This window comes from Maylandia zebra, linkage group LG22 (assembly GCF_041146795.1).
Source record: "Maylandia zebra isolate NMK-2024a linkage group LG22, Mzebra_GT3a, whole genome shotgun sequence".
Lineage (NCBI taxonomy): Eukaryota > Metazoa > Chordata > Actinopteri > Cichliformes > Cichlidae > Maylandia > Maylandia zebra.
The window spans coordinates 14,079,152-14,223,330 of NC_135187.1; the positions used below are offsets into that span (position 1 = coordinate 14,079,152).

At 41.2% G+C, this 144,179-nt stretch overlaps 2 protein-coding genes across 7 annotated transcripts; one reads left to right on the forward strand and one right to left on the reverse strand.

Annotated features, from left to right (window-relative positions):
• Positions 1-29,007: 29,007 nt before the first annotated feature.
• efna3a (ephrin-A3a) lies at positions 29,008-107,864 on the reverse strand. 4 transcript variants are annotated; one of them, XM_076879301.1, is made up of 6 exons: positions 107,223-107,864; positions 44,714-45,015; positions 44,372-44,440; positions 42,677-42,751; positions 32,733-32,839; positions 29,008-31,592 (listed from the first exon to the last, which is right to left on the reverse strand). In XM_076879301.1, exons 1-6 carry the CDS (start codon positions 107,330-107,332, stop codon positions 31,443-31,445), a joined length of 813 nt encoding a protein of 270 aa, XP_076735416.1. In that variant the 5' UTR covers positions 107,333-107,864; the 3' UTR covers positions 29,008-31,442. The 4 variants fall into 4 exon arrangements, with proteins under 4 accessions (XP_076735416.1, XP_004549121.1, XP_004549122.1 ...); XM_004549064.3 differs by lacking the exon at positions 32,733-32,839; XM_004549066.3 differs by lacking the exons at positions 29,008-31,592; positions 32,733-32,839 and adding an exon at positions 32,847-37,965.
• Positions 107,865-115,428: 7,564 nt separating this feature from the next.
• On the forward strand, positions 115,429-120,178 carry LOC106676715 (uncharacterized). 3 transcript variants are annotated; one of them, XM_076879508.1, is made up of 9 exons: positions 115,429-116,019; positions 116,101-116,235; positions 116,393-116,470; positions 116,655-116,809; positions 117,024-117,331; positions 117,496-117,828; positions 117,907-118,087; positions 118,292-118,419; positions 118,521-120,178. In XM_076879508.1, the coding sequence occupies exons 5-9, from the start codon at positions 117,170-117,172 to the stop codon at positions 118,839-118,841; spliced, it is 1,125 nt and encodes a 374-aa protein (XP_076735623.1). In that variant the 5' UTR covers positions 115,429-116,019; positions 116,101-116,235; positions 116,393-116,470; positions 116,655-116,809; positions 117,024-117,169; the 3' UTR covers positions 118,842-120,178. The 3 variants fall into 3 exon arrangements, with proteins under 3 accessions (XP_076735623.1, XP_076735621.1, XP_076735622.1); XM_076879506.1 differs by having other exon boundaries at positions 115,429-116,235; XM_076879507.1 differs by having other exon boundaries at positions 115,429-116,470.
• The last annotated feature ends 24,001 nt before the right edge of the window (positions 120,179-144,179 follow it).

The window sequence follows — 144,179 nt, forward strand, 5'->3', positions numbered from 1 at the left end:
CAAATCAGTCCGAATGACTGAAGCCATAGCGGGCTCATCTTTGTGCTTTAGCCATGATGGTTTACCTTCAGGTGATTTGGTTTGCCTAATGAACGATGAAAATTGCAGATGTGTTGAATGCCTTTAAACACCACAAAAGACAGAGTTAGGACAGGAAGGTTCAGGAAATAGATAATGACGCATAGTTGGGAGGAGAACTTGTTTTCTCTGATTGGCTGAGTCATTCCCAGCAGCAGGGAACTGCAGAGCTCTTTGAACTAGCAAAGCAAGGATGACGACTGTGGCAAGAAATCATAGCTATATGAAAAATAGCTATCCTGGTGTACAGCTGTCAAGTGAACGAGTGGGGTTCTGCAATGAATTTGTAAAACTCATTATCCTACTACAGCTTTTCATAGGTTATTTATTTGTTTTTAATAAACAGGAATTGCATTAATCCCTTTGATGTTATCCTAATTTTCCACTTCTCTGTTCACTGCAGTTGGGATGTTATCCAGTGAAACATGGCCAACTCACCAGAGGCCTGTACTACAAAACAGGAATTGAGGTTATCAAGGTAACTTTGGGTTTCAGTGTTAAGGTGGTTCACCTCATACCAGGATACATTTTCATGGTAACTTAAGCTGCAGACCTAAGCTGCTATATCCTGGGAGTTGGATTTTAAGGCAAGACCAGGATATATTTGAGATAAGAGTTCACCAGATGTTTGTAATTGGTCACGTGCTCAAAACACCCTTTTCATGTACATGCTTATAGTCAACTATAGGAAACTATGGGTAAACGTAACAAACTGATAACCATCTACTTGTGACTGCTTAGCGTGAGTGCTCACATCAGAGCAAGAGAAGGAAGCTAACAGAAAGATACCTGGTTATGTTTAATTGGTAACACAGGCCACTTGAGCAGCCACGTTCAGCACGTGAGGGCAAGAGGACCAAAAACTCAGTAAAGTCAAACTTCTGTTGCTATCTGCAATGTTTCTTTTCTGTCTTAAAAATAGAAATAGCTAAACAAAAATTGCTACATGGAGTATATACTGGGTTCATAATGAGCCCACTTGCTCATTTCAGTCACTAAAATAGCTGACAAATAAAATTGTTTATACTCCAAAAGGATATTTGCAGATTACTAAAATGGGAAAAACTAACCTGATTATTAACTATTCATCTGTGTTAATTAAAAAATGTGAAATACAAAATGTATATAAATGTATTATTTCAACCCCTGTGCCTATACCCTAGGAACATGGAACTAATAACAGCAACACATTAGTTAAACTCAGTTTGGTAACAGGAAATTAGAGGAAATAGCAAGTCTGTAAAACCATAGATTCTGTATGAATGATGGAAGCTGAGCTGCACTGACTGCATCCACTGGTTTCCAGTAGTTAACGTAGTTCCAATGCAGAACACGAAACTGATGTGCTGCAAATTTTATAGCTCGTTACACAAAACCACCCTCTTCTCTCGCCATAGACAGGTGTTATCAAGCCATGGGCATCATTACCTTTTTTGTGCACACATAAGTTAGTCAAAGGGCAATTTCAGCATTGGAGTCTATGAAAACTGACAGTCTTCTGGAGCCAGCCCCAAGTAGCCACTGAGGAAATATAGTTTTTGGCACTTCTGCTTTGGCTTCGTTTTTCAGTCCTGAGGGGTTGCAGCTGGGTCCTAAGTAACATAATAAAATCCACCTACCAGCATGTCTGACCTTAACTAATGAGTTACATGTTGTTTAATTGTTACAAAAATACCAACATTTGCTTACCCTTAAACCACTTCAGCTCCTTCCCTCCTGACATTAGCTGGTCTTTAACCTGCCAGCTCTCTAGTTAACGTTGGCTTGAACTGAAAATCGTGCAGCTAATAATTTGGTGCATTTACTGCTTGTAAATGGATGCCATGTATACTGCGTCCCTCACCTAAACCTCACAAGTATTTCCAGCAGTGCAGATGTCTTCTCTCTGCTACGTGTTAGAAAAAAAATAACAGTGGAAAATATCCCGACCTCACGGAAATTAGTTTCAAGCTCTTGTTAAAAATGGGTTTTTTTCTTGACTCAAGATGTAAATTCACTGGAACCTGGTGGAGGAATAAGCTTATTCTAGGCTGTGCTGAATGAGATGAACTCATCAAGCATAGGGTGAAAATCCTGAAGTGAAAATTATTGTTTCTTAACAAGGACAGCATATTCTTAATATCCGCGACAGCTAGCCCGAGGGCCAACACCAGAAGACCAGCGCGGTCCACTTAAAATCAACAGCTGACCCACTTCTTCCACTTGACCTGCTGAAACAGAACAAGTCTTTTCACAGTTTTCATTTTAAGTTTAAACACAGTAGGGACTTTAAATACCAGTAAATCAAGCAACACGTAGAGGTGGGTGAGTGTTCGACACCTATGAAGGGGTCCTGTGGCTCTGACTGGCATGGTTTGCGCCCTCTTGTCTCTTTGGTGCGGTGAGTGCCAGATGTAGTTGACATAACTATATATGGACAGAATATACTGGATTATATGTTCCATTTACAAATCTTACATACAGTCTGGTCCACATACAGGCTTCAACAAATCAGCCTTTTAACCATTTAGTGAAGCCCTTTAAAATGAAAATGAATGCCCAAAACACTACAAATCTAAGAAACTAAGTTTGCAGTGTGCTTAGCTTTCTGGATTCAAATTTACAAAAGCCAGATTTGGCCCCCCGGGCCTTGAGTTTGAGAGGTTGTTTTGAGTGATCACCCTTACTCTATAATGAGAAGTTTCTGTCCTGATGGGAGTGGTCTTTTCCAGGATTAGAATGCCACAATCCATCAGGCACGAGTGGTCGCTCATGATGTGAATCATGTGTTACGGGCATTTTGAAAGTAAACAGGGAAAGTCTAAGGAACGCATGCATTTTTTTTGTACTCCATCATTGGAAACAAAGGTTAAACCTTACTCTACTTACACCATATCACTCTTATGCAGTAACACATTCCTCGAAAGTAAAGTGTGCATTGTTTTATAACGGGGTTTTTTTTCTTTCCATTTCCATGCGGAATTAAAACCAGCTATCTTCCAGACAGAGTCATGCTATTTCAACCTCCACTCCCATGATAATTAACTCAAGCTGGATGTAAACCAGATATGGAAAAGCTTGAAGCTGATTTTTAAACCTTTTCAACGCTGTGATGACTGACACTTTGTTTATACTTCTCTGCAAACCATGCTGTGAATGTTTTAGACAGCATGTCAGATTCTGCAGAGCTTTTCACAACATCTGTGTCCAGTTACTCGGAATCTGTGTGTATTTAAAGCCATTGGTAAGTTTGATAGACGGCTGCTGGGAGACATGTTTTTGCATTGTCTGCACAGGTGACATGCAGCTGAAAGTATCTTGATGAGGACATAACCTCCAACTAGATTGATATCGAAAGCTCATTGTGTGTGGTGCTTGCACACCTGTGTAGATGTGTTAAAGTCTAAGTCATAAATCAGCCATGACACAACTGCTGCTGATGAGATTATTGGTTTCAGCTGTTTTCCGATGTACTGGACGTATTAGGTGCTTGTGAAAGTGCATGATTGGCTGCAGAGGCGGATTTGTGTCAGTAAAGAAAACAATGATTACAGAAGAAACACAGATAACAGTGGAAATAAAAATTGTGTCAAGTGTGCTGTTAGCATTAAAACAACAGCTATAAAATCTACTGTCTGAATCTTTGTTCTTTTAAATATACACAGATATGAAAGTAAAGTCAATGCAACAGTGCCTTTAAATTGCATTCTTTCTAAGCATCAGCAAAGAATGACCTCTCAGCATCCTTGACCTAGAACTTCAGTAAACCCTTTCCTTGTAATTTTATGGTCTCAGTCACTAGTTTTATTTCTTCTTAACTATTGATAATGTTTAATTAGTAAATTGTGGTCTTAGTACAAAGAAAGGTGATGTGACTGGCAAGTTGTGAGTACTGAGTGTCCCCCAGTTTCTTGGACACATCCACCAAAAAATGCTCGACTTCAGGCATCAAGACAGAAATTGTCACCTTTTTCTTCAGCCATGGTCTCAAACTGTGGTACTCACTCACAGTCAGTTGCTGCCTTAAAAGCAACTTTGGGCCATTAAGATGGCGATAAGGAGGCAAAAAGATATATTCAGTCTGTGATTAAATGGTGTCAAATTTGAGTTTACATGCAATCTGTTTATGATAATGCAGAAATTAACTGTGATAAAACAGCATAAAACACAAACTTGTTGCCATCTACATACAGTTACATGAAAATGAAACCACACCCTCTTTACATTCTAAACTTTTACTAATCAGGACATAATAAAGAGTCACATGGTCCTTGGCAGACTCTAAAATGATTTAAATACAACCCAGATGTGGTCACGCATGACACATTACATTTTGTCATTATTTAATTGACAGAAAAATAGGCCCAAATTCAGAAGCAGTGTATGAAAAACTAAAAAAGCACACCTTTATTAGTTCCACAGGAATTCAGAGGGTAAGTAGCAGCCAATTAAATTTAAATGTAATGTTATTTATGTAGTGCCGAAACACAACAACAGTGTTGAAGGTGTTTTATAGTGTAAGGTCGACAATAATACAGAAAAAAACCAACAATCCAACCCTATGAGCAAGAACTTGGCAACAGTGGGAAGAAAAAACTCCCCGTTAACAGGAAGAAACCTCTGGCAGAACCAGGCTTTGACATATGTAGCCATCTGTTGTGACCAGTTGAGGGTGAGGGGAGAAAGGCAGAATAAAATGCTAATTAAATGCACTTGATTAATTGATAATCAGCCTTGATTTTGGCTTGTTTTGCAGCCACAGTACTTAGGCACTTTGTATTCACTGACCACTTTATGAACTGTGTATGTGAAAGTATTCTCGAGTCTAATGTGAGGACATCTAACAGCTAAAGCTTGGCTGAAATTTGTTCATGCAAAGGGACAATGAGCAAAAGCGCATCACAGTGAACAAGAAAAGACTCAAGGTGTTGCAATGGTCCAGTTGAGGTCTAGACTTTAATCTAAAATACTGTGGTGGGGCTTGAGATGTGTGCATAAACAAATGCCTGCTAAGCTAATGGTGCTAAAGGTGGCTCTACAATCTCGGGTGTACTTGGCTTCACTTAAATAAATAATGACATGGTATAATGTGTAATATATTGTCATTCTTTTTTTCTTTTTCACATGACTCACATTAACTACTTAAATTTGCTGCAGGATTTAACTGCCATATGGGCAGCATAGGTGCTCAGCAAGCTAGCTTTTACATAGAAATATAACCAGAATACAACAAGTTGGCAGTTGAGTGTCTTACTCCAGTGAGATGCTCATCGGCGCAGACTGACTCCGATTGATTGCAACCTGTTGGCACTCGGTCTGTGTTTATAAATTAGACGGCAGTTATTTGTAAACCTTCGCCAATCTGTCTGAGAGTGATTACAGTCAGACCACGAATGTTTGGAGAGAGGAGAGGAGAAACGGAAAAAAAGATAAACGAGGCGTTCAACATTTTTTGTTATGTTTTGGTTTTGTTCTCATTTCCGCTCTCCACAAGAGAGGATTTATACGAGTGCACGATGTGTAGCTTGTCTTATCTCGGAGAATGGACGGAGGGCGGAACAGCTCGCCTGGTTGAGTCCAAAAGTTTAAAAAACTTATAGTTTACTAATTAACACAACATGCTTTTTTTTTCAATACAAAAGTCATTATTGTGGAAGTGCGTCATCAAATGTAGATTATTACAGTTGCACAATGCACTTTTGGTCAGCACCATTAGTTTAATAAACTGTTTACAACTGGGATCGCTTTACTGTGTATTTTACCACCCACACTGTAACATCACCGTTTTTCAGGGCTGAGAAGAGTGCAGGGCAGTCTTGCTGAATGGGAGGCTAATATAATGCCACATTTACACTCAAGATTCAGTTGAATTTCACTCTGGAGTTACACAAAAGAGTTGTGGTGACTTCCCAGAGCCAAGTCATTGTGACTAGCCAAGAAATAGTCCCCTGTAAAACCGCAACATGTCGTGTTTATGCTTTGGTTTTTGTGCAGATTAAACAAACATGAGTGAGCGTTAGACGTGCTGATGGGTGGATTTGGTTACTTCATGACAGAATCAGGCTGCCCATTTGCATGATTTCCGTCTTTGTGTAGTTACATAGCTATACAGACGTGAGAGCGGCATTGATCTCATTCGATTCAAAGTGAGATTTAGAGCTGTACCTTATATGTTTTCAACAGAGAGCACACAGTCCAATTATGCACAGTGTTTTGCCACTGCACATTTAGCCCTTATCCGTGCGCACATATGTGGACATGTAAGTAAGTACAGTGGTGTATGCATTGCCTATATTTGTTCCTATATGTGCATTTGTGTGTGTGTGTGTGCCATGATGACCGCCTTGGGGAGTGTGTTGTTGTTGCGTGCTGCTAAAGAGTTTATGTTATTCTGTCCCTCGTCTATCCCTCGTTTACTGGCTATTCTGGGAAAATCCAAATTACAGTCTTTCAGCATGTGGTTGGCTTGTGCGGTTCCAAATTTGTACTTTACCTACCCCTCCTGCTCTATCCTTCTCTCTCTGCCTTTCTTTATCTCCCCCATCTTGCTAAACCTCCCTTACTCAAATGACACAATCTACTTCGCCTCCCTAATTTGCATTTATGTATACTTTCTCAACAAGTCTTATTTTTTTAACGAGTATTAAACCGTGCACCAGCTGGCAGGACTACATATTTCAGTCACCAGATGCATGACTTCTCTCCCTGTATAATCTTCTCCTTCTCACACTCTCACACTATCACCTCATCATTTTTTCTCTGCTTTTACTACATTTTCTTGTTTTCTTGTCTTGTTGTTTTGTACCAGTGCCTGTTGCTGTGCAGATGGTCCTAAACACATCTATGGCTCCTCTAAAAACATATCCTCTCTGCGGCTTTACTCGCCACTCAGTTTCAGGGCTTCCTGTCTCCGACTCTTACCCGCCTGTAATTACCATCATAACCTATGGATGTGCAATCCCCTCTCCATTCATAAAACTGGTATTTTTATGCAAGTGTGAGTGAGAAACATTTTTATTTTTGCAAATGATGTCTATTTTTAACAGGGACTTATGCAAATGCTTATTTAGTGGGTGTCTTAGCTTACATAATTGTTCAGTTCTATTCCTGATACCTGTTAAATCTATCCTGGCCTTATGAATGACCCTGCACACACACATGCACACTCGCCTGTGAAATATCAGACATGTAATGGGTTCAGTCACTGGATTAAAATGACAGAATGAAAATGAAAACTCTACGGACACTGCACCTCTGAAACGGCTCATTGCTTTGGCACACTAATGCACCCTCAGAAGCTTTTGGCAGTGCTTTGTAATCATCACTGAATATTTTTAACATTTCAGAAAGTTCACTTTTTATTTTGACTTTAAATACCATGACTACCAGGCTGCTTTGAACTCCCTCTGATGAGTCCATGCAAAGCAATTTGTTAGGTTTTTTTTCCCTCACAGATGCGGTTAACATTTGAGCTTTAAAAATGTCTAAATGAAAGTGTTTCACTTGCCAAACTGAGTCACCAGCTTTGATTTGTTTGTTTGTTTTTTCATCTGGAAGGGCATCTTCATCTAAAGTGTCAGCCCAGACAAGATTGCTCTTGGTTCTCCTACTTTGCATTTTATGCGCATGATGCGTATTTATAACCGAGGAATTAATGCACAATGCCTCAGTTCGGGATATTGCACTCTGACATAGAGCATTCTGGATGGGCTCAGTACAGATTATGTTATGACGACCACCTCTGCTGCAACGCATCACGTCACAAGGCTTTAGCCAGAAATAGTACACAGAATCTGTTTGAAACACTCATCGTTAGAGCATCTAATTTTAGATTACTTCTCTGGCCAGATTAATGAACTTCTTGGTAAAAAGCCTCACAAGGTGAAAGATCTCATTAAACCTTAGGGCCAAATAGCTCTCATCTCAACTTTGTTATTTCTGATTTCCTGCTTTTGAGTCAGAGTGAAGGAAGACTAGCTCATTTGCCATCTGAAGTGACCAGCTGCCTCATTCTTTCCTTGTCCTTCTTCGGCCTGTGGCCCCAATCCATGTCTTCCTGCGGTACTTGGCTACTGTTTACCACTTCTGACTGCTCTCTGCTTGTGCGTTTTCCGTGTGTAGCAGTGAAAACACATGACCATGATGAGTGCTCACCATTCACCCCTGTAATCCTGCGGAGGAGAAAGGGAAGAGGCTGCCTCAGGGCCAAGCCCTGCTGCTATGACCGAACACCGTGTGACATTCTCAGCAGCATCCCCTCCGGCTCTGCATGACAGCAGCAGTGGTCAATTTTTTTTGCCTTCTCTTCCTCCTCCTTTCCTGCTTTTCTGGACAAAAAAGGCCCTGTTTGGTTCAGTGGCATGGTTACACACAATAAATAAATAAATCTGCATAATTACGTAAGCAGTGTTTTGCTGAACGGCAATGGAAACTGTTGCGAATCAGCGCTGATGACAGCTCTCATTATGGACGGCTTTCTTTAAAGTGAAAAAAAAAATTGCTTTTGCTTATCCAATTTATTTTTTCAGTGGAGTTTTTAATTTCCATGTGGATCTTCATTACGGGTCATGCAATGGACTTTGCATGTGCTCTGGGTTTGACAGGAAACAACTAGAGAGAGTTTCTGTCCACAGATCAGCAGATGAGGAAGTGACACCTCATTCTTTCATTCACTTTGAAATACTCCACTCGAATCCTATTATTATTTAGTTTCTCTAAATTTCTAGTGTTTTTCTTTTTCCTTCGGTCCAGCTAAAAATCTCACACACCTCTTGCTTAATTCTTTCTTCCATCTTCTTTTCTGCTTTTAACCCTCATCTGCTTCTCTGTGAAATTTCTTCTTCCCATCTCCTTTTGCCTTTCCTGACTTCCCTCAACGCATTCCCCTCCCGTCTGTGCCTCATTCCCTCCTTCTTCCCCTGCTTTGGTTTTGTGAAAGGGGGCTTTATCGACAGGCCTGAATGGTGCAGGTCCACTGGAGGCATGGACAATGGGGCCCATCATCAGAGGGAAGCAGAGCCCATGAAAGAGGAACAAAGACCCTCAACCCAAGTGGGCCCCACTCTGCACCTCAGCAACAGCCTCAACTGGCGCTGCACGCTGTGTGTGCAGGCATGTGTGTGTTTGAACAAAAAATACTTGCCTGTATAAGAAGGCAGGTGCTGGCCCTTGGGATGTCTGCATCACGGATGTGCCCCCTAAAATGGCTGGGCTTTCAGCAATCACTTTTAAACACGCTGAATTCTCGTGCTAGCGCGGTGCATTCATTACTGTTGTAGTCTAGCTTGCTGCATGGCGTCCTGTGCATCTTTACCACTATGCATTGTTAGTTAATGTGCTAAAACCTTTACTGATTCATCCGTGAAAGGGCTACCCAGCACACGCTTTCCTCTCTTTTGCCCTGACAGGAAAATACACGCACCCGTCATGAATATGCATGCTCACTTTACTGTCTTCTCAGGGGAGTAGGAGTCTTTAAAAAGAAGCATGTTTGTGCAGGGAAAGCAGTTTGTAAGAGAGACAAGTCATGTCTGTTAAACAGGTTTTTCGGGAGAAAGTGACTGGACATGACAGAATTGGCAAGGAGCTCTGTTGTTCTTCCATTTCTCTTAGCTGTTGAGGTTCAAGCTCATTTGCTGCACACCTTTTGTAAACATTCTGCTAATCTTTGTGATGCTTATGAATTTAAAAATAACTCACATTTATGGATTGTAACAGTAAACCAATAAATGTTAGCAGTTATGTTTCTGTGGACTTTGAACTGGGAGTATCTAAGTTCAGTTTTATGTTTGGTTGACTTAATTTTCTTGCTTTATTTCTGAAAACAAAATGTAACAAGTTGTCAATGAACCAAAACCTAAAATCGAAAGGAACTTCAACAACTTATTATTACAGAGCTGAACTGAAGATAGCATCGCTGTAATTTTCAAGATATCATTACTACTGAAGGGTTACTTACTCAAGAGTGCCTGAATGACGCACGCGCTCACTGTGTAGTTATTGGAACAATGTTATGAGTTTCTGAAAGTAATTTTTTTCTGAAACATTTCTGAAACATCCTGTACAGAAATGACAAAGAATGACACTAAAGCAGGGGCAGGACATGGATTCACGATTTATTTTGGGCCAAAATCATTCTTTCTATCATGAATAAGTGTTGCAGTGTTTCATAACTATGAAGTGTAAATGCATGAGTAATCCTTCATGAGTTTCTTGACATCCAGACCAGAGGACCTTTACTATGAATTTATCAAATCAGTTCAACAGCAGCTTCTGCAGCAGAAAGAGATTATTGTTTCCAGTCTATTTACAATACTATTTAATATCTGAGGGAAGTTAAGGTTATATTCATTTATCAGTTGACCTCAATTGGCCGAGCTATATTCGAACACTCACTAATGTCCATTATGCTGGCAGAGACCTCTCATGACCTGCAGTGTGAATTATAGACTTCATCCAGATGTTGCTTGTAAGGTCACTGTCAGCCTGTTGCTCATTGAAACACAAAGGTGAAAATTATGTGCTTCATTCAGTGTTGTTTGTGTGTGTGCGTGCTTGCATGTGCAAGACATTCACATTAGTTTGTCACTTTAATTCCAAAAATCTAAAATGTCGATCTCAGTCTGGCGGTTGTGGTGTGACGGCGGATGCTCGGGCGCTGACCTGGAGCAGAGGTCTTTCTATTTCTGAAAACATATTATCCCGCCCACAGAATAGCACACATGCAATCGACCTCTCACCCTGGGCCATTTCAAATCATTATCTTCAAGCTTAAGAGCAGGGACTAATCCTAGCTGTATTTACCAAACAACTGGCACAACAGCTGGATGGTCTGTTTGCAGTCCCTCCTGGACCTTTTGTTGAGGTGATACATATGGATGCTATCTGGGATAATGTGCTTTTATTCTGGATTTCCACTTGTGGGCTTCAAGGAGGCATTAATGCACTGTGTTCATCCCAGGAGATGTAGGAGGATCAGCACTGTCTCCTGTTCTAAATCATCCCATTGCTATCAGCAAATTTCACAGTTTCAGTGAAAAATCGTATTAGTGGCGGATTTATCATACTGTCCATGCTGGTCAGTAGGGTGGGGAATACTATGAAGCTTTATTAGACCTGATGGTGGTCTAGTAATGGATGAGTATAGCAGGGCCATTTGTTTCAGGAAGCACGGTACAGTCAGTACACAGTCACATCCAAAAGTGACACTGGAATTAATTATGAAATACTGTAGGTGGGACAGGTTCTAGTGACTACTTGTAAATCATGCGCAGCTAACACACGTATAGCTGCAAAGTTAATGTCTTTGAGTGCTTGAAGCACAACATTTATCAGAATTGCAAAGGGAGGGGGGGTCAGGGTGGGCAAAGAAGTGTAGGATTTCACAGCAAAACTAGGATTTGCATCATGACCCATGTCACTACTTACAGTTGGTTATATTTAGATATTATATTGCAAGATGTTGAGGTTTTGGTGGGAGAAGTGCTGCACAATGTCAGTGAGCATTCATAAACAGTTTGCCATAAATTATAATTAAAGATATGTCAGTATTATGTTCATATTAATATAAACCAGCTGGCATTACAGTTTCTTCATAATATGAAGTGTTTGCTGCTAAAAATTAGTTGCACGCACACATGTTCACTCTCTCTCACACACACACACACACACACACACACACACACACACACACACACACACACACACACACACACTTTGTAATGGATGTCTTTCGTCTGTTTTACAGATGTTACAAACAATGAGGATGTTTTACAGATGAGCATTCGCTTATCGTCTGATCTAACACGTTGCAGTTTAACACTATAAATGGTAACACAGCCAAGCTTTAAATTAAAACCCTTTATTTATTTTATATTATGTATGTATTTATGTTCCTTGTTGCTTATTTATATGCTATAAATACAGGCCATTTACTTATTTACAGTGTCTTTTTAAGATAACATTGCATGGGGCACAACTTAAACACCCCTAAGTTACAGTGTTATGGCTGTATAATGTGGATCTCCATTCGCAGTGCGCTGGCAGACTTTGGGTACCTATGAGCTGTCCTTTTACCTGCAGAGAGTGTTTGTTGTCGAGGCATTGTGTGTGTTGTACAGTTGGTCTGTGAGCTGCTCTTGTTTGTGCTGTTGGTCTGTCAGCCAACCACCAAAAAAGAGCAAAGTTATAACTTAAAGGGTCGAAGTGAAAGTGAGTGTTAAAAACAACGAAGTGTCCAGTGTCACCACTGTCTGTGCTTCTTGTGCTGGATTTCTCTTTTTAATCTTTGATGTTTTTCTCCCTACCTTGATGATCTCTGCTGTTGCTTCCTCCCCTATTCAGGCACAATTGTCAGCCAATCAACCAATCAAACCACGATCTACATCAGGCTACATGCTGTTGGGAGTGTGGGGGCAGGTTTGCATAGGTATAAAAAACCCTTTTTTGTAGGCTCTCTGTAGACAAACAACTGTGCAAACAGACAGAACCAAGGCATCCTAAAAAGTTTTTTAAAACATCTAACCTTTCCACTGGTTACGCCATATTGCCAGGAGCAATGAGCAACTCTAAACCATATGCCATATATCCAGGCCATCCTTGTTTGTACCACATTTACACAGTTGTATTTGCACATTTTGGCACGTTTATGGTTGTGTCTTTTACTTTTCTATACTGTACCATATCCACTTTGATTTTTGTTTTGTGATAACTCACAAGACAAAAGTTCTTGGACCTCCCAGAGTTTCTCCTGAAAGAAACTGATCATCTCGCCATCGTGCTTCCTTTAATAATAAACTTGTGTGGCTCAGCACATTTGCATTTTTAAGGGAATTTAAATAGAAATCCAAGTCTCACCAGTACACACAAAGGTAGGACCATACTGGCCACCTATCACTGATGACCATATTTGGGCTTTTGTGTTTTACACTTGGTTTTTCTTTGTTTCCACTGGCTAAGCTACTTTCAGCCGCTCCCTTGTTCACAAGGCGTTGCCACAGTGGGAAGCTCCGCATATTTAATTTGGAAACACATTTACACCAGATGCCTTTGCTGATGCAACCCCCCAAAGGGATCTGGGTCTAATCCCGGAATCAAACTGGGGAAGTTGTTAAGTCAATGTGTAACCCACTAAGCTGTGAAGCCATTTTTTTTTCCCACTCATTGATTTGTGTTTTCACTTGCTTTTCACTCACTGTGTAACAACAGCTGACTTTCGGATATTTGGGAAATGGGCAGGGCCGGACTTATGAGTGTACTTCTCTAATCTTTAAGCATCATTTTGTCCATAACAAAATCATCCCTTGCTCTGAAGGCTCGCAATAGCTTAATTGTTTTAAGAATCTCCAATTCAGAAACATGCATTTCACTATTGCAATAATCTCTTGCTTCGCACACACTATGTGAAACAGAAACACTACACCTACAGCTTCCTACCTGTGTGTGCAAATGGCTTGATGTGTCATGAAACTGCTGCAACTGCAAAATTTCCATTTATGCAATTCTGAATACACATTTAAATATCAGTCTTATCTTAAATACAATAAACATAACCCAACTCGAAGGCATGATATGCACCCTCAGTGCATGCGGGGAAAATGATGACAAATTCATCTAAAAAATAATACGCTGCGGCACTGCAGGCAGGAATATTTGTTATGTAAAACTTCGACACAATTCAAGGCTGCGAGCTCTAGCTCTGCTTGTGTGATAATGATGGGAAAGGAACAAAGATATTAAGATGACGTGAATATCACATGAAAGTCATACAAGGTTATTTTTATTCTGTTTCACTAAGATGATGTTTTGTTGTTTTTCTAAACTGAGCAGGGATTGTGTAACAGCTCTTCCAGGACAGGTGAACCATGTAACCATGTTCTATCTTGTTTTCATTCTGCTGAATAAAGTGCAGCCTTGAGCATGTATCCACTCGCGCACACACATACACCGGCCCCTGCTGATACATACACCTCACACGCCAATCCTCTGAATTCATCCTGCGTAGACTTCATTTGCTTATATTTAAAAATCTAAAACAGATGTTCGCTGCAGATGTTTTTATCTTTCCTTTCATTTCACGCCACTCAATAAAATCAATGTTATTGCACAACACATCATGCTAGCTATGAGAGCTTCGCTCCATGCATTTCCGGCCAGACGTCCCTTAATAAGCCAGTTGATTATGGGGGAAAAAAAGGCCAGCTAAGGTCTTTTAATGATTCTTGCTGTTTACAAAAAGGTTTCTATTAAAACGATGTTCTCAAACTCCAGCTAATAGGATGTATCTGAGGATAGCAGCATTAGCAATATGGAGATAAACTGAGAAAGTGCCTGGAAGTCATCAGTGTCTGTCAATACAGACATTTGCACCCATTCTGGGAATTCAGCGCCACAGCGGGAGTGAGGTTTGTTCTGGGTCATTTAGGGGGAAATGAGCTAGGATGACAGTCTCTTGTATTTAAATCGCATAGAAATGGATTAAAAAAATGCTTGAACATCATTATCATCATTCATAAAAGTGAAATAAGATGTGTTAAGATGAAAAAAGTTAGACCCATTAAGAGACTACTTTAATTAAAAAGTCTGAACCAGCAGTTTAACATCAATTAATCTTTAAAATTACTTTTGAGATCACAGTTTTCACCATGGAGTTGCTAATGCTTTCAGATTATCCCACAATTGATGTTAATGGGCGAAATGTGGTGGAAAAAAGTTCCAAAACACACAGTAGCAACACCCACTGTGACAGCAGACAAAGGTGTTTGGGGGTATTTCTAAATTATACCTCCTGATAATCTCTTACAAAGGCCTCTGAAATAGTTTGACTGCACATCTGTTTATTAAATAAATTTAATAGACATGTTCAGGGATCAAATGTAAAGCTGAGCCTTATAGGGGAAAATGCTCAAAGTTTTTAGTAAGTGTTCAACATGACATAGGGGTTTATTATTACAGTACATTTCTATTCATGGCACAAATGGTAAAAAAAAAATAACTGACAGAAATGCTTAAAAAACCTTTATAAAAACAAAACATTTGAGAGATTATTAATATGGGTATGGGCAATAAATAAATAAATGCAGTTAAACAAATAAATAAAGCCTTTGAGAAACTATGACCCGCCTAAGTTTGAAAATAAGCTGTACAAGCCAGGCATCACTGATAATGTGTGTGTATAATCCTACACTAAAGCACCGTCTCTAGTTTGCAACAGTGAGTAAAATACTTCATTTCCATTGGCTGTATGATTTTCTCATGATTGATATTAGATGAATTTGGTACCTTTCCAAACATATGCCTACTAGTAGCAAGCAAATATTTATGTATGACTGATTATCCATTGAAATTCAAAACTTTTTTACTCATTCAAGATGGCTCATTTCCACATAACGTAATGATCATGAAGTTGTAAATCCACCAGCTTGAATGTTACTCATGAGTTTTAAGGAAGGTGTCTAGGATCTATATTGTTTTTCCTCACACTGACACATCCTAGTGCATCACCATTCTGGTGACCTTCCTTTGTATATAAACTCTGACTTGATAGGTGGTCAAACTCTGTAAATGTTGATCCAACTCAGACCCCTTTAGTTATCTTGAGTCTGTTGAGAGATTTTGAGTAGATCCATTTTTGAAGTATAAATCAGTGGGGAATCAGTTAAAGGGGAGGAGTGATGGGAGTAATAAAAAGTCTGCGCTGATTTTATTGGTTAATCTTTCAAATATAAGCCTCCTGGTACATGATTAGTAACTCTGGATGGGCTGCACCATATGGAACATACCACAGAGGCTGTAGCACTGCATGTAGTGTGTGTACAATGAAAGTCATTTTTTATTTCAGTCCCAGCCTCCCTCAGTGTTTACTGAAACTCACAGATATAAAGACGGGGTTTGATTAGGCACAGGTGTGCCTTGTTAAAGCCCGGACCTCTGCTGGCTTTCTACCAACAGCTATGCTGCATTCACGCCACGTTGGATTTCCCATAAATGAAAGCTGCCAACTGAGGAAAAGCTTTCATATGGGGATAGGTCATGCTACGTGAAAACTATACAAAGACTGCCTGAAAAAGAAAATGAGCCATAATTATTAAGGTGCTTGTACAATTCAGTGTGATATGGTGTGATATGGTGTGTGTTAAAAAAATAGGCTTCAAAATCAAATGTATTTATCACAGATATGGAACACCTGTCTCCTTAGGGTGTCAGTCGAACAGCCAAACAATGCTAACATTGTTTGACTAGTTTGTTGACATGCAAATACTTAATACCAGTGCCCACAAAGTAAAACTGGAGTTAATGCGAGTAGCTGTGCAGGTATTAATAAAACGTCCCATTCAGATCAAAATCTGACCTGAGAACAGTTAATAAAGTCTTTGCATATCCAAGTGAAATAGTTTTGTGGCCTCATTTGTAAGGATTGTATGTTTAGTGAGTACACATACAGAACAGCCACAGTTTATTTTCTTTCATTGCTATTACTGTCCTTGTACAGCTGAATAACAATAGTCCTGCATGAGCAGCAGAAACATAATAGAAATCCAAAGTGTTTTCATAGTTCCTTTCCTGTAACAGCTGATGTCACACAGCTATACAGTTTGCCTTTTCCTGTGAGATCCACACTTATTTACAGCACGACCGTGAGTAGTTTAATGCTTCTATTCAAACTACAGAAAAGGCAAATAGGACACTTTCAAACACACTTTAACAAGAGTCAGATCCATTTCTGTTCTTCTTTTTCTTCTTATAAAATTGCAATTAAATGTGTAAATAAAAGATATTCCGGGCCAAACGAGCTCTTTCTGTTAAAAAATTATATTCTTTCAAATTGTTGCTGCCAAAACCTTTGGCCATGACTTCACCGGAGAGGAGGCGGGGCTCTTTGTCTGGGAAAAAAAAAAGAAAAAAAGACTGCCTGTGCAAAAATGAAAAGACAGTTATACAGACTGCAAAAAATATTTAGTTAATAATGTTTGATTTTGAATATAAATGGAAAATTACCGTTTTTTTTTTTATGTATACATTACTATCACTTTCAACTTCTAATAACCAGATGTCAGTCTGTTCTTTCCTTCATTTAAATTCTTCACCAGTCTGTGTTAACATCTCATCTCATCATTGTGGCCTGCTGGTGTAATGTGCCACTCACACGTCTTATGTGGCTTAGATGGGCATTTGGCTCCAGTCTCAAAGAGTATTTATGCTGCAGCCAAAAAAATAAAATCTGCTGAAGCCAGTGCAGGGCTGGCAGTGAAAAGCGATGAAAACAATGACAACTTAACAACACAGTATGTGAAATCATGCTCTGTACCCCTGTTTCGTTTTGAATGCTTTCAAATGAGACAAGATGTCTGTCTGATGTTGAATCAAAGCACGTGAAAACAGAAGAGAAGCAAAGTTAGCCTGTCAATGTGACATTTGGAAAAGCGTTGCCACGGGGAAGTGAGTCAGGATATCTTGTGACGTCTGAAGAAGTCAGCTGAAGTAAACCGATTTGAGTTGAGTTGTGTGTTCACGAAGTACAAAACGTTGGTTTGGAGTGCAACAAAAATTGAACTTTTAAGAAAATCCCTCCTCATATCAATATTTTGACAAAACCAACATGCCATTGAAACCAAAATTATCTGCACTTGTGTCCACTTGAATTCTGCAGCTTGATTTTTGACGTTTGTAATCTTAAATATTCACGATTCCCACCATGAATCCAAACTTTGGTGATCTCAAGCATTTCCTGACATTTCCTCTAGTTCCCCACATTGTTGCACCACAACCACTGCTCCAATGAAATCTGGTACAGTATTGTGGTTCCTTACTCACTGGTCTTCAAACACTGCTCGTAAAATAAAGGAAACACTTGATTATTACAGTGTAATACAAAGTCTGTTTAACTGGCAGGGACACTGGCAAGAAGCAAACAAGAGAAAAATCAGTCAGACGATTCCGTTTTTGGAGGTTGTCTTGTCTTGTCTTGCCTCTCAGTGCGCCTGCTGTCACTTTCATTTGCACCAAATCAGATGAAATGGATTCACAATAGTTTAAGGTTTAAAGCTGGACAGCGTTATGTCTTCAAATGTTGTGTTATTCTGTGATGATTGAATGTTCAATTCAATTTAATTCAGTTCAACAACAGTTTCCTCAAGGGACTTTATCTTATAATATCAGGTAGAAAGACCTCAAGCTAGGCAGCACAAGGGTGGCTAGGACTGTCCCCTCATAGGAGGAAGGTCCTGGGTTCAAATCCACTGGCCAGCTGGGATCTTCCTGTGTGGAGACTCCAGGTACTCAGGTTTCCTTTGACCAACCAAAGATATGCGTGCAAGGTTAACTGTTAATTGATAGAAACTAATGTAAGTCAGTTAACTTCACTGGATTCACTGGATTCAGGCCAACCAACAGCAGGGGAACTGAGGGAGGTGAGAATAGAGCCAATGAGTTGAATCTGTTTTTCAATAGATTCGACACCACAGTGTCTGCTCCTACTCCCACAACCTCACCTGTAGTCAGCCTGGAATCCAGAACCACACCACTGTGCCAGCCTCTCTCTTCACATGGCGCTGTTGCCTCCTGTGAGATTCCTGACACCCCTCCCCCACCCATCACCTTCACTCAATACCAGGTTGAGATGCAAATGAGGAGACTTCACTCAGGCAAGTCTGCTGGACCAGACGGAGTGAGTCCCCTTGTCCTCAAGACCTGTGCCCCCCAGCTGTGTGGAGTCTTTCATAAACTGTTTATTCTGAGTCTGAGTCTGCAGAGGGTCCCGGTGATGTGGAAGACATCATGCCTCGTCCCTGTACCAAAGACGCCACGTCCCAGTGGCCCCCAGGATTACAGGCCCGTGGCATTGACCTCCCACATCATGAAGACCCTGGAAAGGCTCATCCTGGACCAGCTGCGACCCATAGTAAGACCACATCTGGATCCCCTTCAGTTCGCTTATCAGCCTCGTCTCGGAACAGAGGACGCCATCATCTACCTGCTCAATCGTGTCTACACCCATCTGGACCAGCCGGCGAGCACTGTGAGGGTCATGTTTTTTGACTTTTCCAGTGCTTTCAACACCATCAGGCCGACCCTCCTGGGTGATAAGTTAGCAGCGATGCAGGTGGATGCTTCTCTGGTGTCCTGGATTGTTGATTACCTGACAGGAAGACCACAATATGTACGTCTCCCACAGTGTGTGTCTGACAAGGTGATCAGCAACACAGGGGCACCACAGGGGACTGTCCTCTCCCCCTTCCTCTTCACCCTCTACACCACAGACTTCAGCCACTGCACAGAGACCTGCCATCTTCAGAAGTTTTCTGATGACTCTGCGGTGGTTGGATGCATCAGCAGGGATGATGAGACAGAGTACCGGGCTGTGGTCGACTCCTTTGTCACGTGGTGTGAGCAGAATCATCTGCAGCTCAACGTGGCAAAGACCAAGGAACTGATCGTGGACTTCAGGAAGACCAGGAAACACTTGACCCCTGTTTCAATTCAGGGGGTCAGTGTTGACATTGTGGAGGACTATAAATACCTTGGAGTACACATTGACAATAAACTGGACTGGGCTAAAAACACCACAGCACTTTACAGGAAGGGCCAGAGTCGTCTCTATTTTTTGAGGCGACTGAGGTCCTTCAACATCTGCCAGAAAATGCTGAGGATTTTCTGAGTCTGTTGTGGCCAGTGCGATCCTCTATGCTGTTGCATGCTGGGGGAGCAGGCTGAGGGTCGCAGATGCCAACAGACTTAATAAACTAATCCGTAAGGCCAGCAATGTTGTGGGGATGGAGCTGGACTCCCTCAAGGTGGTGTCGGAGAGGCGGATGCTGTCCAAGATAAAGACAATGTTGGATAACACCTCCCACCCACTCCATGACATGCTGGTCAGTCACAGGAGCACGTTCAGTGAGAGACTGAGATTACCGAAAAGCACCACTGAACGACACAGGAAATCATTCCTGCCTGTGGCCATCTCCCTGTACAACGCATCCACTTAACACACTGTTTGCTGCTACAACTACACATGTTTCTTTTCCAACTATTTATTTATGAGTGACTTATGTATGTATGTATGTATATATATGTATATATTGTACTATTCTTAGTTAGTGTATTGTCTGTCTTGTCTTAATGTTGGTTTAAAATGGAGCACTGTAACAAAAAATAATTTCCCCCAGGGATCAATAAAGTATTCTGATTCTGATTCTGATTCTGATTCATGACTTGCCCAGGTGTATCCCACTTCTCAACCTGTGATAGCTGTGATAGATTCTTGTGCTACTGTGACCCTGAATTCAAAAAGTGGAAAAAAGTAGATTGGTGGAGATTAAAAGCTATATTTTTTTTCAGTGATGAAATTAGCTGATCTAGAAGTCTCCTTATAAATATACACCGAGCACTTTGGTCGCTTCAAAGTTTAAGCAAAAGAAGAAGCTCTAAAATGCATCATTTGATGTCAAAGTCATGCCGGGTCCTCTGTTAACTATCAAGTTCTTTGTGCTGTAGGCATCTGTTCAAAATGTATGAGAGGCATAAGCCATGAAATTACAATCCAGTCCTTCAGATTTATTGTTGTTGTGAGAGTAAACAAGGGAAGAGACACACGTGTACGGCTCAGTCTGGAAAGTAAACAAGAAAACAAGATTAGACTTTTATCCACTTATTCTCAATTTACATAGCAAACAAATGATACCAAATAATGAGTAACATAACCTCTTACCATAACCGTCACCCCATGTGAAGGTCAATGGGAGTGCGGTCCTTAGATAAGGAGCGGCAGGGGATTTGAGTCAGGTGACAAAGGAGCACACGAGCCAATCAGTGAGGAGGAAAGCAGAGGAAATGAAGTGATGTAAAAATGAATAAATAAAAAAGATGTGAGGCAAGGAAAAGTAAGAAAAAGTAAACACATCTTCACTACATCTACAGCTTCTCAGAGAAATTCAGAGGCTCAAATCAAAATGGTTAAAGCCGTGTTCACAGGCGTGCAGCACTTGTTTTTCGGTCTGGATTTCTGGATTTGTTTACAAACCAGACAAGATGTATCCTCTTTATAGCTTCCTCTAAGTTTCAGACAGTATTATCTAGTTCCTTTGAGACTTACTCGTGTCAGTCTGCAACATCCTGTATCATCAGCCTGACACAAATACTCTGTCACAACAACTTTTTCAGAGTCAAGGATTAGCTATTCCTGGGCTTAGGTTTTGACCAGATGCCCAAAGTGTGGGCACATGTAGCCTACATATCTGCGCGCACACACACACGCACGAGGCCTGTGGCTGTTTGTGTGTCGCTCCCCAGCTGTTGAGTGCTGCGCAGATGTGACAACCAGAAATGAGGGATTACAGCTAAATCTGGAGGGGGAGCGGAAGAGGAGGAGGTTGGGGTGATCAGGCAACAGCGTGGAGACTGAAGGGAATGAAGACACGGGTTAAGAAGGGTTACAGGAAGTACAACCTGATGATGGAAAAATCAGACACAAATGATGCAAAGCCCCACGCGCTGAGCGGGGGTAGACATAGAGAAAATGTGACACAGCATAAAGAAAACAAAACCAAACACATAAAAAACTCCAGAAGACAGATGTTTTGTTTGTTTGAACAAGTTGGAGGGAAGAAGAATGATCGTTAGCGTCAAGAAAACTTTGGAACACAATCGTTTCCCCGTTTGATTACAAACCCATCGATTTCTTTAGTTATCTTCACAGTCTGCAAACAAGCCTGGGTTAATGTATGCAAGAAGACGCTGCAGTTAAGAAGCTACACAGGAGATCCTTACAGAGTTCCTGCAAAAGAAGTTTCTGCAGCTTTCAGCAGACTCCAGATGTGTTTGCTATAATTCACAAAAAGCTTCATCGTCCCAAACGGAAAAGCAGATAACAGTTTACCGGTATCCTTGTAAATGTAACGCATAAAGAAGACATCCACAAGGGCAGCATAAACTTTTGCAGCCTCGTATCTACCTCAATTTCTCCTGGCCAAAGGTTACAGTCAAATCCTGCCCTTTTTAATATTCAAAGCATTTTCACACACACACACACACACACACACACACACACACACACACACACACACACACACACACACACACACACACGGTGTTGTGCCGACTACTAGAAGCTGCTGCAAAAAGAAAATGCAGTCTGAAAATGTGGAAAGACTTTCCTCCACTTGTCAACACATTAGTCAACTGATCTGGAGAGGATTGGCGAGAGCCCAAATTAATGTGCGCCAAAGCAAAGCCCTCTAGGAAGCTTAACGCTGCTCTAATTAAGATGCACATGCACATTTTCCTGCTCCTTAAAAAAAAAAAAACATGTCCAGGAGACGCTGCATCTTAGACCTTTAAATTAGTTGGCTGTCACTACACAAATTCTGTTTTCACTGCAATAAAGTTCAAGCGAGCGATATCGATTTTGTTTTCGGGTTCTACATTTAAATTTCAGTTTGACTCTGGTTGCTGTATTTGCCAAGCATCAGCTCAAAAGGGACTATTAATGAGACTACACGCAGATCCTTCTCATCCTGAGAGCTGCAGGTATCAGATCAGCTGTGAAACATAATAAAGTGAGTGCTGACATCACACTTGTTAACTGTCTTGATAGCTTTCCTCCCCCTGGACTGTCACAGAATTCTCCCCCTTTCTGACACTATTTTTTTTTTGTTTCCAGAACTGACATCATATTTCCCAAGGGATGAAGTGATTTAATGTTGGATCCCAAAACATCTCGTCACCTCTTCTCAGTGCATTCCCCCCTGCTCTGTCTGTGGAGAAGAGAAGCTGACTCACAGTAACCTGAAGCTAGAGGACTGTCAAGTCAAATCCAAAATCCTGAAATGATTTGAACGGGGGCCATCAGGATGCTTTCAAACAATTTAACACAAAGTTCAGCATTCACCTGTGACAAGGTGAACTTGATCATACTGCGGCTGTGGACCTGAGATCATGCAGATTATTTCATTTTATAAGAGGAGTCATGCATGAGTTTTTCAAGTCACGTGCTATGATCAAAGACTGTATAAAAAGATGGCCATATTCAAGGCACGCGGTACACCAGCATTCATATATATGCACAAAGTAGCATCTATCTATGTCACTTGACATGTTTTCACTAAGCTGATGTATTTTCAGAATTTCACCCATCCATCCATCCTCCAATTAAAGTTAGATTCATGGGGCCTTGAGCCTATCCCAGCAACCATTAAGAAAAAACACGTACATTCTGGACAGGTTGCAAATCTATTGCAGGGCTAACACACCTCATCCACTAGAATATAGCTTGCTCCAATTGCCTTTTAGAAACTCCAAATACAATAAATCCAACAAATGGTCCCGTGTTCTTTTGAAGTGGGGAAGTTTCTCTTATAAGTCTGTTTGAATTTTGCCTTCTCAGGTTGCTTCTTTCCATGTTAGCATTAGCCAACCCTTACCGACAGATGATGCACTTGGGTGAGTAGTGTTGACATCTCTGGTCCAGCTGAAGCCATAAGACGGCTAGCATTTGCGATATTGTTTGACAGGGTGATTTTTCCTCTTTTCATTAGACGGTGGTTTGTCTGAACTGATGGATGTTTGTGGTTTGCTGCAGTTCTGGAGCTCCAGTTCTCTCTTCTCACAAAGTTTGCTATCCTCCTTTTTGCCAAACAGAAATGAGTTTCACGTTCTGGGAAATCCACTTTGCATTCATATCTGTTTGCTAATTATTACACTACATATACACTCACTTGCCACTTTATTAGTTACACTTTTCTATCACAGGATTGCACTCAAGAGGGTCTTAATTCTTCATGGCATAGAGCCAACAAGATGCTGAAAACATTCCCCGGAGATTTTGGTTTGCATATCTATATATGATGCTATACTGACATAATAGCATCACACATTTTGTAAAGTTTGCCGGCTACACATCCATGATGTGACTCTCAAGGTTCAAGGTTCTTTATTCGTCACATGCATAGTTATACAAGTATAACACACAGTCAAATGTAACCTGACACGCTCCTCGACTTGTGCAAAGGGGGGTGGGGTTATATATAATATACACATTAGGTGAATGTGCAGTCGTAGCATGTATACAGCAAGAAGGTGAATTCTGTATATTAAGTGAATTAAATAAGAATAGACAATCTGACTATTTTACAAAATAGACAAAATGAACATATTTAAAATTAAAGGAATTTGAAATGTTGCTTGGGGATAGAAGCTCCTCTTGAGTCTCTCCGTCCTTGCCCGGATGATGCGGAACCTTCTACCAGATTGCAGAAGTTGGAACAGTTTGTTGCCAGGATGGGACGGGTCCTTCAGTATCTGCGCTGCTCTAGTCCGGCATCTCCTGGTGCAAATGTCCTGAAGTGAGGTGAGAGCAATCCTGCAGCAGCGTTCTGCTGTACGGATCACTCTCTGAAGAGCTTTTTGGTCCTTAACACAGCTGTTCCCAAACCAGGATGTGATGTTCTGTGTGAGGATGCTCGTATAGAAAATCTTTTGTTTCACAAGATAAAATCGACTCTATTCAGTTGAGATCTTGTGACTATGGAGGCCATTTGAATACCGTGAACTTATTATCATGTTCAAGAAACCAGTCTGTGCAGATTTGAACTTTTTGAAATGTTATATAATCGCGTGCCATCAAAAGATGGATACACTGTGGTTATAAAGGGATGGGCGTGGTCAGCAACAATAATCAAGTAGGCTGCGATGCCTCAATGATGTTCAGTTGGAACTATAGGGCTGAAAATGTGCTAAGAAAATATCCTCCACAACACTACACCACCACGTGCTGCCCATTCAGAGATGCTCTGCATACCTCGGCTGTAAGTGGTTATTGCTGCTTTCTTATCAGCTCAAAGCAGTCTGGCATGTCTGTACCAATAATTACTGTAATTTTACACAGGACCGTGACTCACATAGAAAACTCAGTCTGTAAGTGTCCAAACAGATCGTGTTAGTTTACTTTACAATGCAGGGAAATGAAAAAAGCTCAATTTTGGGTCTGTGTTTCTATTTTTGTCACACTTCTTTTCATTTCTTTAATTTTTCTGTTTTATCTTACTGGTGACATTTAATTATTTCTTGTTTACTTTAATGAAGTCATAAAACTTATTCTAACAAGAACAAACTTTGCTTTAAAGCCTCTTCTGCAAAGCCAAAAATGTATTTTGAAATACTTCGAAGTGCTGTTTAAGAATAGAATATAACCTCTCGTAAGTTGATCAAATTCTCAGTTGTCATTGTCTTTAATAATAGGCACAATCCTGAGTACTGTTCTGATACATATGAAATGTAAAAAGAACATCCCGTCTCTACCAAAGATATTAAAAAGTAAAAAACAACAACAAACCTATTCCCCCTGAGCTCAGATTACGACAAGAATAAACTCTGATTTCAATGTACAACAGAAATAGCAGGAATTTACTGAAAGTTTATAATCCTGCTGGGTTGAGAAACGTTCTTAGTACAGTAGGTCAACTCATCCTGTCACTGGTTATGCAATATATACCCTATGAGGCTATTTCTTCTACCTGTGTGGACTTTGATGTCCCCTGACGGCCTCATTAAAGCCTGATTTATCTTAACTTTCTTAACTGGCTTAACATGCTGGTAAAACTGAGTGCCCCTTGGCTTCACAGGCACCATTAAACATGGTTTACAATAATCACACACTTTATTCCTGAGCAAGTTATTACATACAAAATGTAAGCCCCAGTGAACTTCAGGAGCTTAGCTCATAAATTAAATCTACTTAAAGGACAAACCAAGAGATATTCAGGGCACTGTTCACGTAATATATAAGTCAACTTAGTGCTGCCGTCACTGTTTCTCTGAATTCACTATTTATCTTGCAGGCGTACTTACAGTAAATCTGCAACATATTGTCTGTCATGTGTCCTCTATTTACCTGTCTACTTTACTGTGACGGTTATAGAGTGAAAGTCAGATTTGGCGACATCTATGGGTAGAGAGTTGTTTAGCAGGTTGCTCACCGAATTTGAGTCAAAACCTCCATATCAGCTGCTGTCTGCCAGCATTTTACTTGTTACAGATTCTCCTCTTGAAAGTGTAGCAATATAGAATCTGTAAGTATGTGAAAGTGAGGCCACACTTTTTACACAATAAATCCAAAGCTGCCCAAACACTATATATGTATTTAACCTCAAGGTGCTGTCAGGAATCATTTAGAGATTCGTAGAAATTCAGTCAAGGATACAAAGGAAAGGGAGGCGAAATGTAAGAAGCTTATGATGTGCATAAATACAGGCACTGAGTAGTATAAAGATCACAGAAAATAGTTTAGGTCTGCATGGACACTGGGCTAAAAGCATTTCAAGGAAGATAAATACCACAAAAAGAATGTTTTTGATAAAGAAAAATCTAACAATTTGTTTGTGTTTGTCTTGTCTCTGATGTATAGATGTAATAAGTGGTCATTCTGGAGCTATTGAAGCTATTTTACCTTGAGTCTTTTCATCCTATTTTCATGTGGACATATTTATATATTATATTTATCAAAGCATGCCCCCCTAAGTCCCACATGCTGAGAGGAAAAGGAGGTCTTAGAGGACATCATGAAGAGGGGAGTGAAAGCATATCTGCTTGCAAAAGCTAAGAAGCCCTCTACAAAGCTTTACCCATCGTCTGCGATGGTAAAAATGTAACAAAATGGAGAGCAATCACACCGACTACGATTCTGCCTGGAAATGGGAGCCTTTTCAAAACACCTGGGAGATAATAATTCAGGCGTGAGCCTATACAAAATAGAGCTTTTCTGTCATGTTCGAAACTGCTGTGTGTGATGAAAAGTTATCACTGCGCACTGCCAAAAGAGCCCTTCTTCCAGCAGTGAAGCATGATGCTGTAAATGTGAAGATCTGGGGCTGATTTTCTTTTGTTGGACCTGGTCACACCATGATTTTTAAGGCCCATCAAGAAATTCTTAAACAAAAGGTAATGCTACCAGGCTTGGAGTTGAGGAAGGGGTGAAAAAAAGGATAATGTAACAAAGAAAATAATGACACGGATCATTCCTGGAGGAATGGCTGATGGAAAAGAATCGTTGCCCAGACAGTTCATGGCAGACATCCTTCCAGCCTCATTCAACTCGCAGGATTGTGCAAGCCAAATGCAACCCTCCAACAACTCACCGTACCGGACATTTAATTTATATAACTGGTGCAAAAAAGTGTCACAAGCTACCAATGAAGGTATATGTGAAATTATAATCAGACTAACTATTCCTAAAAGTTTATAGACGTTTGCTTAACCAGGTTTTTATGTGAACGTTTCTTTATGTCAGTGAATCAGAATATGTCAAGTGTTTCAAAAGAAAAGTGTGATATACTTTATGCTTCTGCTGCATGACTGTAAGAATAAAACAGTCGATTTAGATTGAAATGAGCCCCAACTCATTTTTATGACTCCCAACCTCGAAAGGGGAGTTTCCAAAGAGCGCTCGAATGGCGCATTACTCACCCTGACTGTGTCACTGATGTCCTGAGTTATATCATGTTCTCTGAGGAGGAGGCATCTGTTTCATTGTTTGGGCCAGACGGTGCCGCTTGTCAGGGGAATTTCTTCTCGACAGCACAGACCTGCCCGTGCTACAGATGGCTTATCTCACAGTAAATGATTCAGAAAACGACAATATGCCTCGGAACAGGCATAAGGTCATCTCCTTTAGCTAATGGAATGTCTTCCTTGGTTAGAGCCTGGACAGAGCACTTGTTGGGTATCTGTTTCACGGTGGCGATGTGAAGCTCTTTGTCAGCCGCTCGGGGATAGGTGGGCGTTTTAAATCCACTGGTAACACTCCTGATCCACTCATTTAAATAGTAAGCAGAACAAATAATGCTTTTCCAAACTGGAATTTAAGGTGCAGACATGACAGTGTAATTCCCGTACTTAACTAACCAGACTGATTCTCACTGCCGAAATCATAGCAGTCCAATTTCCTGAAAAATTATGTTTAAAGTTGTCAGCTTGGGCCCCGGAGCAAACGCTAAAGCCATTCCAGTGTTTCATGGTGTCAAAACACTGAATCGTTTATGCAAGTACAGACCTATAAAAAGGCAAGGGACTGTAAGTTAAGACCTACTGTAATATTCAGCAATTATCAGCCTGTCAGCTCAATGCACAAATGTCAGAGCGAATCAGGAGCCGCTGCCTCCCAGCTGAGTCGAACAGCTGTGAATAAGACATTAACAGACATCATCACATCACTGTAACCTGCTTGGTTTACTGTGAACCACTTTATGTCAGTCACGTAATGTACGTCAAATTAACTTGGCAAAAATCCTACAACCTACATGTAAAAAAAATTGGACGTCCAGCACTTTTTTCTTTTTTTTTTTAAATGAACACAAGCAGACAGCTGAATCTTCACAACGCCTTTCTCTTCCTCTCTAATGTGATTGTAGGCATGACGTAGAACATCAAAGACAAAATCTTATCTGACCCCTCTGTCCGCTCTTTGATACGGACATTAGAGCATCTGAGGCTCGTCCCTAGTGATCGTCGGCGTCTTTCTGTCCTGGGTTTGAAGATTAAAAAGAAGCTGACAGGGGCAAAGGGAAAGAAGTGTGATGTGGAGAGACAGATTTGTGGAGACATGAATAGCTTGCAGGTGTTTTTTTTTTTTTGAGTAAGAAGAGAAAGAGAGATGGATAGAGTGGGAGATTTGGATCTGTGACTTTCCCTCCACGCTGTCACTATGTTTTATGGCAGAAGAGGTGTTTGCGAAACCGGAGGTGCTGCATAGACGGGCCACGTGAAAAGGATAGTTTTAGTTTGCAGCCTGACTGCCGTCTGCTCACAACCAACATATCTAAAAAAGGAGAAGAAAAAACCAGAAGTGCTTCAGAAAAACAAACACATCTGAGTGCAGGGTTTGTGAAGGAGTAACAGTTTAGATAAAGAAAGGGCAGTCGAAGGAGAGCAGAACAACACAAGGCCTGAATAAATACACAAAGCTAAATTTGCAAAAAAGGTTTTAATTGGCATTGTTTTAATCATTCTTGGTTCAATTTACAGTTGTTTAATCATTCTCGTCAAAGGCAAACACATTTCGTGTGCTTGTCTTCAACATCGGTAAATGCTTTTCGCCCACGTCCCAAACCCCGTAACATAAACTAACATTACAGAAGAGCACATTCTCTCGTACGCACTTGCATATTCAGATCCTACAAATGACTCCTTTATGAGTACGAAATTCCTAAATGCCACATACTTGAAAAGCGCGGACAAACACATTCTACATACATACGCACAAATGTGCACACATATGCTTGTTTCGTTTTTTTTTTTTTCCTCCCCCTGCTCGCTCTCACGCGCACGCACGCACACAAACTCACACGCACTTGTACGCACGCACATTCCACAACCGGCATGTATTATAAATATACATTACGACGCACGCATCCCTCATTTCGCAAGCGCAACACTTTGAGATGCTGCCCCTCAATCGGCATGGCCTGCCACTGCATTCACAGTTGGTTTATGACATGCTCTTCAGCAACAAAATCTGGTAAGCAGTATCCGTTACATGAGAGTGGGGTTACTGCGCGTACGTCCCTACTGATTAGTCATGAACAATAACCTTCTCTTTGTGTCAGGCTGAGTTACATCGATTTATCTACACAAGCAAAAATGCTGCAGTAAAAAATTCACTGTAATAATAGAAAAAAAGAATAAGAATTTTAAAAAAAATGGCACGATAGCTTATTAAGCAAAGGCCTACAAATGCACGCTAATAAATTAGGTAAATAAATAGTTTAATGACAAAATAAATACATTTGAAAAATTAAATAAATTAAAAAAAGCACACATTGTAATCTGATTAAGCCTACGCTGTCCTGTATTACAATATAAAAAAGTGAACTTCTCTTTATTTGCACATTCACAAGTGTGTTTTTTTTTTAACGTCTTTATATATATTTTTTTAACAAAATGGCGGCAGCGTTACTTTGAGACTCAAAGCACAGTTTCTCCTCAGGCACCTGCCGCACTTTGGCGACTGTATGGGGTTGTTTCCAGGGTGACTGTGACTGCTGTTAATGGTCATCAGCACTGATTGGCTGTGGAAAAAGGAACAGACAGGGTTGTCTGGGATTAAAAGGGGACTTGCTGCTGTGAGAGTTTCTTTTTTTTTTCTAAGAACTGTAAATTAGTGACGTTCTGAATGACTGTGCTGATTGCAGCGAAAGGTTTGACATCCGGAAAATCTACGCCAAGTGCTGAAGGTAAATGCGTCAGAACAAAACACACATCTACCACGTCTAAGTGCCATCAAATTACTAGTCCAGGGTCTGTACTTTTCTAGGGTTGTTACAGTGTGAAGGCAGGAAATGCAGACAAAAGACTAGTTCTAAGAGGGCACTTGCTACCTTCTAAGAAATGCAGGCTTTGCATCTGTACCTATCACAAAGCTAGGGGTATTTTTTTGATGTCTGGTGAAAATGGATTTTTGAAAGGCTCGTGGATATATCACAAAGTCTTTCCCCTTTCTTGGACTGTTATTACCACCAGCTTCCTCACATCAGTGTTAAAACATTCTTCAATGTCCAGCGCAACAGCAGGAGTTCTCATCACGACTGATTATGTCCTGATAGTCTGGGTAAGATCAGTACAGATCCAGAGTCCATCTTGCTCATTACTACATCAAAGTTGGGTTTAATGCATCATCAGACTGGGCCTGTGGTCCAAGGACTAAAAAGCCGCTGCGGAGTCCAGGTTTCCAATCTTCTTCAAAGCTCAAAGTTGAAGAGAAAGCAGCTTAAATTCCTCCGGTGATTTGATATCCATGCTACAATAAGAGCGTGTAGTCTGCACCCAAGTTATTACAAGTCAGTTTTCTTACTCTCATCAGGCTTCGGAGCAGCGCAGAAGTCGGACTCTGAGTGTTGTTTTGGTCTCAACACCCGCAATAAAGGTGGTAGTGGTGTGATAATGATATCCAGCAACATGTAAGAAGCTACTTTCGGCCGCTCCCTTTTTCACAAGGGATAAGGCCACAGCCGGTAGCTCCGCATAATTGATTTGGCAGATTTTTACGCCGGATGCTCTTCCTGACACAACCCCGAAGGGATTTGCGTCTCCTCCTGGGATGCAACTGGGAATCTTTCGCTTGTTAGGTGAATGTGTAAACCCCTACACTATGGAGCACATGGAGTGTCAAAATACACTGGTGTAAATATGACAGCAAAAAAGGCCTCTTTTTTTAAAGTCCATTAAGCTAAGTTAAAGTTTGTTTTTGTTGTTTGTTTTTTTTTGTTGTTTTTTGTCGTGTTTTTTTTGTCTGTGTCCTTTTGATTGCGCTTCAGTTGCACCTTGACTCTGTGTGTTTCTGTCAGATTTCACGTAATCACAAACTTGGTGGATACAAAGCCCTTTGCAAAAGCCGGGTCCAGCTATGCATGAAGTGCCACTCGGCGACTGTTGCTAGGACAAAAGGACGGCAGACACGAGCAGCATTGCCACGGTGAGAAGAAGGCGGTCACGTGAGGGGCTGCTGCCACTGACGCTCTTCTCCAGCTTCGGGACTTCAGGGTTAAATTCATCTGGAGAGCAAAAACCACAAAAAGAGAAAACAAGAAAGTGAGAAAAGAGAGAGCAAGAATGTAAAACCGCGAGAGGGAAAATGTGTCAGACAGAAGACAGAAGGGAATAAACCATTACTACATTATTAATTAATCAATCTAAAGGCAGTATGTGATGCATTCAAATTGTGCCTTAACATATGCAGAGAAAGAGACATAATGCAATTACCAACAAACCACCAATCAGCTACATATGGCCATTTCCCCCCTGGGATGGAAAATTAAAAACATTTTTGTTTCTGATCTATTTCTTTTTGTGTGTGTGTGTGTGTGTGTGTATGTGTGTGTCTCTTCCTTTCCTCACACTAATGATGTTTTTATCCTGGAGGGATTTCAATCACACCAAATTACTATGGCCTTGCCATTGATTAGACACAACAGAACATTAGCTGGAGGGGAGAGACGGAGAAAGAGCCGGGAGAACACATTTTGTATTATTTGGTAAAAAGTGGATTACACTGAGTGATTATGTTCTGCCTCGACATAATGCTTCCCATTATATCTAGAGGGTTATTACAAATCAAAATAAACCAAAAGAAAGCAAACAAAGCTTTCACGTCCATCTGTCCTACAGCTGTAGGATGCCTGGGCTCGAAACCAGCTTCTCTATATAAAATAAACCCAATTATAGAAGAAATCTGCAATTACTTAATGACATCAGCACATTTTGGAAATGTAGGCTGTGTCTCATATCATGCTCATATATGCTTGCTTTGGGCACATAAGCATGAAGTGCTCTACAAGCTCCTGGATGGTGTAGTCAACATTTTCAAAAATTAGCCCCATAGTGGAAAGGGAGGGACCGGCAAACAATTTTTAGCTAGTAGAAAGAGGATACTACTGATAATACTAATGCTGCAGCACTGCAGAGACAAATCACACCTTTCATGTTTGGAAGAATTGTTCAGTGTTAGGCTGTCATCCTCAGTGTTCACAAAACACAGTAACTAGTGTGGCAGGTACAGTTCTGAGGTACATCCCTCATTTCTTTATATTTTGATAGGACAATAAGAAATCTGTGCAGCAATTTACTGAAACTTGCAAACATACAACAACTCGTGTACAAATGAAGTATGCAATCTCGTAAGAAAGTAAGCTTACTATGGATGGCATTGCCTTGGCCTCCAGTAGCATTGTGAGGAGCTTGGCGTTTCTCCTACATATTAAACAAATATGTAGGAGTGTCTTCTTCCATTTGCGCAATATCTCTAAAATTAGAAACATCCCATTTCAGAGTGACGCTGAAAAACTAGTTCATGCATTTATTGCTTCTAGGCTGGATTACTGTAATTCGTTATTATCAGTATGTCCTAAAAACTCCTTGAAAAGCGTTCAGTTGATCCAAAATGCTGCTGACAGGAACTGGAAAAAGAGAGCATATTTCTCCGTTATTGGCTTCTCTTAGTTGGCTCCCTGTTAAATCCAGAATCAAATCTAAAATCCTCCTCCTCACATACAAGGTCTTAAATAATCAGGCCCCATCTTATCTTAATGACCTTATAGTACCATATCACCCCATTAGAGCTCTTCGCTCTCAGACTGGGGGCTTACTTGTTGGTCTTAGAGTATTTAAAAGTAGAATGGGAGGCAGAGCCTTCAGTGGAACCAGCTTCCAATTTGGATTTGGGAGACAGACACTATCTCTACTTTTAAGATTAGACTCAGATTTTCCTTTTTGATAAAGCATATAGTTATAGCTGGAGCAGGAGACCCTGAATCTTCCTTTAGTTACGCTACAATAGGTCTAGGGTGCTGGGGAATTCCCATGATGCACTGAGTGTTTTTTCTTCACTGTGTGTACACCTCTGCACATTTAACTATTACTTATTATTAATCTTTGGCCCTCTTCCACAGCATGTCTTTGTCCCGTCTTCGTCCCCTCACCCCAATTGGTTGCAGCAGATAAACGCCTCTCACTTAGCCTGGCTATGCTGGGAATTTCTTTGGGTTAAAAAGGAGTTTTTCCTTCCCACAGAGTGTCACATGATCGTTACGGTTTTCTTTGATTTCTTTGTATTATTGTAGGGTCTTAAAAAATATAAAGGGGCTTGAGGTAAATAAATCAAATCGAATTTAATTAAAAATTGTAGTCTTCAGGAATAGTTCTCCAGGCTTTTTGAAGGACATTTAAAACTTGGATGTTGGTTGCGTTTTTTCTGTTTTCTGTCAAGATGATCCTACGTTGATTCAATAATATTGAAGTTCAGGCTCTGGGGAGGCCAAGCCATTCTTGCTTTTAACTGGATTGGCAGTGTGTTTGGGATCATTGCTGAAAAATAAAGCTGTTGGCAATCAGATGCTTTCCAGATGGTATTGCAAATTTTATGGTATCAAAATCTGATGATACTTTTCTGTGTTTATAACTCCATCAGTTTTGACAGGATCTTGAACACCACTGGCTGAAATGTATTACCAAATCATGACAGAGCTTCAACCGTGTTTTACAGATGGCTGTAGAGGCTCGTTGTTGTACCTGTCTCCTGAGAGCCTTTGTACACACTGATGAAGAGCTGAACTCAAAATTTCAAAACTCGTTGTCACTGATTTTTGTGTATAATAACAGACTTCTGCACAAGATTAAAGCATTAACAGTATCTGAAATACTAATACGAGTAAAGACATGGGCATTATATATATATGATACACTGATTTGACCTTATATGAAAAGTAGTTTAATGCAACATGTCTGCTTTGGTAGAAGAAAGATATTTATTTGACAAGCTTTGGCTGACAGACAACAAAACCAGTATGGTTATCAATTAAAATCCCCCCCCCTCTCTTTTATATTATTTTGTGATATAAAGCTCCAGTCTTCCATAAAATTAAACTGGCTTCAGTTACAAAAGCACAAAATTGAACAGGCAAAATGTTTTTCTCTCTTTTTTTTAAAAATCTTTTTCATTGCAACTTTAAATTCTTGTCTGAACTACCTACATGTAACAGCACTGGCACCTAATTACAAGAAAAAAACTAGATAGCTGGTGATAACAGAGAGAGATGGCAATCACCTTGCAGGTGATAAATGCATGGAATTCTGTTTTTGTTTTCTCTGAGAGTAAAGCGACCTCTCTCACTGCATGACTCCTGACCACGTCAAAGTTTCTCTTAAGTAACACGAGGCATCTGTCTGATGACGCACAACCCTGACATTAACACGGCAATGCATCAGGGTGAAGACAAACAAGGAACACTAAGTTAAGGCGCTGCCTCAGGTAAGACCCACAGGTCACCGCGAGGCCGCCACACCATGTGGATTGTCTCTCTAACAACATTTCAACAGTCTGAGGCACAGCGTACAGTTGGAGATGAGAAGACGAGACATCCTTTGCCTCCAGAAAAAGCCGAACGTTCCTTACCTTTACATAAGCAACTGCACAGTCTCTTCTCGAAAGTTGCTGTGCATGTGAACTGATTCTTACAGACTTGTTTGCGGGTGCCGTGAGCTTTGACAATCACCACCCCACACAATATGCACCTCTTCAAAACCCTTGCTATTTAGGGAGGACGGCATTGGAAGATGAATGTGGGGAACACTTCCTGCCTCGGGCCATAACAAGTTATCAAAGGTCCAGTGTTTGACATCTAACATCACAGTACAATTGTAGGATATAGTAATCAATTTCCAAGCGCACAATCCGGTGCAGTCTAGTGTGAAAGGGGGTATAACAACAGATGGGCATGCAGGGTAGCTCTCCTGTCCACGGTGAACCGCCTCAAGGCATTTACAGTGAGATAAGAAACAAAAGCAGTAGACTGTCGATGAGTGGAAAGAGGTTGTCTGGTCTGATAAATCCTCGTGCCAGCTATGCCACAATGATGCTAGACTTGCAGCGAGGCATAAACAACATGAGGCAATGGGCCCATCTTGCACGCCTACAGCTCTCCAGGTCAGTGGGGGAGGTGTAATACTGTGGAGGATATTAAAACGGCTTTCACTCGATCTAAATAACAGTCCACTGATTGTTGTTACCAATAAAACCGGGGGAGCAATTAGCACTCACTGACTAACATTGAGCACTGCTGTTATTGTGCACTAAAAGCTGACCATTGACTCCGTCAACTTAAACGTTGAGAGGTTATTAGGCTGGTTTCAGGCCTCTGAATGACTATCTACTACTTCAACTTGCATTTCAACCAGGTCCCGTGCGTAGGTCCAGCTGTGGATGCCATCTTCCTTGTATCTACATAAAGATAGCGGCAGAAATTAGGATCATATGAGACTGCAGTCATGTGAAAAAGAGCATTTTCACAGAGTTCTGTGCAATGCTCTAAAAACTAAGGAAAGGCTTACCACTGCCATCGGATTTAAGAGGATAAGTAGCAGCCAGGTGCTACTAATCAAATGCACTTAATTAACTCATCATTAGCAAGTGTGAGCACCTCTACACTTAAAAGCAGATGTTTTGGCAATTCGCAGGTCTGAAGCATTCAGGTGTGTGTTAACACAATGCCACAATCTTCCCAGGAGTGGACTTTCCACCCAATTCACTCCAAGGTCAAACTGTGCAATACTCAGAGAAAGTGCAAGAAACCCAAGAGCTACATCTTAGATTCTACAGGCCTCTGTGAGCATGTTAAATGTTAAAGTTCATGACAATACAATTAGAAAAAGACTAAACAGGTATAATTTTGTTTTTTCTCTAATAAGAACATGGCAGCACAGCTTTGCAAAGTTATATATGAAAAAACCGAGTGTAGATGTTTGGCCATAATACATAGCGCCACATTCAGTGAAAACTAAGCAGAGCATATCGGCAGAAAAACCTCATACCAACTGTCAACCACGGTGGTGTAGTGGTGATGATTTGGGCTTGTTTTACAGCCACAGTACCTGGGCACTTTGCAGTCCTTTAGTTTACCGAAAACTCCTCTCTATATTAAAGCATTCTAGAATCTCATGTGAAAACGAAAGCTTGTCCAGAACTGAGCCGTACAACAGGTCAACAGCAAATCTACAACAGAATGACAAAAAAAAAAACATGAAGGTCCTGCGATGACACAATCAAAATATAGATGCCAAACGGACTGAAATATTGTAGTAGGATCTTAAGAGATCTGTGGATAAAAAATGCCTGCAAACCTCAATGAAGGGAAGCAATGCTTTAAGGAAGAGTGGGCCAAGAAAGCAGCTACTTCATGTTACTGTCAGCTGTTATTAAAGGTGGTTCTGCAAGCTACTGAATCATGGGATGTAGCTGGTTTTTCACATGACTGCATAGAGTCATGTGAAAACCTTTTCAGATGACTGTACTCTTTAGTCACCATATGTCTCATCTTGTCACGAAAAACATTATGTCAGCTCTTACTAACAACCCAAAATTCAGCTGCCAGGTCAGCTGAAAATTTTGCCAGCACGATGTCCATATCACTAATTGTTTAGTTTGATTGGTTAGCGCAGTAGAGTGAAATGGCAGCCAGGTGTCTTTTTGTTCGGTGGCTACTAAAATACAACATCTGCTAACTTCACCAAGGTTTATGCAGTTAACTTACCAGACTTGATTAGAATGATGGACAGACTGCAAAAAAAAAGTGTTTGTTTGCACAACATTTTATGATTGATTTGAAGAAATTCTGCATATAAACAGAGACGGTGAAAAGAAGTAAATTTATGCGTGTGAATTATCCATTTCCAGTTGTATTTTCTTGTCCACCATCTAATTTATGTTCAAGCTTTTAGACCTCCTCTGCTGCTGCAGACACTCAGGTGGAAAGATTTTAAGAGCAGGTATGTCACAGTAGGAAAGATGAACAGAGCGTGCTATGGTTTTGCTATAGCAAACTTGAAACCTATGATTAATTCATGGAGGAAGAAGCAATACTGACACTGAATTCTCGTAGCACAATACTACGAGCAGCTTGCTGTAGGATTCGCTATCCATAATTAATGCTGAACACAGCTACATGCAGATGAGAGGTGAGTTGCAGGGGGGTTAAAAAGTAAATATCACAAAAATGGCAAATCAACTCATTTTACACTTAATTGCAGAGATCCATAAATGCTTTTTAATTGGGGAAAAAATGCAAGCGAAACAGACATTCTGACAGACTGTAAACAAGCCCACAGTGGGCTGTTTCATAAAACTGATTAGTAAGCACTGCTTGCATGCAGTCTGCAAATGGTATCAGCACTTCCTTTCACAAATTATAAAGTGTGATGAATGATCACCATGCACAGCCTGGGTCCTATTTTTATTGTTGCCCTTAATTTGACCTTCCGAGTAAGTTTGACTGGCCTGGGGGATTTGTTTACAGTCTGTACGTTTATCTTGCTTTTACTTGCCCTTTAACCACATCCGCCGAAATGGTGGGTAAAACTACAACAGCAGGATAGGATCTGCAACAGAAGAGACTCTCTGTTAAATAAGGAAAATGTGACGTAGAAATGAAGCTAATAATAAAGGAACGAGGATGAAGGCAGGCCTAAACACATGTGAGGGAGAGATGGAGAGATTTGTTGACGTTAAGCCAGTCCGTGGGTGGGTCTGGTCCTCAGGGTGAGTCACAGAGTGGGTGTCCAGCGGTCAGCTGAGCCAACGGGGCCATGAGTTGTTATAAGTGTGTGCGCATAGATCTGTATGTCCTGATTTTGTTATTTCTCCAAATGTATTCAGCAAAATGCATCACAACACCGTAGGCTATGATATTTTATGATTCCCTGCCAGTGTGCGTGTGTGTGCGCGTGTTTTTTTTTTTTATATTAAATTCTACGTAAGCTCGAGCCTGAGTTACTGCTGAGCAATTCGCCCACCACTGAGCTTTTCTTTCTTCCTCTGCCCCTTCTCTCTGCACTCCCCCTTCTCTGCTCCCACTCTGGTTTTATCTCTTTTTCTGCCTGTTTCTCTCACTCTGCCTTATCTATCCTTCTTTCTGTCAGACTTTCTCCTGCTGCATTTTCTCTTTCACTGCCTCCCTTCCCATCTTTTATCTGTCTGACTTTCTCTGTCTCACACTGTCTCTCCCTCAGTCTTTCTCTCTCTCTCTTCTGTTTTCTGCCTTTCCTCTTTCTGAAGGTACTCATTGCTGATGGCTCAAGAGCTCTTTTCATTCTATCTCAGTTGGTCTCAGTTTCCATCTCAGGCAGGTCACACTCTCTTAGCTCTCGTCACAGACTGCCTACAGCTCCGAGAAACAAGCATACTAAATGATTCCCGGCAAGAGGCTTTTGTTTGAGATGGGGATGGAGAAAGACAAAGAAAAATAGAGGGTTTATGTAACCACTCAGCTGCACAATTGACTTGCTCACTGACATGCTTTCTTCTTAGGTAAACATGGGCCTTTCATTTCTTACAAGACCTCTGCTGACCTTGGATTTCGCACAGAAGAAGAAAAATGGTGTTTCTTTGTGAATGTGCATGTGTGTGCGCGCCCGTGCCGAGCATTGTGGGAGTATTTTCTTCCTTGTTTTATAGATTGCCACATTTGAAGATTTCAAAACTCCTGAGTATTGTTTTAATTATTAACATACTAAACAAGACTAATAGTTGAAATGTAGGAACAGCCAGTCTCCCACTGGTTTGTGAAGTCCTGCTTTGGAGCCCAGATTATGCTTTTGATTCAAGGTCAGGTCTCACTGACAAACCATTGGCACTACACACTCATATAGACTTGTCAACATCAAGGTAGACTCGCCCTAAATTACATCCTGGTCTAAATATGACTGTGATTTACAAAATGAGCATCACCCTGTATTGAGTAAGACTTGTAACTAGTGACTGGGAGCTCATTCGATAAGTGTTTACTGGGGCCACAAATGAACTGAGAAGTAAAGTCATTTTCCTCATAGACTTCTATACAAATAATGACTGTTAAAAAGGGGAGTCTAACATACTCACATTTCTACAGCTGTTTTCTAGTCTTAATGACTGTGAAAGTGCTTTAAACTACACGTCACATTTTAGCCATACAGCACTTTATTATACAGTCTTCAAGCACTTCATCGACCTCATATCATTGGACAACTGCTTTTTCTTCTTTAAGCTGCCCCCTTTTAGGCCTTGCCACAGCGGATCCTCTGCCTCGATCTCATCCTTTCCCTTGCATGCTGCTCTGTCACACCACACTTTTTAATGTTCTCCTTCACTGCATCCATGAATCTCGTATTTGATCTTCCCATGTTCCTCCTGCCCAGAAGCTTCAGCATCTTTTGTTCAGTATATCCACTATTCCTCCTCTGCACATGTCCAGACCACCTCAGCCTTGCTTCTCTAACTTTTTCTCTAATCTGCTCAATCTGAGCCGATTCTCTGGTGTACTCTGACAATGAGCATTTTGTCATCTTCAACTCCAGGTCGATTTCCTGTCTCTTTGTCCACAAAGCACCCCTTACACTCATCTCCAACCACGCCACCCTGCCTGCACTCTCTTCTTCTTTAGCTCTCTTGTACACTGTCCACTTCTTTGGCTGGTTGACCCCAGGTGCATAAACTCATCCACCTTCACTACCTCTACTCCTTGCACTGGTCGACCTGTGTTCCTCCATGGCCAATTAGAAATCATTGGTTAACCAGCATGCAAGTCTTTGGACTGTAGGAGAATGCCAGAACCCACAGAGGAAACTTGCGTAGGCACAAGGAGATCATGCAAACTCGACATAGAAAAGTCCCGGCTGGAGTTCACACCGGTAATCTTCTCACTATGAGGAAACAGTGCTACCCACTCCACCACTGTACCCACCAGAATGGAAGTTTGAGACATTTACTTGGGTGTGGGAATGTTTATTTGTGTAGAAAATAACATTTTATGCCTCTGATTCATCACTTTTTTGCTAACACCTCCCTCTCTCTCTTCCCTTTCTACATTCGTTTTCTACCTCACTCAACCACCACTGTTTGCTCTTGTTCTCACTCCCACAGCTCCAAAATTGAATGTAGTGTTTACAAACAGTACCCAACAGCTTCTGTGGTATACCTTAAAGTAGGTAAACTGAATTTTACCAAATATCGTGAAAATGATTGTGAGATAAGACAGACTGGCCCAAAATGGTACAAGCAGGCTACTTGACCAGTCAGAAATGTTTAGCGCTGAAAGCCCGAGTTCTTGAACTGTCAGAAAATAATAACCCCTCCGCAGGGACGTCTTTGGTGGGTAAAATATCATCATATAATCACTGTGGTGGAAATACAGTGATTCACTCCAAACATTTCTTGGGAAAAGATGCTTATTGGCTTTATTTCTCGGACTAGGAGGCTACATCAATTTTTTTAAAATATAATACAATCTGTTAGACACAGGTTTTAAAGCCAATCTAAACTGCAAGAGAAAACAAAGGCAAAAATTTTATATATACTATCTAGAAAAAAGCATTGTGGGCTACACCTCATAATCTTTGAACTCAGGTGTGTTCAGTCCCGTTGTATAAAAATGAAGCACCGTGCCATGCAGGCTGGCTGCGAAGTGTCAGATTATGTCAAGTTACAAAGTGTGCAAGTGCAGAACTGCTGAGGTGCATAGCGCGTTAAAGTCACCAATACTCTGTGAATTCAATAACTGCAGAGCTCCAAACCTCCGCTGCCTTTAATATCAGCACATAAACTGTGCGCTGGGAACTTCATGGTATGGGTTTCCCTGGCTGAGCAGCTGCGTGCCAAGCATCAGGTGGCGTGATGTAAAGGACGTCACCCGTGGACTGGAGCAGCTCTGTGAAGTGACAACTCACCCGTCTCTATCTGGAAGTCTGCTGGATGACACTGGGTTTGATAAACACCAAGAGAAAGAAAGCTGCCTGTGTGCCAGTTGTAAAGTTAAGTGGAGGAGGGTTGTTTTTCTTAGGTTAGCCTGAGCCTTTGGTTCTAGTAAAAGAATAGCTTAATGCTTCAGCTTCCCAAGACATTTCAGACAATTCCATACTTTATGGGGACAGTTTCCCGTTTCGCAAAACAGCATCCATGGAGTTATCGAGTCTGGTGTGGAAGAACTTCACTGGACTGCACAGAACCCTTACCTCAGCCCTAACCCATTTTAACACCTTTGGGATGAACTTCAATGAATAATGAGAGCCAGGCTGTCTTGTCTAACATTGGTGTCTGACCTCAAATGCTCTTCTGGATGAATGAGTAAAAATTCACACAGACACTCCAAAATTTCATAGAGGGCTTTCCCAGGAAAAATGGAAGCTGTTAGAGCGGCAAGAGGGAGCCAACTCCATATTACTATCTGTGGATTCAGAATGGGATGTGCCCATACTTCTTGTCCATATAATTGTATTATAATTATTAATGTTATAATAATCAGAATTGTTCATTATGACAATCCCTCGTGCTTCTTGAATTAACAATGGCCACTGCACTTACCATAACTGTAAGGAGGTTTCCTGTTCATTAAGGGAGTTGTACTTACATTTAAATGCAACTTAAACTACAAGAGTTCTTAATAATCCAATACCAGTGCTTCTTTTTTTCTTTGTTCTACCTTTAGTTGTAATCTTTATGCCTCATTGTGTGCAACTCATTAAAATCATTTTCATGTACGATAACGTCAGGTCAGAGACTGCTGTGCAGCATCATGACTGAATTAATGCAGCAGATAGAGGAAACAATTAATCTTATAAAGACACTGATGAATGAACGCTATAATGAGGTCAGTACTGAGGCCATTTCCATTTTGGGTGTATTGGTTCAGTGCTTCCATGCCGCTTATTGCAATTATTTCGCTATCATAACCAATAGAAATGATGCTAACTAAACAGAAAAAAATAAGACCCAATTTGTAATAATAATTTGGCACACTCCTTTTTTATAGTATATAAGTAAATAGATAATTAGAGTGTATATATAAAAAAGCAGGTGCATGATAGTACTGTGGAATCCATAAGCTGCTGTGTGCACCGTCTTGCCCACATTGCACGATGAGCATCATAAGAGCAGAAAATTGAGGTTTTACCGATCAACCAGTTACGGCTTATGGATTTTCTTTCCCTGACCACAGATTTAAAAAATACTTGATTTGGGTTATTTTTTCACAATGATTGGTGCACAAATCACGCTTTGCAGAAACCAAATACGGAGCTACTGGTTCCTGTTCACTTTTGGCAACTTAAAGTCACTCACCAATGTTGTGTATTTTGATGTTTGGCCTGACTGTGTAATCGGGAGTCTGAATGGAGTCCTCGTCTGCCTGGGAGACTGAGAAACACATCACAGCCACACATAGACAGAGAGAAGGAACGAAAGGAGAGGAAGGAATGAAACGCAGAGAGACAGAGGCAGAGAGAGTGAGACACAGACAAGGAGAGAAGACACTCCATTAAAACGACAGCACTGCGAAACAAGGGGGGGAGTGAATTTTAGGCACCATTAAATTCTGCACAGTTACAGAAGAAGATGAAGGAGTCCGTGTACCCCTGCCACTGAAAAAGCATGAAGAAATCGCAGACTTTGAATCCCCATGTGAAAATTAAAACATTAAAAGCATTTGGAACAGAATTCATTATCACATTCAGTGTTCGTGCAGACATGGAATTAAACTCAGTCTGCGCAGGCAAATTAACCATGAATGAATGATGTTTGGGTTGTGTCTCTTCATCTTTGTGTATTTCTGCCTCTTTTCTTTAGCTAATATGTTTGTCTGTGTAAGCCTGTGACTGCGATACAGAGTTAGGTGGATGGAACAGCATTAACGGAGGACGCGCACAGAGGCTGGTAGCAATTTGCAGCTCATCAAGGATGTAAAGCATGTGTCATGAATATTCACATTTCTTTCTTATCTTAAATACTTGGAGGATTTAAGGTGGGACACACACACACACACACACACACACAGAATGAAAAGAAGGCAGCTGAAACCAGAAATGTTTTTTGATAGCAAGCTGTTAAATGACCTTGTTAAGCAAAGGTTGGAGCTGGTAAACTGGCTAAATGTGCTCATGCATGCACATCACAGCCATAAGAAACAGTTGACAGTTGACATTCTCCCATGTGTAGACGCATGTGCTCAAACTCCTACACACTCCTACGCACACAGATGCACCCAAACACACACACACACAGAAGCAAACAGAGGCGTGGTAGACGCATCAATAGATTAGCAGTGACAGTGGGATGGGGGTGGGGGGGGTTGGTGTTAAGGTGATGTGTACACAGGGGCTGACACTGGCCTGAGTGTGGGATGTATTAGTGCTGACAAGGTTAGAGGAAAGGGGGAGGCTTTCAGCGATGGGCTGCCTGATCAAAGGCCTGCAGGGAAGAGAGCAGGCTACCAGGGTAAAAATAACACACACACTACACCGTGCGGCAGGCTTTGGAGAGCAAGACAGAGAAAGAAGAGATAGTCAGAGAAGGAGAAGGAGGGGGTGGTCAAGAGAGCTGCGGGAGAGAGGTATGGGGAGTGACAGAGGAAGAGGAGGGCAGAGAGCTGGATCATGCAATTCAATCTATTTTTTTCTCTTTTACATCTTTTGTGTGTGTCACTTGCAGAGAGAGACAGCACATTACTGTAATAGCACCGAGACAGACAATAACATTAAGCCATCCATCTCAAAGCACTGCTTCGAGGTAAAATACGCCATCATCAAAACCCTGCCAAGACAGCACGAGGCAGAAAAGCCTCTCTCTGAGACAGGACTGTCAGATCTTAGTTTTTCTGTGTGTGTATGTGTGTGTCTTTGTCTCAGTTTCTCTCTGTGTTTGTGAGATACAAACAGATAGGAGGTGAGGGCAAATGAAGTGACACAGAAAGAGAGGAAATGGTATAAAATGAGCGGAGGAGACGTATACTAAGACTAAGGCAGATTTTTCTGGTCTCACCAGTGGAGCAGCAGACGAATACTCTCAGTCTCAGGCAGCTGTGACCGTGGTGGTGGTGCGTGGGCGTGGCTAAAACAGAGAGCAAACACACACAACACATGTCAAACTTGTGCCCTCTGCAGGCCGCACGATCCCCAGCAGCCGGCTGTGTAAACGGCAGAGCTGCAACTGAGCAACAGCCCGTCCTCAGCTGAACTTAGAATCTATTAGCAACACCCACGTACCATCAGTACATGTGCGTGGCAGCAGCTGAGGAAAAGCTCCTCATTATAATCTTAGATCAAAACAGTGAATGTGCAGCACCCTCAGTCTTTCGTGCAGGTGTTCGCAGGTCTGACTCACAGATGTAGTAGTACTCCTTGCCCACGTTGAACTCGTAGCCCAGGGAGAAGGCGCTGTAACGCTGGAACTTCTCTGAGAATTTGATGGGCGCATGGGGCGCATGGGGCCGGTTGCACTCCCAACGCTTGGAGCCCTTCTGGGTGTTGCAGGTGCGATAGCCGTGGTAGTCGACCATGTAGAGGATGTACTGCTCTGCTACGACACGCTCTAGCGTCCCACGCTGACTGGTGTTGTAGTGCGGGCAGTAGATGTCCAGGTAGTCGTTGACACTGACTTGCACCGTGTATCCCTCCCTTCGGAGGCTGACATAAAAACAAAGAGAGAAATAAGATGAATGCATTCAAAAAAGGCAGAAAGAAATGTGGGTAAGTGACTATGGAACCTCTCTAAACCTCTTTCACTATCTGTTAAAGGAATAGCTCAACATTCACAAATCACAGTCTAGGTAACATTTTCTTTTTAGCCAAAAAGCAGCCTGCACATATTTCCCTGGAAAAGAAAAACTCGTTTTTGGATAAGTGAGTTTTTGCAGAGCTTGTAGATGAAGTCTATTACACTGGTATCAATTTTCTCATTTAATATTCAGCCAGAAAGCAAATGAACATATTCCCCAGAAATGTCAAGTAGCTGTTCAGTAAATAAAACCTAATCTCAGTGAAAAATACCACCACGAGATGAAAAATTTTTTTTATGATCAACACTCTGGAAATGCAACGATGCAAAACAAAGCAGCAAAGATTTTACCAGACTAATAACCAATAAACTGTCAGTTAATTTCTGCTTCATAACTAACTGAGCAGCTGGTTAACAATTTCAACAGTATAGTTAACACAAATGTAATGCAATGAGGGCTTAAAGAGAGTTAATCCCCTCAGCGTTTTCTTCACACCTTGAACTATTACATCTTTCTCCTCCCTCTGCATATAAAAACACACATTTTCCCACCAAATGCCCGGTGGCAATTCCAGGGAATCGTGCTGAGAATCATAATCTGTACTCCTGTCTTTTCCCCAGAGCCAGCTTCGGGCCAGGTCAATGAGGTGGAAGGAGATTCTGTCAGCGGCGATGTATGCTCTGGCTGCTCTGGCTGCAGGGGACTCGGTCTACACAGTAAGCATGATGGAACAATGTCCCCTTTTAGCATAAATGAAATCCACTCTGAGGTTAAGAATATATATAAATATATGTGTGTGTGTGTGTGTGTCTTGTACAGTAACCCTTCAGTCGATTTAAAACAGAGGAACTGAACTGAACAACCTAAAGAGTGATGTAATAATGTCCCACACTGCCACCATGCTGTTACCAACACTGTTTGTAATGCTAAGTATACTTATTATGTAAATTACACAATCTGTAATTAGACAAAGTAGAAGTCATTAGAAGGGCTCCTGCAGGTGAGCTGATGAGATGGGAATTGTCCTAAGTTGCAGCGATGTGTAACCCACGCCAAGTGCCCGCAATGACTCATACTAACCATTAGGTGGTGGTATTGTGCTGTATTATATGGGCAAAGATCACCCTTCTTATTCTCTGCACCATTATTATTTGTTTCCTGTTGGTTGGCTTCTCTTTCTTACACATTATCTGCTTCACAAAAGAACGCACACTTTAACACTCTCATAACCACTCCTCACTGTGCATACATTATGCCAACACATGCACACACTGCTGCTGAGAGGATCACACTAACATGCACACGTGGTGTGCATGTTAGGTCAGGCACCCAGAGATATTTTTCATTCAATCCCAAAATGAAGATCAGAAATGTCAGACCCTTCTCTATTGCTTTCTTACTGTGCGGATCACTTTTTCTGGATCCTCTCGCCCACTCTGATAATATTTTCCCCTCCGTTTTCTCCCCTTTTCTTCATGTATACACACATGCTGAGGCAGATGAATATCAATTCTCTTAACCAGTGTTCTTTTTGGGCCATCAATCTTATCTGTGCTTTCTATCCCCACTGCTTAGATGTGAGATGACAGACTTTTGTCTTGCAGTGTTGCGGGAAGAGACAACACAGCTATGCTTCAAAGGGACTATATTTAGAGAGGGGGTTTGTGTGGTGGAGGAAGGGAGGAAGGTTGAGATGGTGAGGAGAATGGAGGGGTAGAGAGAGATAAAGAGGTACAATGGGCGTAGGATAGAGAGAATTTGAGGGAGACATGAGATGAAAGTGCAAGATAGAGGGTGTGCTGAATAAAAAATATGCATTCAGGAGAATCCTGGATGCAAGTTAAGTCAGGCGGACTCACCGTCACTGAAAAATAAGTGTGTGAGAAGACTTGAATGCAAGGAGGGAAGAAGATCCAGCGAGAGAGCATCTGTGCTTGAGTGCTCTATCATATTCATGGATGAAAGGCCACTGGATACTGCTGAGACAGTGCAGCAAATGCAGCAAACTAGTCTGCAAAAGCATTTGTTCTTGAGCATTTGCAGGTTGGAGAGATACATTTTTGAAAATATGCAAAACGGCTCAAGAGTCTTCTTAAATGTACAGCAATGTCTTATTGTCCCTTTCCATGTAGCTTGAATGTAAAAGCTGGACAAATTTAAATGCAAGGATAAGTTTCATCATTAATAATGTTTAGAAGAATCCAATGATTAACCAGCCTGTAAAACGGCAGCGAAAAATGACCATTACTATTTCATAAAGTTTTTGCTTTGAGCGTTTTTCCTGATGTATTACTTTAATAACTTTATCCAAATAGCGGCAGATCTGCTTTCCGCTTTTCGATGACTCATTTCAGCACTTGCATGAAGATGCGGCCCCGTTCTTTTCCTCCTTATTGTTTTGGTTAGCACCTACCCTAGCTACACAGCAGGAGGACTGTTTGTTCCAAAACTGGCCAGCAAATGAGGAAGCTTGGGAAGAAGAGAGGAAGAAGGGGAGGGGAAAATGACACGGTGGGAAAAACAGAAGGTAAGGTGGGGCAGAGGAGAAAACAAGGAGGAAAGGAGACTAAAAGGGTGAAGTGAGAAGACCAGGCTTGCTGATGGGTGAGAGGAGGCGGGGAGTCCCTCTAGGTGTATGCTGTTATATAAGCAGTCCATTTAGTGGCACAAGACAAAAAGGTTGCAGGCCAGAGAGGAATGGAGGGAGGAGAGGAAAAGAGAAGCGGAAAGAGGGGGTGAGAACAGATTTAATAACTTAAGGTAGGGGGAGGAAGAGGAAGGGTGAGGGGGGGGGAAATACTTCAAATGATGACAACAACAAAGAGTAAAGCACAGAGATGGAGGCAGTGGCCTAGACAGAGACACAGCACCCTCTGGGGATGGACATATATGTGGTAAAAGTGCATAAAAAAGACTGATGGATCTCATTCGCCTGTTGTCTCTCCTTCCCTGCACCCTTTATCCAAGTCGTTTCCTCCCTTTCCACTGTGCATTGTGTCTGCGGTGGTTTTGCTGTCTCATCACCATTTTCCTATGAGTGGGAGTGCACAGCTAGTTAGTATAAGCAGCACAAGCTGGTGAAGACTGCCAGGGGAGGAAAATAGCAGGGGAGAGATCGAGAGAGTGAGAGAGGAATGTGGGGGGGTTAAAAGAGAGAAAGAAGAAGAGAGGAAGAATGAGACAAAGACAGCACCATTGCACCTTTCACGTCTGTGCTAAAAAGAGCCTTAGGAGAATACTGGCAGTAATAAATAACAATGGTGAGGTAGCGCTACAGCGTGAGACACTTACAAACATACAGTGCGCAGAAACGGTGCATTTAGCACAGCCACAGGAAATCCACGACTGCTGCAGTAAAATGTAAAAGAAATCCTAAACAATCATATATCAGCAGCTTGGGGCAGTAAGGGATTACGAATTACAGTAGTGCAATTTCTTTGCCTGTATAAAGTTACACTAATTACACATTAAATTTTCAGTAACACTGTTACTTTGACATATTGTAGGCTTGCTCACAGCCTTATTGGAAGTTTTTTCCTGTCTGTGGGCAGGCTGTGGTAAATTGATGAGGGGGCTTGTCAAAAGTGGAAGGCGGCTAGCCTTTACCAAAAAAGAGAAAGTGCACCTCCTGCACTGGCTTGTTAACAAGGTACGTGTCCATTCAGGAGGCGCTCAGCTTTGTTCCAATTTGGAGAGTGTAAGAACTGTGAGCAGGAGGTTGGGACTTCTGGAGAGCTGTGTGTGGTCACTGAGGCTAGGCTAACTGCTGGACAGTCAGTTAATCCATCCAGATTTTGTGCCGCTTGTTAAAGGGGACGTTTTCTGCTTTTTTCCAGTTGCAGTTTTGGATTTACACGATTCTCAATTTAAGATATTCCTCATTCATTTAATACTGAGCTTTGATGTAACCCTTCAGTTCGGCTTTCTAATGATATAGGGACTCTCTCAAACAAAAAGAATGAACCGCAGATAACTGGTGCTGTCATCTCGAAATGACTGTATTAAGGATTTTCTCCATTTCTGACATCAGAATAAGCTGCTGAATAAGCTGCATCTGAAGTCTGACATTTTACACTGAGTTAAACTGAACAACATGATATTTAGTTAGCATTAAAAAATAATTTTAAAATAGCTGACATGTGCCTACATGGTGTTTTACACATTCAACTTTCAACACGGACACACACACACGCACACACACACACACACACACACACACACACACACACACACACACACACACACACACACACACACACACACACACATAAAACAAAAAAGAAAGAAATAGCCTCAGGGAGCCACAAGCTAATGTACTCCTGGTGTGGTTCTCAAGTCTAGATAAATGGAAGAGTTACTTCAAGAAAGTGCATCGATGTTAAATCTGTGTCAGATAAAACATGCGGATCCATCCACTGTGGTGACTCCATGGAAGGTCATATTATTATGAAATCTTATATAAAACTTAGAGAGAATAAAGTTTCAAGAAGGATTTTCGTACTTAGTAAAAGCAAAACCAATTGTGGACCACAAAAAACTCCACATTCTCTTCATTCACTGGTTTCACTGTTTCCCAACCATTTTTATCTATATAGCAAAAAAGGCCTCTAAGGATAATCTATAATACTGATTACAGAGATCATACGAATTCACTATTCTTAAAATCAAAAACATTAAAATTCATTGATCCAGTTTTTGCATCTCTCTATGTGGAGCGAAACTGTGGAACAGACTGAATGATGAGCTGAAGGAATGTCCAAGCCTGACCCAGTTTAAAAATATACGGTTTTTCAGAGGTACAGGAAGGAAGAAGGGCTTTGATCAGGTGCTGTGACCCATCTATGTGTGTATATGGATATCTGTTGGCGTGCTACTGTGTGTGTTTGTGTGTGTGTGTAAGTGTAGTAAACAGTAAAGAAGGTTTTAAACAATGACGCAAAGACAAAAGGTGATGACTATTTATTAAATAGTGGGCTTCTTCCTACTCCTTTGCATCTGTCTGTCTGTGTATCTATAACAGATTGAGAAAAATACAGTGACCTTTGCTGCTGAGTAGCTATTAATGTAATTTTTCCAGTTTTCAAATAACTTGTCCAACACTTGTAAAATTTTATTTCCCTTGCTTTCTACACGAGTGGTGACATTTATTTTTGTTTTGCTTTCCCAAGCTCGAAACTAGAATGGATCCAACAGCTCAGTCACTTTTTTTTTTCTGTGTAATAATTTTTGCCAGATTACATCAAAGAGAAAGCAGAAGCACAGACGCTGCTGGCTTTCAAGGAAAAATAATCCTGGTGCATTTGTATTTGTTTATTTTTATTTGTCGACTGACATGAATGGATATGAAATGTCTAAACCCACTACGGTATTCTCCACATTCACAGAAGTTGGTAGTGTTTGTTCTGCCACAGGTTCGCCTTACATTACTGCCGGAGGCTCTACTGTTTTCAAAAATCCATTAAAAACAGCTGGAAGAGACAAGTTGTTGCTTTTCACAAATGCAGTCCAACCCTGCAGTGGAAAAGGCAGTAATAGCGTTTGATTGTAGAATGAAGCACTTGTGGGTTGCATAGGCATTACTGCAGATAGGTACTGCTGAGTATAAATTACACCAGTATCATCCTTTGAAAATACACAGTTCAACATCTGTTACAGGCTCAGTTTTATACAATAATATTGATGTTACATGAAAACCAAATAATGGTTTTAAAGCAAAATTCTTTCATTATTCTGCAAATCTCCCATAGCCTTGTTTTTTGTGGCCAGATTTTCTTCCTAGATACAATTATTTTGATCTTGGGAATCCTCGACTCCTCCATGATTTATGTGCTTGAACATCTACAAAGCAATTATGAACAGAGCCGTCCTCTGTCAAAGACAGCAGTCTCACTATGCTTTAATTTAAAGTACTGAGCTTTGCATAAACTACCAACATTTTACACAGCAAGTAATCTACACTCACCCAACACTCTATTAGGTACACCTCGTTAGCACCTTTTTCATTCAGACCTGCCTTAATTACTCAGCTGCGCATACAACATGCAAATCTCCTGTTCGATCACATCTCTAAGGTGCTCTGCTGGATTGAGATCTGATGACTGTGAATGCCATTTGAATTCAGTGAACTCACTGACATGTTCAAGAAACTAGTTTGAGAGGATTTGAGCTTTGTGACATGTCAGGTTATCCTGCTGAAAGCAGCCAACAGAGGATGAGAACACTGTGGTAATAAGGGGATGCACAGAGTCAGCAACAATAGTCAGGTACACTGTGGGCTTTAAAAGATGCTCAATTAGCACTAAAAGGATCAAAGTGTGCCAAGAAAACATTCCCCACACAATTACACCACAACCAGTCTGTGTGACAATACAGGATGGAGCCATCCTTTCATGTTGCTTACACCAAATTCTGAGCCTACGATCCAAATGTGGCAGCAGAGATCTAGACTCGGGCTCAGGCCAGGTTGTTTTTCAATCTTCTATTGTTTATTTGATACGCCTGTGTGAATTGTAGCCTGAGCTTCCTGTTTTTAGCAGGAGTGGCACCCGGTGTGGTCTTCTACCGGTGTAGCCATTCTGCTCCAAGGTTCAACATGTTGTGCGCCCAGAGACCCATTCCTGTATACCTTGGTTGTAATGAGTAGTTATTTGTGCTACTATTGCCTTCCTATCGGCTCGAAGCACTCTAACCATTCTCCTATGACCTCTGGCAACAAGGAGGTATTTTCTCCCAGAGAGCCGCTGCTCGCTGGACATTTTCTCTTTTTCAGATCATTCTCTGTAAACCTTAGATAGGGTTGTGTGGGAAAATCCCAGCAGATCAGCAGTTCCTGAAATACTCAGACCAGCTCATCTGGCACAAAAAATTATGATATGCTTAAAGTCACTTAAATCAACTTTCCTCCTCATTCTGATGCTACAGCAGGTCATCTTGATCACATCCTTAAATGAACTGAGTTGCTGCAGTGAGCAGTTGAACTGTTATACCTAATAAAGTGACCAGTAAGTATATATCTAATTAATAGTGCAATGCAGGTGTCCACAATGTTTTATGAGTTTTGGTTTGGAATATAATATATAATAGAAGCTTGCAGTGCATGTATTGTGTTTCTGAGAGACGCACTGTATTTTGATCAAAGTTGCAAACTTTTGTCAGTAAAGATGAGGTCAGCGTGACATCCTCACTGATTGCCTTAAAAAACACAATCTCTCCGAGGTAATCACCGTCAGCCTCATCGGGAGGATAAACTATCGAAGCACAAAATGGCGTGACTTAAATGGCATTCACCAATCGTCTGTTTAGCACCGACAACACTCCTCCAATCAAGTCCCCTGGCAGGGCCTAGCTAGACTCTGCTGATTTTCTCCGTACCTCAGCACCAAAACTCATTACTTGCACATGCACATATGCACACAATGGACACAGACAACCATGAGACATGAACACACACACCCACACACAATATCTCCTGCGAGTCGTCACTGATTGAGTTAATGCTGCAATTAACGGCCCCGTTTACAATGTTTCGATCCAAAATGGAGGACCAGGGGAGAAACAAGTGCTGAGCCAGTTTATGGGAAGTGGCATACGATGCAGCTCACTTCTATTACTATTAGACGACTGGGAGTCATCCACTAGTTTCCTCCACTTCCTCTGTCCACAGTGGTCTCTGAGAGATAGAAAAATATTACCTTTTCATATTTGCTCATTTCTATAGTAACCGCCTCCCAGTTCATTTGATGTGTCTACTTTTGCCTTTATGTTTGCTTGTTTTAGTTTAACTTTACGGAAAGCTTAACAGTCCATTTTAAAAATCTACAAATATACACAACTAAGATTCTGACATATCGAGAGTTTGATGATTTTCAGAGTAAAAGCTGGAAACTGCTCGGGGACACTGTCGAGTCTGTAACTCTGCAAACGCTGAAATGTCAAAGCTTTCAACTGACTTAATCATTTCACTAATTAATACATTTGTGTTGACGTTGCCCGATCATGACATTTACACTGCATGCCAACAACAGGGTTTAACACCGTCATAAGTGGAACATTAAATACACAGTTATTCCTGATGTAATTTGACCGTGCAGAAAGTTATAGATTTCTGCTTTGAAGTGATATTTTATTGATCTCTTCTTAGCAAAAATTTCTTAGCTCTCTTTGCTTTTTCCTTCTCAGGAGAGCCACAGTGCAGTATCAGCTAAAGAGCAGCAGCCAGCAGCGAGCCCCAACACAGAGGCTGAGAAATGAATCTCGAGGTAAAGTTAAAGGATGACTTCTCTGCTCACTATTCCATCTTGTAGTCAGTACATCTCCCCCAACCTCACTCCAGGCTTGCTGTTTTATTAAGTGAGTGGAGGAAGCAGGCAGGACCCATTCAGAAATGTCAGCTATTAGCCACATTGTAACAGAAGCAAATACAATTACTGTAGAAGAGCATGTCTGCGGTAGTTACTCTAAACTAAATGTAAGGGATGACCTAGAGAAACTAAACCATAAACACCAACCTGGGTTGCCTGGCAACCTTAAATATACAACATATAATATGACTAACATGAGGGCGTCTTCCCTTTTCTCTGAATAATTTAATGAATCTTTAATGAATGTGTAAATCCTAAGAAATCCCTACATCCAATCCCTTGGGACAGAGTCCAAACGGCTTAGATGTAAACTGAGGGGGAAAAAGAGAAAAAACAACCAATCTTCACACTTCAGAAGCTTTAATCAGAAAAAAGCTGGTATCTGTGACTGATAAATGCATTTAACGCTTAACTATTTTTCATTATTTATTTCTGCGTTTTTATTTATTCATTAATTACTTCTATGATACACACAAGTCTATTTGTTAATCGTGATTGGTCAGCGGAGTATGACATTCACGGACGACACCGTTTTCCGTTGTGAGAGCAGGGAACAGATGAGGTAGAGGTATGTACTGGAGAGAAGAGGAATGAAAGCCAGTAGAGGCAAGGCAGAGTACATGTGTGTGAATGAGAGCGAGACAGGTGTAACAGTGAAACTGCAAAGAGCAGAAGTAGTGTGGGTGGATGAGTTCAATGACCTGGGGTCAACCATCCAAAGCAATGGACAGTACACACTAGAGGAGGAGGAGAGAGTCCACGCAGGGTGGAGTGGGTGGAGATGTGGAGCTGGAGGCGCTCAAGATGAAAATGCCAAGAGTTTCTTTGGGAGTGACCAGGATAGACATGATTAAGAAACGAGTATATCAGAGGAACAGCTGAGGTTGAGCAGTTTTGTAGACAGGTTTAAAGAGGTTAGGCTGACATGCAGAGGGACAGTTGATATATTGGGCAAAGGAAGCTGAATTTGGAACAATTTGTCAGGCAGGACTAAGAGAGGAAGACCACAAAAAGATTCATGGATGTAGTGAAAGAGGACATGCAGAGAGTTCGTGCGATGGAAGAGAGTGAGGGGGGCAGATGATCCACTGTGGCAACACGTAAAGAGAGCAGCCAAAATAAGAAGAACGAGATGTGTTTGGCCATATTTGTCTTTCTGCTAGTTTCTTATGTACCGTCATGTATAGTTTTACCCCTTCAGGCCTCTAAAAATGATTAAATAAAAATAATGATAGAAGAGAAAATTGACTTTTAATTTGGCTTCACACATTCAGATATCCAGCAAACACTTCTGACAGGGACACCAGAGGACATTTTTTTAATGCTCGATTATGCAAAGGCCATTTTTTGTTAGCTATTACTGGCTCACTGGCTATACATGTTTGAGTTGCAGCAGCGAGGGAAACAAAACTCATAATGATCACCCTAATAACACCATTTCCACAGCTCCAAACTCTGATTAAATCACTTGCAAAGATTTACGGGTTTGCTGCCAGCTCATTCAGAGGAAATATGAACAGGCATGCATTTCATTGATTAATCTGTGCGGTTTAAGCTGCTCTTTACTTTCCAGACATCCACAGAGGAAGTTTAAATATCAAACTGAAGAATAGATGACACAGTTGAATATTAAACTGTGGCTTTCCTCCAGCTACACTTTTTGCATAAAATAAATATAACAGAGGCCAGTAGGCATCTTCTCTTTTCTTTTATTACACTGGAATGTTTCCAAGGACCACTAGGGAATATTTCTCTGGCTATTATTGGCCCCTGGGCTTTAGGCTTTGCATTGGTGTGGCAACTCACACTGTCAGCAATATGATAAGATAAGATAAGATAACTCTTTATTGTCATTGCACAGTCATACATAGTACAGTAGTACAATGAAATTGGAAAAACTGTCCTACGTCGGCACTACATATAACACAACACGACACGATATGACACATCACAACGTAACAAACAACACAACACAGTATATTAACTTAGTATAAAAAAGAAGAATAAGTGTATGTGTATTGCACACTGTTATTATTGCACATTAATTATTATTGCACCTTGTTATGAATATAAATATTATTGTTATCGTTTTAAACATTGTTACCTCCCCCTAAAAAGTCCAGGGAGGTATCCAGTCAGGTCAGCTATTTACATTGATCAGGGCTATTGCCCTGTTGTAAAAGCTGTCCTTGAGTCTATTTGTTCGGGACCTCAGCAGCCTGAACCTCCTGCCAGACGGCAGCAGCTTAAACACCCGGTGTCCTGGGTGTGTGCAGTCCCGTAGGATGCTGCGTGCCCTCTTGAGACAGCGAGTGCTGTACAGGTCCTTCAGGGAGGGAAGAGGATGTCCAATGATTTTTTGGGCCATGTTGATGACCCTCTGGAGTGCCTTTCTGTGTGCTGTGGTGCAGCTGGAGAACCACACACCGATGCAATATGTCAGCACACTTTCAATGGAGCAGCGGTAGAAGACGGTCAGCAGCTCCTTCTTCAGGTCCATTTTTCTGAGGATTCTCAGAAAGTGGAGACGCTGTTGGGCCTTCTTTAAGACCGCAGAGGTGTTAGAGCTCCATTGGAGGTCTGTGTCTATGTGCACACCCAGAAACTTGAAACTGGAGACCCTTTCCACGCACTCCCCGTTGATGCTGACAGGCTGCAGCTCGGACTTCCTCCTTCTGAAGTCAACTACCAGTTCTTTTGTTTTGGTGGTATTGAGGTCCAGGTTGTTGTCTGCACACCAATCTGACAGCCTCTGAACTTCAGCTCTGTATGCAGTCTCATCTCCCCCTGAGATGAGCCCCACCACAGTGGTATCATCTGCAAACTTGATGACTGTGTTGTCTGGGTGGGAACTAACACAGTCATGTGTGTACAGAGTGTACAGTAGGGGACTCAGTACACAGCCTTGTGGAGAGCCGGTGTTGAGGCTGAGGGCTGAGGAAAGATGAGGCCCCACTCTAACTCTCTGTACACGGTCTGAGAGGAAGTCTCTGATCCAGCGGCAGGTGGTGGAAGGAAGTCCAATTTCCAGCAGTTTATCTATTAGTCTGTCCGGGAGTATCGTATTGAAAGCAGAGCTAAAGTCAACAAAGAGCAGCCTGGCGTAACGGCCCTGCACTTCCAGGTGAGAGATGGTGGTGTGGAGCGTTGTAGCAATGGCATCTTCAGTTGATCTGTTAGCTCTGTATGCAAACTGGAGCGGGTCGAGTGTGGGTGGCAGGCAGGACATGATGTGACGTCGGACCAGTTTCTCAAAGCACTTCATTATAACAGGTGTTAGAGCAACTGGTCGGTAGTCGTTGAGGCTGCTAATGTTAGTACGCTTTGGCAGTGGGACAATTGTGGCTGACTTTAGGCACGGCGGGATGCAGGACTGGGACAGTGAAGTGTTGAAGATCTTAGTGAAGACCCCTGCCAGCTGGTCTGCACACTCTTTTAGGACCTTTGCGGTTACCCCATCTGGTCCGGTGGCCTTCCTGGGGTTCACTGCCCTCAGTGTGCGCCTCACCTCATATTCCTGCACTATGAGGCTTGGGCTGCTGCTGTCCGATGTTTTTGCTGCTGCTGCCTCTGGTCCCTTCACCTCAAAGCGTGCGAAGAAGTGGTTCAGCTCCTCTGCAAGCTCCGCGTTACCCTCAGTCAACGTGGTATTGCCAGGTTTGTAGTTGGTTAAGTGCTGAACTCCCTGCCATACCTGTCGTGAGTTGTTGGTGGTGAAGTGGTCTTCGATCCTTCTCTTGTACGCTGCCTTGGCCTCTCTGATGCCTCTTTTCAACTGAGATCTGGCTGCACTGTACTGCATACCATCACCGGATCTAAAAGCGGCGTCACGTTGCTTCAGCAGGACCTGGACCTCTTTAGTCATCCAGGGTTTCTGGTTGGAATACACCCGGAGACGTTTGTCCACAGTGACACTGTTGACACAGAAGTTAATATATGAGAGCACTGATGTTGTGTGCTCTTCAAGGTCCTGATGTTCGAACACGCTCCAGTCCGTGTTTTCAAAACAGTCCTGCAGCTGATGTGATGCACCTTCTGGCCAGGTTTTCACAGTTTTTGTGACTGGGGGGGCTCTTCTCCTAATGGGAGTGTATGCAGGGATCAACAGCATGGACATGTGGTCTGACAAACCTAGATGTGGTAGAGGGGTTGCTCTGTAGCCTTTTTGGATGTTGCTGTAGGCTTTATCCAATGTGTTTTTCCCCCTCGTTGCACATTTAATATGCTGTTCAAATCTGGGGAATACTGACCTTAAATCAGCATGGTTGAAGTCCCCAGCTATAATGTGCACTGCGTTTGGATGGGAGTTCTGCTGGTTGCTTATTGTCTTGTGCAGCTCCTCCATGGCAGAGTTAGCATTAGCATCGGGTGGTACATACACGGCCGTTACCATGACAACAGTAAACTCGCGAGGTATGTAGACGGGTCTGCACTTCACAGTCAAGTATTCCAAATCCGGGGAACAGTGGCTGTCTACAGTCTTTGTGTTTTTGCACCAGCTGTCATTGGTGTAGATGCATAAACCCCCTCCTTTGATCTTACCGGAGTGGCCGTTCCTGTCGTGACGGTGAACCGTGCGGCCTGCTAGCTCAATAGCCGAGTCCGGAATTGATGGCTGCAGCCAAGTCTCTGTGAGTAATATTATGCTGCTGTCCCGTACACACTTATTGACTGCAATTTGTAATCTCAGTTCGTCGATTTTGTTGGTTATGGACCTGACGTTGGAGAGGAAAATACTCGGAAGCGGTGGCTTAAATGGCTGTTTCTTTAGCCGAGCTAGTGGACCCGCCCTGCAGCCACGCTTTTGCCTCCTTTGTTTACGTTTCCTCTTTGTCTTGCCGCTGGGAAGAACCAACCACGGAGACCCTGGAGCTCTTATTATGTCCTCCGGAATGCTGTGAAAGTGGTGGTAGTCCGATGTAATGCTCCTTGCACAGCGTAATCCCAAACTCAAAAGGTCCTGACGACTGTAGGTGGACTCTACTCGATGTATAATGATAAAAAGCACACACATCCACACAGATACACGTAGAGAAAGTAAAGTAATATGGCTTACACTCTAGTAAGCACTCAAATCCAGCAATTAAACTCCCTATGCTCATAACTCCGGTTTGGTTTAATGCAATTGGGATTTTGAGTGGCTCAAATATCCGTGCTGCTGTGCTGCTATGTCCAAAAATCTGGTCATTTAATTGGAACGAATGGCGTGGACAAAAAACAGTCGAACATAAAAAGAAAACGAGAATAACTCCTCTCCTAATCACACCAAAACCTTCAGATGTATCATAAACCGATGCCAGTTCCAGTCACGGCCAGTCTTGAAAAGTGATCCACCCCGCTGAGCTCTCGGTGTGATCGTACCTCGCAACATGCCGCGATAACAAGGGTCCATCTCTCCAAAGGTGAGGCTCCAATTGTACTTCACTACTAAAGGCCTGATTGTACACATCTGCTCTCTCTCTGTGAGATTGCTGCTTTTTTGCTTCACTCTCCTCCCCTTTGGTTCACTACTTATCTGTCACCAAATCATGAAAAGCAGAAAAAATGGTCTTTTCTACTTGGAAGCAAAAGGTCCAAAATGTATAAATGGGCATAATGGAGCATACAAACCATATCATAGATATACTTAACTGTACATAAAGACGGTGTTTGTAACATCACCTTTCTCTGGGTCCCTTGTGCCACCAACACATCCCACTGAAGCACTACGAAAAACCTCCAATGGTGTCATTGTGGTAAAATACAGCAAGACCACAGCAGCAGATCCCTGGAGGCCTCTAGGTTTTGGTTGTTTTTCTACCACATCTTCCAGATGCTCGAGCATATCAATTTAAACCATGAGATGGTTTTCAAACTATTTCCAAACATTTTTCCCAACGTGACAGGGCAGATTATCTTGCTCAATGAGATCAATACCCACAGGCAACATCACTGCCATGAAGGGATGTGTGTAATGTGCAGCTGAGTGCTAAATGTCAAAACAGTGTCCACATGAATGCCAGAAGCCAAGGTTTCCCAGTACAATATTGTCCAGAACAATGCAATGCCTCTGTTGGCTTGCTTTTCTCCTGCAGTGCATCATGCTACCCAAGTAAATAATTGCACACGCACCTGGCTATTGAAATAAAGTAAAGGAAAATGTGATTCATTAGACCAGGGTATCCTAGCACATTGATCCACAGCCGAGTTTTTAGACTCATGTGCCCTTGGCAGTACTGAAAAGGGACCTGCATGGAGATGCTACAGTCCCCTCTGCTATTCAGCTAAATATCTGCAAAGTACCTTCATCTAGTGGACATCTGCAACAATGCAAAAAAGAGATCTCTTCAGCCCTGATCTAGGACACAGCCTTCCTCTAGCACAATCTACAATCACACATACTCAGAGTAGTCAAAATGACAATAAACATCCACAATCGATTTCTTTTCAGGTGGATTTCTTTTTCCATCTTTTTCCATTTAGAGAGCTACTCCATCTGCCCAAACTGAAAATGAGATTTTTTGAAATTTTTGACAAGTTCGGACCAGAGGTGCCCGCAGGACGTGACAATCAAAGCCCAATGTGGCATGTTTTTCTGTCATCGAATCAAATCAAAATATTAGCTGTGAGAAAAGGTCTATTTCTATTTTGTTTACTGTATGCTGCCACTTATACAAAGGGTGCTGGCCTTAGAGGAAAAAGACAGGCAGCCTGACAGAAAGTGAGATAGCAGAGGAGCTGTGACACACAATAGGAGCTCTCATCAAGATGAATTCTCCACAGTACACACCCTCAGAGAGGGTGCCAGGCAGCTCCCAGTTGCCCACGTGGCCATGTCCAAAAAACAAAGTGCTTATCCTGCCAATCTCAAACTGTCTGGTTACTAAAAGAGCAGAAGACAGACTCGAGCAAAACAGGGAGTGCACAAACATACATCAGCTTAGTATTCACGTAAAGAAAATCTTCAACAAATGAGACATCTGAGGCAGCGTGCAGGTAAAAGTGAACATAAAACAACCACGTTGCAAAAATATAGGCAAAGTATAACACGAAGGTAAATCCACAGAGGGAGCCACAAGACAACAGTGCCGCTTACATTATCTTTACAAAGTGTAGTATGCAAGCTTTGAAGTTCAGTGAGTGAGGGGGCTCGGCTACTCTCACAGGAAGTTAACCACAGTAGGGCGTTCATTTTCAAAAAACCTCAGTCTGTAAGCTCCTTCTCTGGGCTGGCACACATATCCCTCTCTCATCCCGCACCAAAGAGAGGAAAGAGAACAAAGGAGAGAGAGAGAGAGGGGTGCGAGGTGGAAAGGAAGAAAGGAAGATCAAGGAAAGTAGTTCTGGGTCAGATTTAAACTGGACGATATTCAGACAATCTAATGGATGCCAAGTAGAATAATCTGGTCTTTTATCTCCAAGCCATGGCGACTGCAGGGTTTAATGTAGGTGTAAGCACCCCCTCCCCGAAGACCACCACGCATGCACACACTCTTTGAAATGTAAAAAAGAAACCTCAAAGCGCGCTCCCTGATCACTTACTCTAAATACAATTAACTTACACATGTCTTTAACAGATAAAAACCCTCAGGTTCTTTCCAGCTCACACCAAACATGCAACAGCGCAAACGCACAAACACTTCCTAGCAGGCCTCCATAAATAATTCACCCATTTTCTTAAAATAACCCGTCGCCCCTTTTAAAATATATCCTCCTTTCTTTGTGCAAATAACCCTCTAGCTCACAGCAGAGTGGTCATGAAGTAATTATTTACACGTTCCAGCAGGGAGCACTGATAAGAGCCCCGTACATGAGGAAAGCGAGATGAGGACCGTCTGCTAAGCTAGCATGTCAATTGGTGGCCTATTAGCAGGTGATGCCAGGCAGGCATGCTGAAAGCAGCTCCCAAGGTAGGTACCACAAACCTGAATAATTGACTGGCTGCAGCCGACGCTCACCCCTATTTCTCTTTACCTCCTCACCTGCGTGGCTGCACTCCCTCCGTTGTTCTTTCCCCACCCTCCACGTCCCATCTTTTTTCCGCCTGCCTTCCGTCACTCCACATTTCTTAGGGTTACGAATTGTGAAAGTTGCAGGTACATAAAAGGTGCTTGTGCAACCGAGGAAATGAAGCGAGGAGCATTCTGAAAGCGTTCGATGCGAAGCATCCTGGGAGAGGCAGCATGTTTGCTTCTTCAGGACAGTTTTTAACACCACAGCTGCTGCTGTTTGGCAACGCGGGCAGAGAGTGACTGGAGAGGCAGAACGGGAGCACTGGGTGCAGGAGGCTAAAATGCTACATGTTTGCAATGTTTTCTGTTTAAACACTTTAGACTGAGGCAGGATTTTAGAGGCCCGCTCAGAGAGGAGGCTTCACAGAGATAGACCTGGAACGGTGTGAGGGAGAGGCAAAGGATTGTGGGTAGGGGTGAATTACACCAGACAATTGATTGATTGATTGAATCTTTATTTTGAACATGTTGAAAAAGTATAAAAAAAAAAAAATAGAATTAAAAGAGACAAATGAACAAAGCAAACAAAAGGAAAACGAGCAACCACAACTCCAAATAACGTCCATGTTCAAAAAGGAGCAGGAAGAAGCATAAGCTTATTTAATCCCACCCCTTTTCCACTATCTAGTATCAATAGACTACAGAAATACCTCCTTGTAATTACATTATATGTTATGTGTAATTATTATTATTTTTTTTTTTTTTTAATATATACACATATATGTTTCTATCTATCCATACCTACGTATATACACACATACGCACATATACACATTTTCAATAACCCCATTAACACCTGAAGGATACACAACCTACAATTTTATATATATATATATATATATATATATATATATATATATATATATATATATATATATATATATATATATATATATATATATACACACATACATACACACACATACACATATATATATATATATATACACACACATACATATACACATATACATATACACATATATATATATACATACATACATATACATACACATACATATATACCCATACCAACAAACCCGTGCATGCGCACACACATGAAAATATTAGACAAGAACACCCTATCAAATCTCTACCTTTTCCCTGTACCCTGTAAAAACCATATCCTTAAACCGCTTTTTAAACTGCGCCATGCTTGGATGATACACAAGGAAATCAACCTGCTTTCAATATCTACAATACCTCCTTGTGAATATGGAAATCCCCTCTCTGGAACAACTTTGCGATGAGGCACAATGCATTATCCTGAGGAATCAAATCAAATTAAAACACCCCCTTGCCACCCTTCCATGTGCGGTGCAGCATCTAGCCGAGGCCAATAATGAATACCGCCTCATACCATCTCCTAATGGAATTGCCTTGTCTTGGAGTTCACTGCTGTGACACTGGCTCAGCAGTGGCAAAAAGATTACTAGAAAGATTAAAAGACAGAATAAACCAGAGGCTGTGCATGACAGGCAGACAGGCCCCAAGATCACACATTAGATAATTGGTGCAAGAAGAAAAAAAAATCCCCTCACTCCGTCACTCCTCTGTTTTCTGCTGGGGTTTAGAAATGGTGGGCAGCAGATCCCCGCCTGGCGTGCTGTGACACCTCCACAGTAAAAACTGTTTGAAGAGGCTGGAACAAAGCCTGTGTGCTGTATGCTGTGTGAAAATGTTGCTTTTGTGGGCCTAGTGATGAGTCTAAATCCAGTGGCGTAGTTAGCAATTCTTCACACAGCTGGTTAGATTCGGGAAGGATGCATTGTCGATCCTCCCGAAAGAAAGACACACAAAGACAAACATACACACACTTTTTCCCCCTCACTCCAAAACAAACATCTTTTCACTTCACTACACATGCAAGCTTTATCTCTCCCCCCACCCTCCCTTTTTTTGTGCCAGTGCATCTTTTTCTACTGTATTTTTTCCACTTTGCTCACTCTACACTATCTTTGTATCTATCTACAATGTGTAGTTATCTCTTGCTCCATCTCCTCCCCTCTCAGAACAGCCCAGCCAATGGCTTTTGCCCTTTCATAATTCATGGAGTTGTTCTTATGGCTCAGGCAGCCATGTCGGATGTGAATCTCTGCGCCTCAAAGGCTCACTGAGCCTACACCACCTCAGCCAGGAGGGTTACCCCATGAGCTACTGTGCTCAGGTATCATACAGGACCAAATCAACATGCTCAGTCACACCTGAAACATCCAGCACATGCAAATTATCTGCTTTTGTTTAGACTTGCACACTCTATACCACCTTTGTTTTGACAGTCGATTTGGTATGCCTTTATGCACCGAAAGCTAGGTATGGGAAAAAATCTAATTATACGATTTATCACCTGTCAGCAGAATTGTATTGTGAGGATTAGACTGTGTTATGTCATTATTATATAAATTGGTAAGTTTTCACTCACTTTAATCAGGTGGTAGTTAAAAACATCAATCGTTCAATTCATGCATACTAAGAGTGTAAGTGCTGAAGTTAAGTTTTGTTATTTTATTTGTCATTTTACATTATGCTGTAAATATGACTGACATACATTGCCATAAATCTATACCTCTTATTTCTAAGGCCAACTGGAGCAACGAGCAAGCAAATCTAGGGAGGTTAACAAATGAAAAGAACATAGTATGTCTTAGCAAAGTGTCAACTACTGCATGCAAAGTCTCTGGAAATCTAAGCATGCATTATTCTCTTGTTCTGATGATGGCTATCGAGACCGTTGCCTAACACTTCAGTTCTCCCGAAGGTGTTTAGGTTTGCAGCTACATCAACCAATCATTCAGTGACCCCCTCATGTCCAACAGATCCCTTTCATATCTGAGATAATGTTGGTAATATGTCTCCCAGGTGGAGACATAATTAAAAAAAAGTATCAGCCTACAAAAACTTACGTATCTGGGTGGGTGACATGTTTTCCTTCAAAGTGCATACTGAGCACTTCATGAAAATGTTAACGGTTATTGTGTTTTTATTATCATAATAAGACCTTTCTTGGATAAAGTTCTAGATAAAGCCTACAACAATGTAGGTATCTGGGTGGGTGACACTGGGTAAAGTCCTTTCTTATCTATGCAACTTTTTAACACCTACAAACAACTGCTATGATTTTCTCCCCTCCACATGTCTCATCTTTTTGGTACCCAGGAATGATTTCTGAGCTTAGCAGAACAGTGATGTTTTATTTTGCACACTGGTCATGAAGTAACCTTCAGAACAAACTAAACCTGAATGTTTTTGTCCACCTGTGGCAGTTCAGCGCTCTTACCAAGAACAGCCCAACTGCTATTTCTGAGCTGGACTTGTATGTTATGTTATCTTACATGTTCTTTTTAATTTGATTTATTATAATTATGTGTATTTGTGTTATATTTGTGTTAATAATTTTTGTAACCTTGTAGCGCTGCTCCTTCTTGGCCAGGTCTCCCTTGAAAAAGAGATTTTAATCTTAAGGGACCTCCTGGTTAAATAAAAAATGTATAAATAAAAATGTCATCCTAGAAGAGACTACTCTCATTAGGAAAGAGATATTTCATCATAGGGTAAAGGTGATCAATCAGAACAGCACTGTATTGATCCGCCTCATAGCATAACAGAGATACTGCATGCTCTCACTGGAAGGATCGAGGGTTCAGGTTTTTCCTTTAATTTGTCACATATTCGTACTATTGTCTGAAAGTATTGTGGGGCACGACAGCAAATGAGTTGTATTTATCACAAAGAGCAGATATAGAGCAACATTAGCAATACTTTTATCTTCTGTTTTTGTTGTTGCAATATTTTCAACACTTAACAAGAAAAACACGAGTGGAATCGTAGACTGCATTTAAAATGGTAACCACCATGATGTCTCCCACTGGTTATTGAAATCTCATTGTAAAGCTTTGACCTGAAACCAAGAAACTAAGGACACTGTTTGCCCTGTGAAGTGTAAGATATCCACACTCCAAAGTCTATTTTTTCTCCCACAGAGCCCATAATTAAAAATAATAATAATAATAATGATAATAATAATAATAATAAAAGAAAAAAGAAAAGAAAAAATGTTGTATTCATTAAGGCTTAAAACCAGTGACAAAGACCATGGGCTCCTCAGGTCTCACAGTTGCTGTGAAATAAATTGCTAAAGGCCCAGTCAAACAGGCCCACCTCCTGGTCAGTGACCCCTCCCAGTTGCTATGGAACCACCAGTTGCTATGGAAAAATACATTCCCCAACAATTTGGCAAGTGGTTGCAGGAGATGGTTTGCTGTCCCAAACATTTCTCATATTTTAGTGTTACGACAGTGTGGACATTACTCATTGCTTGGATTAGACAGATAAATTAGCTTTCTAATATATTTGACTCATAGCAGCCTTTAATCAAACGTTATAAAAATAACCCCTTGATGACATTTATTGTATTTAAATTTTTCATTCGTTCGTTTAAATGCTTAATATGTTTTATTGAATTCATTTTTTTTATTTTAAAGCACTAAATGTATTCCAGGCTTTACCATGCTTTTCCATGGGCATGTAATTCTACATTCATTTCATTACGCAGTGATTTTAACTGAGCAGCAGGGGTGGAATGTGACAAATTGTAATTACCATCATTACTGCAGCAAAGTCACTTTTTAGCAGTGTTATAAAACCCAATAATTTTACCTTTAGCTAGGCAAAGCATTTTGTGCTCTCTGCAATCGGGTGGAGACTTAAAGAAGCATATTATTTGAATGGATAAAAAATGGTGAAATTGCTAAATATCATTGTGATTGTTTCAGTTGCTAGCAGCCTGTAGTTTGCATGCAAGACGCTAAATTATCTGAAAACATTTGCCAACTAGTTGCTAAACAGTAATAAAACCATAAAGAGTGCAATGCAAATGTGGAACATCTGCTTTCAAGCTAAAATGTGTCGATTGCTGCTGCGGCCAACACATTTTATAAGGCAATCTGTTTTCAGATCTGCCTCTCCGGTTTGCATCTCAGCTTTTCAAGATTCACCACTGCTTGATGGTAGTTAGCAAGTGTTTAAAGTCTCTGCCTTGCATGCAAACTACAGTCTTCTAATGATCAAAGCAGTCACAGAGAGGTTTTGGTGCAGCACTCTTTTTGAAACTAGTTTCATACAGTAACCGTCGGGTCAAGAAGTACGCTTCAAGCACTTTTTGCATCCAGTGGAGTTACCCGCTGTCTGTGATTAGAAAGAAATCAGGTTTAGAAGCTATATCCAGTGTTCATAGGCCATCTGTGGTGGAAAGATGTAAAAGTGTTCAGCAGAACTGAGCTGAACAGCAGAGTCTGGTGATGATTCTAGATGGCTTCCAATATATTGTAAAAATAAAATATTGGGTAGAGTAGTTTAAAATATCCTGATATTTATTTCAACCTTATCCAGACTAAAACAGTAACTAACCTGGCAAACGAGCGAAAAAAAAGGCAAGAAAATAAAATGTAAATGTTCACACAGGGATAAATATATTTCAAATAATGAAACGCAACAGGGCATCCAGTGTGTTTTTGATGTAAAATGACAGATGTGACTGGTCAGTTGACTGGAAGTAGAATTAAGCTGCAGGCCGTTTGCTTCTCACTAAGCAAATCTGTGGGTAAAATGTTCCATGTGGCAAGACAACAAAGGATGTGTCTCTCTGCTAAACAGACAGCAGCTGAATACATCAGTATACTATATGTACACACACACACACACAGCAGTGCATCAACACAATCCCATTAAACACACACACACACCTACACTGCTAAGTACTCACAGCTGGGCTTTTCTTTTCTCACACACCCAGCCCAGATGAGTGACAGCTTTATGTACACACTCTGAACACACAGCCATACACAATAACACATATATTAAAACACACACACAGAGACGTTCACACCAACAGAATGAAAAGGAGACTCGTTAGCCACTATAATCAATGTTAATCACTGCAGACTCGCTTCACTGTCAAGACTGCGACAATGTGTGCCCGTGAAAGAAACACAGAGAAAGAGAGACGGAGCAAAACAGAAAGAAGGAGAGAGAAACACAGACAGACTGGGTGGAGCGGGGCAGGGAGAGTGTAAAAATGTGAAATGGTATCCAAAAATATACACTGCCCATGGAGCAGTGAACCCACTGCAGTTTTGATGTACTTTATCTTGTTTTTCAAGGTCTGTTTTCTTGGGTCCGTGTGGCTGAGCCTCGGTGGGAGATGTGGTCGGGCCCGGTTCGTGCCGACAGAGTTTAATTTCAGCCGGGGGACAGGGGGACAGAAAGGGAGGGGATAGAGGTCGCAGAGATGGGGGTATGCGAGAGGTAGCTGGGCAACAAGATAGAGAAGACGGATAGAAAAAGAAGAGATGAAGGAATATAGAGAGAAAGATAAGAATTGTGTCGAATGGCGGAAGTGCGCCCGGGCATGGAGATAGTGGAGAGGTGAACCGCTTTAACCGAGGCACAAGAAAGGAATGCAGAGACGGAGGGCGGCAAAGAAGGGAAAATTGAAAGATGTGAGAGGAGATTATTAAGAAAAGATGTGTAATGCAGAAATAACTGGTGACAATAGGAATGGGTCCACTGGATGCACTGTAAACGTGGAAAAATACACTGTTTTGAAGTTGGAGCAGGGACCGGTGGAGGCCGAGGTGAAGGGAGACTGACAGCAAAGAGCAAGGGAAGGAGACGGCAGACTGGGGGCAGCAAGTAACAGACAGATTGTGTTTATCAATATGTAATACAAATATGGGTGTTGTGAAATTGGCTTTGGCCTTCACGGTTTAACCAAAACTTTAGTGCAAAGCTTAGCCGCTTAACGGGCACCCAGCGGGAGCACACGCTGAATAGTAATGTCTGCAAGCGGTGATTAGAATTTCAGATAGAGACAGACGGGCCGCTTTGCCATGATTTCTGGGCCTAATGCAACGGGCCTGTGTACTGAGGCATTCAGGAGCTCTGAATGTGACCTTATGTCCGCAAAGATAGAATACTCTAACAGCCTAATGTACCGAGCTCTCGCTGTGTGGGTGTGTGTGAAGCATGACAGAGCAAGGCGAGCTGGCCATATTTAACATGCACAAACTGTAAACACAAAGGCGTCGACCTCGTGCAGAGGTCGCACTGCCTGGCATCACTTTAAATTAAGCACACACAGACGATCACTTCACATTTCAGTGAAGTTTGTCCATCTGCTGGAAATTTGATGGCTGTCAGTACAGAGGGATCAGCAGGAGAGAGAGAGGTGAGTGGTGTCAGAGTAACAAAGACAGGGAGAAGCAGATGGAGGAGCAGAGATCAGGAGAGGAGCAACCGACGGTGAAAGGAAGCAAAGAGAAAGAACAAAAAGAACGAGAAAGAGAAAGAAGGAGAATAGAGAGAACTTCCTTCTTCCATTCTTGTCAGTCTTTATGATTATGTTCCTCGCCTCCTCTCCATCAGCCACAGGGTAACCTTCAGCACAAGACCCAAGTAGGGATGATGAATTGAGATGAAGAGCAGAGAAAGGACGAAGATTAGCAAACACGGACGGATGATGAAAAATGACAAATGGATGGAGAGTGAGTGAGGGAGAGAGTGGAGTGAAGGAGGTGTTAGAGGAGAAAGTAAAAGTGGAAGGAGGAAAGGTGACATTGGGGAAGAGGGGGGCGGAGTGTTGAGGAGGGCAAGCCGCTGGCTTTTAGCTGGAGGACGGCCACAGGATGACATTAGAGGAGCGCACTTTGGCTGCTCCTGCTGGGAGGTTCTGCACATGGGTACACACTAACACGCAAAGAGAGAGGCGGATAAACAGACAGACAGCCCTGCAAACGCACACGGGAACACACACCACGCACACACACAGGTGAAAATAAGCACCTGGCGTTGCATACTCATGCCTCCTAACCTGTGGGGAGCCCACCCTGCTCACCCCCTCCACTTCTAGTCTAGTTTGTGCGCTGGCCTGATAACCTTCATGGCAACTGGGCTAAAGACACACTCGTGGTGACAGGTCTGAATACCTGGAAAAACAATGATAACTTGGCTTCAGAGGCTCCTGACAGTTACTTACCAAAAATAGAGCATGTGGCATGTTGTAAATAAAAAAAACACAATTGCACTGAAACAGAGTCGTATTTTAGTGTTAATTTTATGACAGTGTGGAGACCACTCATCGCACGGGCTAGACAGATAAATTAGCTTGCTAATATATTTGACTGATACTGGCCTTTAATTAAACAGCACACATTAGCCAGCCTGTATTATAAAGTAAAGTCATCATCTTCTTGTCCCTTCACAGATTCTTAGAAACACACCATAAAAGAAATGATGGCATTTATTTTGCTTTCATTTTTCATCCATTCATTTAGATTTTATATGTTTTATTGAATTCATTTTTTATTTTAAAGCACTAAATGTATTCCAGGCGTTACCATGCTTTTCCATGGGCGTGTAATTCTACATTCATTTCATTACTCTGTGATTTTAAGTGAGCAGCAGGGGTGGAAAGTGACTAATTGTAATTACCATCATTACTGCAGCAAAGTCACTTTTTTAACAGCATTATAAAACACAATCATTTTAACCTTTAGTTAAGCAAAGCATTTTGTACACTCTCTAATCCACTCCACTGGAGACTTATAGGAGCCTATTACTTGAATGAATGAATGAATTTCAGAATAAATGAGGAAAATATTGGACATATCCAATTAAAAAAGATTTTTTTAACACTACAGAGTATGCATAATAGGAACTATATCTCTCTTTGAACCCTACAAAATAACTCACATCACAGGAGTGCAATGACGGTGAAATCAGGCTGTTTCTTGTCAGTGTTTCAGCATCACTGGTTGCTTTAATCTTGATCAGACCAACACTGAAAAGCCAAAGAAGTGTCCAAAAAAATACTGATAGCTATATAATAAAAAACAAGCAACACATGTTTGAATGACTGAACATTAAGGTATCTTAAATGTGTTTTATATTCTTTGTACTAGACGTTCAGGGGTTTGGAACAGTTGGACGGTGCAATCTGAAGCGTTCACTTCAGGCTGAGACTGGAAAATATCACCAGATTTCTATCAGCAGATTTATATATAAGACCCATAATGACCACGGGACGTGAAAGTGTTAGATTTCAATAACAGGAGAAAAGGAAATGACAGAAGCAGAGGACAGAGTGGCCTGTATTTGTAAGGGAAGAACAAGCGAGCGGGAAAGAACAGCGCTGAAAGAAGAAGAGCGAAGAAAAGCGACCTAATGAAAGGAAGGGTGACTCATTTGCTGATGAGCATTGCACTCCTCTTCCAAATTGCCCCCATTTAGACGAGCCACCTCGAGCACACGCGCACGCACACACATACACCCACAAACAACTCAGTGCCCTTTACCTCTCCCTCGGAGCAAGGCATAAACGAGTGGAGTGACAGACACGGAGAGCCGATGGGCCCCCTCCCCAGAGAGGGGAAAACGCACTCAGCCGTACTGATCTTAAAACAACAACCTTCCCCCTTTGCTTGCTCGATTTTTTTCCCCCCTCGCTCTCCTCACCCACTCGCCACCTCTTTTCTCTCCTCACATCCTCATATCTCACGACCCCTGCTTAATTTTCTCGTTCTCCATTTATTTTCATTTGCGACTCCTTATTCATCTCTGGGGTTTTTTCTCCTCTTCTTCTTTTTCGCTGTTTGATTGCTCGGCTTTTGTTTGCCGTTTGCTCTCGTTCCTCCTAATGCTACAACCCAGCCATAGGTTCTCGGCCCCTCCTCAGTAATCGTTGCTCTTTCAAACGTTCGTCTCCCGCTCCGTCTCATCCATTTGATCACATTTTCATGTCACCCTTTATGTCTCATAAATATCCAAGAAGGATCATTGACCCTCCTCTAGTTTCCAGCACAATCCACATCTCTTTTCTCATTTCCCTTGCTGAATCCTTGGTAGAGCTGAGTGCTTTAAAATAAATATCCAATTTTAATGCGTGCAGGAGCAATTTACCCCATTTTTACATTAAAATAAAAACTTCACATATCATTAAACTCTAATTTATATAATATCTCTCAATTTCTGAGTTACTGCCCTGTTGCTCATTGAGATAATGTGACCATGGAGATTAAGTTTTGAAGCCTGAAGGTTAAATTAAAATGATGCCATGACTTACTTCCACAACAGCAATATACAGACCTGCCTTGGATAGGATAAATAAATGGCCTGCATCTAGACTGTCACTACAAAATATGGACTGGAATAATTATTTAGTCAGAGACCAAGCACGTTCACACTACCTCAGCTCAGAGTTGCATAATGCATATATTGTGAGGCAGTGTTGTCTTAAATTGAACCCGGCAAGCTGTGCACTTACTCCAAATGATGATTGCAGCTTTTGACCTTGATTGCCAGGGTAGCTGCTGAATTTGACCAATTTTGACCATAATGGAAAAAATTCTTTTGCAATAAAGATGACAAGTTAGCCCACACAAAAATACCAAATAACACCACACTGTTTTCTGACAAAAAATAATGCAGCTGTTTACTAACTAGCGTTGGAGATTTTATGATATCTGTCGTGGTCCCTGGTTTTATTTACTCTTTCTTGAGATTCGTTTCTCATTTTGATTTTTCTATGATATTCTTTCGTGTGTCTTTTCTATGTGCCTTGTATTTACCAGGTTTCAACTCATGTATTATTTTGATAGTGCCTTCATCTTTACTTCCTGTTTCCGCCTGTTCTTTCTCTTATTGGTCAACCAAGCTTTTTGAGTGAATATAGTCCGCTCTTTCGCACGTCTCTCGTCTGTTTATGCTACCTATGTTCTCCTAGTTTTCCTCATGCATTCTGCATGTTTTTGTACTTTATGGAATTTGTATTTCATCTGGACTTTTACAACAGCTCAATAAAATAATTGTCTTATGTCATTGCTATTCTCCGAATCCTGCATTTGGGTTCTCTGTCTTAATTTCTGACAGTATCATCATTTTAATGGCTGAAAAATGACTGTCAGCCCCTCCCTCATATGAGAAACAAAGGAATAACTTCAAAAGTACAAGTAGGAATTTTAAAAACATGTATTTTATAGAAATACCTGCATCCCAGTTACTTTTTAGACTGTTAACGGTCCATGAATAATTAAAATACACACTTGAGCAGTGACGATACCTGAACTGAGCCTTATGATGCCCTTCAATACCGAAATATGAAAAAGGTGAGGTTTTTCTTAAATTATTATCGTAGATACTGTAGGCAGCTAATGTACAGAGGCTGAATTTTTTCTGATGGCGGGCATACAGCTACTAGTGTTCTTGTGTATCCTTCAGCACATCAGGACAACCACAAGCACAGCAAAGACTACACATAGAAAATGACGACTACTGCAGCTGCCACCGTAGCTCCGCTCGGACTTGCTCATAGGAAAGGCAGCAAGGTTCAGGGATGGAAGTACTTTGCAACGGAGGCAGATGACCGAGGGTTGATAAGTGATTTGCAAAAGGCAATATGCAAATTATGTTATTGTGCTTTTCGTACTAAAAGAGGAGTCACGTCCAAATTAGAAGCACCATAGCATCACATTGATATTCTGATGTCAAGCTTAAGTAAAAACTATTGCAATGTCTAACATTATGCAAATGTTTAAGCTACTGGAACTATTGTTATACCTCATAGTAAATTATCCCTGGTATAATTTTTTTTCTTAAACAATTTGTGTATGGACACAGGTTTAATTCTACTGGTATTGGTACCAACTTCTGCATATTCTACATATTACTTACTACATTATTTCCTCCCAGTGTGACGCAGGAAGGAAAGATGTACCGTATCTCCTTGTCATGCCAACTATACTGTATATATTTAGACAGATACTTGCTTTTCATGAGTGGGAATGTCACTAATAACTGATAACTAATGATGGCTCTGTTTTATTCATTTGTGTCCCAGTGAGCATGCACAAATTTTCCTCTCGGTTTTCCTACTGTGACTTTTGCAAAGAATGCCTACGGACTGAGCTTTACAAATGAAGTTTAACTGGAAGATTTCGCGGACTGCCAGCTGCCCGTGGTTTTCACTTGTTAACTTCATCAGAGAGATTCTTTATCCAAAACGGGACCAATTGGAGTGGTGAGGCTAACATCAAAATTACACTGTGTGGTTTCTTCCTTCATAATAGGAATCTTGGGACAAGTGTACACTTGCATGCAGAGAGCATATTAACCAAACAAGGATGTGTTAGATGTTCAGTCAACTCACTGTTGGGTCAACAATTAATGTTAATTAGCTGCAGCTGGGTAAATCTGCTGCCAACAGTGTTTGCAAAATAAACAGCCAACAAGTAAAACTTTCACACCCTACAGCTCGTTAAGACTCTTATTTGTTGGACACTATGATTTAAATCTGTGGTTAAAAAAGAATTAAAGACTAAAATGTGTTACTAAAAAATCATAACAGTGGTATTAAAACCTTTCATCACTTCAAGGTATCTACAGTTCATTGCAATCTTCACCTCTTTTTCTCTGTTTTTCTCTTTACCCCGCCACTCCCACCCCCAGCTCTTCGCTCATGCTGCCCAATTCCACTTAAAAATCAATTTGGGACAGAGGTTCTCTGCTAGTGCCCTTAGTTTCCATTGTTTTCCAGTCCACATTTAAGACGGTACGCAGGCAATCTCCAGCAGCCTGATTCCCATCTACACTCCGGAGCGAGAGAGCTTTTCTCCGCTCCATGACACCGCTGAGATGCCGGTGACGCAGTCCAGCGTTTGACAAATGAGCCAACAAATTGACTTCTCCGAGCATTCGAAACAACACAAGCAAAACAAAACAAACCTCGTTTAACTAAATGCTGGATGAAATGGCGCAATAGAGCGCGCAAGCCATTATAAATGATTCCACTTTTGCTCTCCATCTCATCTCCCCCCACCTCTGCTTCTCTTAATCGCTTTTCTCCTCTCCTTTGTGCCCCCCCCCCCCCCCCTTTTTTTTCTGTTTCTTGTTGCATGTGCTCCAGACGCACATTGACCCACGTCCTGTGGACCCAGTAGGGGGCCTTGTTCCTTTGCATCGCTCCACTGCACATGACTGACGTTCTCCATATGGGAGAAGGAGGCAGAGGGGGCATACGGAGGGAGGGATACTGGGAGCGAAAGATTCAGAGTCAGTGAGTGGAAAACAGAACAGCCCTGAGTTCAGGGAGGAGGGAGACTGAGTTGAATGTGATTCATGATCAATGGTGCTTCTCCAATTACATTCCAATTAAAGGCAAGTCTGAAGCGCAGCTCTAGTACATTGGAGCACACAAGAGCTTCTGACAGGCTTTGCACCGGGTTTGCTATCCCTTTTACAATGCCCATTTATGTAGGAACCATCTTGCTCACACCCTCACACACTAATTTCCTAACACACACACACTTCTGTAAGATATCTGTCCACATGTGTTTGTGTGTGTTTGCTTTAATACAAGTGCAAATATGTGTTGCCAAAATAAATGTGAGTATATTAAAGCCAGATTAAGGGCAGTTCAAAGGGCTAATGCCCACTATTACATCGACGCTGGTTTAACACCGCCTTACACTCAACAGTCAATAAAAAGCCAAGGGAGATGGAGGGTGAGCAGTGGACCAGAACCACTGGGGATTGAGGGAGAGAGCAAGAGGAAAGAGAGAGGAAGGAGAAAAGGGGGGTGGGGGGAGCAGTGTTACAGAGGGGACTGGAGCATGGCTAACATGGATTGGAGCATAAAGCTTCAAATGATTCCAATTACACAGAAGTGATCAATTAGATAGTTACATTGGTTAGATTAGGGCTGACAGAATCAAATCGCTGGTCTGCTTGTAATGTAACATGGAGGGACTCAAGTAAAGGCAGCATGAGGCAGTGAAAGAGAAAAGTACGTTCAGTACAAGAAACGACAAAAGAAAAGCTGAGAAAAACAACTGAAGCTCATAAATAACGAAGTCATTCTGCGTACTGATGGGAAGGAATATCGCCGATTCTTGAGTAATTCAAATTAGCACCAAACAATTGGCAGATTTTTTTGTGTGTATTTGGTTTTCTGCAAAACAACGTAATATTTAAAAAAAAAGATCATATTTAGACAAAATAAAACGATAATAGCAATTTCAAAGTTTTCAACCACATCTCACATTCTTCCTCTGTGGTGGGGACAAAGTCAAGATTTTTCAAAAAGTCGATAAATTACATAAAAATAAATAGTTTATGGGAGAATTTCTGGCTTGGAATGAACTATGAGCCACCACAGAAGTAAAGGTGTTGTGGTGTGATGAGATTTTATAGACACAAAGTACTGGGTGGAACAATAAGAGTCCAGAGCTAACCCAGCGAGGTAAAATCAGCATACCACAAGTCTGCTGCACTTACTCAATGTGATCTGTAATGATCATTAAAGAAGAGTTTAACTGTTTCATGTTAATATTACAAATAATTAAAGTCTTGAAGGCCTGATTTCTACTGTAAGATATACAAAACGATAATTTCAGAGAAAAGAATTTCTGCTTAAGATGACTTGAACGATCAGCAATATAACTGCAGCTGATCACATTTAAAAGCAAGAAATATCCCAGTAACACCAGTGAAAACAGAGAAATTACTGTAAACACGAGCAATCTCACTGCGAGAACCAGGTCTATAACTACTTGCAGTCAGTTGCCAGTTTCAGAGCAAGTTTGGCAACGAAACTCCAATAAGAGTCAGTCTGATGTCAGTTTGTGACTAAATTCTGTCAGGTTGGCAATTACATTAAATCATTCTGTGATACAATACTGCAATTAACTGTGAAAGATCTGTGAAAATCACAAATCTGTTGCTATCTACATACAGTACGTACGTTAACTACTTAGATTCAAAGTCCATCCAAAACCACGCCTGAATCCGACCTGAAACAAAAATTTAGAAATTCCTCCGTAAATAGTGACGCAGTTGCTGCAGGACAGTGATGTAGCAGCATAATGACAATGGTGTTTTTTTGTAGAAATATATAACAAAATACACTGCGCTAACAACCCGGCTGAGTGGAGTTCACTCTTGCAAATGAGTCGCAGACGACTTGCACTCATCAGAGCAGACTGACTCGGCCTGATTAAAGCGTGTTGGCATTCGTCGTTCAAACAAAACCAGTTTAGGTCAGTGGTTGAGCAGCCACCCATATGCATTACAGCTTAAAAGCAGGAGCCCAAATTTGAGTCCGACCTGCGGCCCTTTGTTGCGTGTCTTCTCCTGCTCTCTCTCCCCTCCTTCCTGTCTATTCTTCACTGTTTCACTGTCCAAAAAAAAAGGAGCCAAAAATAATCTTGAAAAATAAAAGTTGTTGACACAGCTACTTGCAATTGGTCACTGAAAGTGAAAAATTTACTCACCAGACAATCACCCATTTTTTCTAGTCACAAGGAGGCTATTTTCACTCTAGTGTGACTGAGCCACTGAGCAAATTTGAAGGGATGAATTTTAACCAAACCGCAACCTTTCCCTAAACCTCACAGAGTGCTTACAGTAACTGCCTAAAGCTAGCCAAAGCTCTGAGCAGGACACAAATCACGGTCTCCTGTCTGATGTCCGCTCCTCTGAACTTATAATGTAGACTTTGTGCATGAACAGAACATGTGCACAACGTGACACACAAGGTTCCTCCTGACAAAATTGCAGTATTTGGTGCCCTGGGATGAGAAAGCATTGATTACTCTGCTATCAATACTAAAACCTAAAGGTAAAGTAATAAGTTATCCCTAGCCGTATTTCATTAAGCACTAAGATGGATTTTTATTGAACTCGGGAAATAAAGTTTTGTCTGGCTCACGACTGAGCAGCTGATTAATAACACCCTAATTGTAGTACTTGTTGTTGACATAACGATGAAACAAAATGCAAACTAAACAAAAAGTGTGAAGCCTATAATCATTCACAACAGAGATGGATGGCTTAGTCATCACCCCGTGCTTTCTCACTCTCGGAAAACAGCATCCGGGCTGAATGGCACTTTGTACTGAGCTTGTATTTAACAGCACGGTTAATTATCCTGTGTTACATGCTATAATAAATTATTAATGCGCGCGAACAACATGAGTCAGTGTTCTCTGGCCCACAGGGGTGTTTGGCTCAGTTCAAACTGCTCAGTTATTACTGATTAAAAACGTGGACGAAACCAGCGTTAGGAAGAAATTGCAGTCAGTTTGAGCCGCTTGGCTGCAGTTTAAGGCTTGTATTGATTTGTGAGGAAGTTAAGAGACCTATGACAACCCCAGAGTAAAAATGATTCAACCAGCCTCCTCCCTTGCTGCCCTTCGGCACCCCTACTTGCCGGGCAAAAAGGGGGCCTTGAACCACCAAACAGCCCAGTTGGGAGCAAGCTGGACACGTTCCAGTCTGAGGAATGTCACACTTCAAAAAACAGGTACAGATCTGTCCTGTAACAACATCTTCAGTTGATTGCTTGGATTAAACTAGACCTTATTCATGCTTCAACCAGCAACAATATCCTTCTATCACAAAGGGGCGTTATATGTTTTATTTATGCTTCAGTTGCACTGTAATATATTAAGTGATTAAAAGTTTTTTGGCTGACAATAAGTAATATATCTTCTGTTTGGAAGCTGTAATGAATAAAAGATCAAAGGATTACTTGCTCTTGAACCTCAAAAGATAAGTGTAAAACTTCACATTATCCAACACAGACAAAGGCACGGGCAACCGAAAAGCAATAGGGCTGCTTTGTTCTTACTGTAATGTATCTTCAGATACAGCCGCCTGATTCACAAGTTAAAGAACCTGCCTACTTAATATGGTAATTGTGTCCTTTAAATGAATAATCCATCATCTTCTGTCAGTTACATTGGTTAAAACAGTTCCCATATAACCTTAAAGAATTAAACAGTTTTAATTTGGATTTCCTACTTTGCTTCATTTGATTCCCACGTCTGCAGGTGGCTCTCTATTTCCCCCTATTGCTCTCCTGCCTCGTCTATGTTCTCCTTAAATGAAATTAAAAGCAATTGCCTCGAACGCAAATCGCTTAGTTGGCATGACAAAAGAACATTTGTATTGCTAAAGTGTGAACACAAACAAACAAATTGAGCAAAGAAACAATAAGTGGAAACAATGTGCGGTGATTATAAAGCGGAATTAAACCACTAATCTGTGCGCAGAACAATTAGAGAGAAAAGACTTTTGACAGACAGGTGTTTCTGTGCCCTACCTGCTGTTTTGAGGGTTATGACAGGTGGCGACAGGCTTTCTGTGTCGCTCTCAAGAGGGGTTCCGAATTATTGCTAAACTCATGTTCCCATTTACCGGCAGTTTGTGCACAGCCAGTGTTCTCCAGCGAGGGGCAAATCATCCTCTCTGACAAAGACAAACAAACTACACCCACGTTCTAACAGGTACACATAAATACAGTTACACTGCCCCCTGCAATTCACCAGGGAGAACAATGGATGAGGTGTACGTAGAAATGGCAGCCTCTCCAATTGACATCTCTCTGTCCTGCAGAGCCATCCCACAATGCAATTAGCACCCCACCCCCACGCATTTGCTCCATTCTTTTCAAATAATTACCTGTTGTACAGAGGCTGCCTCTATGTGTGGAAATGTGTTTAAGTACCTGCCCCTGCGTTTTCATGTTCAAGCTTCCAAAAAGCAGAGAGAAATGTGTGACTAGGCTTCAGTGCTGAAAGCAGCAAAAATGAGGAAAAAAAAAAGACAGTGCACACATAATGGGGGCAGATGGACATTGAGTCATATGCAATACTGCAATCTGTTCCACTTGGTAGCGGTCCGCGCAGCAGTCACTCTCTACAGACAAAGCTGCTAAGTACATTATTGCGTTGTAGTGACTTGCTGCTAACAAGGAGCAGACTTGGGGCGTTTGAAGCTTCAGAAACTGCAATAAGCTGGGCAGAGTTGGGTACTTTATTAGAGTGGCTGCTTCACACTACTGACTTTTCCCATGTGATGATTCACTGTGTGTGTCCGTCTAGGCAGTAGCTTAAGTGCAGACCATATTTGGTGATGGGTCTCCTCTCGATTCCTCATGCTTGCAACACTTACTGTCTGTTCAACTTTATTTGTCCACCAAAGGGCAAAATGTGTGTAGAGCACACATGTGCTGTTTACACGCCGTATATGAAAACCCTCTGAAAAGCCAAGAGGCTTTAAACAGGCCAAGCCAAGGCTGTCCCCAGTGTTTGTACCAAGCTAAAGACATAGTATGGAGAGTTGACACCATGGAGAACAGGGTTTCTACCAAGAAAGCTATTAGGCCCAGTGGCAGCGATCAACTGCTTGGGTGTGTAATGCTGTACTTGGTTAGCTGAGCCTTAAGCAGGGAGTGTAATTCCACACTTCCAGTATGACGATAATAATAATACATTCTATTTAAAGGCACCTTTTAAAACCCTCGAGGTCACCTTAAAGCAAATTTAAAACATATGCACAGTTAAATGAGAATAAAGACCAAGGTCTTATTGAGACTTCTGCAGGGAATCTTTCCAGAGTCCATCATGTAACCTTAACCTATGCAAGTGGCCAACCTCAGCATTTGCCAGCATTCATGCTTATGTGAGGTGACTTTTTTTCCCTCTTGAGTCCCTACACTCTAATTAATGAACATGAACTGATGGATACCAGCTGAACAGACAAAACCATTTTAACTTATAATCTCTGCCTAGTTTTATTTTACTTTGCTTTTTACTTTAAACTTTACAGTTCTACAAATGAGTATTAATAAAGGTAAAATGGCCAATAGGAACAGCAGGTTAGGGAGTTTTAGAAAAAGAAGAAACACCTTAAAAATACATGTTAAACAAATCCTTGAAGTTTAGGACCTGAAGGGGGTCGACTTAGACCTGGTGGGCTGTGGAGTGCAAACCCCTTCTGTTACACCTCAACACTAAATTAGCTGTGTAACCCTTCCACACTAGGGGAAGACTACTGCTTCTTTTAAAAAACAACACAATATTAAAGGCAGGTCTGCGCCAGGATGTCAAAACTGACCAGATGAAAATCAGATGACATCTATCTAACCCGACCATCCTTCCTGGCACTGAACACTGAAACTGGATGTAAATTATGTACCTCCAATATAAACTTCCAGGGATAGTGCACAGTTTTCTAATCTCCTCAATGTCAACACAAAACCCTTAGACACTTGCACATTGAAAAATTAACTAAATCCCTGAACCATAAATCATAATTTACACCAACAAACAGAGGCAGAGAATACAGATGTTGTGTTTGAACATCTTCATTTGCCGAGATATATAATTTTGCTGTGTCTGTGATGGTGAGTAATGGATCAATTAAGTCATTGTATAGAGAGTAGACACACATGCATCGGTTAAATATATTCTGTTTCGCTTGAGCAGGCTTTCGGGAAATGCAGATGATGCAGCATGTCTGTCTGACAGGCTGTGTACCGTACGCAGCTTGTATTCGTGTGTGGTACAGATTGGCCTATAAGCTGTCAACTTGTGGCAGAGCACCGTGTGAGGCCAACAACATGTTCTGTTGCTTTTTCCCCAGCCACCTTCAACTTCCTGAGGCACAGAACATTTTTGAAGGCAGGGCTGAAAGAGGGCAGAGAAATGCAATTACTGGTAAATAGAGACTCCCTGCTACTGCAAATTTATCCAGGGTCCAGAAATTATTCCTCACAAGGCAGCTAGAGGTGTGTGTATGTGTTTCTGCGTGTGTGTGTATGTCTCGCATGGTGTGAATCATTGTGGCGGTGCCATTAAAGCTTATCAGACTCCAGTGGAGCTGCCAAGCTGTGGTCGGCTCTCTCCTCAGCCCCTCCAGGGTGTCTCTGAGTGGCTGTGGCTGCCAGTTGTTGCCCACTCATGCACTCCCGCTGACCCTCGCTCGCTCTCGGGCAGAAAGGCAGAAAACGCTTTGGCAGCTAGACTCTAGGAGCCTTTAAAGACAAGTCAGTCTAATTCAATTCTTCCAATTCAAAGCTAATAACCAGTGGATATGGCGTTGGGTGGGTGGTGGTGGTGGTGGTGGTGGTGGGGGGGGGGGGGGGGGGGGGGGGTGCTGACGGTAGATTTTGTGCCACGTTCTCATGCCACCTCCTTTAACCTTGTGTCTACATTTATAAGCTACTTTCCTACAGCATCTCTTACGCTGCAGGTTTCATCCAGCCCAAATCTCTCTTCTAGGTCAAACTTTCTTCCTAGCACTCATGAGATTTAGTGTGGCAACTGTGACAACATTCCTCATCTCAGGAAATGTACACTACAGACCATATTGTGCTCTGTGGCAGTTCATTCAGCGGCAGAACAATAGTCTGGGTATAAAACAGCAAAGAGGCACACAAGCTGTCAGCAGATTCAATGGTTATCAATAAATTTGCTGTTCTGAATTGAGTTCTGAAGCACAGTTGAGGTTTCTCTTCAGATGATTATTAATCAGCTGTCACTTGCTCTGGCTAGTGATTGATTAAACGGCCTCTTTTTTCCCCCGCATGCATCGACTTAAATCTGTATAACCGACAAAAACGGGGAGACCAAACAGATTTATTGGAAGCTAGAAATAAACCTTTAACCCAGTCCTATAAATTGTATCAAATGCACACCAACTACATCATCATGTTGTATTAAAAAAAGGATGAATAGCTCTAACATTCAGTTTGCCTACTTTCATCCGGAAAGACTGCGTTCTCTGTATCCCCCTCTCACAATCTCAGATTCACCTTGTCCACTAAGTACAATAAACAGCTTCTAATTTGTCTCAGTGCCACTGGTGCAGAAACATATCAGCAGCCCTCATTACTAAGCAGTACCTTCTGTCACAGATGGTAAAAAAGCCGCAGATCCTGTGAAATAGTGAGGAAGGATGATGAGGCACGCAACATGACTAAGCAATCATATTACTTTTAGTATTCACTTCAATGCTCTGCATAAAAATCCATTACAAATTTATTCCAGACCAAAGGTTGTTGCTAAATTGAACAGCGACTAGGATGTAAACTCAAAAATCTTTATCATTTCATCCACATATTCTTTTAACTTCTGCAAGGATTCCTGCATGGTTTCAATCATATAAAAATTTTATAAATGTGATATAAGGCCAAGCAGCAAATCAAAGCATTTTATATTCAAATTTTACCTGTGACATTTTTTGTTTACATAAATGGATTTCAGAGCATCATCTGACAGGACAAAAAATGTCAACGAGACGGGCAGTTTTGTTTTTTTCTGCATTTACGGTCATGAGTGCTTACCAAGAGTATTAGAAGCAATTAAACTAGAGAACTGGCCAATTTTCTCTATTCTTGGTCCAGACCAGTGACCACCCAGTCGACCGATTACAAACCAGTCCATTTTATCCGTGTGCCGCAATCACACGGTAGTGCAGGCAGAAAGCCATGCTCCTTTCATCACACCCACCACCTGCTAACACGTCATGAAGCTATACTAATACTAAAGCTATCCAGTGACAACCACAAATCAGCAGCCTCGGTATTAGCAAAAGATATCGTGATATATCATGGATACAAGTGAAAACCAGAAAGGGATGGTTGTCCTGTCATTTGGTGAAGTTACAGACATACTGCAAAATGATGGAAGTACATGATATAAATCTTTTGCACATGCTAAAGGTGTACAGAAATTAATTTTCACTTGATTATTTACACGTCTTTTCAGAAGCACAGCAATGGAAAAGCTTGATAATTGATTTTATTATAAAAATAATATTATGCATTGAAAAAAAATAGATTCTTGTTTGAATAAACTACAAAAATCGTGCAAGAAAATTGCAGTCGGTGCATCTGTAAACAAAACCTAAACTAAAATTGGGTGTAAAAAACTGATATAATATTCTGTACTTAAAAGTATAACTAAAAACGGAGAAACATCTTCATTTTGATCAGGCTATTAGAGTACACTACTTTTGTATATTTTGTGGGTAAACTGTGATGATCACTGTAGGATTTGCCAATACAGAGTCTTGCATTTGTTCTATATAATGTATTGTTCTGAACTTCTTAAAATTTCTCCCCTAACACTCTGCATAATAATAATAAATAAGTAAAACTAAGACTAAAACCAGGAAATCCTGAGTAAGCTAACCCACTTCTGAACTTCTGAAAAACACAACATCAATTATGAAACAAAGATATAAACTAATGAAAACTATATGGCTGTAATTACTCTGGTGAGCAGGACGCGTGAATGCCAGACCTGCTAATAAAACCAGAAATCTGCCAAGCATTCTTTGAGTGCTGTAAAATGATTTTGTTCAGGTGCAAAACAATCCTCTCCCATCTGCTCCTAAGTTTCACATTGATTTTTTTCAGTACAAACAATAAACAAGGGCATGCAACTTGCAAGTCAATTTCTTTGAATAGATGTTGTGAATATTGTTCTTTTATTGAGATAAAGTATTGCCAAAATAACTCAATCTCGTGTTAGCAGCACTTACGTAGTCATAGTCAATACAGGGAGATTGCTGTACACAATATAAAAGAGGCAATATCAGGGGATTTATTTATTGTTTTTATGAGCCGGCATCTAGTTCTCTTAGAACAACAGTGAGCAGGATTTTTTTTTAATTTGGGGTTTTTGCATGACCCTGAATTCGGTAGACTAAGCCATATTTTAAGTTCATTTAATTGTTTTAGCAAACAGAAAAATTCCTTTTCTCCGTATTTGTAAGTTTCATTGTCAAAGTTCTCTTTTTCACCCCCCTCAAGTCACTGGCTCCTTGCCGGTTAGGTGCTGTACCATTTCCTAAGAGTATAACCTATTTTAAAGTCTTTGTAGTGACACAAAGCCAGATTCCCTCTTTCATTAGCAAACCTGGCATCCAAGCACTCAGCCACCATCACTCTCTGACTGTAGAGTCAAAAATGATGTCTCCCTTGGCTCATCGCGCAGAGACATCAGATGTCTGCCAAAATTTTGCATGTATACAAGATGTGCTCCATGCATTATTAATTTGTGAACAGCACTGTGTGGATGCTGTTGTGCTTTTCTCTTTGTGCAAAAATTAATCACTTTTACACATTCGCAGATAGCGGTGTACATTCAGCAGCTGCAACACCTTCGTGGATTTTGTTTCTTGATCAGTTTTGCAAACATTTCTGCATCACATTCAAAGCAAAAGTATTCTAAAGAACAAGTCTTGAACTAGTCAAAGGAGCTTGCAAAGAAAAGCGTCTGGACTTCTTTAAGTTGCTTGAAGACGTTTCACCTCTCATCCGAGAAGCTTCTTCAGTTCTAAGGTCAAAGCACCATTAAAACTAAAGAAACTCAAGAACAAAAGAACTCAGGCCTTTTATGTTATACTCCTCTAAGCAAAGACCAGTAAATACTTCCAAAAGAGTGCTTTGATCATTTCTATTTTATGCTATTTTCATAAGTTGGTACCTTTTCTTAAATTTGACTCAGGAAGCAGGAGGCATGAAGAGGGTATCACTTAGATCAGGAAATCGATCAATACATTTGACTCTGATTCATTAATCTTTTTTGCATGGAGGCTCTCATTCATTATTTTGAGTGTCACTAGCCTTTTGTCTGTCTATACATCTGTCCATCTGAAGCCACAACAGGTATTCAATCATTATAATCAATAGGTTGAAAGGCTGAATTGGTACAGTGTGAGTGCAATATTAAGATAAACACAAGGCCCTTTTGAGAAGCATATGCGTAAGTGCTAATTTTTCATATTACCTTGACTGTCAGCATCAGCCCATACATGCCACACGTCACTGATGGGGTCATGCATTTTTCATAAGGTTGTACATGTATTTTAATGAGCAGGGCTGATGAGGTGTGCTACATCGGCATGGTGGACGGCCTTCGCTACTCCTTCTCATTCACCATGCTGCTCACAACCTGTCAGTCAGACACTCCAAGGCCTCCTCACGTCTGTCTCTAGTAGTATTCTCGAATATCAATCACAACGAAATCTTTGCATATTTTCGCGAGATAATTAAGAGGAGATTGCAATGTGACGCAGACGATCAATCTGCAAATCAGCGGACCAGATTAAACCCAAATTCCGACTCGGTTTCGCAGATGGCAAACTAAACAGCCTAAACTGACAGAGATGTGTTTGGATGGCAAATCGGATACCCCCCCCTGCCGGGTGGAGGAGCCCATGTCAGTGCCTGTGTGTAATTTGGAATTAATGGGACGGTAAAACTTTTAATTCAAAATCCCAGCCTTGGGGACAAACACATTTGCATACAAATGAACACAATTTCCTGTTTGTTCGGTATGCAAATACAAAAAGAAGGAACTTACAGACGGGCTGCCAGAGTTGAACAAGCACCACGACTCGCGCCCGAGTGCCGAATGCGCAGGCACCCAACCGCGCACTTCAAACACAGCAGTGTTTGAAATATCAGACTAGAAACAGGGGTGAGCTGAGACCAACTGAAAGGACCGCACAGTCTTATGGGGCTCGGGGTAACCTTTCTGTCCTCATCTCATTTACACGTGGAAATAACAGTTGAGGTGAGGCTTTCCCCAAACACAGGAGGCAATTAAAGACTACTGATCTGAGGTAGAAGAAGAGTGAAAGATAGCCATCCCAGGGGCAGGATGTGACTGAAATACACACAATAGAAGTTGGAATCACTTCACAAAGTAATTAACAAATTGCACCTCTTTGGACCATTTAGTAGGAAACACTAAACACACTCCAAAAGTAATTTTTGTATTAATTTCAGATTTCTCTATTCAATACATAGATAAGCTTTTCTGAACAATGTAAAATGTTAAAACCATCTCTTTCTGTGTTATTTTTTAATAAAGGCTGGGGAGCACTTTGAATGTCAATGACACTCAGGATATGATCTGACAGCCCATAATTCACAACTGCAAAGTTTAAAGGAACAGAAAATGAGTTTCTTGTTCGCTTTAAAATAACAGATTGATTTGTGTTGGGCTGCAGTCTCCAGATCAAGTGGTCGATGGTTTGGGTTGATACCCTCTCATCAGCACAAATTCTTATTGGTCTAACAATCACCAGTGTTACTTTCATGGTCAGAAAGGCAGTACATCAATAGTCTTCCAGGGAGAATCCAGTAATTTTGGCAGCAGAAGAACAGAGTACCTGTGAACTTCCAACGTGCCCAACCTCAGGCAAACTGCTGGGTCTGACATATATAATGTTTAGTGAATGATTACTTGCTCCAAACTAATTGATATTTCAAAGGAAGTCGTGGGTGTAGCTGCGTTATATTATAAAGGACGGCCACAGAGTCATTGGGAAACTTTGGAAAGACCAGTTGCACATCACAGCCCAACAATCAACGTGACATATTATCCAAAATTGGTAAGCTAACTTGTTTGCATCAATATATTCAAGCAACTTTTCCTGTTCGAGGCTTTGACTGAGAGCTATGGCTTCTCAATTGTGATTTATGTATATAAAAGTTTAATCTGTAGACAGCTCTGGGTTCAACCACCTGGCTGTGATCTTCCTGTGGGGAGTTTTTATCTTTTCCCTGTTCTCTCCAGGGATTCCAGCTACTTCCCACATTTCAAAGACATGCTATGCATGCTAGCCCTGAGATTGAGCTGACCGGTCCAAGGTTTACCTGACCTCTTGCCCTATGACAGAAAGGATAGGCTCCAGCTAACCTGTATTGGATAAGTGGAAGAAAATTGACAGATCATTGGATGGATGGATAGATCAGTAGTGAGATTACAGTTCTTCTGGCTGCTACAGAGGATCATCTGCCTCCATCTTACACGATACCTAGCATCCTCCTCTGTTACACCAACCTCCTCATTTATTACCTCCATGAATCTATTTGTCCTGCTGCATGGCAGCTCCATGTTCAACATGTTTTACCCAATATATCCACCATCCCTCCTCCCACATCAAACAACAGATTCCACAGCGTCAGCTTCTGCCAGTACCAGAAGCTACACCCAAACCTGGATGTAAAAGCTTCTTTCTCATCAAAATGGAAACATTTTAGATTATTAGAGTAACTTCTCGTGCTGCTGGTATTACAAGCTAATGTGCATACTGTTTTGAGTTTGCTGAAGAAAAAATATGATATCAGTGGACCAAGATTTCTTTTTTTTGGTAGAAACTAGACTTGCTGGCATACTAGATGAGGAACAAACCCCCAGCTTGTTAAGATTCGCCAGCCAGAGCAATGTGCCTGCCAGGTTGGATTTGATTCAGACACTAAACAGTGCACTTAATGACATGGTGTGTTATGTTTGCATTGTGTGGGATGTGGCTAACTGAGACAGGCATTACTTATTTACAGTTACACATTTGAATGACAGCCAGAGTCGTTATTTTTCACAGAAATATCTAGTCACAGACTGCCAGTCTCTCTCTCTCGCTGGCTCTCATGCATAACACCATATACTAAATAGCAGGATTTGTAATTAAGTCTCAGGTCATAACTAAAACGACCCCCAGACATTGGGCTATGTTAAAAAGCAACCCGATTCCCAATGACTTCTCATTAGTAAGCTCTGCAGCAGCTCCCGATGTACAATCCTCCCTTGGAACTCTGAAGGTGACACAGCAGTTACAGTGGACTTTGATGGGGCACCGGGGAGCTGTATTTCATATCACAGGACTGCTTCCTCTGCAGAGTAAAAGGTTTCAACAATCAGCAGCTGCAGCCATTTGGGAAGAAGGAGGTAAAATCTTCCCTCTCTGGCAGGAAAGGAGGGGCGGGGGGGTTTATGCTTTCCTTTCCATTCATGTGGCCACTGGTACACGAGAAAGTAAATGAAATGTTAACCCCCAGCAAAATCTCTAGCCTGCCACACATAACTCCTTAAATCTCTTAATTTTTGTGACTGCCTGCATTAAGGCCTCATCTTATAGCTCTTCCTGCTGTCTCAGCATCTCACAACACTAACATTGTGTTAGGAAGCATTATAACAAGGGCTTGTGGACACTGTAGAGAATTAAGAAACAGCTTCAGCGTTCTATCAGGTTAATAAAAAATGACAACCGAGCCTATCTGCAGATATCTGAATGAGCCCAGTTGACAGGTCAGATAGGATTAAGGTGCTTCCTCACCCACCAAGCCAATCTTCTGGCCTGGGGATGGAAACCAGCGCCCACGCTGCTGGGCTTCCAGTTACCAACGGCCTGATCACATTGAGTATTCACTCGCCGACTGCGGGGCTGATTAAATCTGTATTTAATTGGATCAGATCTAGTCGTGATGAAGCGCTCCCCCCGGCGTTTAACCCACGGTCCTCTGTCAAGTGAGAAGGGAAAAAAATACTGTGGGGGAATTAGGAGCGGGAAATGAATACCAATGATAGGCTGTGCTAATAGCACAGGAGGAGTGGACCACACCTGCAGGGCTTTACAGAGAAGAATCAGAGTTACCGGATTTTCTGTCTGTGTGAATGTGTGTGTCCAAGTGTGTGTGTAGCTCTTTTCTTCCTTGATTAGTTAGACATTGAGTTATTTCGGTGGAAACAAAGACTTTTTTTTTGTGGGGGGGGGGGTGTCTTTGATGAGCTGTTTTATAAAAGCACCACATCACTAATAACTAAACAACATTCAAAAAATCTCCTCCAATCAAAACTTTAATCAATTTGTCATGATTGCTCTGCATGTATTTGAATTAAAAGATGTGCAGAACAAATGCAAATTTGCATAATTTCTCAATACTCAATACAATTTTACAATTATCGCCTTGTTAAGAATTCCCAGTCAAGCTGAGCAGTACTGTCTGCATTGGCATGTTGGCGTGTATGGTAGATGTAAAGTGCCGGCAAGTGGATTTACAGCGTATCTTGGTTTAAACCGTGAGGCTTATGGAAGATTTGGCATTTGGGTTTATGTGGTAAAGAGGGAGATGAGGTGTCTGCACAGAGACTGATGCCACATCTAAGATAAACTACTCAGTGGCAGGAGAAGCATCTCAGAGAATGACAATATACAGTGTAATTCCCCCTTACAGGTCACACCTATAGTATGTGTAGTACTACAGATGGATGACTCATTTTTTTTTTCTCTTTGTTATCCAGACTTGTTTACATGGACAACATTTATTGTAGCAGCCTGAAGTCATAAGAGAGCAGGGTTACACATACTGTAAAACCAGCCCTGTACAGCTGGCTATTAAACTACGGCACGTCAGTAATTAAAAGTTTATTGCCTTGCTCAAGGGCACCTTGGCGGTAAATGTTAAAAAAAGGCTGAAGTTTTCTGCTTTCGGAGGCTTATAGCTGGATATTACAACAGAATAGTGCAGCTGGACTATTCCATAAAATTCTACTCAAAGACAATTTCTTTCACTTCCAGTGGCAACATCTGAAATTTGTTTTCACCTCTTCAATACAATCAGAAGTAAGACCATGAAAAGAAAGACTGTGGTTATAGTAAGCCATAGTTAAGGTACAGCTGAGGCTAGAATACTAAAATACAAAAAGGGAGATATTAATTATGTATGGTAAAATCTCTAATGTGCTGCATGAAAGATAGATGTATCGTTATGGCCATCCACCTCCACATAAACAACATGCTTGTTCAGTATAATAGCGCCGGAGTGTTGTTAAATATGGATGCAATCCCTAAAGGTACGCTTTTCATATTTTAAGTAGTAAGCTTCGGTGTTATTTATAAATGTTTATGATTAAATTCTTGAATAACTTAGTGGCAAAACAAATCAAGTGAAATTCTTTGGAACATTTGATTATTTGTTGCAGCATAACAGAAATTTCTCATTTTTGTTTTGCACATACAACGGCAATTTGAATAACTATTGGTTTTAAATGTGATCAAAAAAGATTATGTTTCCTTCTCAGTTGAAAAATGTCACATGCCAAAACATGCCAACATTATGTCATTGTCGTTAGTCATCTTATACAGAAAAGTACATCTAAGTGTCAAGCTCCTGTGAGCCAACATTTCATAAATTTCACTGACTGGTACATGCCCATGCTACAGTATTGTTGTGTCTGTTTATGCAGTTGGCAGAGTGGCATACTTAATCACACTGAGAGTGGATGCTGGTTGTTTTTGTATTTGTTGTTTAAAATTTTCATTTTAGCTGGCTTTTAGATGTTTAAAATGAAACATTTGTGGGTATAAATGAGTTGTTATTGCTACGTTAAAACAACCGGATTCTTTCATAAGGTGTCATAGATGCACAAGTGCAAAAACAGGCCATGCTAGCCTTTTGGTAAGCAAAACAATGTTGTCATAATATCATTTAGATATTATTGTCATTAAATAAAAGTTACATGATGCAAAAATGCTAAAAACGAATTCTTTTAGGATGTTGCTAGGTGGTTTCTAGGCAATAAAATGCCTCATTATATCTGTTATAGATAAGAACCTTCAGTGGCTTAAGTGGCCAAGTCTGGCAGCTCAACTCTTGGTGGGCCTACGAGGAGTTTGTGGACAAAGTAACAAACGAACACACTGACGGAGACTTTGTGTTTTATGGTGTGATGTAGGTAGTCTGCTAAACCACAGACAGCAATAGAAAGAGGCACGTTTCCTGCATTAAAATCTATGAGAAAATTCTGTAACAACAAAAATTATAATAGAACTACAAATTCAAACTTTAAAAATAAGTCAGCAAGTGCTATTTTATTAGATTTGACTTTTAATTTTGTATAAATACATTTTATGGCCCTGTGAAAAATAAAATAAAAGATCATTTCAATAATGGTTCAAAATGACTGACCAAATAAATGCCCAGCTGGCTTCAAGATCACGGCCAAGTGATGAGTCCTGAAAAGACATAGGCTAAACTTAAAAAGCCTTATTAGCTGAAACTCAACAAGGAATTTTGGTATTTGCCCAGTTGTTGGCTCCTTCAGTGGTGCCTGTTGTTCAGTCAGCTTATAGATGTAAGTTGTGAGTATTGTTAAAAAATATTCATAAAAATTAGGGGAAACAAAAACAGAAGCCTGCTCAGATAAATATTTTGCAGGGGCAACACCAGCTCATGTGAGTGGAAGAGGAGAAAGAAGTTGTATTAAGGGGAAGACAGCAGAAAACAGAAGCATGCAGAAGAGTGTCGAGGATGGTTTGGGCACACAGGAGTTCTTCACAGTTGGGCTTACATTGCCAACAGAGCGATACGTAGGTGTGAGGAGGTTGAGCATCTGTGGCAAAACTTACTGACAGGGTGTCCAGTGATTCCCAGCAGTATTGTGTTATTGCATTACGTTACTGCACACAGTATCTCCTAGTAGTGGTTTGCCACAGCCTATTTATAGTGCACTTTGGTTTGGCCAAAAGTGAAGAAAAATTAAATTAAAAGATTAAAAACTGAGAAAGCAATTCCCATCTATACAGGCACTCCAGAAAGAAAATGCTGTAAACAAAGGATGCTTTCAGAAATATAAATGATTATTTATTGGCCCCAAATGTATTCTGCAGCAGGACAACGACCCCAAAAATACAGCAAAAGTCATTAAGAACTTTCTTTAGTAAAAAACAACAAGAAGTTGTTGTTGTTGAAGTTGAATTTTTCTTTTGTTCATTCTCTGCATTTTGTTGATTGATGAAAATAAATGATTGACACTTACATTTTTGAAAGCATGCTTTGTTTCAGGAATTTTCTCTCACCTGTAAATCCTCCAATTCCTAAACCTCTCCCAGCTTCACATCACACTTGGCACACGCCCCCAGGAATTCAACCATAGAAGAAGTCCTAAAGGGCATGAAATTATTTGGCAGTTCCTGGGACTAAACCAGAGGAAGGCCAAGTGAAGTCAAATACTCATCTTAAAACTCCAATATTTTTGGTCAGACTTGGTTTGGGAACTCAGGTGGCTTTGCCAGCAATACATTAGAAGCACAGCTTCAACAAACAGGTTTCAACTGTTAATCATCTCAGACATCCAACCTTCCCATGAGGGAAATTATAATTATCTTTTTCGAGCATTACGTGCGTCACATTATTTTTACAAAGCAGAATGCAGAACATTGTGCTCCGGAAATTTTGACACACAATAGCAGTCAGTTACAATAGAAATTCAATATCAGTAAAAACATCAGAAGATGTTGGTGGCACCGACGTATTCATGGACACAAAAACTTCATTTTGACAGTTTTGGATGAGTTACAGCCTTTTGTAGGTTAACTATAGTGCTTTGCTGAACACATGAACAGTTTTGGGAAATGCTTTTTCTGTTGCTGAGAATTCTTTTTAAAGTGTTATGAGATATGTGCCAAAACAATTAGGGAAAAAAAACTTTCAAGCTTTATAACGTTTTCTCTCTTGCCTATTTTAACTCAACAACAACAACAAAAAAGGAATCACTGGTGCTTTTTAATGGGGATAAAAATCCAGAAAAAAGCTACAGTTCTAAGTTTTGTTCAAAACAAGTTTAAAATTGAAGTAGTAAGGCAATGTTACAGTATTGCTTAATTTCTGATATTCAGAAAAAAGCCTCCTGACCAGAAACTACTTGAAAAACAGAAGATGCCTGGTAGCTTATTAAACATCTTGGTCACAGATAATCCTATTGTAATGCAAATTTGCCTATTTAAGTTCCAAACATTGGTGCAAAATTTCTATCTTGTTACAGACAGATGCGCTAACCTGACTCAGTCAATGCCATTACACTATCATGAGTTGCTTATTTAAATGCAATCCGAGAGCCTGTTTACTTTAAGTGACCTCCCTGGGTCTCGGTCGACAGCGAGTGGAGGTTAGTGATTAAAGGTGTCGTTCCACCCGCTGACCTCGGAGGTCAAAGGAATTCTGGGAGAATTACTTCGCAAAAGGCCAGACCTGTATCGAACGCCTCGGAAAGAACGGCAAGGTTGATTGAAAAATGGATATTTGCATACAAGCACAGGCTGGCAGAGCAGAAAACCCTGGCGCTCTGCTCGGGTTGAGGTGGCAGCGGTGGAAACAAGTCCTCATTAAGGAGAAAAGCATCATTTTCTAAAGCTCCGAGCGCTCTCTCCCTGTCTCTAAATATACAATAGGGCTGACACTAGTTAAAAAATAAAAAAATGAAACCTAAATAACTAAAGAAACCTGTGCTGCATGTTTAAAATTAACTCAGCTCCACTCATAAATAATACATATGATGATAGATTGCTGATGAACTGTCTAATGAAGAGGGGGTGCGGGTACTGGTTTTCGCTGACGCACAACAGTTTTGGGGTTTTTTTAGACTTAAAAACTGAGACCGCACACACACACATACCACGATGCAAGAATGCTAATGTCGCTGGCATTTCTGAAACTGCCGTTATCTTTCTAGCACTGCACATTAGGTAGAGATATCGTTTCCTCCACACTCGTTTCCCTCCCTCCGCACGGCGTGCGCTGGAGGTTCGAATCAAAACTTAATGGAACCTCTAATTTGAGCAAAAGTTCATTCCCGTTAAGAAAATTAAAGCCTGCTAATTAGGGATTACAGGCTGTTTTATGATTGCAAATGCCAAGTCTGAGGCTGTCACAGATTTTAGGAAATCTTGAAGACGAGTAAAACTTTCTTTCAGCAGACAATTTGTGTTGACAGAAAGGAGAACTTGAGAGTTTGATGTTTCAATTTGCATTACTCTGGATTAAATTAAAAAGCAAAACAAAAGAGATATCAGACAGAGACGTGAATTTGATTATCTACAGTTTCTCCCTTTTTTCTAATTACAACCGCAATGTTTTTAAAGGCAGCAAGCTTTTCCAAGGAATAAACCTCCTGGTATTAAACCAATTTCCACAAGGGGAATCCATCTCCTGCAGTTGCTGTGCGTCACTTGCTTTCCCCATCTTCTACACAAAGACCTCAGGCTATATATGTTATTCTCTTCACTACATCATTTAACTCCTAACAATGTGCTCCACTGTTATTCTCGCTGCCACCGTAGCCTACGCCTATACTCACTCTATTTCTCATCTGCTATACGAGGACTACCATATACATTTCCTGCGTCTCTCCCTTCTTTGGCTCCTACCTTCCTGACAGGCCTGTTCATGGCCCTGTCACTGACTGTCACCTGTGACACAGGCTTCCACAAAAGACAGTGTGTTTCTTCTTTGCATCATGTGGTAAATGAGTGTCACTTCTCTCTCCCTCTTCCTTTTCTCACACTTCCCTTCCCTCTCACGCATGTGCGCGCACACACAATGCGCACACCTGCAGCACCCTCTATTCTCCTTCCTGCTGTAGATCCCAGAGCTGACAGGTGCTTGGAGGGATTTCACAGTCCTGACACGACAGCAACTGAAAAATTGGTGGCTGTGTTTGAGGCATGTGAATAATACTTAAAGAGAGAGGTACAGAGTGAATTACCTGGCTAGCTAGCTAGCTAGATTGATAGATATGCAGACACAATGGCACAATGTCACAACTTTCCAAGGACTGATGTCCCAACAAATGCACTCCAAGGTCAGATTGTGCAATATTCCAAGACGCTGCCAAAAAAAAAACAAAAAAAACCACTCTACAGGCTTCAGTTGGCATGTTAAAAGTTAAAGCTCATGACTGTCCAATTAAAAACAAACCTGGCTTATTTGGAAGAGCATCCAAAGTCCAACTCCTGGAAAATTGTCCTTTGGACAGACTGACAGGCAGACCAAAGCAGAGATGTCTGGCCATAATACACAACACTACATTGCAGCATGTCAGGACAAATACCTTATATGAAATGTCAAGTACAGTGGCGGAGAGGTAATGATTTAGGCTTGTTTTTCAGCACATGACCAGGGCAATCGCAAGTGCAGCAGCAACTCTACAACAGAATGACTGAAAAAGAAAAGAATCAACATGCCACAATAGCCCAGAGGAAGCTGAGACCTCAACCTGATTGAAATGCTGTGCATAAACAAATGCCTATTTTTATTATTTGTTTTTAATTTTAAACCATCTGACAGAACAATGCCACCAGTGACTGGTTTACTGGAGGACTATTCCCCCAGCTCAGGTGTCTTACTACAGCCCTCAACATCAATTACCTGCTTCCCCAGTGAGCTTCTCGTACCACCATTGGACAGACTCCATATCCGTATCTTGGAGCACTGCTGCTACTCTTTATACTGCTCTGGAGATCCAATCTGAGCAGGAGGGCCAGTCTAGCTAGAACCTGTATTACAAACCTTCCACGACACCAAGCTGACAAATGATGCAGAGAAGAACAAGGACTACTTTTTATAACTGCAGTTCAAGACAGAGTTCATCTGCAGGATGAGAGACTCACTAAAGAAGCATCTGATTATATTTATTATTTATTTATTACTGCAAAGTTCTAGGCAAATAAAATATTTGTAGAGAAGAAACTCTATTATTTATTGAGTCATTTAAGAAAGCCAATGTACTGGGAAAGTAGCCACATGCACACCCATGCATGCTAAACCAGATGAGTGCACATACACTAGCATCACACACTGAATTTGCGGGAAATACTGTGGACCATTCAAAGGCCAGTTTTCCGCATCAGATCAGTGGTATCAGTGTCTATAAATTCATAGTGCTGCATTTTCATAAAAGAAGAATTCCAAACTGTTAACCTACAAAGATAAAAATCATCATCGAGAATCGGCTCGAAAAAGAACCACTGATAATGGACTTGGCTAATCACTGCTAGCACAATATATCATGATATATTTGTCCAATTTCCCAACCCTTGTGGACAAGCAGTGGAAATTATCTGAGTGGGCCATTACTATTTCCTGATTCATAGCCACCAGGATCTGTGCCATGCAAACACTACTCCGACCGGTACAATATTGTGTGTGGGTTCAGAATAGCCACTGTGACAGTTGCCTGTTCTGCTATTTTTCCTGATTTTTCAGCAGTGCCTCCAAGCTGCTTGTTCTGATACAGTACACATCAGCACCACAGAAAAGGTTGAGGTCTTTAAAGATACTCCAATTCCTGACACACCATTAATATTCTCCATGCAGACTCTTCCTCTCCCCTACATACAAATATCCCCTTTTCCCCCCTCCTCCTCCTCGTCCTAGCCTATCCCCCACCTCCACTCCACTGTCAGCCTTTACATCTTAGAAGTGCTTTATATCCCCCTCTCACAAGTTCCTTTTTTCCCCTCATTTTCCTCCCCCATACTCACTTTCTTCCTCTTCCTTTTGGTTATTTTTTGTCAGAACTTTTTCTACGTTTTCCTCCTGGGAAGTGGCACAGAATCCCTTTAAGCGCTGCAAAAGCAAATCTATTTATCATAACCATCTATCTCTCACAGTACATATACTTTATCCTATACTGAAAGACACACGGGCACAAAGAATGCAGTGAGAAGGAAAACCACAGCCTCCCTTGTGTTCTCACACTGTACTAAGACGTCTATGAGCGAGATGATTTCTAAATAATGAGACGACCTATGTGATTCACTCTTTCAACTGCAATAGAGCGATAAATTAAAGGGAGGTAAATGGGCGGTAGTGCCCACTTTCCCTCCCACGCACAGCAATGCGGTTGAGCAAGGCAGTCTTCTGGGACTTCCCATTGACTCCACACAAGGTGAGAACGGAGCAGGAACAGAAGGCTGAGCAAAAACACTTCAAACAACACGGCAGGAAGACGGAGAGCGCTGCTGCTCTGCGAGGCAAACGCAGGCGTGAGGGAGACACTGACCAAAAGAGACGGAGAGGGCCAAGACGAGGAGACAGAATCATTACTGTGCTTTCAAAGACAATCAATCAAACAAGGATGTACGCGCACACATACAAGAACCCAGACAGACATTGAGACATGAAAACACCTTAAATGCCACCTAATAGCAGCCAGACAAACACAGAGTGAGAGAGCACAGCAGGACATTGATATTCTATACACCCACACACAGCATGGTGAAGCGCTGGGCTCGTCTCTGTGTGATTCCCAGTTTTACACACCATGCTAGTCTAGACACAGTGCTATGCGGCATTACACCGGTTGTTACCATGAGAAAACATTGCATATACAACACTCACGGTAAGTAAGAAATGTAGCTTTAACACTATGGTCATCGGGGCAGCACTCACAGATGTCTGCTGTACATAGCCCCAAGCTGCTGAAAAGCAGCTGAACCAACCAAATAAATAACTTAACAAACAAAGCACTGCAGCAGATTGGTACATAGCCAGGGGAGATTTGCACAGTTTAATCAGGAGGCATGGCGAACAGGTAGATTACAGACTCTTATATTTCAAGAACCTGGTCATTAATACTACGGCTCTCAAAAATTTGCGATAACAAGCAGGGCGCCACCCCTTCTTATTCCTCTACAAATCATCCTCCGAGCTTTAACAAATGCAAATAACAGACTGCGATGTAGAGCTATTTCCCTCATCAACATTTCAAACTGATCAGGAGAGAGCAAAGGACTGAAACATCCCCACCTTCGCCACCACCAACCTTCCCACCCTCGGTGACGGAGGACGCCGGCAGTGTGTTGAGTCATGTCTTGTCCAAGTGCAGGGGAAAAAAACGCAGGTGTGTGAGTACAGAGTCATAATTATGCATGTGCCGTCGCTCATGCATTAACCATGACTGGATTTACACATCAAGGCGGCAAATGAATTCAGAGTAGGTATTTTTTTTATGCAGACCAACACGAGACCTGATTAAATGATGAGGTTGAAGATATGGAAACATGGGTGCAAAGAAAGGAGCAGAGTACCACTGAGCTGTCTGCTGATCTGCTGACTGTACCTCCTGTTATATTACATAAAAGTCTGAACCATTAAAAAAAGTATTTTTGCCCATTTGTCTCTAATAAATAATTGCACAAGTATTTTATTGTGGCATAGCTAAGTCTGAGGAGCAGGAGATTATTTTCACCCTGTTTTTCATCCATATGAGTGTGAGATTAAACAAGCCTCATTTCAGTCAGACAGCTGAAGTTTCACATGATTCATTGCAGCAGCAGAATACAGTTTGGATTGTAGGCTCCAAACTCAATTTGCTCTTTATTTGTCAGTTGGGTAAAATGGTAAATGGCCTGTATTTATATAGCGCTTTACTAGTCCCTAAGGACCCCAAAGCGCTTTACATATCCAGTCATCCACCCATTCACACACTGGTGATGGCAAGCTACATTGTAGCCACAGCCACCCTGGGGCGCACTGACAGAGGCGAGGCTGCCGGACACTGGCGCCACCGGGCCCTCTGACCACCACCAGTAGGCAACGGGTGAAGTGTCTTGCCCAAGGACACAACGACCAAGACTGTCCAAGCCGGGGCTCGAACCGGCAACCTTCCGATTACAAGGCGAACGCCCAACTCTTGAGCCACGATCGCCCGTTGGGTAAGTACTTGGTTTTCAGTTTTAGCATTCAGGGTTTGGGGTTTGCTTCTTATTATGTGGAAACAAACACCATCTGAACTTGGCCTGACATCTCACAGCATCAGATTTTTTTCTTTCAATAAAGCACCTACTAAAAGATCTATGAGCAGTCCTCTTTATTGAAGTGAAGTCTTGCTACCCTGCAAGAACTCCCTCTTTAGAAAGTGACACACTTCTCGCAATCCGTATTGTACAGAACACACATGCACATCTTTCAGGCTTTCACGCTCTCGCCTGTCATTCACATTGAAGGAGATGACTTACGTTGTCAAACTGAATTGCGGAGCCGATACCATGCTTTGTTTGTGCTGCTTGGAGTTGCGAAAAGTTCAACTTTTCAAGTGCCAGCCAATCAGATCATGTTTATTTAAATCAAGAATTTTGTAGTGATCATCAAAGTAAGTCACAGGTTGCCAGCTAAGCTCATGCCAACAACTAGTCAAAGCTCAGACTACTTGCCTTGTGACTGGCAACCACAACAGCAAGCCACACATATGGCATACCCAGCAATTAAATGTACGGCAACATGAGAACGCTGCTTGAGGTATTTTGTCTCTTCTAATTTTCTCAATTTTCTTTGTCAAAATCATACCACAGCCATAATGTTTAATCCATGTATGTGGTCATGCGTGAGCCTCATTATGATTTAGTAACACTAAAGTAGGATGGCAACATCTTTGCCACAAGGAAAAATAGGTTACTGCTTTAGTTTATTATGCTTTTGGAGACAAACTCCAAGTAGTTGCAACAACCAGAGTTTGAAACTCTGAGTGACCATGATCAATCACAAGGAGAAGGGACAGGTTGCCAATCCCATCGTGGTGCATCTATGTCACTATTTGTGGAGGAATTCCTGTTTCAAATCTATCAGATTCTGACTCTGGAATACTAAGTAGTTAATGTGAATTTCTATACACGATGACAGTAAAAGATTTAGAATAGGAAATAAATTGTAAATGGACTGGTTCTTGTACAGTGCTTTTCTATTCTGCTTGAGCACTCAAAGCTTTGTACTTCAAGCTTCAATCACCCATTTATACAAAAGATTTTATACAAGCACTATTTTCTATGGCTAAGTGTTTTCTATCTAACATTGATACACATTCATGGTCCAGTGAATGTATCGGGAGAAACTTGGGGTTCAGTGTCACGGACATGCAGACTGGAGAGGCCAGGTATTGAATAACCAACCTTTTGATTGGTAGATGACCTGCTCCACCTCTTAAGCCACAACCACACCAAACACTGCAACAGATTTGCAATTTTTGCAGATTTACCAAAGTTAATTGACAAATTATCACAATTAAAACATTAATAGCCAACTTGACCCCACTGAATCACAAACAGACTCTGTTTTATTGCCATTTTAATGTTGTCTTGATGCAAAGTCACTTTTGAAGACAGCAGCTCATTGTCACCAGTCATAGACCCTGTCATAATCCCTGTCTTCAAGGCAAACATTTCAATGAAAAAACTAATTGCACATAGTTGCAGTAATTATGGTTGTGCTAAAGTGTCCAATCAATGTCTTCTGTAGTGTGACTGTAGCATTAAATAGACAACTGAACTGTTAGGAAGTATTCAGTGTTCATGAGGAGAATGAGCCATGCCATTTGTGTACAAAGCAGCGCAGCTCAAGTTGATTGCCTGAACTGGCTGGCAGGCTTCACTTCATTTCTTCAGTTTAATTGAAAAAGTAATCACCTGTGTGTCTAATATAATATATCTAATATTAACTGTTATTTCATTTGATTTCATTTATTTTCTTATGTAACTTTGAACTCATGTAGCACTCAAAAACATTCAGCTTTCACAGTATTGTTTATTGGTCCCCCTCAACACAACAGAAACACAACAAGAAGGACTAATGCGTCTATTCGACCTCTTTCCCAGCAATCCGATGTGGACACTGCATACTGACTTGCGTGTACAGTACTATATTTTTCAAAAGCTGGATGTTCCCTGAAAAAAAGGGTTTTATTTAATACCTCCAACGTAATTACCTCAACAAGCACAGCATTTCAATATCTCCGCAGTTTAAATTTGCGCAGCACAGCTCTCCAGGTTCCTGACAACAATCTAACCTTTACTTCTGCCAGTAGGTAGCTTCCCCTCCGATTCACTTGCGCCACACTTTCAAGTTTTAACGACTTTGCTATCATATTTGTAATAGAGCAGTTTCGCTTGAAGATGTACTGATTTAAATGTTCCCTCTAACAACATAAGAGGGATACATTAAGCGGCGGCGGCTGCCGCTGAGAGGTCAAATTACTTTTTGTCATTCTGGATGCACAGAGCACTAGAGAGAGATTTCAATTTTCTTCAAATATTCTTATTACAGAGACGACGGCTGCCAAAGGGTCTTAGACCTTCATATAATTACATCTTCAATAGGAAAAATCTCAATTATAAGAGAATATCTAATTATTACGCTGCCCATATCCGAAATTGCCCTCACATAAAAAGGAATACTGGAGCCGTATCATCCACTAAGCTGTGAGGACAGTTTCCACTTCTCGTAACACGGCTGTTGTTAAGCACCCAAGAGCATTAGAGGGAAGACCTGTCACGGCTCAAGACCTGAAGGGAATGAACAGAGAACAAGATATGACAGAGCACAAACCTGTGTCCTCGCTCGCTGCCTTTTTTATGAAAGGACACTGATAACTCTGAGGGCGCCAGTTGGTGCAAAATACCGCCTCAATTGCCATACCTCAGAAGAGGCCTTCTGCTTCAATAAAAAAACAAATTATTTTGACCAACTGCTGTGGCTGCCATATTGTTTTCCTGGCCATGTAGCTTAACAAGGCCCATTTCCCAAATAATCAAACTCCAGCCAGTGACCATCCACCTATCAACAGCTTTGATCTTTTTCCTACATGGCAGCCATTTTCATCATAGCAGCAATGTAATTTCCCAGTGGGTAACGGGCACTGCGGTGCAGACTCCCAGTGTAATGTACTGTGGAGTTGCCATTCTGAAGTTGGAAAGCCCTCTTTGTAGAAAGCATTTGCATTCAAATCATTGAGTCTGAAATTGGTTCTACCTGTCTGGGATCAGGACTATCTCCTGTGGGTTCCCACTGCCAGTTAAGTGCAGTTTTTATAAGCTTGGAGTGCAGGAATGCTAATGGCCTTTGATGACATATGAAGAGCCTAACTATGTTTTTCCCTTGGACTCCACGGAAAAAAGCACTCCAGGTCACCTGAGGTAGCTCTTAGATGAGTCCCAAGGTAGCTTCCCATCAGAGCTCATGAACGGGTTATAATGGCCCACCACACCTGCAGATTCCTTATTAAAATGAAGCTCAGCAGGCTTGGAGTGCTTTGGACCTTTAGGAGGATCAGAATAGATATAAAAAAGCCGAAACACCAAGACGGGAGACTTTATTGTAACAGAACAATAGCTGATGTTTTCAGACTTTTCCCTTGGTTCAAATCTGTTGAATTGCATGTTGGCTTTAATCAAACTGCTTGGTAGAGTGTGATTTATGCCCAACAACAGCAGTGGCCAAAAATGAACACTGTGCCATTTTATTTTTGTTTTTGCAATTACGTCCCTTAAATATATTAAATTTCACTCTTTGTGTTAAGAATTCTAAATCACATGTTTCATATCTGGAAGAAAAGAAAAAGATGAGAGTAGATATTATAAAATATGCGCATAAGGAGAACGTTGTGATAAAGGTTTTTCATTTTTATCTTGTGAAAGAATTGCACACGTGCATACTTTCCTACAGCTTTTCATTTTATTTTCACATTTCAGAGGAATAAGTTGCATTTACTTTGAGTCTTGGATTTATTCAAAACACATAGGCTACTTTTCTTTCATCCGTGCCTGCACTCGTGTTTTTCTAACCTTTGCTTTCTCTGGAGCTCCTGCTGAAGCTATACCAAGGCCTTGTTTCACACAAACATAGTTAAGGCCTCTAAGGAGCATGAACCCCGGAGCAGTGACTGACAAGCCCATAATAATCAATTCTCAGGCATGCTGTTCCAAGGCAATACTTGATCTGAGCTTCCCGAGCTTAGCGCCGAATGCTTCACGGCGCTTTACGGACACCACAAAATCAAATTAAAAATGCATTTGGAAATTGATCACCTGATGCACCCGGATTGATTGCTGCTCCAAAAGCAACCAGTTCGTATTTTTGTTTGGCCAGGTTCCATTCACCTTCCCATACCATATAAATGTATTGATCTGCACACCCACTCTTGGATCTATAAGAGCCATTAAATATCCTTTCAGTGTTTCTCCATCCACTTATGTGACTCATACCACATTGCAACAAGCTAAAAATGGTCAGAACACAGCTTTGCAGACCAGTAACTTTAACCACTTTCCACCACTTCACTTCCAATGAGCGCTGGGCGATGATACTAAGTTAGTCGTCCATTTAAAAGCAGTGCTCATCAAACTAATCTTCTAAATGTCTAAAACAAACGAAATGGAAAGCATTCATATCTCAACAAACAACCTGAATAGTTGGAGAGGGGAATATTCCATTTTAGATATGGAGGAACATGATTAATTCAAAAACTCAAAAGGTCAAATTGCACTTTTCAATCAGTGTTATTCACACACATTCCCTCTCATTTAACATAACTGCAACCAAGGAGAAAAAAAGCCCACTATCTACTGCTGTTTGAGGCGCTTGTGTGGTACAATGAATGGAAAAGAACAAATTGAACGCCGGTGAATAAGATGCATTTGTATGCAAAATTACCAAGACAGCCAAGAGACAGAGCTGCAGGCGGACGAACGTGCATGTAATCAGGTAGCAAATCTGCTTGTCTCCCGTAAGCTCCGTATGCGTCGCCGTGTTTCTCTGGGCCGAGGGGCAGGTGAGTGGCAGCAGCTATTGTCTCGGAGCACTGGTCCACATGAATGACCCAGCCTGTGTCCACATTAGCACGGATCAACTCCTGTGGGTATCTTCTCCCCAGAAAACAGCAGCTACAGCACATTCAGCCAAATAACCGAACTTCCATATCCGGCAAAGCCTGCGCTCTTTTTCACCCTTCCTGACTTTTGACCGACTTAATTAATCTTTCCACTGCTTTATTCTAGTGAAAGACATCTCTGCTTTCCACCTTTCCAACATCTTCACCTTCCATTCCTTTCTATTACAATCTCTCAGTTAGAGCCAGCTCTTCCTTACAGTACTATTCTTCACACTTTGTAGCCTTTGCTTTTTCTCCATCTACCTTCTGAAATGTCCTTATCCATTACCTGACATTTCTTTTTCCCATCCTTCTCTCTCTCATTTCTTCATTTCTCAGTAATGATTGCCTTTACTGCAACTTAATATCTACAAAGTGTTTCCTACAGGGCACCAGGTTCTCCTCTGTCCCATAGGGGACCGCCTCCAACTCTAGCTGGGTCTACACACCCACAAAAACCGACCTGGTGGTTAATGAGCCTGTTGAGAAAGACGGCACCTTGACTCAACATTGATCACCGGGCCGCTGTTCCTCGAACTCTCTGGGAAGCTATTTGTCAAGGTGATAATTTATTTTGTACCACCAGATATACTGTGTGGGGAATTGGGTTGTTTTCTTTTGTGTGTGTGTGTTCCAGGGGCTTGACAGACACCATTTCAGGGCCAAATCAGTCCATAATGTGTAGCATAAAACACGCTGAGCTGTAAATCACTAAGTATCGGCCACAAACAGCGAAAGAAAGCTTTCATCTGGCTGAGCAGGCAAGGGAATGGCGATTTAGCAAAGAGACGTGTGGCACATTTTCAAACGCAATTCTCTGGTATTCCTTCACACACCCATGCAAAGACTTTTTTGCTCTGGTGTTCTGCTAAGTTAAAAGCATTAGCAGACGAACTATGTGACTTAGTGAGGGAGTGGGAGATTGAATGAAAGCTGCGCTGCTGTTTTCATCACACCCACATCACACCGGGCAATTATGGAGATGCGTCCTGTGAAACCAGCGAGGCCAGACACCTGATGGGAGGAGGTGGCAGGAGTATGGGACGCTGCTTGCGGGTAGGCGAGGCTACCGCAGTGCACCGCTGCTCCGGCATGCTCTCAAGATGTTCCACATCTCCCCCCTCTAATTGGCAGATGGCCTCAGATGCGAGATGATTTAATGGCCTGCGTGTGTGTTTTTTCTTGCCTCAGTCAGCCATTAGCAGGGACATCTGTAACGAGTTGGCCAGGCACACTGCTGAGAGTGGAAGCTGAGGCCAACACTTTCTAATGGGGGGTAGTGCGGTCGTGACGGGCTTGGGCGGTAATCAAAGCACTCCGAGGTATTTCTTGGGGTTATGATAATCGGGATATCTCGTTTCAAATTGTGCGAGGCATGACAAAAAGCAATAATAAATCATCTGATGTTGTTTACCTCAGAAAAGCTGAAAAGAATCAAACAGAGCAGTATTACTGAGGAATCCACTGTGTGACAATCCACTTTTGACTTTCAGTATACCAGAGAAAGACATTTCTAACTGAGCGTTATCATAAAAAGCCATTTTCATGGCTTTGGCACAAACAGCTTGGCTTCCAAGTGATCCCATTTCTTGCAGCTGTGCCGTAACCATCTGTGCTGAATGCTGCGCTCAAGGGTGAAACATTAAGGCCTGAACCAGAGTTTTGGCCCTAAAGGCCTCTGGTTTCTTTCTCTCTCCTCCTGCCTTCATTTCTTACTGCTCCCTCCTGAGCTTGCCTCTATAACGAAAGCTGGATGAGAGACAGAGCTGCGTTACTGAACAAGCAAGGCCTTTAGCTGGTTTCTGTGCATGTAGGAGAAATGGCTCCAAGCCTTGGGCCTTTTAAGGCTTGATGGCCATCAGTATTCTTGCCATAGCCTCTGAGGATTTGTCTGCTACCTGCAAACTGGGTCAGTTTTTGCATTATTTTAGAGATTTGTATCTCACTGTGGAGAAAGAAGGTTTTGCACACGCATGCATGTAGACCCACACCTGCACGTTGTCTTTCTCTCTCTGCTTCCTTCCCTCTATGCCTCTCTCTCACACACAAACACACACACTGCATTTTGAATTCATCAATATGTGCACATATTTGTCATTTTAACACATAAATGTCAATTTAAAGCCACCGAATGTGCTAACGCTGTAATGAATAACTACACCGAGCAAACATACCCACGCTGTGAAAATCATTTTAGATGGAGCACACGCCAGACAACTAATTAAAATTGATAGATAGACTACTGTTGATTATGGCACTCAAAAACCCGTGCACTTTTTCAGCACTAAAACGCAACTAAGTCTCAGTTAATACACCCCCTCTCTATTCATGTCACACTGACGGGATTAACTGTAGTCATAAATCTGAAACAGTTGTGAATGTGACTCTGCCATTCTCACATTAATGTTAATGAGGAAGTGACATTGCTGCGACATCACCTTTACTGTTTCCATCAGGTTTCCGAACTGTTATTATAATGACTATTTTTAAATTCACCCCACTTTTCTAATTCCAATCGTTTACTGTATGTGTGCCCCCAGCAGAGAGCCCGGAAGGCGAGTGAGGGACCAGCAGCAGCAGATGTGGGGGCGGAAATGAGATGCAGAAAGAGGGGAAAAGAAAGGTGGGGGGTGGAATTGAGGGGGACAGACGGGCTGGTGATACACAGTAGAAAAATAAGAGAAGGAAGAAAAAAGCAAAGTATGTGATAGAGAGAGGCGATAGGAGAGACCCGCGTCTGAGGTGAATACAAATGGACAGAGGAGGAACACAGATAGAGGAGGCGAACGAGGAGTGGGGGGTGGTGGGGGAGGCAAAGAGGGAAGCTGTGTGAGGAGAAGAGATAAAAGAATGTGAGAAAGATAAATTTACTGTTGGCTAATGAGAAGACAAAGGCAGTAGAATCCACATCGATCTCTGCCCCACAGCAAGCTGGCTTTATAGAAGTAGAGAGAGAAAGAGAGATAGCAGAGCCTGAGAAAGCTCACCAGAGGTAAGCAACCTCACAGATGCCGGAGGAATCACAGGATGAGAATAAAGTCAGAGGTATGTTTGAGTGAGTGTGGCAAGCATACTTATTTGTAATGACCACACATATACACTGACTTCTTCAAGTTTGAGTGATGTATGTGAATAATGCATTGATGCTGAATGGGGGCAGGGAGGACGAGCAGACAGCAAGGTAAAAAAAAAAAAAAAGAAAACTACTTCAATGACTCAATACTGGGAGCAAGTAGATGGTCTAAATGTGAGACAGGATTCAAATATTTATATAGCAGGCACTTTACAGGCAGGGTGAACACGAGGAGCATCGCAAAAACAGTTTCCCAGTGGAGATGTATTACTGCACTCAAATGGATTAAATGACTGGGAACAAAGGAAACATCTGAAGCTTGGAATTATTGAAGAGATAAAAAAGAAGACACTTATGAACTACTGCAACTGGTTATTATCTTATTATAAACTCGTATTTCTTAAATATAACTCTTGTGGTGTATTTCAGTGATGGTTCAAGGGCTTTGCTGTAAATAAAAGAAGCACGTCGCTGCAGGAGAAGGTGCTCACACCGTCATGTAAACAAGTTATCAACACAGGTGTGCATCGACAAAGACCAGCATCGGATAATTTGCTAACAAGGGGAGAGAGTGCACCACTTACAGCAGGTTTGAACTGTTCCAGTACACCGCATGCCGATTGCTGGCTCTCGAAAGGTGCAAGTTTGTAAGCGCCAGCGTGATGAGGCTGAGGGAAAACGTTGCGAGAGCCATAATCCCTCCGCTGCTCAGCCAGTTCTGGTGCCCCCTCTTCCTTCTGCGTCCCCGCTCCTTCTGTCCCAGGCGACGCGTCACTCACAACATCCCAGCGGTCAAGAAGAAGAAGAAGAAGAAGACGAAAAGAGAAAGAAAATACGCCTTTTCAAGTTCCAGTTACCTTAACAACGGGTTGAATCGGGGTGACTTGTAAGTGGTTACGTGTTCTTCAACTCAAATCCCATTGCGACGAAACCTATTTGGGCATCTTTACTTGTGCCAAATCTATCCGGACTTCTGACGCGTGCCCGCTGGGCACTTTTTCAAGTCACACCTTTTGTTTTGTTTTCCCAGTTCTTTCACTAGAAAGACAGTCTACCACATTCAAAACTAACAGCTGTAAGTCGGTGCTTATTGTTCTCGACGCGCTTTAGGGTCGCATCCAAGGCGCTGGACCTCTGCTGTTGAGATTTGTGTAGCTGTAGGTGACCTGCCGCTTCTCTAATCAGCAGCAGTAGCAGCAGCAGCCACACGCTGCGAACACAACGCTACAAACCCGCCCTCTGACGGCTGAGATGTGCCCACATGTCCATCTATTCTCCCGCCCCGCCCCCTCAAAACATGCACCGTCTCACAAGAAAATGAAAATATATGCGTAAAAATAAAAGGATCAGTCATATTGTAGTAAGGAATTTGATTATTTAAAGCTAAGGTGAAGGTGATTTTAGGTTTAAAGGACATTGATTTGACAAACAATAAAACCGCTCCAAAAGAGCCCATCTAGCACCACCTATTAATTAGTAAATAGGTCAGAGTCAATCAGTCAGTGCTGCACCCAGTGGATAGTTTGCTCCAGCTTTTCTGCTTTATTGTGTGTACCTAACTATAAAAAATTACTACTGATAGGCAAAACATGAAAAATCAACTTATTTGATGTCACATTTTCCCATTTGTTAACGAGTTAAAAATAATCACCTTTACTTTACTTTGGTCTTTTTGCCTTCCCCCCCCCCCAACAGCCTCTCATCAGGTATTGTTTTAGTAAACCTTGACACAGACCATATGGTAGAGTGCGCTCCTTTAAGCACTTATGCGGTATGTTATATAGAGTGGTAATGTGACAACTCTGATATCTAAAATAAAACGGTTTCCATGACTCCTTTCATAATTACAGGCCTTAAAAATGCAGTACAGGTCACATCTTGAAAATTTAAGTATTTTTTTCTGTTTCCATAAGAACAGATTAGGTTCAGGGTTTACTGAGAGATTAAACTGGAGAACACACTGTAAGAATAACATCCCCTCTGGCTGCTTCACGACTCATTATCGCATGTTTAACAGTTAATTATCATCAGGCTGTTCACATTTCAACAGCTATAGTGTTTGATATACAAATGGTTGAAAGTTTAATGCAAAGCCACCACACTGTAATAGTGGTACACAGAGCTATCTAGTGCTGGGCTCAGTCATCTTGATGTAAAGCGCCATCGTGTTCAGGACTTCTTTATCAATATTTTTCATTCTGTGTGTGTGTAGATGCACAACGAGTACACAAATTGCACAATCCTAAACAGTGCTTTGAAAAGAATTTTCTTTAAGACTAAGGAATTAAAAGTTTTAGAAAAATTTCAGGTATGTAAGCCAGTGGGCATAAAAGCGATGTCTCATGCAGAAATAATTTTACTTCTAGTGAACTACATCTGCAAACTTCAGCTGAGGTGGAGGAGGGATACAATACTCACACGGTCACAAAATATTCGACCTTAGAGTGTATATAGAAGATGGTTGTAGCCTCTTGGTCTGAAAAATGAGGCAAATGCGGAAGTGATTTATACCTGTTCAAATCCGCATTTACACAAATATCTAATTAGCCAATCACATGGTAGCAACTCAGTGCATGTAGCCATGTAAACATGTGCATGGTCGATCGTCTGAAGTTGAAACCGAGCATCACAATGGACAAGAACAGTTACTTATGTGACTCTGAATGTGGCATTGTTGTCAGTGCCAGAAGGGATGACCTGAGTATTTTAGAAACTGCTGAGATGTTTCTAGTGGGATTTTTCCACACAACTGTCTCTAGGGTTTATAGAGAAAGGTCTGAAAAAGAGAAAATATAGTAAGCAGGAGTTCTCTGGGAGAAAATATCTTGTTGATGTCATAGGTCAGAGAAAAATGGAAAGACTGCTTTTCAGCTGATAAGAAGGCAACGGGAACTCAAATAACCACTTGTTATAACAGAGTTAGAATCAGAATCAGAATAATTTATTAGTCCCAGAGGAAATGATGTAAGTCCTGGAAAAATAGGAGCTGAAACAGGCTGCATGCAGGCTCGTGTATCCGCACTACAACTAATACAGAAGAGCATCTCTGACTGCAAAACATGTCAAAGCTTGAGCCACATGTGTTACTGCAACAGAAAACGACACAGAAGATCCACGCCTGACAGCTAAGAAAAGAAAACCGAGTCAAAGTTCAGTTCAGGCTCCAAAGGAAAAACATTGTCTGATCTAATGAGACTTGATTTCTCTTGCAAAAGTCAAATGGTATGATCAGAATTCGGTGAACCATCCTACCCTGTATCAACAGTTCAGGCTGCTGGTGGTGTAATGGTGTGTAATGGTGTGGGGGTATTTTCTTGCCACACTTTGGTCCTCTTATTACCAAGCGAAGATTCTTTAAATGCCACAAGCTTCCTGACTATTGTTGCTGACCATGCCCATCCCTTTATGACAACACTGTATCTATCTTCTGAAGGTTGCATCAAAAACTGCTTTCTTGAACATGACAGGGAGTTCACTGTACTCAGATGGTCACCCGATCTGAGGAATGTTCCCAGCACCTTGTTGAATCTATAGCATGAAGAATTAAGGCTGCTTTGAAGGCAAAAGGGGTTCAGCTAAGTATTAACAGGTGACACTAATGAAGGAAAACGACCCTAATTTCCTTTGATCTGTGCCCCTGAGTTAAGTCTAAGGTCTGATTTGCTAAATTAAAGTCATATCAAATATAGCATAATGTTGGGCCAGCCTTATGATTGTTAAGTTGCTACTGTGAGATTACAGCGTCCTTCAGTCTCTACGTCAGATTCAAGCCTTGCTCTTGAAGTCCAGAGATTGTGTGCTTTCAATAGGTATATAATACACACTTCTTTTACCCAATGGTACAGCTCCTGTATCAAACTGATTTATCTTTTTTGAAATGCCAGATCATGATTTGTGGAAAAAGACAGGCGGCTGAGGCTGCTGAGGTTTTCCATTTTTCCAGTTTCCTTTTTTTTTTTAGCCATCTTCTTCTATTATATTCAGTAAACGACAGACATTTCTACAACCAACATTTCAAAAACTGGACAACTCACACCAAAATAATCTAGAGGGACAAACAACACAACACGCCAGTGGAAAAAAAACAAACATGTATTTTTGATTTGGGGGGTAAACTATCCCTTTAAGGTTACGGCTAGAAATAAGATTCACATTAATATTAGAAAATTAATACAGTGAGTGCAAGGCCATTACAAGTACAGTAATAACACATGTGTCTGAGTAATTATATGTGTGTGTGAGTGTATCTGTGTGCTTATGTGTGTGTGTTAAACAGTGAAATATAGACCGAGGGGGGAGCGTATGAAAATTTGGAGACTTTAATTAACCTGTTTAATTTCGCCGGTGGTGGTTTAACCACTCTATCTAGCCTAATGGTTGCCCGCAGTATTAATGGCTCAGTTAATTCCAAATATTAAGCATTAGCCTCGGTTTGATTAACTCTGCCAATTTCATATCTCATAATGGTGTCCCTTTTTGGAGGGGATATCAGTGATAGTCACACCCATAAACATGGTCGTAGACTCTGTCGGTGCAACTTTTTGCTGAGCGATCCAAACATTAATCTGAATTACCGCCGATGATAAATGAATGCTCATTACACTTCTTAGCCGAGTCCCTGAAGGTCAGAATTTTTTGCGAGCGAGGAGACGCAGCCTGAGTCGGTTGTAGATCTGCTGCCTACTTTCCACTCTTTCATCTCTCATTCATACACACCGTCTGTCTAGTTTGCTCTCGTTTGCTCTCACTCACTCCCCGCTTCTCTGTTGTTTTTGTCAGTGATGACGCCTCTCTTGAGTGCCCTCCGGGCATGTTGCCGTGGCGACTGGAGTAAAGGGGTGGATGAAAGAGCAAGTACCATCACTTTATTTTCTCCCCCAACTCTCTCCCCCCCCACTCCCTCTCTCTGTCCCGCCACCTATCTGTGCAGCTCTCCTGGATCACTCACCTCCATCCACTCCAACATTTGTCATCCTTTTGTCACCTCTCACTCAGGAGGAAAGAAGTGGTGTATCCACGAGGAGCATATTCTTCCCCCTCTACTTGAACCAATGATCTCTTGCTTCCTGCTGCGGGTCCTGACCGCACAGTACCAGAGAAAGTGAGGGGAAAATGCACAGAAAGACATTTCATATGTTTCGGCTCGTCTCAACCACCAGAGGCTCCGATTTTGCAGATTTATAATGTGCTTTGAGTGTATTCTGATCATGTGACCGAGTGAAGCTTCTCGGTATCATAACTTATTGAACACGTTTGTTCTTTTGCACTGTTTATACGTGTTTATTGCCTCACGCAGCCTCTGCAGCTGCACAGCTTGTATTTTGCTGTAGGCACTGATACATACTATAGTAGCACGGCTCGTTACCTTAACTGTGACTGTGTTTGTGATTAATTCATGAACAGCAGCTATAGGCATATTGATTATTCTGATAATTTTTTCTCATCAATCAACCTCAATGCTTTCATGCATCCTCGTTCGCTCATTATTGATTTCATTCTTCAGCCTACTTTACTCCCATTGTAAGCAACATTACAGTTAAAACGATGTGCTGGTTTGTTCCTCAGCGGGACCTCTTTATTCTTCCTCCTGGCTTCTATCTGTGCTAGCTCTAATTTTCTACACCCATCTGTTCTTCTTTTCCCTACATCTCATTCTGGATTTATCTCAGCTTTAATGTTAATGGATTAAAATGAGGTTGCCTTGATTGAGTTTAATGTCCAGTGGCGGTGTCAGTAAACAACAATTTATTTGATTAATCAGTTAATCTAGTGAAATGTCAAACTTTGAATATAAACTAAGTGTGACAGGAAAAAAAAATAACAGCAGAGGCAGGAGCCTTTTGAACCTGGTAACGTAGACAAATAAAAAGCGCTGTGTAAAAAGTAAAAGTGTGTATCCCTGTGTCACAGTGTGTCACCTTGTCAACCCTCCCTCATCCTACTGCTTTTTTGTTTTATTTGTCATGAACATATATTTTGTAGGTTTAAAACTGTTAGAAAGTTACAAAGTGTGAGAGAAGGAAATGAAGACAAACTGGTGAAAATCTGGAGGCAACATGTTGAGACTGAGAAAAGGAAGGTGGGGAAGGGAGGTATGGAGGCATTAGCCAAATGGAAGCAAGGCCAGCAGTGTTTTTGTTAATGGCATGAAGCTGAGGACAGGCCTTGCCCAAACTCCAGGTGGGCCACCATCGTTTTGTCCCCTCAAGTGTAGTGCTTAACCTGCCTCGCTTCAGTGAGTACCCAGCTGTGCAAATGGCTAATGTGATTGTGAAGATATAAGCCCAAGACAATGGCATCTGCCGAGCAATCAAGAATAATGTTCCTCAGCATCAGGCTGCGATTAAAAGACAGCGCAAGGAAATGGACGCTGGGATGGGGCCTGGAGAAGAGAGTGATGTGCTAAATGGTTGTAAAGGACAGAAGCAGGGAGATGAACTGTCAAAGCAATCTGTTTAGAGAGAAATTAAATACTGGAATAATTGAGGGAATGAATTGACATTCAAAGGTGCACTGCCTCTTAATAAATCAAAGTTTGTTCACCTCTTTAGATCCCCTGGGCGTTCCAGCATTTCTGCATGTCAGCATCTGGGGGTTCACGCCGTCCCAATTCATTCCCAGGGCGTCAATTGCTGATGTGTTATCACAGCCACTGGCATCTCATAGAAACACCCAAGGAGTCATTGTTGTTTGTGCCTATACTCTCCAAGTCTTTGGCACTCCCTCCTGCTTGTAAATAACCATTTGGCAAACCCTTCTAGGTAAGTAAAACAGTTTTAAAACAAATCAAAATAAATATTTTCTTAAACCTGAAAATCCTTTTAATTGCCCACAAATAACCAGCGAGTGAAAACTAGGGTAACAAGTCTGAAACATAAAGCACCAAAACTGGACTTTAACTGCAGTCTCCTTGTTGAAAACTGGACCTCTGCCACCCTGTTCCATTTTCAAACTTAACTGCTCTTAAAAAGAAGACTGTAACCTCTCCAGTGTCCAGTCATCCCACAGCCAGCACAATGTACATCAGTGTAACTCCAGCGGCGCCTGGAAAAACTGAAAGATTTCTTTGGGACACAAAGTCACCATGTTCAGTTCAGTGTCACTGATGGCTTTTATTAATTTACTACATGTTTATTTTTTTCTTAATTCTTAATACTCCAGCAGTTGTACCTATACTGTAGTGCTTGCAAATCCTGGCTGCTTTACAGGGTTTCCCTCTGCAATGGGTTCCCACTTTTCATATTAGTCTCCACTTTTCCTCATTAAATAGCACACATATCATGGATAGATAGATGATGACTTACTGATTCTGAAACAGAGACCTCATTTTCACTCATAAGTGACTGTAAATTGGTCTGATATTCTGCAAATGATATTTCCTTAGATAGCTTGAAAGGACCATTACTGTTTGTGGCCTGTGAAGTCCACCGAGACCAAAAGCATCCTGCGCAGTTTTTGACCATAACAGGCTCGTGTAGCTTTAGCCTGGTTTGTTGTTTTATTTGATGCAAAGAAATAATCCTTCTAATTATGTGACGCTATTTTGCTAAGCTAAATATAATAGTTATTTAGCACCAGGTGACTGTCGTTCGGCTGTCCCCCAGCCCAGTAACAAATGGCTGGTGTGTGTGAATGCGGGTGTGTATGTGAGTGCGAATGGTTGTCTGTGTGTATGTGTTAGCCCTGCGACAGACTGGCAACCTTTAGGGTTAGGGTTACAGGGTGTACCCTGCCTCTCGCCCCAAGACAGCTGGGATAGGCTCAAGCCCCCCCCCCCCCTGCGACCCTGTAAAAGGATAAGAGGCAGAGAATGGATGGATGGATACATATACTAGTCAAAAACCTATAAATGAACACGCAATGGTCCGAAATGCTGGTTTTCAAACAAGATCCTGAAATACTGTGTGATTGTTCACACATCAGTGAAGTATTCTGGTAAAAATCAAAGAAGTAAAGCTTAAAAGAGATACTCAGATCCTACTTTTTTTGTCATCCCTTGTTTTTTGTCAGATTGTCCGTTTCCAACATCAGAGATTTGTAGAAAACTGGAGACTCAGATTCTATTTGACCCTCTGTTGAAGTCATGCTGATACCTTTATGGTATGTACTGTATGTGTGGAACACACGTAAACTCCAGTAGATGCTGCTTCATAATAAAGAAATAATGAAACTGGATGAAATGTGAACAAGGTGTCAGCATAGTGTGGCAGGCCAAGTTCTGGGTCACAGCCCACTTTGTTATAGGTGTGGTAACCCATACACCTTGCAATATTTGATGCTGGTTTCCAAATGGAAACCCTCAGGGGGAAACAAATTACAACTTTGCCAGAAACCTGCACAGCAAATCTCTGGAGTTAAATATTTTGGAGTAAGGCATAAAAGTGCACAAGAGTTACATTCCAGGAGTTTATTTTTCACCTTATACTACAGTTAGTGTTGGGGAGTACTCTCAAGCGGTGTAATATTTAGGTGTTCATTCACTGAGTGCTAAGGAGTCTAATTCAACACATTGCTGGTGTTGTTTGTCTGTCGACCGTTACCCTGTCTATCTGTGCTTGTCTCTTGGACTCCGACATGTAGGAGGTAAAAATACTTTATTTATTTTGGAATTTTCTGTGAGTGTAGTAATGTTATTTATATATATATATATATATATATATATATATATATATATATATATATATATATATATATATTCAGTTACATGGATGCATAAGTAAAATATAAAGTTAACTAACTAGCACTACACGTGTTTTCTGCATGTTACCTGATTCGTTGATAGCAGCTAGGCTAACATTAGTCAAAAGTTAGCTAACTAACTTATCTTACTGTATTTGAAGATACACATTTCACGTTGTCAATGAAAACGTTCATTTGTATTTCTTTTTTTTAAACACTAATGTTTCATTTAACGTTAGCTAACTACAGTAATATTATGTTTAGACTCATGGTAATGGCCGTATTTAACCAAAGAGAGGTGCAGCCTGCATTAATGAGATATCAAGGTACCATTAACATAAGTTAGTTAGTCCTGCTTCACAGATATGCACACAACCCTGTCGCCACTCGCCACACCTGAAAAGACAAGGACGCGGCAAACATGCGGTCACATTGTCTGCTAAACCTAGCCTAGCTAAATAGATTTTAAGCAGTAGCTAGTGTGGACAGGCTAGCTCAATGTTAGAAAGTGTTTATGGATTACGTTATACACAGTTCACATAAAGTTATCATAAACAGCCTCTTCTTCTTCCACATGTTATGTTTCATATTAGTAAAGGTTTTTTCCATAGGTGGCCAAGATGTTGATAAAAGTAAAACACAGAGAGACAAAGAAATATGTCAAATTGGAAGAAGTCAGCTTCACAGATTTTATGAGTGCAGGTAAGTTATACATGGTTTGTACCAAGTCATTAAAGAGGAAATGATAATGTTGTTATTAACTAAGTGATGATTTTACTTCAGTGCAGCAGAAGTTTCTCATACCAGAAAATGCAGCACTGAAAGTCACAGATGAGCAGGGTATAGAGGTGGATGAGGATGTCTTTCCTGAACTTGCAGGAGTCAAAGAGGTGTGTTTTGTCATCTATACAGCTGAAGGTAAGTAAATATATGCTCTGATAGATTTTGTGGGATTTGATTTCTACAGTTACTCTTAAATAAACCTTTTTTAATTTGTCTAATATCCTGTGGTAACAATCACAAAATGCTGCTTTCATGGCTCAACAGTAAGTTGGATTTATCACATGCATTTCAGACATCCTGGAAACAGAATCATCCAAGAAGCTGCGTGACTGCTCAGACCTAACACACTATGTGACACTCACACCTTGTGGTATGTAAATTGTATATTACCATAATAAAATACAAAATAACCATCTGTTCTCCTGGGAGAAAGTATAATTTAATCAAAGCATACAATTTACGTATGTGCCTATGTGCGTAAATGGTAGCTTTGTTGTGGTTGATTTTTGATTGTATATGCCTTATTTTGTAATATTTTTGTTTGTCACCCTCAGATTTGACTGTCCTGAAGCAACATGTGGAAGAGCCCTCCTCTCCAAGTCTAACAGATACATTGTCTGTCTCAACCACCAGCAGTCAGAGCAGTGACACAAGCGATGCCGGACTTCAAATGGTTCAGCCTCTATTGGACAGCATACATGCAAGAAATGTAGATACATTACTTAATAGACTTGTATTTGACTCTTTAGTTGTCATTACTTGAAAAAGCTTAAACACGAAGATAAAACAGATTAGAGAAAAATAATTTGATAATAGTATTTCATGTAGTTCATATGTATAATCCACAGATTGAAATTGTTGTTTGGGTTAAAATAGTCTCATTTTTTGTCAATTTTTTTGTTCTTTGTATCAAATGTGTTTAGACAGTGGAGCAGATTCTGACTTCCAAACCAGCAGGGGTGACTGTCATCCATGAGTATGAAAAAACTGGGAGTTTGAAAGATTCCACCAGGTGATTAATGGTGAACATCATTGTAGCTCACATGCGTGAAAAGGAAGGGTAAGAGGAATGATGTTTATTCTATTCATTTTTAAAACTGGCAAGGATCTTATCAAAAAACACTTCTGCTTTTGCAGGAGAACTGTAAGTAAAGCAACGAAGGAGTTTCATGCACTTGGAATCGTGTCACTCTTCCCATCTTTGAAGGATCCGTACTCCAAAAAGGGATATGTGAGTTTGCTCTGCAACTGTAGTGTGTAATAAGACTTGCTCTCTTTCTCTCTCTCTCTCTCTCTCTCTCTCTCACTCTCTCTCTCTCTCTCTCTCTCTCCCTACACATATATATAAATATATATACACACTCTACAATGTATGCAATTTCTTTCTTTCTGTAGGAGCATTTCTATGACATTCAGAGCAACAAAGGTTTTCTTGAGTGGCGTATCAAGACTGTGCAACGTCAATCCAAACCCCCCACTGCATCACAGAACAGGGTGGAACTGAAAGGAGGGCCCACATCACGAAGGAAGTTTGGTTTCACTAATGACCAGCAAACAAGAGATCAATGTATGGAAGCCATGTCTCTTCTTCATCACACCACTGACCAAGATATAGTCTTCCAGAAGATGAGAGAGACATTCTACTATCGTCAGCAGATACTCCATGACCCACAAGAATCAGCAAACATTCTTCAGATGTTTCCTCGGTTTTTGGACACTAAAGGACTGGTAGGTAAACAAATGGGGATCTGAAAAATACTTGACTTAAAAAAATTGATTTTAATGGACATACTTCTCCTTTGTTAGATTTTGCAGGACTTTGCAATGATGTTTGGAGTAGAGACTGCTTCCAGGTTCCTGGAAAAATGGAACACCAGTTTTAAAGACAAGGTTGCCAGGGAAGCCAGAGACCTTAAAGAGACTTGTCTTCTGAAAAGACTGCTGAAATCTGCTTTGAACGAAGAAATGGATGATGCTGATGAGCCAGGTAGTGTCCTAAAGTAACACTTTATTAGTGTAGTAATTTTAGTTTTCATTTTTAAAAGTTATCAAAAAAGCAGCAGTGTGGATAATGTGTGTATGGATCACTTATTTTCTGCTCATACCCTCAACCAGTTTTTATATGTTAGTGAAGTTCAGTTCTGTCTCCCCTTTCCAGCATTAGTATTTAACTCCTTAACGCTGTCTGCAGAGTGGGACAGCGACATGGCTTCTCTTCTTGTTCTGCTGCACCTTCTCACGCCACAACCAGCTGGAAGGAAACGGCCAAAGAAGATGAGTGTTGGAGAGGCAATAGATCATCTGGTTAAATTTCACAAGGTTTGTCAAGATAATGTGATCCAGTTCCAGATACTGTGGTTCATGGAACACTTTTTCTTAACCTAAGGGTTTATAAAGTGATGCTTTTTATTGTGTTTCAGTCTTGCCAGAGCCTTGAGGATCACCTCATGAACAATGAAGGAAACCCTCAGCCATATCTCCTGGCCACAGGGACTTCAAAAGCACAGGTTTTCAGCTTCTACATAGTCTTGGATCGAAAGCTTCTTCCATGTCAGTCAGGCACATCACTGGGTGCATTTGATGAGCTGTTCAAGTGCCACTTTGTTTTCAGTGTGAAATATGAAGACGCTCTGTCCAGCCTGTACACATTTTTGCAGACCACTGTGTACAATATTGATGTAGGCACAACAGTGGAAAGTCCAAGAGTCAAAGAGTTGCGAGCAAAGCTGTTGAATAAGTAGTAACCAGGTTATGCATTCAAAATGTTGACCTGCTTTCTCTGTGCTTTATCCTTTGCTACAGCTTTACTTTTGTTCAGACATTTAAAACTAGTTCATGGAATGTATCCTGGCAAAAATTTGAAACTAAAATGTGGTCAGATAGGATGTTGTTTACAATTCTCAAGTTATTCTGGATTTAGAAGACATCTGAATAAGATACATGCTACTGTTAGCACATGTGTTCCTCATGAGACCCCTTCTGACCATGATACCCAACAGTTTAGTAGTTCTCAGTGCTTAAATGATGAAACACCATCCACATCATCTCAGTGCCAAAATTCTGAAGCAGGCCCTTCATTCTCAAATCAGAGCAAGGACATGTCTGCCTCCATTATTGCCAGACTTTTAGGAAGTGGTGTACCAAATACTGTAGTTCTTTCTACAGTTCAGAACTTAGAGGAATTTGTGGGAGATTGGCAATCTAATATTCAGGAACAATTATTGACCCTATTACCAAATGACAGTCCCTCCAGATCAGCCATTGCAGATTTATTTAAAAATTTGGACAATCCGTTTAGTCACTTGAATTCTGAAAGCAAATGTAAAAAATATTTTAGAGATAAGTGGGAAATGGTACAGCCAGTTGAATTGCACCTAGGAGTAAGATACGATACTAGACGATGTACCAAAACTAGAACCTATGAGCAAGTCCCAGTAAATGACAAATTCATATATATTCCCATATTGAAAACACTCCAGTTCATTTTTAAGAATGAAAGTATTTGTGAGATGATGCAAATATGCACCCAGTCTGACACATATCAGGACTTCTGTGATGGAAGCTACTTCAAAAGTCATCCTTTGTTTTCAGGTAGCAAGTTTGCTATCCAAGTCCAATTGTACTATGACGAATTTGAGTGTGCAAATCCTTTAGGTTCAAAAAAGGGTATACACAAAGTTGGCTGCCTTTACTTCATCCTTAGAAATCTTCTTCCCAGTCTGAATTCGGCTTTAATGAACATTCATCTGGTATCATTATTTTATGCACAAGACGCAAAAAAATATGGAATTGATGAAATCCTGAAGCCCCTAGTAAAGGACCTGAAAATATTAGAGACGAGTGGGATTGCTGTTCCATTTGCTAAATTTCCTGTATTTGGTACTCTGGCACAAATTACAGGTGATAACTTGGGGATGCATAGCATTCTTGGATTTTTGGAATCGTTTAGAGCTAATTATTTTTGTAGATTTTGCTTAATTGATCAGTCTTCAGCTCAATTAGTTTTCTCAGAGGACGACCCATGTTTAACTCTTAGATCACCAATTCTGAATAACCAACATTATAATAATTTGGTAGATGATCCAACATTAACATCTTCATTCGGCATAAAAAGAAAGAGCATACTTAATTCATTAAAATATTTCAATATTGCGGAAAATTATGCCGTTGACATCATGCATGATATTTTGGAAGGGGTTGGTCAATATGAAGTCAAGTTGCTATTTCAATATTTAATCGAATACTTCATCTCTAAAGATAGCTTGTTAAATAGGATATATGCTTTTAATTACGGCTATATGGAAAAGAAAAATAAACCAACGAATATTAACCTGGATCGTGCAGGGCATGGAATAGGTTTAAATGCATCACAAACACTTTGCTTGATCACAAACATACCTTTGATATTTGGTGACCTGGTACCAGAGGATGATTTGCACTGGCATTTGTTGCTTTTGTTGTTGCACATTCTAAACATAGTTTTCTCATACTCTATCACTGAAGGAATGACTGTGTATTTAAAGCACCTGATTATTGAACACCATAGACTCTTTAAGGAACTATACCCATCAAACAACTTAATTCCAAAACATCATTTCATGGTCCACTATCCAAGGTGCATTCGAAAGATTGGTCCTCTCATTCATATCTGGACCATGAGATTTGAAGCCAAACACAAATTTTTCAAAGACTGTGTTAAGAACTTTAAGAATTTGACTGTATCACTTGCAAGGAAACATCAGTTTGCATTAGCTTATCATTGGGAATGTATGAGTTTAAAAGAAGTTGAGTCTGGTCCAGTTAAAATGCGTTCACTTGAAACACAAGAATACTCAGAAATTATATCTCCATATCTTCATGTTGATTTACAGAACACTGTCAAACTCACAAACTGGGTAAAGTGTAGTGGAGTTGAATATCGTGTTGGGCTTTTTGTTTGCACAGGCACTTATGAAAACATGCCGGTTTTCAGCAAGATAACTTCAATCATTTTACATGATGGTAAAGCTGTTTTTGTTATGGTTGAGCATGAAACGTGTTTCCATGATCATTTTCATGCTTATCAGGTAAATGAAACCATTCCTAAGAAGATACTGGTCCTAGAAAGGGAGAAGTTAAGACATTTCAAAAGTTTTGATGGCCAAATGTCATATGGGTGTGATTCACAATTGTATGTCGTGTCAGACAGTTGCATTATTTAATTTGTTGGCTTAATGGAGACCTTATAGAGTCTTTTTCATGTTAACACTGCATTACAATAAGTGCTTATTCTGTAGTCTTTTTCTTTTCTTTAATTCGTTTTTTTCCCCCAATATTAGGCCTATCTGACCACACAATGTCTCAACTGTTTAGCTGCCATAATTGTTGCTGTTTTAATGTCGAATGTTACACTATTATAGTGCTGTTACACAGAATGTATGTTAGTCCATTGAATTTTGAATATGATACTTTTGATAAATAAAATTCATACATTCATAATAATCAGTATTGTGTTTTTGTAGTAATTGTCACCCAAAACCTTTTTTCATTTGATGAGTAACACTATAAAAGAGTTAATATCAAAATGAACTCTAGTTATGAGTTACATTTTACTCTTTATGGTAGTAGAAATTTTACTCCATGAGAGTTTAGTTTTAACTCCTATAAAGAGTTGAAAAATCAACTCCCAGAAAAGAGTTACTCTAACTCTGCACTAGAGTTTATTCGATGGTCACGCATGTACACTCAAATGTAGTTAATCTGAACTCCCAGAGAGTTTATTCCAAAGACCAGAATTTGCTGTGTGTTATTATGGACATGACTGGCGGCAGGAACGTTTTGGTAAAAACTTAATGGCTCAAGTCACCAGAGTTCATCTGAAGGTGGACTGAAATAACAAAAAGTCATATTTTAAATAAATAATTTTTAGGCCATGTAGTTTTTGTGAAACTGAGAGAAGTAAAACTCTGAAAATCACATATGGTGCATTGTACATATTAACAAAAGGACAGTTTTGTGTTTGGCTGCATCAGGTTTAGTCCGAAGTCCGAAATAAACCCAAACAACACCTTAGATAACTTTAATACACGTACATACAGTAATGGCCTCTTGTTGGAAGACCGAGTGGCAGAGAGAGGGTTAAGAAGGTGGAGGGGTGTCGAATGATAGAAAATTATGTTTTGACAGTCAGGAGGTGGTAGGGCATGGGGACGCTGAGAATAGATGCACTTTCAGTGGCATGAAATATTGAGGAGAGGAGAGAGAAAACAAGAGCCAAGCAGCATGTGTCTGATGAGCAAACACAAAGAGAAGAAATTATTAGCATGACTGTTACAGAGAGGAGAAATATTTTCCATTGCACAAAACCTTCAGGAGGCAAAAATAGAAGAATACAGGACTTTTTTTTCTAGGAAAAAATGTTGGTGAAGAGAAATAAAATAGGATTTCATAATACATCAAAAGAAAGGCAGCTGCATATCCAGTATGATCCATTTTTTCAAGCACACTTATATTGTAATGTAATTATGTAATGAGAGCAGTACATTCACAAAACCATGTTGCTTTTAACCTTTTTAGAGTATATGTTAACAACACCAAACAAGCCTTTTGAGGGCATTTGTAGAATTTTACATGAAAACAATTCAACCAATCCTTATTGTTTGAATCGTTACACTCACTACTTTTTTTCCTGTTTATCCAATTTAGGATGGTGAAATAGAGCCTATCTCAGCTGCGATGGAGCAAGAGGCGGTGTACACTGTGGACAGGTTGCCAGTCTGTTGCAGGATTAATACAGGGAGGCAAACAGCCATTCACCCATTAGAATCACCAGTTATTCTAACACGCACATCTTGGGATTGCAACAAGCTACACAGAAACCCCCTAACAAGCTAGTGGATTTGAACCTGGAACCTTCTTGCTGTGAGGCTAACCACTCCTGTGTCACACTGTGTCCCGGCGGGGTGCGCCAGTGTTTTTGAAAACAGGACCCAAAAGCAGATGCTGAAAGAGAAGTTGCAGTTTGAACAAAAACAAGCCTTTATTGGCTGGTGGCAAAAGATAAACAAGTAAACTAAGAAAACTATGAAAAAACATGAAACACTACGACAAACTATGAGACACTATGGCTGTATCCCAATTCAGGGTCTGCAGCCTTAAAGTACACAGCCTCAACGGTCCTCAAGGGCCGCGTACTTAAAGACTGCTAAGGCCGGAAGTGCGGGGCTTGTGAAATGGGACGGTCTAGCCTCCGTTGCGCTGCCCAGGTTGCCTAGCAACCATGATACTGACAGCTGGAAACGTGTCATACAGCTTTGTTTGACAGAAATGAAGGAGAAAATCTTTTGTTCATTTGTTTGTTTGTTTCTACATGAGCTTTGATCATTCTCTGTAAGATTAAGGTCAGCTATTGAACGGCGTATATTTTAAAGTAAAGGCTTTAAAACCAAGTTAGTACAAACGTCACCAATGTCACGTAACTTTGCCGACATGTGGCCAACAGGAATGTTTTAATGTTCTTCGTTATTAAACATTTGCACATAAATAAGTGACATAATATTCAGTACTTACTTAAAGTACTTACTTAAAGTTTACTCTTCGGGTGCCCCTCATCCGCCGGCAAAATTATCCACACCCACCGCCGCGCTATGCATTCTGGGATATGTTGGGCCACGAAGTCTACACCACCACGTCCTTAAAATTCAGGGAAATGAAGGACGCATTTGAGGGCCGCATTTCGAGCAGCCTTCGAATTGGGACAGCCTTCGTCGCGTCGCTGTGACGTAATCGGCCTTAAAATGCGGCCTTTAAGGCTGCAGACCCTGAATTGGGATACAGCCTATGACTGACTGGGGTGAGGTTAACAGACGACCTGACAACGAATCAACAGAAACACACAGACTAAATACACGCAAGAGTGATTAGGGAAATGAAAACACATGAGCACACATGAACCTAATGACGCTACTAGGAAGTGAAATTAAATACAATGACAAAGAACGGAAGCGTCTTTCAAAATAAAACAGGCAAACATGGAAACAGACATGATAACACCAACTTGACAGGCCTAAATTACTAACAAAAGAGAATCAAAGATACCAAATAAACCCAGTGAGATACAAACTGATTAATGCTATATTGAGCAAATAATAGTAGTGGAAGAATAGATCTGCTAAATTAAAATGGTTTGGGCACATGATAAAGTTATGGAAAATATCTTTTTTTACGTATATGGAAAATCTAACAACTGCTCACTAAAAAAATATGAACAGGTGTGAAAATGCTAGCTTAGAAACTACTATTCCTCCCATAGGAGAGATAATGCCTTGTTATTTTGCATGTAGTGGTTTAATCCTCCACCCCACAGGGCCATTCCTAAAATCTTTTAATTTTTCTGAACTGGTCATTGGTGGATTTGGTTTGTACTAATGATAGATTTCATTTTCAACTGGCATACATGTAGACTCGAATTCTATTTAAGCCATCTTTCATTTGATGTTAAATTTTATATTTGAAATAGTGTCTGCAAGATGTCCTCGAGGCAGTAAAGAAACCAAAGGCCAGTACATTTCTACCATCGTGGTTCACACGTGGGCTAAGATTACTCTCATAGTATTTTGATAACTTGTGGTGTTGTTATGGTGAGTCTTCGGTCTGCCTTTGTTCGGTAGTGACTGGGACAAAACGTGTATACTGTTAATAACAGCCCCCATTTGTCAGTGTGAAGCATTTTGTTCAAGAAGAGTTGGTCTTTGTCTGCATGTTTTTATGCAGCAAACAAGAAACTGCTTCTGCTCTAATGTAATTTTTGATCAGCGGGCTTTTTTTCCTGGCATACTTTCCATTCATTTAAAGATGTGCAATGCTTTTCTGATCACTTTGATAGCAGCACCTGTAAAAGTCGCCTGCAGACTCTGTGATGACATTTTGAGGTTCTTTGACACTTTTCTTTCATCAAATAATCTGTTCTTTGCTTGAATATGAAGGGATGTTTATTCCTGGAGAAACTGACAGTCGCTAAAAATCTGCTTGAATTTATCAATGATTTTCCTCACACTTGAATCCTTTTTTTCTCAAAAATTCTTCGGTGATCGTTAACAATCCTCAGCCAGACCTATGGCGATCCACAACCTCTTTGGCAAGGCAAACACTTTAAAGCAAAGAGAACACCACATCCATAATGCCAGATGACATTTTACAATATAAAGTATTATGCAAAAGTCCTAAGTCACCACTGGTCTTTATTTTTTACTTTATATTTTAATGTGGTCCAGTGCGATAATGCTTTGTTTGTTAACTCATCTTAACTATTAACTTAACTAACCGATAACCCAGGGACCCAGGCTGACAAACAGTTTTGCCAGCACATATTATTTGAGGTTTTATTTATGACAATAGAATTCAACACACTCGGTGAGAGGGTTTTCAGCCCCACTCTCTCCAGATCAGTACTCCTTCCACTGCTCTTCCTTCCGGTTCCAATGACCTAATAAAATAGGGACAGCATAGAAAACAGATTGGTCCCAGCTGCCCTGCCAGCCTTCCTGACACTGCCCCCTGAAACCGCTGCACCCCCCCTACTCTGCAGCAGAGCCACAGACCACACCCCGCCACACTTATGAATCATTCAAGCATAGAAAAGGCACGCAAGGGATGAAACAGTGTTGCATCTACACATAACAGACAACTTAGCAAATAATCAATTTTAAGATGTATTTTTAGGCTATTGTCGGCAGAAATTATATTTTTGCACCAACAATGTGATTCCAAAGCAACTATCAGCTGAAAACTTGGCATGCTCTGCAGTGTGCCCTTAAAAAAAACATCTGAGGACGGTAAAAGACAAAAGAAGAAATGGCAGACCTAAAAAAAAAAAACGGTCTACAGCAGTATCTGAAAGTTGCATCCATGGGAAATAGGAAAAATACAGCACGTGAGCAGCTGATCCATATGCTGTTCACTGACAGCTGATCAAAAATGGCCTCAGTGGAAGATTACCTGTCAAGAAGCCATTCTTAAGGAAGGGAAATGAGGAAAAAAGGCTGAGGTACGCCAAATTACAGAACTATGCTGAACAACAGTGGAAACAGATCTAATGGAGTGATGAAACAAATTTGAAATTTCAACATTACCGAAGGAGCGCGGGATCATTTCTCATTTCTTTCTGCAGAAATAAGGTCTGGCTCAAACTCTTGCACTTTGTTGTGGAAGTATATATGCACTGTGCAAAAGTCTACTTCCCTTTTTCATGCTACTAATCTTCAAAGATAAAAACAAAAGAAAATCTTGCTGCTTCTTCGTGATTGACGAGGAATCAATAAAAGTAATGGAAAATGTTGTTGCCAAGTGTTTTTGTTCACTGCGGGTGTGTCAGGTGATGGGCATCATTATAGAACACCAAGCACTGAAAATGCCTACACAAGGCTTTTCCAATAATATTTGACAAGTACAAGTAGGTACAAGTATTGACAAACCTGATAGCATGCTGAGAGCAACAAGAGTTGCAAAAAGAAAGAAAGAAAAATCTGAAAGATAAGAGCTAGGTCTAGTTAAAAAGCTTTTCCGGACTTGGTTCTGCTGCTAGGAAAGCCCAGAGGATTGCTTTTATACAACAAACCAAGCAACAGTTAAGTCAATAACAAAACACAAATTAGCAGCCTTGATTGACCACAGGACAAACATCGATTGAGGATGCAATTAAGCTAGCATCTCAGTGTATTCATAAAGGATTGCTTCTCACCCTATCGTCCTCTTTATTCCTCTCTATCTGTGCTCACTGATGCCTGTTGATAAGTAAAGGTAGTGCTGTGAAATCCTTTAATGATTAGGCTTTAAGAAGAGCGACATCAGTAAACTTCTCATTGTCATACAGGCACACGCTGAATAGTAAAAAAATCAGGCTTTGCCTCTCATCACCGAGCCTGCCCACTGCTCTAATGAGAAGTTATGAAGCTAGAACTGCACTGGCAGAGATAACTGATCTTGGCAGAGGGAGTCAGAGTCAAAAGGCAGTGTTAGTCACTGCCATCAGGGCCTCGGGGGTTGGCCGGATCCTGCATGTATAGGCTCAGTAATGCACAAGGAGAACAGCTATTATTAGCAAAGAAACCACTTTCAGTAACTTGTGCATTACATGCAGCAGCGACACTCAGATCAATGTATGACCACTTATCTCTGTCAGCCGTGTTATCCCTTGTCTCTTCATAGAGACTGAACCATGTGTTGTCAAACAATGATAATCTTTGCACGTCGCCTCCACTCACCTAGCAATCTATCCTTCATCCAAAAATATACAGCTATACTAAACCTGCTGCGTCTTCACATTGACAGCTATTTTTTGTCTCCTCTGTAAATGTTAGGTCGAAAGTTCACTTTGAAATAATGGAGCATGTGACCTTTTTCTCTGTGAGCAGGAGATATTGCTCCCAAGAAATTGGAGCATTTTGGATGAGAGGGTGTACAGAGGAGGGAGGGTGCAGCTAAGCCCCGAGGGAGAGGGAGAAATGTCACAAGGCCTGGCATGGACATCAACCTTTCTTTGTGCGAGCTTTCTAGGAGGGGGGAAAAAACACAGCCTCTGGATTATGACTTCAAATTAGGGGATGGAAAGATAGGTTCGGACTTAGGTGAGGGAGCAGAAAAGACAGATTATAGAGGAAGATATTCTCAGAGGCTCGGCATTCATCTACTGTAGCTGCAAACTAATGGTTTGATCCTGTGTGTGTGAATTGTCAGACACTGTGCAAGATTCACAACTCACAATCACTTGTAAAACTGCAAGCGCTTCGATTTTGGTCAGGTTAAACATCATACATCAGCAGTATAAATTAAAGCAACCACCGGGTGCAAGATGCAAACGAGATTTTGTGAGAAGGCTAAACAGGTTTTCCTTCATTGTTCATCCTGGTTCTTAGTTTGGTAAGACTTCTGATTATGAGTGGTGCTAACTTTACAACTTTTATTATTGAGATTATGGAAATGTGAGTGAGGCAAAACAACACTTTCTGAAGGAAGCCTCATAATAAAGCTGAATTTTAGAGAAATCAAAGTCCAACTGAAAGTAGACACAGAGGAGTTTGCTTTTGGGATTAGATTTGCAGCTAATGGATACAAGTTAAAAAGGACATGAAAGCAAATGTGCAAACATCACAGAATATTTGTGGAAAGTTTCAACTCAAGGTCCAAATAGTCTGGTTATAAGTTTTTGACTCTTTGATGTACTCATTAGCAGTTTCCATACAAGTGTTGATCTTCCGGCTCTCCATTTCTGACCTCGCTAAAAGCAGAACTGGAAAAAGTCCCAAGCTTCCGGAAAAGAAAGTTGGTGAACACGAAGTTTTTTTTTAACTTTTTTTACTTTTTCATTGGGGGTGAACTAGCTTATTTCAGTTTAGTTTTGATTTTTGAAATGTTAGCTTTAGTTTAGTATTTGTTTGTTTCAGTCAGAGTTTTAGTCTTTATTAATTATTAAGTGTGGAGGGCATGTGTCAGAGGTAAGATTCTTAGGAAGATCAATAGAGGTATTTCAATAAAAACACATAACTTTGACTCTCAGGCTTATGGACATCCAAAGTCTCGACAAATGCATAAATCTAAGCCTCATAAAGCAAATTTTGATATACAGATATTTACTAAGGGTGCAACGATACACAAAATTCACGGTTCGGTTCGGTTCGATATTTTGGTGTCACGGTTCGATATTTTTTCGATACAAAAAATGTTCATTCCTTTTTAATTTGTCATTTATTAAAATTATAAATATATATTTTAACTCAAAAGTACAGTTTTTAAATGTAATGTTGCTGAAACAACAAAATAATTAAAAAAAATAAATCTATCTGATCGAGAAATCACTCATCTTTGGAAAAGAGAGTTTATTACAGAGAAATGGCTCTTTCCAAAATAAAAGCCATACTATATGCTTCTTCTGGGCTATATTCTCAGCAGCATATTAAACATATCAGGTCCCCATAAGGAGAATCATGTGCTAACGGCTGTCTAAATGACTCAGGTAAAGTTTGTAGAATGCGTGCTTGTTGTTTTTGTCTGCTTCCACTTGTCTTTGCACTAGGATGATGTCGGCGTAAATGTGCAGTCATATTCGTTGTGTTCCCACTAGTGCTATCAGGGTTAATCTGAAATGACGTTAACGCCACAACACGGCAAATCTCCGTTAACGAGCTACCGCGGATCGCCCCGTGCATGGGGCTAGACGGCCAACATGTTAACAAGCTAACTGCGCTAACGCACTAGTTCCCACCAATTGAGCATTGCGTGGCACATCCGACATACTGTTTTACTTTTGTCCATGACGCGCTTACCATCAGGGTCATACTTCACATGAAAACCAAAATAGTTCCAAACGCCAGATCTGAATGAGGGTGGGGGAGGTTCAATTTCGGCTAGCGTTGAGGCAGTTGCCATGTTGCAACGAACTTAGCTTGTGTCTCGCTAGCTTGTGCTGCGCTCAGTGCATCTGCGCTCGACAGTGCAGCCTAGGCGGAGTAGTCGAACGCAGATCCACTGAGCTCTCAACACAGACAGCATCGTCAGAAGAAAAGTTTATAAAATAAATAAAACATTTTGTATTGTTCGATACATATGCGTACCGAACCGAAAGCACTGTATCGAACGGTTCAATACCGATACGAGTATTGTTGCACCCCTAATATTTACATATTCTTTTTTTTTTTTTTTACCAAATTAACAAACACTAAAACTAAAGATATTTCCTCTATATTTTTATTTTAGTTAGTTACCTTTGCAAGTTCCCTAAAACAGTTTCGGTTAGTTTTAATTTCTTTCAAAGGTCTAGTTTTTATTTTAGTTAACTACATTAACCTTAATGTTTCCTTAAAGCTATTTCTAAGACTCGACATTAAAGCTCTATCTTTCCTCTAACTTTTGCTTTCCCTCTTCTCTGTCAGTCTCTGACAGCTGTGATTTCAAACAACAATAGATATATGCGAGGAAAACCAGAAAATGTTGGACAATTGCCTTCCTGATAACTTCTGAATGATGCCTAAAAGGGCAGGATGCAAGCATTTATCTTGAAAACTGAGTGTCATAAGTGCTTTCATGTCATGAGGGCATTGCGCTTCATTCACTGATGTAAACCTGCAAGCCAGCTCCTCAGCAGAAATGATAAATCCATCAGCTCTCCATTATGCTGCCAGTAACGGCTGGTCACAAGAAGACATGCTTTATTTTGAGAGATTACAAATAATAAGAGGTAAACAACTTTCTGTGGAAAATCCCATTGATTGTGACAAGCAAGGCAATTCAAAAACAGAAAAAGGCACTCTCTTTATATCATTTTAGTTGTGTAGTCTATCTCTCAGTATTGGAAAAGTGTGAATAATTATTTAAAAGATCGGATTCCAAGGTCTTTGTTTATATGCCTAAAAATAACTTCTTCATTTAAGAGGGTTTTTTTCTGTGTTAAAATGAAACCTTGTTTAACTGTATGAAAAAGGTCTTTCCTTCTGATTGTTTCACTATGTTTGTAGAATACAGTATCACAGTGACATATGGCAGGATGCCCAGAAGCCCTGTACTTGATGCTCAGGATTTCAATCATCAGTCCAACTGATGCTCAGGCCGCTCATCCCTCAGCTTTGGACCAATCCCAGCTAGTGATGCCCAGGCAAGCCGTCATAAGGTCACTATGTCAGGCCTGACCATCTTGCACAAGCCTCCACTTCCAGGGCCGAAGGAACCGACTGACCTAATTAGCAGTTTGAGTAATTTCCACCTGTGTGTGTGTGTGTGTGTGTGTGTGTGTGTGTGTGTGTGTGTGTGTGTGTGTGTGTGTGTGTGTGTGTGTGTGTGTGTGTGGCATAGGGGGTGACAGTAAGGACAGCTGGTCGCTGGCTGGGATAAAATTAAATCTTTCAGACACCTTTTATTCATTGATGTAGAAGAGTACTAGCTGTAAACAAAGCTAAAAGTAGAGAGCCACTTGTCTCTGTGTCCTTTCCTCAGTTATTAATCCATCTATAACACTTTTTATATTCAGATAAACAGACACAAGCGATGGGTACTGTTGGAATACTTTTCTTTCTAGTGAACTATGATCATCCTTGACCATAGCTTCTGGATCTGAAAACTAAAGCAAAAGCAGCTTCAAAGAGACGTCTCATCATCTACAGTCACTGGAGACTTTTTTAGGTACACCTGTTCAACTGCTAATTCATGCAAATATCTAATCAGCCAATCATATGGCAGCAATTCTGTTTATGTGGCAGAAAGGTGATTTAAATAACTTTGAACATGGCATGGTTGTTGGAACCAGACTGGTAGGTCCGAGTAGCCATCCCTAGGGTTTACAGAGAATGGTCTGCAAACGGAAATTATCCAGTGAGCTACAATCCTCTGGGAGAAAATGCCATGTTGGTGCCTGAGGTCAGAGGAGAATGGTTAGACTGCTTTGAGCTGATAGGAAGGTAACAGTAAGTTAAATAAACACTCGTTACAATCAATGCAGAAAAGCATCTATAAAAGTGTTATACAAACCTTGAAGCAGATGAGCAACAGTAGAAGACCACACTATCTGCCACTCCTGTCAGCTGAAAATGGGAAAAACTGTGGCTACACTTCACATGGTAAAAAACAAAAAAAACAAAATTGACAACAGAAGAAAAGATTGCTTGGTCTGATGAGTCGTGATTTCTGATGCAATATTCAGATGTTACCATTACAATTCTGCTTGAACAACATGAAAGTATCATACCAGTGTTTCAGGCTATGGCACACTTTGGGCCCTTAAAACCAACTGTTGCTGATGATCTCTGTTCCTTTTACGACCACACTGTGCCCATTTTCTGATAGCTGCTTCCAGCAGGATAGCACCCCATGTCACAAGGCTCATTTCCATCAAACTGGTTTCTTGAACATGACAATGAGTTCACTGTAGTGAAATGGCCTCCATGGTCACCAAATCTCACACCAATAGAGCGCCTTTGGGATGTGATGAAACAGGAAATTCTCATTATGGATGTGAGGCAGACAAATCTGCAGCAATTGTGTGATACTATCATGTCAATATGGACCAAAATCTCTGAGGAACAAAGAATTACAGCAGGTCTGAAGGCAAAGGGGTCCAACCCTGTGCTTATAACATGTGTCTAACGTGTCTGTCTAATATGTACTAATAATAGATGGAGAGACAACAGACAAATATGTGTTTGGAGAAAGCACAGATGGATTTCACTGTTCTTAAAAATTAAGCAGTAGTTCTACAAACTTATAACACAGCTGCAAGCAGTGGCAACGAGGCACAGAGGCACCTCAGACAGGACACTTTAAAATGAGTATGGACAAAAGATCACTGAAAATATCACAAGTCAGAACTAGATTCATAACTTTGGTTCAATTTGAACACATCGTAGTCATCATCATTTCATTTATGCTGTCAGGTTCAGTGTGGGTTACACTGTTGCCTCTCGCTCCCTTACATAGCATGTCTTTGTCCCGTCTTACTCCCGTTACCCCCAACTAGTTTGCTGATGGCCGCCCTTCCCTAAGTCTGGTCCTGCTGGAGGTTTCTTCCTGTTACACTGGTGGAGGCAGCTACAGTTGTAGCCACAGCTGCCCTGGGGCAGACTGACAGAAGCAAGGCTGCCATATCGCGCCATCGGCCCCTCTGGCCAACACCAGTAGGCGGTAGGTGAAGTGTCTTGCCCAAGGACACAACGACCAGGACAGAGAGCCCGGGGATCGAACCGGCGACCTTCCGGTTACAGATACGCTTCCCAAAGTTTAAGTTTATAAACTTTAGAGTGACACATACATATAGGAAAGTGTGAATACAAATTTTTTAACTGTAAACAGGTTAAACATGCGCTGATAAGTTGTTCCAATTTATTTGTGAGACTTTAATGCAGAGGAGTTTATAGAAATAAATCCTTTGACTATTAATTTAACAATGTTTTCTTTTTTTCTGTCAAACATGACAACACTGTCCACACAGCATGCTCTCATCCACTCTGGGGAGCTTGGGCAGAAGTGGCATCTTAATGCTAATGGTATTTTTTCCATGTGTCATAATCAGTTTAGAGTAGTGCTTTTCACATTCTCACAGACTGCCTTCATCTGACAGAGGCGCCCGCTGCTGACTGTGAACAATCCAAATGGCTCTGCCTCTCCACTGTCAGAATGAGCACATTCACTTAACTATAGGACTGCAGAAATGGCAGCGGTGCCTGGGAACAAACACATAAATCAGCCGTCAGACGCAGCTGGTCAAATCGCATGCGCATTGCCCAAATGTTAGGAAGGTTGACGCCTTTTGCTCTGGCCCCGATCACATGCACAGTTCTTCAAGACTGTTGACGGCGGTCCCAGCTGAGATTCACAAAGTCTTATCTGCCTCTATTTAAATCCCCATGTTCTGGCTTAACACCAAACACCCTGGCTCTTCTGTTTTTTGTTAACGTCAGTACGAGCCACAGGGGGATCAGCTGATGCTCAGAGAGCTATTTCAGCAAGCCACACAGTCTGCTTTGCTCTCAGCACTTGTACAAAGGCCAAGTGCAATGCCTCAGAGGAGTATTGTTAGTCAGTAGTCCGGTGAGAAGGAGTAATGAGCCGAGCAATCAGTGTTACTTGTTCATAGCCCAGTGACACATAGCTGACGTGGCCTCATATGGAGTTATACAAGCCTCATGAGGGACTTTGTGTGGAGCTACATCTGGTTTAAAGCTGAATGTACGCAGATGTATGGCAGCCATCTTGCACAATTATGTCCTTTTTCATTTTCAGCGCTCTCTGATGAGCTGATAACTCACTAGGGCGATACAGTCATCACATTCGGTCTCCCTATTTTTGTTTTCATCACACTGCCAAACCGAGTTTTTCATGATGTGACAAATTTTTTTTTCCGGTAATTTAATTAATATTCCATAAGATGCTCCTCAAACCGCAAAAGGACATAAAACCCTGGAGAGGTTCAGAGAGAAACTTGTTTAGCTACATAAATGTTGAACTTTGCTGAGAGAGGTAGAGAGAGGAAGATGGAAAAGTTAATAGCGTTCTCTAGATTGAGGATGCCTCATTATTTGTGGCGATGTGAATCGCATCAAAGCAGCTTATTATGATCATCAGTGCTCGATAGTGGAGATGGAGGTGATCCACTCTTGGGCTGAGGGCACCGCCATAGTGTGCTATTGATTTGGCTGTTAAGAGGTGCTTGTGTTACAAAGGGCATGCATCTCAGTCTTCCATTAGGATAATTATGCTTTCTATCGCCTTTTGCACACCTCTGTGGCCCACTGAATGAATAAAATCGCAAATAATTAAGTTGCTCTTTATGTGTTCTTGCAGAGCTCAAGAAACTAAGCGGCTAAGTGCCATGTGGAAGATTTGCCAGGTGTTAAGGAGAGAAAGAAAAAAACTTTCTCAGCCTAAAACGGAGGGCTTAAAGTGATTTCATAGTGGCACCATAAACTTGTTAACTTTTGACATGTTGAACTTTTTTGTGTCCAGATGAGCCCAACTGAGTGTTTGAAGTTATCTACAAGAAGCTCTAATTTTACTCTGACACGAGTTACATGACATGAGAGTTACTGTGACACAGCTGGACATTACACAGAGCTTTAGTCCCAAATCTTAACAAAGTGCCCCCTGAATACACACGCTGCTTGTGGTCTTCTTCTACCCTTTTATTTGACACGCCGAGGGCCTTCTTGGAGGACCTGTTTTGTAGCGAACCATTTGGTATTAGCATTTTCAAAAGGGCAATCGAGTCAGCGCGTCAGAAAACAGGGAAAGGTCACCAGGTTTCCTGCCGCTTAAAATCTCCACACTCTATCAAGTTCTTGCTTTGCTGCCACGGACCGGCTCATGCCAAATTGAGAGATTGCCCATTTTTCTCCCCAGTGACATTAAGAGGGTCATTTAGCACTCTATCTCCAAAAACCCTGATCGGGCTGAACAAGTCCTTTCCCCCCTGAAACGCGGCGGACAGGAATCAGTGGAATGTAATAGCAGGCCCTCGCATGGCTTAAGGCTTGGTTGTGACATGACTGGCACTGAACCTCAGCGGTGCAACCAGCGTGCTAGGTTAGGAAGGAGCTAAGAGCACAGGAGGGTGGTTGCAGGGGATTTCTCCATGAACGTCTATCAAGCTTGAAAAGAAACTGGGGGTGCATGCCTCGTGCCTCGTGTGTGCCGCGTGGCAAAGCAAGCAAGGGGCCCTACAGAGGCTGGTTCCAGCGGTGGGGAAGATGTGCTTACACGGTTGAGTTAGCTAAGCCTGCAGATCCAGAAGGGACAGAGAGGGTGGCATCGAGAGGAGAGGCAGAGCTCCAGGGAGCAGCGTGAGTCTTGGCTGCGGATAAAAGTGCTGCCTCAGAGGCGCTGATATCTCTGAGTACCCTGGGGTTGACCTTGGCCAACCTGCACTTGCTGCCATCTGCTTGTTACAGAGATATAAGCGAGGTTGTCTTAATTTGTCTTTAGAAATGTGTTTAAAATCATCATGCACTGGAGTGACACATTCACACAGCATTAAGGATCGCTAATAAGTCTTATGTTTATTTATTATAACTTTTGCATCCGGCCATTCATCTTCGTCTCCTTTGCTGCCAACTGTGAGCAGATTTAAAAAGAAACTGAAGCTACGAAGCAGCACGAAAACGGGGAAGCGGCAGAAAACACAGACAACAATAAACATAAAGAAAAACTGATAATATCGAAAAGAATTAACAGGGTATTATCAATACACTTAAATATGTAATATAGAAATGTTAATAAACAAAACAGAAATAAATCTTTTCTGCTGTCATCAGCAAGCTGGAAACATCCTAATAGCTGTGTGTGTACACTCTGATACTCAACATGACAACAGCTTTTACCTTCTTGATGTTTACTTCTATCAGCCAACCAGAAACGGTGTGAATGAAGCACCGTGTGATCACATTTATCTCGCTTTAAGTATTACTTGAAGCCTCTGTCTAAATTGGGTGGAGAGCTTCAGCAATGATTTACCATTGGATTTTAAAAAGCTAAAAGGTTTTTCTCACTTTGCCTAAAATATGGTTTAAAAAGCTTTGAGAATAGAATAGATTATCTTTATTGTTACTCTAACCTCTAACATGTACAGCGGAAATAAGTGCAATTTCAACCGTGCAAAGATCAGTAACCACATGAAAACTATGTGAAAGGTAGAAACTATACAAAACTGTATAAAAGATAAAAGCAACTTTATTCTATTTTCCCAAAATGCACAACTCCTGATGGCACAGTTCATGCCTACAGTATATAGTGTTTGGAAGCTTCTGGAAGCTGTAGTGTTCGCTTATTTATACCTGTTACATGTTCACCAACACCTCCACTCTAAATGCAGACAGCTCAGCAGTGGGTGGGCTGAACAAAACTGATGCTTGTTCACATTATAGATTCAGTAGGTCATGAAAAAACAAAATAAAAAATAAACTTACCTCCATTTTTACCAAAAAAACAAATAGAGAGATATGTCTGCCACTACTCTGGGATTTTTTCTTTTTTCAGAATTATTTGAGTGTCATGTTTCTCTGCTAAAAGAAAACCAAAAGACAATAGCCAGACACAGCTTGTCCACCCTGCTGCCATCTGGCGAGTTAAACAAAAGCATCCACTGCTGTAACATCACGCTTTAGAAAGACTTCTTTACACAGACTGTAAGATGACTGAAATCATCCTACACACTTCATCTTAAAATTGCTTCTTTTATTTACTGAATTATTAACTTATTTGACTTACATGTAGATTTTCCTTCAGTAGCACAAAGATGTCTGAAATTCCTTTACAGAATTTGTGTTGCAGAAGGAGAGTTATGATTTGTTTTCACTGAACTTTGTGCAGTTATGAGAAAAACTAAGTACACCCTTGGGTGTTCCATAAAATTTAAGAAAGCAAGTGGCAGCTAGGAGAAATTGATTAGTTGATAATCAGGGAGTATGAGCACGTCTATAAGAGCGAACGTTTTGGAAGTTTTCCAGTCTGGATCATTCAGGTGTGTGTTGTTGCAATCTCACAATTTTCTCAGGGGATAACTTCCCATCAGAGGGAATGTGCAGTGCTGACCAAGGACCACAGGACCTCATGAGCTCCTCTGTGGAGTAATGTATACTAGAGCTAAATGTGAGGACATCTACCCAACAGCTAAAGCTTGGCTAGTACAGCAGGACAATGATCTGAAGCCCAGCAGCAAATCGACAACAGAATGACTGAAAAAGAAAAAAATCAAAGTGTTGCACTGGCCCAGTCAATGTCCAAACCTCAACCTGATTGAAATGCTGTGGTTCAACTTTAGGAGAGCTGTGCATAAATTAATGCTTCAAACCTCTATAAAGTGGTGCAATGCTGCAAAGAAGAGCGAGCCACAATTCCTCCTTGATGACGTGAACGACTGAGAAAGTCCTTTAGAAAACAGTTACAAAGGTTATTGCTGCTGTAGTTCTAGAATCTGCTTTATCATGAGGTGTACTTAGTTCATAGAGGCCTATGAAAACTGCATTTTCATAGGCCTCCAAAAGCTTAAATCTGAATTCGTAAATATGGAAAAAGCCTTACAAAGCCCGACTTTGTCCGACTAAACCTGAAGCCAGACACTCCATGACCTCTAAATATAACATAAACACTGTTTTATACATTGAAATCATCACACTAGGTAAGGTAAAAGTGTTTCTTAGCGATCAGCTTTATTTAAGCTCCACCTTAACATCTTTTTGAAAGTAATGTAGCATGTACTGCATTGAATACCATATAATGGTAATGCAACCATTCAATTCAAATATAGTTCTATTTATATCACTGGAAATGTAATATTCATTGAAACAAGTTCAATCGTTAACACAGTTCAGCCACTTTTCACTCACTAATGCCTTTTTTCTCCCACCACCTGGTGTCTCTCAGCTGTTGGGGATGTCTTCTTATGGATGACAGGGTCCAAACTAATTTGAAGTGGCATCCTTGGGGCTTGCATGGATTTTATTTTAGCCAAATAAAGTCTCTTGATTAGAATTAAGAGCGGCGCACGAGGCGCAATGAGCTTACTGAATCTCGGTCATGTCGTTTTCATTTTCTCCTCTCTCCTCTTGCCTCGGTCCTTCATTGGCTCTGTCAGTCTGTAAACGACGACTGAATGTGTCTTTCCACCTGCTCCTCGCATCATCAGCATGTTATCATCGCCTGAACACTCTTTCTCGCTCATTGCCTCCTTTCTCTCTGTGTCTCTCCTCTGTTTCTCATCACCTGTCCCTCTCTCCCTCCCTCCTTTCACTTCCTCTTTCTCTCCATTTTCTCCCCCTTCACGCCCCTCGTTCTTTTGCCTGAACGGCATGTGGCGAGCAGGTAAATAAATCACCGAGCAGCTCTGGAGAAGATAACGAGGCAACGGGGGATACTGTGCACTCTGCAGATGTGTGCAGATGCTTCGCCTAGGGCCACATGGATAAGGACCACATCACTCGATGTATATATTTATGTCTTGCTGCACCTCTAGAAAAACACAAGAACCTAAATCAGAGGCTACGAATAAATGCTGCTTTAAATGCGTGAGGTGTTAGGCTTTGCTGTCCTGTCTGTCTGAGAGTGGATAACATTTGAAGGGACAGAGAAAAGAGACTTTTATTTCACCCTCTCTGAGGCCGAGAGAACGTGAAAATATGCCAGGGGTGAAATTTCACTCTTGGTTATTTTACATGCAGCTGAAACAGACACAATCACCAACACGCAAAAGGCCCAATTACATTTTGTGAAAAGAAGAAAGAGACAAAATTATGACATTAGGGTAATGAAGGGAAAACTTTGCTAATGAGAAAGAGAGGCACAGAAGGAAGGAGAGTTTACTTCCATGCTGGTTTGGTGAGAGACAAAGAGAGCACAGTTCAAGAACAGTGAAAGACTCAGAAGAGATCTTTTAACTAGCAATTAAATCCCTGCTTTGGAAAAATGATTATTCTAGCCCTGAGAGAAGAAAAGCTAGCTTTTCATCATTTAGCGGGAAAAAACACTAAAGTGGGAAGACATGGTGGGAAAGATGAGCGAGAGTAAACGCTGCCGTCACAGAGATATCCTCTTACCAAAATGACACTAATAAGCAACACGGAGAGCTTAGAAACGCAGGGACACAAAGATCGATTGACCAAACAGCGACCGAATGGTGGGCGAGGAGAAAGATAAATGAGTGAGGAAATATTATCACAGCACATTATACAAGACAGAGTTCGTGCTGATTACTGGGTTGTAATTACTGCGGAGTAACTGGCTGGATGTGTGTGTACATGCGAGCTTGTGTTTGTTTCTGCTGCAAGAAGAAGTTTATGACATTGAGGAGTTTTCCTCCTGCTGATTAGGCAGGTGAAGTGCTACAGTATATTAGAATTTGCTCAGCTAAATGCTTCATGGCATCTAGACAATGGCTTATTTATTAACACTTCTGCCAACCACTGGCAAAGCAAATGGAAGCTCAATTAAGGCGAATAAATTAGGATTAAGGCTGAAATGCGGCGCATTTTCATTTTAATTAAATGTGTTTATTATTTATTTCCAGAGTCGTTGCAGGAGAGAAGGGGGGGTGAGCGAGACGCCTTGCTCCTCCTTTACAGGATGACACAGACTGCAAGAGTTACCCAGGTGAGAGGCCCGTGCTGTGAATGACACATACTGTGGACATGCACATTTTATAAGACAGAAGGAGGTGGCCGTCATTAGCTCTGATGGGAATTCGCAGAATATCCTCAGCCCACGGCCTGATGCTAAACACATTTACGATCCCTGCAATGCGACAGAGGGAGCCGAGTCAACACAGCCCTTCCATTTCATTCTTTTAAAGTTACGCTTGGCGAGGTTTTATGAGCTCCTACACAAATCATATTAGATGAGTTGCCACCAAGTCATTTCTTAAATATTACTGCACCTCATCACATCCAAGAAGGAGAGAAGGCAAAAAAAACAAAAACAAACCCTAAGCAAGGGCCCCCCACACGGAGCGGCACACAGCTAAATGGCAGAGAGACAGCAGAGGGGTGACACACATCGTGTCATCGATGTCATGGCAGCACATCCCGCTGTCTTGTACGGTATAATCTAACCAGCCTGGGTGTTAGACAGGCTTTTACTGCCATGCCAATGCGGCTTCTTGGAAAAGACGTGCAGCGACAAGACACACAGAATCAGAGACAAGATGCACGCAGATGCACAAACAGATAGACATAATCAGACATACACTCTGTATCCCTCTATACACAGATCTCTATCCATTTAAACCTCAATTATGGAACTCGATTGAATAGCTTCCTTGTAATTTTAGGCCAATTATGTAGTCTGGTAGAATAGTTTTCTTATATTTGCAGATTGATGGGCAAGAATAATTGGTACAAAAATCACACTGAGATCATTCACAGTACAGCCGTAATAATAGTAACAAGATTTGACAAAAGTTCTGGCAAATGTCTTTTGATTTATTGACAGCTTGGCAGAATTAAATGGCAAGGGTCTTTTTTTTTATACGCCCACCATTTTAATGATTGCCAGTCATTCAGGGATTTTATTTTTTAAGTGGAGATACTGCAGAATTTTTCCTTAATAGTCTAAAAAAAACAAAACAATGTTGCTACCTAAGATTGTACATAAAAAAATAAAAATAAAAATAAGGATCTTTTTTAGATCCCTATGGAGAAACTCATTCTCAGCCCTAAGTAATAGGAGCAGTGGGCAGCTGCTCAGCAGCACCTGGAGACAAACTCCAGATGTAAGCCACTGCTTTGGTCAAGGACACAATGTCAGAGGAATTAACCTAGCGTGCATTTGATGGCAGGAGACACAGGATCTCCCAGAGGAAACCAGTTTGAGCGCAGAGGAAACATGCAAACTCCTCACCCTATAGTTTGAACCCAGGTCCCTCTTGCTGTGAGGCTGCTGCTGTGCAGGATGCAGGCTCCAGGTTTGAAAACTAAAGCCAATGTGTTGGGAACATGTCCTCCGCAAAATGGACTTCTCATTCAGTTTATGTGCTACAAGTGCTTTCTTCATGAGTTTATGGTGTAAACTGCTGGTTTAAAGCCTTGTTCAATTCAACATGTTTATAAGTTTTTAAAATAATAATCCAATTTAGAGGAGAAAGAAAAAATCAGAGTATACTTTAAGGCATGACTACTCTGTAAGTTTCTCATTTATGTGTCCTTTGCTTCAGTTGCGTCTAAGGGTAAAATCCCCAAATCCTCAATGCTCAAAACAAAACATCTACGTTATGGATCTACGAGTGTATATCCAGTAATGTTTTTCTATGTTTTTCAGATTGCATGTTTAAAGCTCAGCATGCATTACACACAATATGCCCGAGTGGATCTATTATATATTGCCATGTTGAAAGCACCATTAAAGATGGACACACTGGAAACTGAAGGAGGTATCCAAGCCTTCTCTATTGCAAACACCCCTGACTGCAGAGAGGAAGGACATTTTACTAAAATCACAATTGTTTGTGGGTCACAATTAAAATCACAATGAGCCAGGGCTCCAAGTGAATTCAACCATTTTCCACTCACTTTAGTTTAGCTTATGCTATTGTCTTTTTGTTAGAATGAGTAGTTTTTGAAGTGGCAAAGATAAATCCCCTATGATGACTTTTACCTCAGCTGCCTCACTACAAGACTGGTAAATGCATTTTTAAACAAGCACTTAAAATTTGTGGAAAAATCAAACCGCAGCTAAGTGTTTCACTCTGAGCTGGTGTGGAGGTAGATTGGCTATTACATAATTACATCAAACGTAACCCTTTGTTGTGCATTAGCACCCCTCCACACCTGAACCCAGTAGGAGTAAAACTGTAGCCTCAGCAGCACTTTGCTTTGAGTGGTATAAATACGCCTATATGTCCATTGTCTTGTCAGGTAGATACAAGCATGAATCAGCTCTCCATTAGACTTTCATGAGGGAGCAGAAAGACAACCCACAGCTTTTATTTCCTTTACATTACCTCTCTGGTCACAAAGGCAGAAGAGTGCTTTGCAAACAATGATATATGACATATACCCACACAAAATGCATTATCATAAAGAAGAGCCCTAGAGTTACTTATCAAAGGAGAAAGAGTTTTGAGCCGAGCCAGAAAAAGATGGAAGGCCAGCGATACTGTAAACATCTAGTCAGAGAAACTATTCAAATGGAGCCCATCTGAGCATCGAGGTAAATTAGATATTAATTCTATGCAATGAGGCTTGCACAGCAAGTCACGTTGACAGCGCCTGGCGACAAAATTAACAAAATAATGAGATTTCAACAAAGTGAAACCAGAGAAAGGGCAAAGGAACTGGAAGGAAGGGGCAGATGAAGGAGAAAACGGTTCGACAGACCGGAAAGAGAAAGAAAGGAATAAAGAAAGATGTCATTTTAGCAGCAAGGGGGAGATAGGTGTGGAAAATGAGGAGGTAAATGCAGCGAAGAAAAAGGGCAGAAAGGGACTCATAGACCGCATTTATAAACACGTCTCTATAGTAACCAACTGGTAATTTCACTAGTGGGAGCAGGTGGGAGGAGGGGGGGGACAAACTGGGCCACCATTTACAAGCATCACTGAAATCAGGCTAGTTATTACAGCAAAGTGAGAGACTGGGAAGGAGAACACTGAAAGGCTGGATATTAAGATTTAAAAAAGAACTGAACTCAGAGGGTGTCTGGAATGGAAACGAAGGGGGAAAAGCTTAGACATGTAGATGGAGGAAGAAAACTTAGGGATGCTCACATTCGTCGCTTCTTTTCTTTAAATGTGAGCAGAAAACAGGTTGTGCTCCCCAGGGCTCTATAATTCTGTGATTGGTCTGTAGTTTTGCCCTGCTGAGGGAGTGATTTCATCCTTTCCTTTTACTGTGAGCAACTTCCAGGGCGCTCCGAGCCTCGCTGTGTAAAATCACGAGCACTTACAGCACACCTTTACTACGGTGGCTAGGTGATAATGTTGGCAGAGTAAAAGACAAAAAAGGTGAGGGTGAACATGAAACGTAGAGGTCAATTTCCCTGTATCAGTACGTGCTTCACATACTGTACAGAGCTGCAGCACTTTCCAACTATGTGCGATTACCTTTTAGCTGTGTGATTGCGAATAGTGATTACTGAGTGCGTGTGTGCGTTCAAGTTTGCAAATGTGTGAGCGTGCGCGTCTTTTGCTATTGTTCCTTCATCACTGAGGCCTGGCTACTGGAGCATAATGTTTGCTGTTGTACTGTAACAAACACTCATTCTCCGCTACTCCATTTCTCCTCCCCCGTTGCTCTGTCTTTATCCTCTTCAAACACACATGCAAAAACACAGCATGGATGCTCTTGCAAGCCCCCACATACTCGTGCAATTCTCCGGTCTGTATGAAATCGACATACACCACCCCTTACACGCACTGTGTAACATCTGGAGTTCATGATGCACTGTTCTGTCAAGTTGTCATCTTAGACGCTCAGATGGCGAGAGAAAAATGTTATCTGCATTCAAGATTATGACAGTTTCCATTAACCAGGAGCACTTGGACCCACGGATGGGGCTGTATTCTTTTGCTTTCAATTCCTCTCAACAAAGCCCAGGTGAAGACAGTCTGAGAAAGGCTATGCAACAATTTTTCCCTCCTCCATGTATTCCTCCTCTTCCTTTTCTCCCCCCGTTTTTTCCTGACAAGCCTGCAGATAAGGCAGCAGAGAACAGCAATAAGACCATGGTCTCTTGTCAAGAGACCAAGAGAAGCCCTCTGCGGGACTAACCAGGGTGCTGATAAATAACAGTGCATGCTTGCCTCCTTGGACGGCATGCAGACCTGGAGAATTAATCACAGCCGTAACAGAAGCTCCCCGGCTCCTGCAGACCAGCTGAGGCCGGGATACAGGATCTGTTCTTTTGTTTCTGGCCCTCCACCTATATTCACTCTCATTCATGTACACACAGGAGCCCAGACAGAGATGCATACACACCCCATCATGCAAACTCAGGCAGCTGCACAAACACCAGTGTGCACAGAGGTAATAGTAGGCACGGCAGTGTTAGGCTCGTCCTCTGAATGATGGCAGCAGCATACAGCCACAGGTGAGAGTTATCTTACCACTTTACAAACTCTGTGGTGCTGTAATGTGACACCA

What these genes read in the sequence shown, in the direction of transcription:
- LOC106676715 (XM_076879507.1), top strand. Translation starts at nt 117,170, where the DNA reads ATGATGTTTATTCTATTCATTTTTAAAACTGGCAAGGATCTTATCAAA. An exon ending in CGTACTCCAAAAAGGGATAT is followed by an intron (nt 117,332 to 117,495) that starts GTGAGTTTGCTC and finishes TTCTTTCTGTAG; the next exon opens with GAGCATTTCTATGACATTCA. An exon ending in TTTTGGACACTAAAGGACTG is followed by an intron (nt 117,829 to 117,906) that starts GTAGGTAAACAA and finishes CTCCTTTGTTAG; the next exon opens with ATTTTGCAGGACTTTGCAAT.
- efna3a (XM_076879301.1), bottom strand. Translation starts at nt 107,332, where the DNA reads ATGGCTCTCGCAACGTTTTCCCTCAGCCTCATCACGCTGGCGCTTACA. An exon ending in TGGAACAGTTCAAACCTGCT is followed by an intron (nt 45,016 to 107,222) that starts GTAAGTGGTGCA and finishes TTTTTATGTCAG; the next exon opens with CCTCCGAAGGGAGGGATACA. An exon ending in CATCAAAATACACAACATTG is followed by an intron (nt 32,840 to 42,676) that starts GTGAGTGACTTT and finishes TTCTAATTTTAG; the next exon opens with AGATATTGCGCAAATGGAAG.